Source organism: Sylvia atricapilla, chromosome 7 (assembly GCF_009819655.1).
Source record: "Sylvia atricapilla isolate bSylAtr1 chromosome 7, bSylAtr1.pri, whole genome shotgun sequence".
Lineage (NCBI taxonomy): Eukaryota > Metazoa > Chordata > Aves > Passeriformes > Sylviidae > Sylvia > Sylvia atricapilla.
The window spans coordinates 306300-447079 of NC_089146.1; the positions used below are offsets into that span (position 1 = coordinate 306300).

General features: G+C 50.4%; 3 protein-coding genes across 3 annotated transcripts; 1 reads left to right on the forward strand and 2 right to left on the reverse strand.

Moving 5' to 3' along the window:
* Positions 1 to 752: 752 nt before the first annotated feature.
* LOC136363782 (aryl hydrocarbon receptor-like) lies at positions 753 to 18720 on the reverse strand. The gene is made up of 11 exons (XM_066323265.1): positions 18680 to 18720; positions 18408 to 18595; positions 10170 to 10276; positions 6675 to 6764; positions 5691 to 5814; positions 5318 to 5448; positions 4519 to 4721; positions 4323 to 4432; positions 3942 to 4083; positions 2030 to 3596; positions 753 to 1923 (listed from the first exon to the last, which is right to left on the reverse strand). The coding sequence occupies exons 1-11, from the start codon at positions 18718 to 18720 to the stop codon at positions 1783 to 1785; spliced, it is 2844 nt and encodes a 947-aa protein (XP_066179362.1). The 3' UTR covers positions 753 to 1782.
* Positions 18721 to 20961: 2241 nt separating this feature from the next.
* LOC136363279 (uncharacterized) lies at positions 20962 to 40179 on the reverse strand. The gene is given in 10 exon segments (XM_066322348.1): positions 20962 to 21009; positions 21571 to 24081; positions 24461 to 24602; positions 24897 to 25006; positions 25314 to 25504; positions 25644 to 25979; positions 26235 to 26324; positions 29015 to 29130; positions 36937 to 37124; positions 40138 to 40179. Coding segments are annotated over 9 exon segments (2982 nt in total). The 5' UTR covers position 40179; the 3' UTR covers positions 20962 to 21009; positions 21571 to 22313.
* A 1765-nt stretch (positions 40180 to 41944) lies between these two features.
* NDUFA10 (NADH:ubiquinone oxidoreductase subunit A10) lies at positions 41945 to 75751 on the forward strand. The gene is made up of 10 exons (XM_066322368.1): positions 41945 to 42079; positions 42891 to 43059; positions 43521 to 43736; positions 43820 to 43906; positions 44847 to 44968; positions 46434 to 46513; positions 49569 to 49623; positions 53133 to 53218; positions 65939 to 66047; positions 75314 to 75751. Exons 1-10 carry the CDS (start codon positions 41978 to 41980, stop codon positions 75380 to 75382), a joined length of 1095 nt encoding a protein of 364 aa, XP_066178465.1. The 5' UTR covers positions 41945 to 41977; the 3' UTR covers positions 75383 to 75751.
* Positions 75752 to 140780: the final 65029 nt, after the last annotated feature.

A 140780-nucleotide genomic window follows, 5' to 3' on the forward strand; every position in this document is an offset into this window, starting at 1 on the left:
AGTGGTCAGGTTGTGCTCAGCACCCGGGACTCAGTTGGAAGTCACTGAGCTGCAGCCCCAGGGATGCTCTGGCGCCATCCCTCTATCCCCCAGTGCAGGTGCTGCTGCTGAGAGCCAACTCCTCTGAAGTAACAGGGAGGAAAAAGCAAAGTAGGGCACAGAAACTATAAAAGATCAAACGTAACAGCATATCTCCATCAAAAAGTCAGAAATGCTACAAAGCTGCCTTGTTTTGCTAAGGAAAAGCAGGTGCCAGGTGGGGGTGGGAATGCTAGAAAATTCAGCATTCAGAGAAAACAAACCTGTTTTTTCTAATTTCCAGGTTGAAAAACAACAGCAGGGGAAAAGAAGCAGCTCACTTGTCTTAAAAGATTACATTATCTTACTATTACATACTGAGAACTATATATAGACACTTTATAAATACACATACTTTATACTTCAGTATATCTACATGCAACTTTATATACGTATAATATATATTTTGTTACAATATGTAAATATCGTACATCTTCTAATACACTCACCCTTGTCTGTCAGATTTCCCAGTTGCTTTCAAACATCCATGGAAGGAGCTGGGAGATGGACTGTGTATATCCCAAAGACTCCAAGTACTCCTTTAGGATCCCTTCCAACCCAGCCCATTGTGTCCCAGATCACCAGTGGCAAGGCCTGGGCTCCAATGCTGCAGCCAGCAAACCCTGACATGCTCCAGATTCGGAAGAGACACAATCAGCAAGGGAAACATCAGGGAGGAGCTCCAAAACCATTTATTGAAACAAAACCAATAGGAATTCACATGAATCCAAAGCTGGGCAAGCAGGAGGAGGTATGAGCTTCGTCAGGTTTCTTAAAGGGTTACTGTGTTTCTGATCTTTTAAACAACCTCTTCATCCCATTCCACAGGGTGTTGCTTTGGGATGGTAAGAAGCTCTTCCACTGGAGAGGTCTAAAAATAAAGCTGTCAATTCATATTATATACACATATATGGGCTGTGGGGCTTTTTCTGTGGGAAGATATCACTCTCTCACTACTTACAATTAAGTAGCATTATACTTATTTTATCTTACTGAAATTTCTGGGTTTTAATTGAAAAAACTTGAGACTTGAAGTCTGAGGGTACCTGAGAGGCCAGCACCTAGAGAAAACCAGTTTAGCAGCCAATCTGGGCATGTCTTGTACAGTACAGCAAAGCCCAGGCCGTTTGCTATAGGAGCTCTAACCTGGATCCTAAACACTGGGAACACCTGGGACACAGAGAAATCTGGGGTGGGGTAAGACCAGAGCACCACCAAGAACAACATACAGGGCTCATTTTCCTTATAAAACAAGCAGTATCTGTACAACCGGGCCACAGCCACAGGTGCCTGGCTGAGATGGCAGGAAATTTAATACCAGACGTGAAAACATTTTCTATCTCTTTCTTTAGGACAGGCTTTCATGAGGCTGGTATTCACACTTGGATCATGCATGTAAATACAAAACTTTGTTTGCACTCCTGGGCTGGCCTGCAACCACAGCTCAGCTTGCTCCAGTGCCCTGGGAAATCTGTCCTCCAGCCCTGCTGCTGTCTCTCCCAGGCCATGGAAACCAGCACAGGACAGCACAGGGAGCAGGATGGGGGGAAGTTGAGAAAAGGGCAAAAACCCCCAAGTGAGCCAAAGCACCTAACATCAATAGCACCAGCAGGATGTGCACAGCAGTGGTGATGTTTGTTATCTGCAGCTTGAAGGTAGATCTTTCCCCAGGGAACAGTCCTGCTTTGTCCGTTCCTGTCTCTTCTAGAGACAGAAGTCCCCCCTGGAGGCATGAGGGGGATCTGGCAGCTGAGGCTGGTAGGGCAGTGCCAGGCTTCCCCTCAACACTGGGCAGTCTTGGGGCAGTCCCATGGGAGAGCTGGGCAAACCACAGCTGCTGCGGAGCTACAAGAGAGAGAGAACAGTGGTGAGGCACTTTGCAGGGGGTTACTAGCACTGGCTGGGCACACTCCCAGCACAGGGAACACTGAGCCCCAGAGTAAAGCAAGGCCCTTACCCTGGCCTCCTGGCTCAGTGCAGACCTGTGTCCCCCACAGGAATTCAGTGTCTCCAGACGGCTGCTGATGCTCCCAAAATGCCCTGCAGATGAGCTGGGGAAAGGGAGCTGGGGCACAGAGGAAACAGGGCTCAGCTGCTTCTCGGGAATAAGCTGGTAAGAAGGGGGAAAACACCTGGGGTATGAAGCCATCTCTTCCCAGGAGTCCCCAGTGCCAGCAGCTTCCATGCTGCATAATCCATTCAGGTTAAAGTGCTGTGGGGGCATGTCAGACCCAGGGTCCAAACAGCCCTGGGGCTGGTAGACCACATCTTGGCTGAGGCCATAAATGCCAGGCTGAGCTGGAGACCCCAGGAGTGGGCAAACATAGTCCTGCCACGGGCTGGGGTGTGGAGAGGAGCTGGTGCCACACACCCCGTTCATCAGCAAGTGACAGTGTTTCCACCGGCTGGGCAGTGCCACAGAGTCCTGGCACTGGTTGGGCAGGGAGGAGGACTGGTGAGCATCCTCCTGAGGGGGCTGCACAGCTGGGAAGTCTCCCTGCAGCAGCTGGGCACCAGGTGGCTCCTGCGGGCAGGTGACTCCTGGGGCTGAGCTGGGGGCCCTGGCCAGCGGGGTGCCCTGCGCCGGCTGGAGGAAGTGGAGCACAGTCTCCTCCCCAGCTGGTCCCCACTGGTCCCCACTGGACAGCTCTTCCTGCTCAGCCACCTCCGGGAGCAGCCCTGGCACAGCACTGAGGGGCAGCTCCCACAGCGTTATGGGGGGCTGGCCCAGGGCAGCGCTGGGCTGCCCTGCACGCTGTACCAGGTGGCACCTCGAGTCCTTGTTCTCCATGTGACATGGAGCACTGCCTCCCTGTGGGCTGGGGGACGTACCCGGTAGGGGACAGACCTGCTGCTCTCCCTCACGCTCATCCACTGAGCAGCTGGGGACATGGGAGAGAATCTGGTTGCTTGCCAGGCTTTTGCTCAGAGACAGGGTCTCAGTATGGTCTGGGTCCATACTGACCATCACCATTTTCTCATTCAGCAGCAGGAGCTCCAGGTCCTCAGCATTCAAGCCCAGGCCTTCCAAAGCACTGAAGAGCTCGTTAGAACAGCTCTCACCACTCTTAACTGAGAGTGAGTCTATGGTGGCCAACAGAGGATTCTCCTGCTGCAAATCCAGCAGCTTCTCTTGGAGGCTGCTGCCCCCTGAAGAAACTGGAGCTGTGCCCATACTCCAGGCATCCCCTCCTGCACCTGGCAAGGACACACCTTCGAGCTGGGAAGTGCTGCCGAAGGAAGGGTTCTGAGAGGGATCTGGGTGTGAGTCATATACCGCCTTGTCCTGTTGCATCACAGTGCCCAGCAGAGACCGAGGGTCAATGCCATTCTTCTGGGAGCGCCCTACATAGCTGCAGGAGGGCTTCTTGGACTTGCTGGGTTTCCCTTTACTCTGGAGAAGGTCAGGGAAGCCTGGGAGAGGGTGAGTGCTTTGGTACAGAAGCGCCTCTCCTGTAGCAAAGGTAAAAGGAAGATGCATGGACCGCTTCCGAAGGTGCTCTCCTCCTTCTTCATCTCTGCAGAGCAAGAAGAGGACACTGTGGCTGATACGTGCACAAATCACAAGTGCTTCTGCCACGGGCAATTGTGATCCCTAGAAAGCCAAAGCTCCTTTGCTACAGCGAGCATGCATTCACACAAACAAAAAACCCAAACATCTGCAGCATAACCAAAGCATCACCCCTGTTGAGGGGTGGCCTTGCAGACAGGGATGTAGCTAAACAGTACCAAACACAGAATCCCACAGCTGCTCCTTAAAAAAGGCACAAGCAGCAATGACAACTCCAACATCCTGCCCAGCTCAGGACATCCCAGAGCCATGGAAAAAGCCAAGCTGTGCCCATGCCAGCCCCAGCACATACACGAGGGGTCTCTGTGTGACCACGATGTATTCGGGTTTGCCATTCTTGTAGATGAGCCGTGCGTTGGCCTGCACCCACTTCCAGCGGTTGTCCTTGGTCAGCAGCCGGAACACCGTCAGGCCGCTCTCCCCCGTCTTCATCACTGCCAGGAGGAAGCACAAGGGCTGCCACCACGGCACACTGCCCTTCCCAGCTGGAAACCACGGCAGCATGGCTGGCAGGCACAGGGGACACCGTGCAGGTGAACACCCCTCCCTCCACCCCACGCTCCCTGCAGTGACAGGAGCAGCACAGCAAAGCATCCAGTGGGGAAATGCTTAACAGAGCTACGCCAATCCCAGCCCACTTATCAGCACAAGTGACCAGGGAGGGGACTCTTACTCTTGATGTGGTTCTCGGCACAGTACAGCATGTCAGCAGCATGGACAAACTGGTACCCGGTGCCACACATCCGCAGCTCTGCCTCAGTGTAGCCCAGGACGATCTTCCCCCTGTGAGAGACAGAGAGCACACCCAGCTCAGAGGCAGGGCTGGGGTAGGATGTCAAGAATGGAGCGCTGGAAGCTCTGCCGCTTACTTGGCATCACATGCCAAGGGGGTGAAGTCCAGCTTGTGCTTGGTCCTGAAGATCATGTTCTTGGTTCGGATCTGCAGGATAGACGGGGGCTGCAGGGGTGTGGAGATGGCAAACAGAGCAAGCTGGGGGGGCAGTACAGAGCCATCCTCAGATCTTTTGTTCTGCCCATGAAGGAATTTCAGCCTGCCTTGAAGGTTTAAAGCCTAGGAAGAAAAGCAAAGCTCAGTGTCATGCAGAAAAGTGAGAAGGAAGAGAGCTGCACGGAAAGCAAGACGTCTATCTGCAGAGTTGGTGCAAATAAAATCATTAAATCCCAGCATGGTTTGGAATGACCTTAAGGACCATCTCATTCCAGTCCCCCTGCCATGGGCCAGGACACCTTCCACTACCCCAGGTTTCTCCAAGCCTCATCTGATCTGGCCTTGCACAGTTCCAGGGATCCTAGGGGCAATCACAGCTTCTCTGGGCACCCTGTGCGCTCCAGTGTAGAGAGGAGGGATGACAACCATCTGCTTGATCTTAAGACATGCTTTTAACAGAAAAACCAAGCAAAACATGGGAAAGAAAAGCACTTTTGTTCAAGATCCAGCATTTCTGAGAGGAGAGGAACAAAACTCACAGGGAGAGGCTGTACATACAGGCCAAACCTATGAAAAACAGGGAAAGTCTCTTGCTGAGACTGGCAGGTGTTGCACATGGCAGAAAGAAGCATGGGATCTCTCCAGGGGATGGTTTCAGTGGTGGTATGAACCTCTGTGGTGAGCCTGCCCCTCTCCTGCTAGGGAGGGTCTGTACTCACCAGGAAGCCGGAGGAATTATCCAGGAGGCAGCGAAAGCGGCACACAAAGCTCCTCTCCAGGAAGGAGGAGTTTTCTGGAGGCAGCTGATCTGGCTTGTAGATGACAGCAGAAGAGTCAAGACTCTTCCCCGCTGAGGAAGAGAGGAACTGAGAGAGGATCGAGCAAGGATTCACCCCAGTGAGGGCTGGAGGTCCCCAGCACTGGGCACTGCAGCAGTTTGCAGAGCGCAACAGAAACTGGGGGAAGGCCACAACACTTGGATGAAGCTGTGGCCTGAGCCACATGAGTGCAAGTGGTGACAGCAAGCTGGGCTCCTAGCATCCCTGGAGAGCCACACAGCTTGTGCCACTCAGGATGGCAACTTGCTTTTACCTGCTGGAGGAGGCTCACCCTCAGGAGTGTGTGGTGGGTCTAGGGCCCAGTGGAGGTTGCGCCTGAACTCCGGCTGGTCCTCGGTGTGGATCAGCTCAAAGACGCTCTGGTGCATGACATCTGTCTAGAGGGGACATGCCACCTGTGAGCTCTGCAGCCTGGCGTCGGTGCCAGTTTTCACATCCCACGTGGGAACAGGCCATCGTGGCCTCAGTTGGTTTTAGCTTACCCAGCTTCCCTGGGTCTCAAATGGGTCCCTGGCTAAATGAGCTTGGAAACTCTCTCCCAGAACTGATGTTGGTGGGAACAGACAGCACATCTGGCGTTAAGGACCCTTGCCCATGGTGGACCTGACTTCCTTCCTCCCGGAAGCCTGAAGAGCCAACACAGCTTCCCTCTGACATCCCCGTAACTCTAAATCCTAGTGCTGACTTAAGAAATGAGATCAAAACATGGATAAGGGAACAAAACAGCAGCAAGGCCACCCCATCTCTAGACTATTCCCAGAAGAACGGCACCCTGGGACTTGTTCCCTGTGCCCAGGTGGACAGGTGTTGGGGACAGCCAGCTGTGTGTGGGTGGCACCAAACCACAGTAGCTGAAGGACTGCAGGTAAGTCCCACTTCCCTGTAAATCTGATCTAGTGCCCTCCACGTTACCTGGGTGCCCAAAGTGTTGGAGCCCTTTGCAATTTACTAAGATTTGAGTGGGTGGCCCAAGCAAACTGGGCAAGGAACCCTATACATCTCACCATGGCCATGAACACCATGAAGGCACTGGAAACACGGCTGCTGGAAAGTATCTATGGAGCTGATGAAGTCCTTTGTCACCAACCAGTGACCACATCTGGCAATATGGGGTCCAAATTCCCAAGACCGAGGAAAATCCCCAAACAGCTCCCTGGGATCCCTGCAGAGAGCTTGGGGCTATTCTGCAACACCAAGGAAAAATCAACCCTCCACAACAAGTCAGGGTCCCACCAACCTGATGAAATCCTAGATAGTCCTGGATTGTATGCGAGGAGTAAAATATCAGCCCTTCTGATGTCACCACCAGCACGAAGCCATTGAGAGCCTGTAGGAGAGAGATCAACAGGTACAGGCCACGATCACGTCACTTTTCCAGCAGGACACTGGTCACCCAAAGCCTGCCTAGCAGGCAGCTGAGCTGCCACAGATGGCCTCTCCGGGGTCACGCAGCTCTTCCATACAGCTGCTCCAGAATATCCTAATCCAGACTGATGGAAAACTGTGCTTCCGTCCTGAGAGCATTCACTCAGACTCAGCTTTAGACCTTTATCGTCCCATGCAGGGAGCAGATAAAAACCTCTGAACTGCTTGCAGGATGGAAGTGGGCACCATCAGGAACTGGTCCATTCTGGTGGAAATGAGCCTTTCCAACAGCCTTGAGGGCCTTGGCAGCTATGTGTGGCCATCCCAGGTTCTAGAGGAGTGGCCTGGAGAAGGACTATGGTGTGCCTGGACTGTCCATGGGCAAGGAGCAAGGCCAAGGAAGGTGTTAACTCTGCTGCCTGCTCCCTCCTCAAAGTGGCCAGTGCTGAAAGGACCTTAACAAGTGGAAATGGAAAAGCTACAAGCTAAAGCCTAAGGATTTGGATTTGAAATTGCAGCAAAATTAATCTAATTTCTGAAAAGCCAATTTCTTCCAAAGCAGTAGGGAACTCAGGCTGGGTCTGATGCCTGAACTTGGGGAAAAACCACAGAACCTCTGAGTGACCACAGAGTACCTTTTCCTTTCTGCCAATACATCAAAGGATCATTTAGGTTGGAGAATCCCTCTAAGATCACCACCTCCAAGATCACTTCTTCTGGAGCACTACCTGGTTCGTCCACAACCCATGCCCCTTAGGGCTGAATGCTGTGCTCTGTTTTCACAAAATAAATACCCAAAGCTGCTGTGCCCATGTGGGTTTGAAGCCCCAAGCCCCCCGCCCCCCCCCCCCCCCCCCGAGAATAGCAAATGCAGCCATCAATCTGAAGTTTCCATTGCATTTTTAGTATTACACACTTAAGACATTTCACCGTTCACTGGCCCTTCCATCCACTCCTCAAGCTCCAGGATTGCAAAGTCCAAATTCAAGGGATCACTGGGCTTCCTGGCAGGAATGGGCTGAGCTGATCAGAGCCTCTGTCCTACTCAAGAGGGGCTCATTGCTACTAGTTTAATAAATTTGGCAAGTAATTTGGATGTTTTCCCTGAGCTAAAAAACCCCACGGCTGGCAGTACAGGACACATCAGAAGGGACCAGGGTGCTGGCTGACAGTGTCCTTTACACCTGGAGAAGACTAGAAGGGGCAGAGGAGCTTCCCTACCAGTTTGGGAGTGCAGCTCCTTTCCGGGAGCCCTGGCTTTCCACCCTTGCTCTCTGGCAGCAGGCAGGAGCCCACAGGCAGAACACTGCTGACATAGGCATGGGCAGGATCCAGGGAAGCACCCTGAAGTGCTGCAGGCACAACCCTTGCAAGCCTCTGTGGCACAGAGCCCAGTGCTTTGGAGACCTCGTCATGCCCCTGCCAGGGCTGAGAACAGCCCCACAGCAGCACACCCTGAGCCCAGCTGGCAGACTTCACTCCGTGGCTCAGTGCCCCCAACTCTGAAAATCCCCAGTTACCCAGCAGACACCTTCAAGCCTGTGGTGCTGCTCAAGAGCAAAGGCAGTGAAATCCCACGAAAATCATTGGTTTATCTTCCCAGAAGCTGAAGAGCTTTCACTGCCCTGACACTACCACACGGCCACCTCTCCCTAAGGGCAACAGATCCCCCTGGGGATACTATGGCAGCACAAAGCAGGACCTCTCTGGAAGGCAGGACTCCTGCAGTGTTGGCCCTGTGGCTTTTCAGAGCCAAAACCATCCTGCACCACTAACCTGGCAGGGAAGCCACAGCAGCCAGCCTTGGCCTGCTTCCTCCACTTCATAATGTACAGACATCAGCATTAATTAGGGCCTGGCACGTAGTCTCAGCCAAGTCCAGCTATTGCTGCTGCCAACTCCTGTTTCATTGTCCAGGTCAGAGTTTCTCCCCCCTCTCCTTCCCTTTATTCCAGGCACAAACGCTCTCTCTATTGGAGTTGATCTCAGTGTGTGGGAATCTGCTGCAGAGGTTAATTAGTGCTGCCAAATGCACTTTAACCCTTTGAGCAGCTTCAGAGAAGGACAGGAGAAGAATCAGAGCAGATCAAGAGACAAAGGAAGTTTGGCCATCAGAGGTGACAGACCAGGTTGAAGTATGTTTGTAAGTATGGAGGAATGTTTCCTTGGGGACACAGAGACAGATTCTGATCTCCTGCCACATCCAGGGTCACACAGATAGAGAGAGCTGAAGCAGCTTTTCAGACCCAGTTTGGTACCTCTAAAAGGATGGTACCCAGCTATGGGAGGAGCTCATAAGCAGGACATCAACCCCCAGCAAACCCTGCTGAGCAGTTTTGGGACATCCTGAGGGAAAACTTCTCAGGTTTCTGGTTATTAACTAGGCTGGCCTCAGCCCTTCTCCCAACAGACACAGAGATCCTCAGCTCTCAGGACAGTAATTACACTTTGTGCTGAGTGAGTGTTTGGATGGGAGCTGGGGCTGCCCAGCACGCTCAGCCTGTGCTGGAGGACAGCCAGGCAGGCAAGGGACAGTGCCACAGCCTGTGCCTGGGTGCTGGCCAGGGGACAGTGCCACAGTCTGTGCCTGGGTGCTGGCCAGGGGACAGTGCCACAGTCTGTGCCCGGGTGCTGGGCAGGGGGTGGCAGACCCGTGTCCTTGCAGGACCTTGTGCTGCTCTTCCCATTCTCTGTGCAAAGTTTGGGGACAGAAGGCGACCTCTTGGCATCTCTGAATAAATCGTGGCAGCTGCAGCATCATCAGCCTTGTCTCCAGCATACCCAAAGGAGACCACTTGAGAAAAATAGAGCTACTGAGATACACCCACCTACTCTGTGTTTAAGGAATGAGCACACAGCCCATCAGCATCTATCTGTGTGCTCAGTGTCACACATTACTTCTCATAATCAGGGGAGACACGACAATTTCCACGACAATTCCCTTCTCTGTTTTCAACAGCATTTAGACAATATCCTCAAGTCAGGATCAGTGTGCCTATGCTGAAAACAGCACTCAAACACCTTGCTCAGTTTGGTTCCCATGTTACACCTCTGGCACATTTACACATGAGGGCAGAGAAGCAGAAAAGATGAATTGCCATGCTCAGAAATCCAGCAAGATGTTCCCTACATATGGACTATTTACAGATGGCAATTTTTTTTCCAGGAATAATGGGAAAAGCAGGGAAAAAGAAACACAGTTTCTGTCCCAGGGACCTTTGGAGGTCTTAAACCTTTGCCCAGTGAGCTACACCACATGAAATCACAACATCAGCAACAGAACAACCTGCTTTTGGGGTAAAACTCAAAGGAGCTGGCAGAGGGACAACAGGAAGATCCCATGAAGGCATCTGTGAGGACCACTAACCTGTAGGAGCAGCTCACCCTCTGGAACTGCTGCCAAGCCTGGAGCTGGTCCAGTGCCACAGGCTCCGTCCTTCTGGGCTTCTTTGGCAGCAGGATTCTTCAGAGCAACTGCACCAAGTAAAGGGAAGGGACATCAGTGCTGCAGGGACACACCACAGCCCTTTGCTTTCTCCCTCACAAGAGTTGATTTTAACAGGATGCTTCCCCACCCCTCAAACATCCTCTGTTTCGGACAGTTTCAGTCTGGGTTTGTTTTTTTTTTTTTTCCCACTCCTTTTTTCTCCCTTTTAACAATCTACAAGTAAAAAGCAGTTAAAGCCAGGAATCCTTAAAGCAGGCAGGCATCCGAATCATAGAACTATGGAATTGTTAAAAGTTGCAGAAAGATCATAGAGCCCAACCACTCCCCAGCACTGCCAAGACCACCACCAAACCATGTCTCCAACTGCCACGGGTCTTCTGAACACTTCCCAGGACAGTGAATCCATCACTGCCCCGGGGAGGCTGATCTAATACCTGACTTCTTTTGTGAGGGAATTTTTCCCAATACCCAAACTAAACCTGCCCTGGCACAACTTGAGGCCATTTCCTCTTGTCCTATCCCTTGGTCCCTGGAAGCAGACCCAAGCGCCCTCCTGTCAGGGAGTTGTGGAAAACAAGAACATCCCTTCTGAGCCTCCTTTTCTGCAGGCTGACCTCCTTTCCCATCTCCCTCAGCTGTTCCTCAACAGATTTGTGCTCCAGACCCTTTCTCAGTTCTGTTCCCTTCACTGGATGTGCTCCAGCCCCTCAATGTCTTTCTTGTTGTGAGGGGTCAAAACTGAACACAGGATTCAAGGTGCGGCCCCAGCAATGCCCAGCACAGGGGACAGTCACTGCCCTGGCCTTGTGGCCACACCATGGCCTTCCTGCCCACCTGACAGATGCTGGCCAACAGCAGCAGAAGCCTGCCCTATACACACAAGGCATTGCAGCAAAGCCCAGGATGAGGAATGTGGCTTTTTGAAGGACACAGCTCAGTCAATGATGTCTCCTTACAGTTCAGCAACACAGTGGTTTTACTCAACCAAATTAAGGCAAGCCACAGCTCACAGTGGGAGAAAAACAACACGGAAGACACACAGATCCAGACGCAGACACCCGAGATCTAACAGTGGTCGATGCATGATCCACACGCATGAGGGAATCTGTCACTCAGCTGAACTGAAAGATGCGCCTGTAAATTTTGTTCTGTACTCCCCAAGAGAACGATTCCTGGGGATATTCTGATGTGGATAATGATTAAAGGCTAAGATGACAACAAGCCTGTGCATGACAGGCCTGTCCAGAGGATAGAGGAGCTCACAGGAAAGCTGGGAAGCCTCTTGCCAGAACCACGAGAACAGAGGACAACATTTGGCTGCTGGTAAATCAGCTGCTCCCACTGGGATCCGGGAGGAAAGGTGTGAAACACCAGCTGCAGCACCACTGTGGCCTGCCAGCAGAGAGGCAGCAAGAGCTCTCATGGCTCTGCCTTTCCCAGCTTCTGGACTGCAGGGCTGCCAGGCTCAGAGGTGATGGGAGCATCAAGTAGACTCTGGAAGCAATTGGACAGCGAGTCAGGAGGCAACAGCCACCAGCACGTGAACAAAGCCAGGCTCTGTAACAGGTTCTGTGCTTCCTGTGCTTTGCCAAAGCAGCTGCTGAAACTCAGTTCCTCCATCTGCACAGAGCTGATCCTGAAGGATTTGAGATGCTGCAAAAAGTGAATGTTCCAGAGTCAGGCTTTGGGGACAAAGAGCAGCTTTGTGCCAGCACCCCTCCAGCAACACGATTTTCTGATTGCTGGGAGCAAAATGAGGAGCTATGAATTATTCAGGGTCTCCAGTCCTCCTCTGTGAGCTCCCAGCCCGCTGTGCTGGAGGTGATTAAAAATAAACCTGGTTGACAGGAAAGCAGCTAAAGCTGCTGCCCTCTGCTCAGGGCTCTGGTTTAATGGTTTGATATCGCCCCTGCAAATGGAAATCTTGATCCCAACCGCTGCCTACAGGCTTTGCTATCAGCATCTGGGCTGTGGGGCCAGAGGAGACATAATAACAATAGAGGACAGCCCCCTGTCCTCCATGGGGATGTTTGCCACCAAACAGAATCCAACCACCGGGGAGCAAGGGATAAACCAGAATTCCCATGGAGGTTGCCCATGAACTTCACCAAATAGCACCTTTTCCATCCGAGTCATCCAAGGATCCCCAAAGAGGATGGGTTCTTGGCTGTGGCCACACCAGGCTGGTGTCCTGCTGGGTGTCCCCCAGCTTTGTGTGTCCATAAATAGCCCTGCGCAGTCCCCGGGGTCAGCAATTCAGCAGAACTGTCACAGCACATCAGGCTGACAGAGCAGAACAAGCCAGGGAACTGCCACATCCTCTCTGCTGAGTGCATCCCACCCGAAGCTGGGCACCGGGAAAGGCGGGATACGTGCCAGGTATAGGAGTCTCCTTCACCTAGGGCAGCAAGACCAAGCGCAGCCTTTGCCCTCGCTGCATACCGGGGACAGGCACTTGCCAGAAAAAAAGAGGAGAATAAAAAGGAGAGAACTGGCTTTTCCTGGGCTCCCTCCCTGAGCACCGGTGTCATCTTTGTTGCTGGAGGGAGAAATATGAGGAGACAGAAGCTAGTCATTTGAAAGCAATGAGGCTTTCATAACTTTACTGCTATTTCTTCCAAGAAACAGCCAGGCCCTGCAAGCTATTTGGCTACAAAAGGCCTTTAGCTGAGAGGAAGAAAATCTCTCCCATATCTGGGGAGCAAGCTTCCTGCCCACATTTGCCTCCCCACAGGAGGAAGCTCCCTGCCCCGTGGTCATCCTCACACACAGTGCTCACTAGCTCTCTGCTGGCCCTTTGCTGTCACCAGGAGAGCAGGGCGGGCCACCAGAGGTGGGTTTCCTCCCTCCATCTCCAGGTGCTTCCCAGCCTGGGAATCTGTTTCACGTGGTGCTGCAGAGACACCTTGCTGCCTGCCCGGTTTGCCAGTGAACTCCTAAACCTGCCAGGGCTTTGCAGACCTGGGAAATCTCTGAACCACCAAGCAAGAATTAACATTTTAGAGAGGATATCTCCCAGCCGCCTTCCCTTCACACAGCAAAAGCTTGGTGGGAGCACGGTTTCCATCAGCCACTGACCGCAAAGGAGAAAAATTAAACAAATTGATCCCAAACCTGCTCCAGGTGTTGATGAAGAAGGAAACCAAACTGCCTCCTGACTCTTTAAGAGCTGAGGGGGAGGACTGGGCCATCTGCATGGCCACTGTCAGTCTGAGCAGGTTCTGGAGAGGGGAAAGAAGGATTTTGGTAATGGTGCTCCCTACAAGCCTTCTGCCAAACACGCCAGCGTGTACCAGCCACTCCAGGGGAAGGACTGATTGATTTCTTAACAAAACTACCTTTTATCCACTTCTCTCTTTCTGTCATTTGTGCCAATCCCCTGAAGAGCTGGCCTTAACCTCATGGTAAAGTCTCTACTCCCACGAGCGGATCTCAAGATTTCCTTTTTCCATCCACTTGTCCAGCTTCTCCTTTCTCAGGACCTGCAGCACTGCTGCTTGGTACACCTCCCTTGCATCAAATAACCCCTCAACATTGTTTTTTACCCACCTTTTACTGCTAGTAAGCGAGAAAATACTGGAAATTTAGAAAACATCATGTAAATGGTGAGGGAAGTGGGCACAGGTTTGCCAATGCCAGGCCACAGAGCCATCTTCTCCCTGCCTTGCTGAACCATCAGTTGGGTTCTCATCAGCACTGCTCAAAACCCATTTTCCAGCCACTGGCAAATACTTCCTGACTTCCCATTTGCTAATTCATAACCGATACCATGGTTTTACTTAACTTTGTACTTGCCAGAGCTCCCTGTTGGCAAAAATTTCATTAAACAAATGAATTATTTATCCCTGCCTGAATGATGTGGATACCTCGCTTTCCAAAAACACTTGTGGTTAATAATGGATGGCCTCTTAAAAGATTTCACTGCACTTTTAGAAGCAAGGAGGCCTTGACTACGTGTAGCTTCTGATTGTGTCACTTGGGTCTCAGAGGGAGAAGCACGTGCAGGAGTTTAAACAAGGACAAAGATGACAAGGACCTGCCAGATTTGCCTTCTTGCTGCAGCATTATCAACTGTTTGAACCCTCCCTCTCCCACTGCTCCTCCCTCAGGAGCCTTAGCACCCATCACAGAATGGTTTGGGTTGGAAGGGACCTTAAACACCGGCTGGTTCCACTCCCCTGCTGTGAGACACCTTCCACTAGACCAGGAAGGATTATCCCAGCCCAAAGCCTCAGCGTGGGGTTTCTTCCCAGCCCTGCTCCCCTGCCTGCCTTTGCAGGGGCCCTTGAGACAGCCCAGCTGCCCCCAGGTGTTGGAGCAGGCAGCCCCCAGGAGGCTGCTGTGAGCCCCAGGGAGCTCCAACAGCTTCCCACCAGCTGCTTTTCTGAGAGTCAGGGAGAAACACTTGGCAAGGAAAGCGTGCAGCAGGAAAACTGCCTACCTAAGGGAAGTCACAAGACCTACCCACCTTAAATTGCTTCTCTGAGTCAGCTTATAACCTAGGCAATTAAGAGCACACGGTGATCACAGGACCAGGCTTTGTTTTTCTCAAGCCAGCCCTTAGGCTTCACTGCTACAGCTCTCTGCAGTGCTTGACAAACAGCTCAGGAGGAGGGAGCGCACACAAGTGAAGCGATGAGCAGCGTTAGTCCCACGCACCCCACCTCGAGCCCTCACCCCTGAGCGGAGGTATCAGGGCGGTTACATAGTCTCTAATAATTACACAATTAAAAGCACTTTTCCTGACTGCAGCTCAGGCACCTTCTGGGCCACCACAGCTGCAGCAATAACAGCTTGGGTTCACAGCACAGTTCAAAGGGTGAGGCTAAGCCCCGGGGCTGCACATCGATCCTACAACAGCCACCAACGATTTTAAGAGGACTCAGGACTCTGGGAAAACCCCCAAGCCCCCAGATTCCACGAGAGTGTTATCTTTTAAAGGCACAAGGGAGAGAAAATCTGCTTAAGTTTTGGATACATGATCTTAAGCTTATGTATAGAACAGACCTATGCAGAGCTCAAACCTACACAGAGCCCAGAACAACTCTCATCCATAGTCACAGACTTTTGCAGCCAACAAGCCCCTCTGGAGCCAAAAGTTTCTAAGGCCACAACACGTGCCAGGGTATTTCCCCCTCTCCTCCCAGCCAGCAATGCACCTGAGCTGCCCAGAGAGCCAGGAAGGATGCTGCACACAGGCAGAGGTGCATCTGCATCTCCAAGGATTCCCACTTCAACACAGGGTTAGCCCATGGCTGTGGGGTTCAAACATGCAGCTCCTGGCCACCGCAAACTGACCTTTTCCTACTGCTCTTCCTACAGCTCATAAACCCTAGACTTGTTTCAGAGCATCAAGAGAAATCCCACAGGTCAATCACTGAACAGGCACAGGTCTGTGACAGGCATAGGGCAGCCTGGGGACCCACAGCTGGCCCCCTGGGCAAAGTAGTGCCCAGCAGGGGCTACACTCACACACCAGAAGGGCCAGGCTTGCTGTAGGAAGCACAGCTAGGATAAAACTTCCCAGCAACCACAGGAACAAAGTAGTGACACTTCCCCAAAGTGAGCCTTTGGCCATTGTGACATCTGCCAGCTGACCTCCCACTAGCAGTTCAAGTGGCCCAAGCTACACAGGTGGCACCTGACAGCCACATGACAAGGCGCCTTTGAGGCATCTTCTTTTTTTGGTAAGAAATCCTCATGCAGAGCAAGACAGGAAACCTTTCCCTGGAGCATCTTTCCTCTCTGCCCCTTTCCAGAAGGTGAGGAAGGTGGAAGAGCCAGGGACCCCTCCTCCCCTCCCAGCAGAGTGAGCGGAACAGGGGGAGATTAGAGGAGAGCAGCCCTGCCAGGCACCACCGGGATAAGCTGCTGGCACGCAGCCGGTGTGACACGCTCAGCACAGCCAGCTGACAGCAGCACGTGGACTAGGGGACAGGGAGGTGCCCTGCAGCACAGTACCACTTCTACTGAACCCCGTGAGCTGAAAGAGCCTCCAGCAGAGGAGGGAGGAAGGTCAGGGAATGAGAATTAAAAATATTTGTTTACCAAGGCAGATAAGAAATAAGGCATTTGGGAGGACTGTTGTAGGGGAAGAGACCGGGATGGAAAAGGAGGAAGTACAAGCCTTTAAACCAGCTGGCACTCATTGTTTGGATAGGATCCTCAGCTTGGAAGCCAACCTCAGCTCCTTTTGGCCCTCCTGATCCCGGTGCTGGGTTCTGGTCGGTGCTGCTTCTCCAGCAGGATGGATCTCAGATGGGCTGGATATCCTGCTCCCTGGCAGGACACCTCTCCCAGTGTTTCCATCCGTCCCATGATCCTGCTCCCCTTCTACGCTCAACCTCTTTCATGTCCTTGCTTTCCCTCAATCTCCTTTCAGGGACCACTTAAGCAGGGTGGATGGACAGCTAGATAGAGGCACTTAGGATCAATTATTTTGTTGATAAGCTTGTCCAGAGTTCCATTTAAGGATTCTTTTTAAATCATGAACCACTCAGCTCAGTCTGCAATCACTACTCACATCTGAAAGGCTGAAGCTTTCCTCCTTCCCTGCCACAAAGCTTTCCCATAGCCTCGGACAAAAGGGAAATCGGTGCCATGGAATTAAACTAGATGGAATGGCACTGGGAAAAAAGACACCCACAACAAATGAGGCAATTTCTGAACAGTAAATTTCCTGATAACCTGGCGCGGCAAGGCAAACAACTCTACCGGACCACGCGTTTTCCAGCCCGCCCACTTGCCAATCCTTTAAGTCGGGTCAAAAGAGACGGAGAGAGAGAGAGGGAAAAAGAGAAAGAGAGAGAGAGAAGTGGTGTTTCTGTGTACTCAGAACACAACATTTTCAAGCCACTGCTAGTCCACCAGGAAAATCCAGGGATGCCTCAATGCCCTCCTGAGGGCTCCTCTTAATCACAATTACAGCGCCGTGGAACGGTTCCCAAAAATAAGAGGCTCCCAGATTTTAAGCACATCACACGGAATTACCGTTCACAGCCAGCACAGCGAGTCTATAGTAATAGAGGGGAAAAAAGTCACTTCCATGGAGAAACTCCCCAGCCGAGGCGCACAAGGCTCTGCCTCATCCTCCCGCATAAACCGGAATTTTCTACTTCGGCAGAGCCCGCAAACAAAATCGACTCCATCCCTTCCAGATCACCCTGATCCCACGGCAGGGCCGGACGCAGCCCCAGCCGAGCAGCTGGAGACGGCACGCCGAAGAAATGTGGGCTAGAAAAAGGGGAAAAGCAACTTTTGATTTCTTTCTAAGGGAAAGAAATCAACATTCTGAGGGTTGAAAAGATGAAATTCTAGTGCAGGTAAAGAAACAAATACTCGGGAGTGGGGGAAACAAAACTCCAGGGGAGTACTGCAAAACACCAGAGGCGTAAAGACAGGAAAGACACAAAATTCGAAGGCGTAAAACCCACCAGAATTTGAGGAGGAAAAAAAAATTAAGGTGGGAAGGAGCCCCAAAATCCAAAGAGGGCGGATGGGGGAGAAATCAAACCCAAAATTCAAGGGAAAAAAAAAAAAAAAAAACCCAACAGCAAAATTCGAGGAGGGAGAGGAAATCCCACAAAATTCGAGGCGGAAGGAGGGAATCAATTCCAAGGCGGAAAAAAAAAACCCAACAAAACCAACCAAACAAAAAAAATCGACACTATCAGAGACACAAACATTCGAGGGCGGAAAACCCACACAATTTAAGTGGGGGAAACCCATCAAAATTCCAGGAAGGAAACATAAGATGAGAGGGGGGGAGAAAATCCCACAAAATTCGAGGAGGGATCGATTCGAAATTCCTGAAAGTGGGGAGGGAACCCCAGAAATTTTAGCAGGGGAAAAGAAAGCACGATCCTGGGAGGGGAAAAAAAGCAAGTTTTTGGTGAGAGAAACCTCGTAAGAATTCTAGGGTGGGGGGGAAAAAAAAAACCCAAATAAACCAAAAAATTCTAAGTGAAAAATACTCTGTGGAGGAAAACAAACCCACGAAGTATTTGGGGGTGGAGGAAGGAATTGCCGAGGGGTGCAAGAACACGCCGGGAGGGGGTGACACAGCTGCCGGAGGATGCAGCGGCCAGGGAGCAGCGGGACAGCGTACAATTCCAGGCAGGAATTCCGAGCAGGGGCAAGCGCTGGGACATCCCTTACCGCCGAAGAAGCTCCTGGCGCGCAGGAAGCCGGCGCTGAGGCGGAGCACAGACAGCTTGTCCAGCCCGGCCACCACGTCGGGCGGGAAGGGCAGCAGCCCCGCCAGCCGCTCCAGCTCCCGGTTCAGCCGCTCCCGGTGCCGCTTGGACGGATTGGAGCCGCCGCCTTCGGCCGGGCCCGGCCGCCTCCTGCCGGGCACAGCCGCGTTACCGGGGAAGGGGAACCCCCCTCGGCCCTGCCCCGGCCCCCTCAGCGCCCTCGCCCTCACTCACTGCCGCGGCACCGGCCTCCTCCGCCGGCGGCCCGCGTTCATGGCGCGGCGGGCAGCGCCCCGGCGCCGCGCCCTCAGGGAGAGCGGGAGCGGCCCGGCCCCGGAGAGCGGAGACCGTACGGACGGCGGCTCGTGCGATGGAGCTGCCGAGGGATTTGGGACTGAAGGGGGAGCTGACGGAGAAAAGGGGTGGTGGGCGGGAAGGATGGAGGGGGTCACGGAGGAGGCGGAGGGTGCTGAAGGGGTTTGGGGTGGGAAAGGCGAGGGCTGAGGAATGGGGGGGCTGGAGGGAGCCGCGGGGTGCGACAGGGCGGTGGGTGAGCAGGGAGCGATGGGCGGCTGGGGATAGGAGGGTGTTGATGGGGAGGTGGGCACTGCACCGGGGGCGCTGATGGCTGTGCGGTGCGCCGGGTGCCTTGCCAGGGCAAAGCACAGAGCGGCCTGCCCGATGCAGAAGGGCTTGCAGATAAGGAAGAGGCAAATCCTGCGATGTGGAGTACGTCTTTATCATGCCAATGTCCTCCCTCGCGTAATGGCTCAGCTCTGTTCCCAAGTACTCACACATAAACTGAAGGTCCCCATCATCGGCGGATGGGTCATAATTAATTCAACTACGCTCACTGGAAGACAGCTGCAACGCCTCAGAAGCTGCGAAAAGTCCCCAAGTATCCTGTAATCCACAATATTACCCAGGGCGAAGCTCCCCGCCCCAGGGGAGGTACAGGGGATGTCCCCACGTAGCCTCAGCAGAACATAAACCCCATGGACATGGTGTTTGTTGAACTCTGTCCTTTCACCAGTCGATGGATGTAGTCTGCAGTCACCATCTCGGCAAGACGCTACGAGGACTTGAAGAGGACCAACAGAACGTCACTGAAATCTACAAAGTAGTGATATTTTTTTCTGCGCAGTCTGTTTCTCTGTCACTTCCTCTCTACCCTCCTATCTTTCCTCTCTCTCCCTCTCACGTCTACTGTTAAATAGAAATCCATACTATTGGCATATGGTGGTGTTACACCTTATTTCGGGCAGAGACACCTCTGTAATAATTTTTAATCGTTGGATATTAACAACCATGTGTGTCAATGCTGAGTGTAGCCCTTCGTGTGAATCCCACAGGGCAGTTTGGGGGTTCAAAAGGGGGACACTGTCACGCCTCTGCTGCCCTGCGTGTCCACAGTGGCTGGGGACAGTGACGACGAGAGTGTCATACACGCAGCACCAGGGCGAGGCTTTTCCCAGCACTTGCTCAGTCAAGGAGGAAATGGAGAGACATGGTTTCAGGTCAAAACAAACATCAGCACCATACAAAGCAAATCACCTTTTAATACATCACCAAACACAGGGGTGAGGCTCTGGACAGCTCTTTTCTCCTCAGCACCTTCCGGCTGCCACCAGCAGCACAAAGGAATCACAGAGTGGAAAATGAAATGCTGCCATCAGAACAGACTTTATCTGCACAGCCACGAGGTACAGAGATCAGACACCAGTGAAAGAGCACAGGGCGTTCTGTCAGGGCCCCAAGCAGCAGTGCCCCCACCCCAAGGCCCATCTCTTGCAGCACTGGGAGCCCCTGGCACGCTCCAGCACTGTCTCATGGGTGCCAGAACAACAGAGGCTGGTGAGCAGAGTCCACCCTGCTGCTTTTTGGATCCTGATCGTGGCCAGTCAACTCCTTGCCCCGTCCTAGGTGCTCCTCGAAGCCACCTTAGAGTGCTCCAGGATGTTTTGGCATTGCTCTGCTCCCAGCCTGCAGACAGGAGCTTGATCTTTCTCAGCCGAGGCAAAGCTGGGCATGAAGGAAGAGACCCAGGGAGATGAGGCCACTCCACACCAGGACATGTGGGCTTGCTGCTGGCCCTGTGCTAATCACCTGATTCAATTTGCTCAGTAAATGCTTATCACTGGTGTGCAAGGCAGATGTGATGCTCAGGGTGATGGGTGCACGATGGGAAGGTGTGAATGTCTCCGAGCACTCTGATCTCTCTGACCCAATGTTGCAAGCCAGTGTGGTCTCAAATCATCCCCACCCGTCCCAATCATTGGTTTTTTGGGGGGTTTCCCTGATGGATCTGCTCCATGGTGGGGAAAAAAACAATTCATTCACATCTTAGGTTACATATATAGAAGAGAATTCAACCAAGTGGTTGTGCAGGCTGCAGGACAGTGGTTTGAGGGGCACCAAGTGAGTCTGGAGAGTCAGCCGGTGGTCAGTGCATCCTTCCCTGCCTTTCCTTCTAACTGCTTTGGCAAAACCACAGGGGGAACCCCCACTGTCCCTTGGCACTGTGGAGCAGAGGAGAGGAAGGCAAGGACAAGCCCGTGACAAACCTGTTATAAATGCCTGTTGTAAAGTTGGCTTTTCGCAAAGTGTGTGCTATACGATTAATAACTTTGTGGTAAGGATATAAATTTTTATTTCTGCTGTTAGTAAAGAAAATTAGGCATAGTGGTAGTAGTGATACAGTATGCTTAAACTGTCTGTTTGGCCAGGATAACATCCACTGAACATGTAAAGAAGACCCCGCTATTGATACACCAGCTATCAGCATCTCCCATCTGAAGAAAACACGGACCAAGGCCCAAACTGGAGGTGATAACGAAGACACAGCCAAGAAACATGCAGCTCTAAAAAGGCAGACCCAAGGAGGGGCCATGCAAAACAGTCCCTGGAATATGGAAACTAGTTTATGGAAAAATATGAATATTCAACGGACTGATACAACAGAAAGGGTATTTAAAGAAAGTCTCTGAAATACCAGGTTGTGGACTTGGCTGAGTGCCAGGTCACCCAGCCAGCCGTACTTTGCTTTTTTATCTCCTGATTGTCTTATCTTTTACTAAACCTATTTCTTAAAATTTACATAAACGTGAATCTTGTTTTTCACAAACCCAGGGGGAGCTTGGCTAGACCATCCCCACCCTCCATCCCTGACAGGTCACAGTGGCCTGGTAGCCGCTTCTCCCAAATTCCCCTGGAAGGCTGCTGGAGAGCCCAAACCCTCAAGGTGCCTCCACTCCCACCAACTCCACCTCCCACTGAGACCCTCCAATGCTGCTGAGCTTGAAGTGCTTGGTAACACCTTTTCCAAAGGATTTCGGTGGTCTCTGGAGGAGATGGAGAGCACAGGAGGAAAAGAGGCTCAGGCAGGCAGAGATGAGCCAGGGGACCAAACAGTAACATGATAAGAGTGGTCCAACACAGGAGATGAGGAGACCATGCTACTTCGTTGAGAAACAGCAGTTCAGTGCTCCCCGCCTGTGAGGCAGCAGCTCCATCTGCAAGAGGCTACCCCAAGCACACGGATGTGCCAGCAAGCAGTGTCCTTCCTTGGACCCAAGGAGCCTGTAAGTCTCCCCAGTGGCACAGCTGCATCTCCCTGAAAGACTTCTCATGAAACAAAAATCCAAAGCATTTCATCTTAGACTGCCTGACAGCATTGGAAGACAAAATCCTGAGAGACCAGGGAGTACAGGGTACCACTGGCAGGTATGAGAAGAGCTCACAGCTGCTGGTGACTTTCCAAGACAGCGTTCCTGGTTCACAGTGAGCTCCAAACCAGGCTGCCCACAAAGGATGGTGTGGCTGCACCCCTGGCAGACCCCTTGCTCCCTTCACAGGAGCCAGGCAACCCTCAGGTCCTGCAGCTCTCACACCTCACCTTGAGCTGGATCTCACAGGCACAGGGGGGCTGCCCAGCTGAGAATGGAACTGATGGGCAGCCAGGGCCCTGCCTGGAGCATGGGGGTTCTCCTGCACCCACCTTCACAGGGCGAGCTGCTGAGCACCTTGAAACCAAGCCCGGTGAGGAGCAGGGTGCTCCAGGGTGGTTCTCAGCAGGGCAAGGCAAAGCACCTGGCTGCTAGGGGAGGGGTACTTTAGCAGCATCCCCCAGGAAGCTGCTCTCATGCCTAAAAAAGCTGTTTCCATGCTGGCACTCGGGCAGCGCAATGCAGTTCATCTGGCGAGTGCTGGAATCCGTGCTGGAGCCCAGCAGGAGCCTGTTCTGGTGCACTGGCCCTGCCCCATGGCTCCTCTGAGGAGCTGCCCCAGCCTGCGGGAGCCACAGCTGTGACAACCACTTGTCCTCTCGGAGCACTGCCTGCTCCCCTTCCCAGGAAAAGCTTGCCTCTGCATGGGCTCCCAAGGGCTGTCTGGGGAAGTTGCCATGCCCTGGCAGATGCCTGGCTCCTAAGGGTGCAGGGACAGCAGCCTCCACATCACAGATGTTCCCATCCCTGGAGAACAAGGAATCAGACAAGCCCTGGGCAGGGCAAGGAATGGACTGGGAGAGGGGTGGCAACCACAACCCGGCCCCCGGGGGCCTCTTTGGGCTGCCACCTGGCAGAGTTTGGGACTCCATGTTTGCTCCTGCAGCATCCTGCAGATGTTCTGGCCAAGCCTCCGATGGGCAACTCCCTGGGTTTGCCTGGAGGGGAACACTGTGCCACAGAGTCACCAACGTGTTTGAGTGCAATGGGGGTGGGCAGCTTGAGCCCACCAGCTGGCACCCGGGCTGGCTCTGAGCAGTAGGAGCAGAGGGGGTAGCTTCTGCCTGAAACACTTGGCTTGCCAGCTGAAGTGCTGTAGAGGATTTGCTGCTGGAGACGGGGACACCCAGCAGAGTCCCTGCCACCGGCCTGGCTGGGTTAAACAGCACCTGCTGCTCTGGCTGGGCAGAGCAACCCTCCGAGGTAATGGAGGCTACAGAGCCCACAGCCCCCTGGCCTCCCCATGTGCCTGCTGCCTGGGGCGGTGCTGGGGCTGGGAATACTGAACCAGCTGCCCAGCAGCACTGGAAGTGAGCCACAGCACTGTTTTCCTCATGGCAGGGTGGGAAGTCCAGACTCTTCCCAGCATCCTCCCTGAGGATTGTCTGCTCCACACAGGATGTCACCTTGGTGCCCGGCCTCTGGCCAAGCCCCTGAGCTGGCAGCTCCTCCTCTGCCCCCAGGCTGAGCAGAGCCTCCTCCCACTGCTGCAGCTCTGTGCTGTCCACGCTGAGGCTCTGGCAGACATTTCCATCCATCTCACTCTTCTCAAAGAGGGTTTTGATGACCACCAGGAGGGAGTCGCTGTCCTCCTTGGCACTGCTGACGTCCTCATTTTGGCTCAGCTCATCAGGCTCAGGGATGAAACCTGGCAAGGAGAACTGAGGCACGCTATCAGTGTGGGAATAGTATATGGATGCATCCTGCTTCATCACGGCCCCAAGGAGAGAGTTGGGGTCTACCAAGTGCAGCTCTGAGTTGGAGTTTGCTTGCACCTGCAACTCCTCCTTGGCATGGAATGAGTCCAAGAACCCAGGAAAGTCATTCCCATACAAGACTGCTTCCCCCGTGGCAAAGCTGAAAGGCAGATGCAGATTTCTCTTCCGGAGATGCTCCTCCCCTTCTTCATTCCTTCAGCATGGAGGCAAAAAGGGATGGAAACAGCATGAGCAGCTCCTCCAGGCCAGGCAAAACCACCCTTCTGACAGCAAGGGGGGAAGTCACAGCCCTGCCCTGGCTTTTCTAGAGAAAAAGGGGACTGGATTGGGCTGACTACAAGAGGGCTCTGGGGAGCCTGTGGGGAGGTCTGCATGGCTCAGGGAAGGGCTGCTGCTCCCAGGCAGGAGCATGTCCACAACCACCTCCTAAGGGCGGTTTCACTCACACTACAGGAGGACAAATGCTGCAAAACTGCCAACCCCAACGACCCTTTCCTCCACCCTCACGGCCTCTGCATCCCTTGGGCAGCCCCCCATGCCCAGAGCAGCTGAAGGGGGCCAGCAATACTCACGACAGGGCTCGCTGGCGGGCGATGATGCAGTCGGGCCTGTCCCCTTTGTACACCAGCCGTGCAGTGGCCTGCACCCACACCCAGCTGCCCCTCTTGGTCAGCAGCCGGAACACCGTCAGCCCACTCTCCCCCGTCTTCATCACTGGGGCAGGGACACAAGAGAAGTGCCACAGACAGAGTTCCTCCATGCAGGCAGACAAACGACACATGCGAGATGCCGTGAGGTTGAGCATCACCTCGCGGCTGTGCTATGGGGGCAGGAGATGCAGGATGCTGTATCTCTGCCAGCTCCCTGAGCTCGTCCAGGAGGAAGAGCCTTTATCACAGCTACCTGAGCTCTGGGACAGACAGCACCCACCAAGAAGCAATAGTACAGCCAGGCCAGAGCCTTGAGGGACCCCACAAACACCCCCCCAGGCAGCCCCCCAGCACTTACTTCTCACATGGTGCTCCGCGCAGTGCATCATGTCGGCCGCGTGCACAAACTGGTATCCAGACCCCCTCCTGCACAGCTCCACCTCCGTGTATCCCAGGACAACCTTGCCCCTAGAAACAGCACAGGAATGCAGTGACACCAGGCATGCATCTCCCACAGTTGCACCCCACTGGCTAGACCCCCACTTTGCAGCAACGCTCCACCCCAGGCTGAGCTGCATCCCCTGTTCCACAAACCACAGCAGACAAGAAGTGCTGGTGCCCTGTGAATCTCCTCCCCGTTTTACTGGGGGCTTGCAGCAGAGACACAAAAGCATCAGGCCATGGGAGCTGGGTCAGGTGTTCCTTGTCCCCACCCAGTCTAGTTTTCTGTCCAGAACTAGGGATTTTGCCACAGGGAAAGTGTGAGAACCCTTACCGGGAATCACAGGCCATGGGAGTGAAGTCCAGCTTGTGCTTTGTCTGGAAGATCCCCATCTCGGTCCAGAGCTCCAGGATGGAGAGAGGCTGGAGGAGTGTGGCAGTGGCAAAGAGAGCAACTGGGGACTTGTCTGCTGCTGACTTTTGCTGCCCAAGAAGGAACTTCAGGCGCCCATGGAAATTCAAGGCCTTACAGGGATTAGAAAACATGGATGTGAAGTAAATAGGGTGGTGGGAACTAGCTATGCTCTCATCCCTATGGGACACAAGTGGCTCTGAGGGAGCACCCTGCAGGTACAGGAGGAGCAAAGAAATGTCCCAGCATTACCAGGAATCCCGACGAGTTATCCAGCAGGCAGCGGAAGCGGCAGGTGAAGCTCCTCTCCACGAAGGACTGCTTCTCAGCACAGAGGTGCTGGGAGCTGGATGTGGTGCTGCATCCAGCCAGCAGCGGCTGTTCAGGGGGAAAGGCTGGAAAAGCAAAGAGAAAAGGAAGATTTCCAAGCTGTGCTGCACACCCTGAGCTCTTGGCTCAGAGCTGCTCAAGTGAAGCCCCGCAGGGATCACCCTGGCACTCACTGTCAGCAGTGTGCAGCTGGCGGCGGAAGATGGCCCTGTCATCTGCATGGATCAGCTCATACACACTCTGGTAGATGAGATCGGACTGGAATGACACAAGAGAATAGCCTAGTCTGCTCCTGGACAGCCTGGCAGAGGTGTCAGGAGGAGGACATGGCAGAAGGTTTCCCTTCCTGGCCACTGAAAGTGCAGGGATTGAATGTAAAGAACAAGCAAACTCCAGCTCATTCCCCTGCCACAGGAGCTGCTGCCCTTTGGGAAGCTTTGCTAGCCATCTGCACCTGCTTCCCACACCAGGACTGCATGCATGTGTTTCCAGCCAGGAGAACACGGTGCTCACCTGGTGGAAGCCCAGGTAGTCCTGCACAGTAGGGGAGATGTAGAAGATGTAGCCATCTCCGGTCACGGTGATGACAAATCCATTGAGTGCCTGAAAGCAAAAGTTCAGTGCAAAGTCATTCTCCCCAGCTTCAATCCAGCTGCTGAATGCTGAAATCCCCCAGCTGTTTTTTCAGCATCCAGGGACAGGAAGGGACCTTCTTCCTCAAGGAGCCCCACAAAGAAGGACAGCACTTGCAAGACTCAGTTCTGTGGAGTTTTTCATTCCCAGCACAAGCAATGGTCCAAGCTGGACTGACCACTTTCTCCAAACCCTCCACGGAACCTCCTCTCACTGTAGGGCAGCTCCTGCATTAGGAGGGACCAACTAAGGAGAGGCTTCATGGAGGACCCGGACCTTCTTCCTCTCCAGCTGGGAATAGCTACGCTCTTCCAGGGCTCTGCTTTGGACACGATGATCCTTGTGGGCCCCTTCCAGCTCCGGATATTCTATGATTCTGGTGACCATTTCAGGCTGATTTCCCCCAAAAGCAAAGCACTGCTCTAGACAGTAATACATGCCCCTTGCTCTTGACTGTGATACGTTTAATTTATTAGTGCATAAAAGGAGAGAAATTAGGGAAAGAACACCCTAAATGGAAACCTAGAGTAGAGATCCAGCTTGCTGAGGGACCCTGAGGCTTGATGAATTTTGTGTGCTACAGCCCCCAGAGAGACTCTGAGTCAGAGTTTTCTGCAAATCACAGTATATGCTTAAAATGATCTTGGTGGGGAGGAATAAAAGCTATCAGACAGCTCAGCGGGGGGACTTCTGTCACAGTAACACCTCATAAGCTCTCCAGGTGCCTTCAATCACCACAGCCGACCAACGCCCTGGTGGCTCAACAAATTGTCATCATATGGTCCGTGTCTAAAGCCCTGAGGAGTGCTGAGGAGCAGCTCCATGCTGGGGCTGGGGCAGCCAAGGGCTCCCTACTGCTATCCAGCTGCTCCTCTGTGACCATCACACTCACATACAGCTGGCACCACGGGGGACCTTGTGTGGTCCAGGATTCACTCCCAGAAGTCACTGCCTCGCCAAAATCCCACATGGAGGCTCCGGCTGAGGGTCTGCTCACACAGCCTGCTGCCCGGAGGGCTCTGCAGGAGCCGGGCTGAAGCGACCAAAGTCAGGCCTAAGGAGAGATAAGCATCCATCTGCTGGTGTTTGGAGAGGTGGGAGGACTGACGGCCCAGAAAGCCTACAAGAGAGCTGGAGAGGGCATGGAGGGACAGGACAAGGGGACTACATGCTGCCAGAGGGCAGGGTTAGATGGGGTATTGGGAAGGAATCCTTCCCAGTGAGGATGGTGAGGCCCTGGCACAGGGTGCCCAGAGAAGCTGTGGCTGCCCCTGGATCCCTGGAAATGTCCAAGGGCAGCTTGAGTGGGACTTGGAGCAGCCTAGGATAGTGGAAGGTGTTCCTGCCTATGTCAGCTCATCACAAGATGAATTTTAAGGTCCCTTCCCTCCCAAACCATTCTGGGATTCTGTGAAAGCCCAGGCACAGGAGATGCCAAGAACATGGAAGCATTGAAGGTCTTGCACTGACTCGCCCTGCAGCCCCAGGGAGCAGCATGTTCCTCAGCAGTCAACCTTTCCATGTGACCTTTCCATGTTCCAGCTCACATTTATAGATGGCAGCCCAAACCAGCTGCATCGTGGGAGGCTGATTCACCAGCTCCTCATGCTCTGAGCTTCACTGGCAGCTGTTTCATGAGACACACGTGACCTTTCTACAAAGCAAAGCTCTCATTTCCCACTGCTTTTGTCCACCACTGTTTTCTAACACCCAACTGCTCTTCTTGTCTACACCACAACCTACAAACTGAAGCTGGGCTTCTCCCATTCCAGGCAAGTTGTGAACTCATCCCTGTGGAGCTCACACAATGCCCCAGGCAGGACAAGGAGTTCCTGGGGGATGTTTTGTCCCACAGCTCTCAACATTTGCCAGTTCTGTTAATGGGCCATTAAGGCTCACTGCATGACTGATAAAATTACATCATCCCATTGGGAGATGCTCCACCCAGGGGGAGTAGCCAAGAATTCCTACCTAGGTAAAAATCTGAGAGTCAGAACACCAAGGCAGCCTATTTCCACTGGATTCCCAGAGGAAGACTTGGACCCAACTCACCACCACTGGACTTTCAGAGGAAAACTACACTCTTCTACAGAATCATTGCTTCACCAGAACCACATTTGTCACTCCAGGAGGACTTGACTGGACTGCTACCAACACCCTGACCAACAGTCAGGTTGTATTCTGACTCTGTCAAGTGTTTTCTTTTTGTTTGGTTGGTTTTTTGTACTACTACATTTTAATTTTCCTAGTAAAGAACTGTTATTCCTATTCCCATATCTTTTCCTGAGAGCCCCTAATTTCAAAATTACAATAATTTGGAGGGAGGGGGGTTTACATCTTCAAGGGAGGCTCCTGCCTTGCTTAGCAGACACCTGTCTTTCCAAACCAGGACAGTTAGGAAAGAGCTTGTGTCCATGAGATTGAATATAATCAAAGGGGCAGCAAATTGCAGTGGGATGAGGGGGAATGGTGGGAATGAGGATCTGGACCCATCCCAGCCAGGCAGCGTCGCTGGTCTCTGTCCCCAGGAATACAGCGCCTGCAGGAATCACAGCGAAGCAGCTCCGGGCAAGGCAGGGTCTCTTCTCACTCCACAGATGGGACCACAAGCTCCAGAGCTGCTTGGGGAGACCCCAAATGACCAAGCCACAGCATAATACCTGGAGCAGCAGCTCTCCCTCAGGAAATAGCTCCCGGTCAGCCTGTGGCTCCATCCATCTGTCCCCTCCTGGAGCTCTGGGCTGATCCACGCAGTTGCCATCTTTTGGAGTTGTAGCTGCAAGTGAAAAGGCAAGAAACCAGTAAGGAAGGGGTGAGCCAGGAGCCTCCCCCTCCTCCTCCCCACCCCAGGGCTGCTCATGCTCAACTGGATGCCCATGGAGGAAGATGAGACCATCAGTGGGAACTGGTACAGAGCCCACTTACAGAGCCATGCCCAGCTTGCCCAAGGCTTCCTCCAAGAGATTCTTTCATCTGCTTGATCCCATTTCTGAGAAACCTCACTCCTGCCAGGGTATGAGACAGAGATGCAAAGGACAGAGGGGGTGATGAATGCTTCTGGGCTGTCCAGGCCGGAGAACACCACCCACCAAAGCCAGGAGGCTTCTGGTTAGAGCCTGGCAGAGCTGGAGTTGGCTTCCAGCCACCCCACTGGGGTGCTCTGCTGCCCTTCAGATTTGAAGAAAGACACAGGCAAACCTTCCCAAAGCACCTGAAATGCCACCAAAACACCCATATTTGTTTCTTCCCTTCCACCTTTGGCTGTTTGGAAGAAGACTAAGAGCTGGTGGCTGTGACACTCCTGGTGACTCCTCAGAGCTCTTGGCTCCCAGGACCTGCTGCCATGACCTTCCCAGGCTGATTCAGGAGCTGCCTCATGCTTCAGCACTGGATGCCTTCAGGGCAACATCCCTGGTCGCAGTGGGCATGAAACCTCCTGCTGCCCTGCTCGTGGAACCTTGAGCTTCACGGGACTCACACAGAACCAGTTGTTCAGGGAACAGGAATGAGGACAGACACTCCCAGGGATATCCCCAGTGTGGTCCTTTATCTGCTGATTATCACTGAAAAAACTCAATCCAAGCTCAGCCACCAGCAAAAAGGATGATTTTCAAGGCATGCTTTTGTGCCTGCTCACACAAAGAAAAAAAAAGAATTCACAGAAAAGCTCAAAGCAGCTCCCACGTAGGAACCACCCCACCTCTGCCACCACCTCCAGCTCCTTGAGGTTTGACAGAGCTCACATATCCTGTGTAATTCACATCCTATGAGAGAGCACTGCCTTGCCCCATCTCAGCCCTGGGTGTCAGATGGTGCTGGATCCAAAGGGAAAAGTGATTCCTCTGAATGTTGGAAATAAGGAAGAGCCTCAAACCATCCGACATCTGACAATACATTGAATTTTCTCCATGGCAGAAGTTCTCACTTCACCACTGAAACGTTCTGAAGGTTTGTTTGGTTTCTTCCCTGGCAACACCAAGTTCAAAGCCAAAACAATTTGGAAACTAAAGAAGTTTCCCGTGCAGCTGCTGATCTGGGACATTTTGCTCCGCAGCAAACCATCAACATGCAAAAGCATTTCCCCTGATGGATTGGCATGTTTGAATTCAAAACAAATTTGGAGTCAAAGCATCTCTGGGATGTATTTACACCTGGAGCCTGAGTGCCAACAAGTACTCACCCATGGAGGGTGTCAGCAGCCAGGGCATGGATGCAGTAGGGTTAGGGTAATTAGCTGCAGGTCAGGCATAAAGTGACACAAATAGCAGTGGAGAGGGTGCTCTGGAGCAGAGTCAGCCTCCATCTCCATCGCTGCCAGAGCTGGGATACTTCTGCCTCCCCCAAACGTTCAGCACTCCTTGGAGATGCTCAGGCAGCATCTCCACCTTCTCTACCAGCCACAGCTTCTTCTCTTTTCCATCCTGTTCTGTCAGACCAGTGTCCTCAGGGGATTTGAGACCTCTGGGAAAGGTTGGGAAAGATAAGATTCAACAGGGAGACACCAAACAAAAAGCCTCCTCACTTGAGTGCTGTGTGATCCTAAAGGAAAAAAACATCTCATCTGGTCCACATGGCTTCAATTTGCGCTTCATGGAGCATAATAGTTTCAAAATGAAACACTGATTCTCGTTTAAAATTTGATTTCTTTTCAAGGGCTGGCTCCTCTCTAAAGCATTGAAATGAGCCAGGCTGGCAGGGGATTTCAAAAAGAAACAAGTTCTTCCAAAATAAAGCTCCAAAAAGGCACAGAATGTTTTGGGAGAATCCATATCCTGAGAGCATCTGGTCTCCAGCTCTCTCCCAGTGTCCACCTGCAGCATCTGCAGGCAAAGCTGGGGAGAGCTGCTGTGGCTTTGAGAATCCAGCAGGAAATACCCATTTTGTGCTTTCCAGCAAAATTTCTTCATCTCTCCCACTGATCTTAGCAAGGGGCTTTTAATTTCCCACCAAAGGTGCTCACCTCCCCTTCTCTCAAACACAGAGCAGTCCATTTCTGCACAACTGAGCTGAAAAATCCTCCAGAATCTGTCTCCCATTGGACACAGCTGACCTAGGGAGAAGGTCTGGAGCATGGAGAGAGGGGAGGAAACTCAAAGAAATGCCTACCACGAAAGTACTGGCGGTGTGGAGCAGCTGGTGCTTACATCCAGCCCAGTCCTCACCATCCACAGCCAGGGGCCATGGTGTTCCTGTGGCTCTCCTCCTAACAGGTCTCTGCACTCATCCTCACCCAAACTGCCAAGAACCATTGGGATTGGGAGCAAACCCAAGAGAAACTCAAGCACTTCCAGGTAGGGGACTCCAGGCCCACGAAACCACCAGGGGTACAGACGCTCTTCCCAGTAACTTTCTGACTTGGAAAGGAAAACCCAACATTTTAATCACATCCCAACCCATTTACAACACGGGACACCTCATGGGAGGGAGGGATCACTCCTGAAACATCTCCCTTGCTTGAGACAAGATGGGGAGATGCCACCCTCTGGAATCCCACCCAGAACCATGGATCCCTCAGCCTGCTGACGCCAGGTCTCCAAGGGGCCAGTGGCTAAGATGGACTGGAAACAGTGGCTGGCAGGAGGAAGAGACCCCCCACTGGCTGCAAGGCAGGACAAAGCAGGTGATGAGCTATATTAAAAGCTGGTTAATTCATCCCATTTAATACACTCCTTCTAACGGAGCAGCTGAGACTCCCACACAAAGCAGCTGAGACCACAAATTAATAGGATTAAAGGAAACAGGTCCAATGTGTATCCAAGCTATAATATACCCACAACAACAGAAGTAACTGAGTAAAAGGACAATGCACTTTTGCTGTTTGTGCCCAGTTTTTCCCATCTCCTGCAGCTCATCTTGCGACAAACAATGGGAATTAAAATGTGGATGTGGTGTTTAGGGACATGGGTTAGTGGTGGGCTTGGCAATGCTGGGTTAATGGTTGGACTTGATGATCATATGTGGGAACTGACAGTGGTCAAAGAGGAATTTCTAGGCTTCAGGCAGCAACAGCAGAGTCCGAGTCTGTGTGAAATCAAGTCACATAACTTTCTCACACTGGCCTGAGAAATTGTAAGGAGGAATCAAAAACAACCCTTGGAAGGTGGAAGACTGTTAGCAGGTGGTGTTTTTGTCTGGTTGTTGTTTACCTGTAAGAAAGGTAAAGAAAGGTCGAGAGATGTTGTTCCAAATTACCAATAATATTCATTTTACTGAAACACTGAAAAGGATGTGCCTCTCAATAAACTTTTGCTTTTAAGCCCTCCAAGACGATTTGGAGTATATTGTTATTAAAGCTGTTCCAAATAATAATAATGATAATCGTAGAGGTCTTTTACAAGCTTCGTGATGCCATAATTCTACAAAAAAGACCATGGCAAAAGCCATCTGCAGTTACCAGGTAAGTCCCACCATTTGCTGGAGCAGTGTGGTAATCACTTACACTTTCAAAGTGCTGGGACAGAGGCTGTGTGTAATTTTTAATACAGGAGGGGGGAATCCAGCTCTGTCGTGAAGCCTAACACCAGCCAGAGCACTGCAGGTTTCCTGCTGCTAGTGAGATCCCCAAAGCCTGCAAGGCTTTCACTCAACTGGGGAAGATGCCAGACAGGATCAGTAGTTTCCAGCATCAATGAATCAGGATGTGCCCCATACAGCTCCAAGGGCATCCCCCTATGGGTTGGCTTTCTTACCTCAGCAAGGAGGTTCCTAAGTCCTGCAATGGAGGAAAAACTTCCAGCAGGAGAAAGAAGGAAAAAGGAGCAAAGCCGACCAATCTTTTCACTTTTTTGCCCATCACATTCCCAAAGGAAAACATGGCAAGGCAGCCATGGAGGCTAAAACACAACCCTTGCCTCTGGCATGGATTTGGAGTGGAAAAGAAAAGGTTATTGGTAACAACTCCAGAGCCAGATCTGCTCTCACAGACTGGGTTACACTGGCGGGAGTCAACAAGCTTCAGCCACGGTAAGCGCTTCTCTTTGAACAGGCTCCAGAGGTGCCTGCATCCAAAAACCAGGAGCTTACAGCTCTTCCAGCAACACCAAGCCACGCACAACCATTTTCCTCTTGGATCTCATCCCAAACCCTGTCAAATTAGCACCAACTTTCGCCTCAGCTGTCTAACAAAGGCATGGTGCCAAGCAGAGCAGGCTAGTGCCATCCAAGTGAAACAGACAAATGCCAAACTCACAGATTATAAACTATTAGGAAAAGTCACTCAGCATTTTCCAAGGAGCACAGAAATGCCCTGGGGAGCACTGGCGTTCCCAAGTCCACGCTAGCCTCTCCAACCTGCTGCTGCAAACCTTCATCCCACACAGTCCTGCAAGGTCTTGCCCAGGGACATATTTGAGCTTGACTCCTTTCACTGCCTCAGTTACTTCAAGCCCAGACCCCTGCAGCTCTGGCCCATGGTAAAAACAAACAACAAGGAGATGAATAAAAAAGCTAATGTAGTGCTGATTGCAGTGAGATTATCCAGGGAGGCCTGCTGCCAGCTGCCCTGCAGCGGAGCACTGGGAAGGGAACTGGTGAGACCAGCACCAGAGGTGGGAAAGGACCTGATGAGACCTCCTAAATCCAGCCCCAGCTCCAGCCAGGTCAGCTGGATGGGGAGGTAGCCCATTGCTCACTGTTTGCTAGAAGCTGTTAGATGTCTCAAGTTTTGCCAGACTCCAGACTGTGGTCTCACACCATGACAGGGTTTTCCATGGGTTCTGAAAGAGATTGGGTTAGGTTGGATGTTGGGAAGGAATTCTGCCCTATGAAGGTGGTGAAGCCCTGGCACAGATTACCAGAGCAGCTGTGAGTGCTGCATCCCTGGAAGAGTTCCAGGCCAGGCTGGACAGGGCTTAGAGCACCCTGAGATAGTGGGAGGTGTTCCTGCCCATGCCAGGGGGTGGCACTGGATGAACTTCCAACCCAAACCAGTCTGGGACTCTGTGATACTCTCTCTTGAAGACCTCTCTGCCTGATGTCCTAGAAGAAAGCATGGCAGCACATTCCCTAATCACACCCTCTCCACTTCAGAGAGCATTTTAAGCCCCATTTTCTTGCTCACCCTTGGTAGGGTCACATCTGCAACCCCAACATCTTCTTCCTTTGTTACAGGAACTGTAGGAAATGAACCCCAGCACAGCTCTCTGGCTAGCTGGAGGTTTTCCAAGCCACTCAGCATTAAAATCCATGCAAGCTTTCATGATATCTCCCTTTTTGCAGCAAGTGGGGCTCCTGTCTCACCAGAGAGCCCAGAGCATCACGGCGGTCAGAAACATAAAAACAAGCTTTTCTCCTTGGGCACTTGCTCTCAAAGAGACAGGGATCAGCAAAGTCACTCCAGATTTGTCTGGGAGACGGCCAGACACAGGTCCAAGTAGCAACCACTGCAAATTGGTTTGCAGACAGAGCTCAGCACAAGTCTGGCTGTGAGGCTCAGTCACTGTTTACGTGACTGACAAAGCCTTTGAAATGCCTTTAAGGCAGGCTGTGATAGCACCAGAGCTGTCACCACTACCCAGCACCGCTCACAGGCTGGGCCTGATGGGCAAAGCTTGGGGAGACCAAGCCCTGAGCCCCCTGATTTTGCACAGGGAAGATTGAGATCCCAGGCAGCAGAGAGCTGTGCAACAGCTGCAGCATTTGCCCCGGGGCACGGAGGAGTTACAGATGTGCACGGAGGGAGCTCTAAGAGCTTCCCTCTCTAGGCCCGAAGCTTGGCATTTCCAGCGAACTACTAATTAGTCTGGTTTCTCATTAAAGCACAGACAGAGGAGAACATTTAAAGCAAAGCAGATTCACAGGGTGATGCAGTGAGTCACTACCCTGCAATAGAAACCAGCACCCCATGCAGATGGCAAGTCCTTTTCCTCATATGCACTTTGTAGCAGGCACTGATAGCAGCACCCAAAGCTACTGCAGTTGTCCTCTGCTCCCAAACACTGCCCCAGCCCGATGCCTGGCTTCCTATACCCCGTTAAACAGGTCTGCTCCCAAGCCAGAGGCACACAGTACCCACACCTCAGAAATACCGGAGAGGATGGAGAAGGCTGGAAGCCTCTTAGATTTCTGCTGGTGTTAGCAGCCAGATAAGATGCAGACAACATCGGGAAGCTCCACTCTAGAGCTAGAGAAGTGCAGCACAAGGGGAAAAAAAGCCTCAGGGCATCACCATGAGCCCACTGTGCAACTGGTCTCTCAATTGTCTGGAGATAAGGCAATTACCACTCTATCAAAACATCATCTCTCTCTTGCCTGGAGACAAGGTCGGGCTTGGGATGTGGATGGTCACCGGGTGATGCCATGCTCTCCTGCTGCAGGAGAGGAGCCTGCATGAAGCATGGGACAGCAAACCTGAGGCAGAAAGCAGAGCAAAAGGAGTTGCCACCATGTCCCCCCAAAATGCCCAACAGGACACACCAGCAGCAGGCTGCTGTGACCTGTAGCTGGCACAGGTCTTCCTCAGGCACACCTGAGACCCAGGCCAACCCTGATGAATCTGGGATAATCTGAAGTCAAACAAGATGAACTTCAGTGCAGATCAAGGGGAAGGAGCTGGAAATCCCAGCCAAGTGGCCAGATGGGAATAACTGGCCGGGCAGAATGGGGCCTCCAGAGCCCCTGCAATGCCAAAGGCTTTTCCAGAGCAGCTCTCGTGCTGGAAAGCACATGCTGAGCACATCCAGCGGAAACCCGCTCCTGCTTGGAGCCACAGATCCCATCTGGAGAGTCTGGCACAGGAGTCTCCTCTTGGGAGAGCCCAGAGGAGTGGGCACGAGGGAAAAGCCATGGGAGCCGAGTTTATCCAGCCTGCAGCAGGGAGAAGACACAATAAGAGACTTTAAGTATAAAAAGCTGCTGCTGCCTTCCTGCTCCTCATGCCCTGTCTTCCCCAGTGTCCATCACCCATTCTGTCAGGCCCAAGTCACAGGAGAGGGAACACGTCCCCATCCGCCTGTGCTGGTGACTCCTGGGAATGTGGTGATTCTCCCCAGCCAGGCTCTGCACCATATGTAATATTATAATTTATTAAACATACTGTAACTGTAATAATAATAAAGGGTTGGGAGGGAGGAAGAAGGAATATGGAATAAATATGGGACTACCAAATATGGAATAAACAAGGAAATACAGACTATGAAACATAATAAAAAGGAACATGTAAGATATATTATATTACGAACATTCTATTATTTAATTAATTTATTTTTTAATTGCCATTCCAGTTAGATGAGGGCAACGTTGCTGTTCAACAGGACGCACTGTTTCACCCACCTCTCTCTTCTTCTCCACGGGGTGGTGGAAGCGCAACACGTGAGGGGTTCTGGACATAAAGGATGGCTGCTAATGAGATGGAGGAACTTTGCAGGAGGTCTCAGCGGCTGGGCAAGCCCCCAGGCTGCTCCTTCCATCCATGGTGATAGTCTCCTGCTAGTATCACCAACCAAGGGCCCGATCCCAGAACTCACCATCATGCTCCTCCCTTCAGGAAACATAACTTCCCTTCCCAAAGCTTGGGGTGGGATACAAGCTGTGCAGTGGCCATTGATCCAAGGGGCTTTTCCCCCCTCCCAGCACGGACACTCACCCATCAGGTAGCTCTTCACCCTCAGGTAGCCCACAGCCAGCCGGAGGATGGAGAGTTTATCCAGCCTGGAGCGCACATCCTCGGGGAAGGGCAGCAGCCCCGTCAGCCTGTTCAGCTCCTGGTTCAGCCGCTCCCGGTGCCGCTTGGAGGGGTTGGACTTCACACCCTCCGGCGGGGGTGGTTTGGGGCTGGAACAGGCAGAGGAGAGGTTAATCAAACTGGGATTGTCCAATGGGCTCTTTCCAAACCGAGCATTGGCTTTGGTGCAGCCACAAGAGTGAAATGGCACACACTCCCTGCTCCTTAGAGATCACAGAATCATGGATTGGTTTGGGTTGGAAGGGACCTTATAGCCCACCTTGTTCCACCCCCTGCCATGGGCAGGGACACCTTCCACTATCCCAGGCTGCTCCAAGACCTGTACAACCTATCCAGGAACACATCCAGGGATGGGGCAGCCATGGAGCAGAATGATATGAGCTTTAAGGTCCCTTCCAACCCAAACCATTCTGGGATTCTATGATTTAAACAAAGGGTTATCTCATAGGGTGGTTTAGGGCATTGCACTTTGAAAAGAATCTCTCTTTAAAATAAAAAATTGATGTAAACCGTTTTGTTTTCTTCCAATATTCTGATTTCTGATCCTTTCAGATGGACATTTCCAAATTAAAACAGCATTTGATGCCAAATCAGGGCAACCCTCAGCTTGCAGAAGGAACAGTGTCCAGGAGAGTGGCCTGAAGCCTACAGGAGGTCCCATCTCTGTGAGCTGCAGTTATTTCACTCAGCCCAGCCAAAATCCCGGCAGAGCAGTAAGAGCTCAGTTAATAACTTTAACAAGACTTGGATGTCACCCCGTGTCCTTCATTTTTTAATGCCAATCTGAATTTCATAGCTCAAATACACACCCCTCAGTCCCCCCAGCTCTGTATCGCATGTTCGGGGATGTTAGTGAATCTTGTTTGGCTTGATGTAATTTGTCTAACCACAAACTCCCTCTCTGCATGAATCCTTGTTTCATGAAGGAGCTTTGGATAACAGGATCTGCCAGCATTTAGCAGCAATTTAAGCTCTCTACCACCACTCTCCAATCTCATCTGGCAGGGTTGCTTGAATGTGTGACACGAGAGGAAATGAGCATTAAATGAAATGCACTGAGGTGCCTGTTGAATTTGCAGCTTAGAGAGAGAGATTGAGGGGTCTTTTAAGGCTGAATGGAAAACTGCAGCATTTCCTCAGAAAAGCTCAAGCTTGCTGGGTTGTAAGAGCAGCATCAGGAGGGATATCCCCTCTCTCAGGGAGGCTGGCACAACTCGGCTCCAAACTAGCCCACACAAGCTGGGTAAAACATGCTGGCACCAGGGCTTTTACAAAGCTTAAACACTTTTGAAATTACAGCCACACAACCAGGAAGGAGAAAACCTAAAATAGTTTTCCTTTGATTAAAAAAAACCCAACCCCACCCCCCCCCAAAAAAAAAAAAACACCCCCAAAAAAACGGGTGAAGAAAATTCTTCTGAGATTCCTCAGATATTCTTTATAATCTTCTGACCACTCACCATCCAAATCCAGCCCCAAACAGACAGAAGAGAAAGTGAGACTGGAGATGAGCACGGGAGTGGGTAAAACACTGGGGTATAATAGAATTGCTGGGCTAGCCTGGCTGAACACTGAAAATCCTCTGTCTGAGGCACACAGAGTGACACAGCCAGCAGCAAGTCACCCCAAGGCCCAAGGAGGACACCCCAGCATCTCTGTTCCTGCACGCTCCACCTGCAGCATGCAGGGTGCTCCATGGCCAGCTTTGAGCGAGGGGATGCCAGTGAGGAAAATGCCTCGTGGAAACAGTGAAGCTTGCTCTAGATATTTAAGACGTGTTTAAATTCCCTTCACTTTGGCCCATTGGTTATGAAGCACAGTGTGCCATGGGGTTCATGGTGAAGCTGGTGGCCCCTGTGCCAAGGGAAAGCTCAGTTCCCAGTGGGGCAATGGCTGTGTTGCTGCTGGGGTTTGTTTACCCCCAGCTGCTCTTTGAACGGGACTCTTCTGCAAGCTAGCAAGTACCAAGGGAGATTATTCCCAACAGTGGAATTTGCTTGAGCTGATCTACTGTCTCCTAATTCTTATTAATAATTTTTTTTAGTAAGAGGTTTTTTTTTTTTTTTTTTTTAGTAAATAAAAAGCCCCGAGCAAACTGCAAAGGGGCTGGAGAGGCCCCTCAGCCCATCCTCCCTGCCCCCTCTGGCTGGCTGCACATCCCACTGCCACCAGCCCTGCTCTGCCTGGCCTCTCTCAGCAGGATCCCACTCCAAGATCTGACCCATCACAGAGAAAAAGGATCTCTTCCCATTCCCAAGGCTGACCTTGCAGAACTGGGGAATGAGGGCCCTTTGACTCCAAAGAGACACCTTCTTCTACACCGAAATCCAGCTCAAGCCTTCACGCTGCTATGCCAGAGGGCTGGAATCACCACTCCCGATAAACAAAAGACAGGTTTGTGGCAAAACAACTATCCCTCACGTTTACACAACAAGACTCCCAAATGAATATCCAAGAGAGGCTCAGAATCATCTCTCCACAGGTTTAAAGTGTTGATGATCCCTCCTTCACTCCATGCTGGGACTCAGCTCATCCAGGTCCTCCCCCACAGCTCCCGTAAATATACACCCACCTTTAGTTCCTACACACCCGGAAAAGCCGAGGTTAAACAGGCTGGTGGGACTTGGCAGCTGGGGAAGGCACGAGGGAGGCAGGAAACACCCGAGACACACCGACGGGGATGGCACGCCACAGCTACTGAGCGGCGTGGTAATTCATAATTAAGGAATGGAGATGTTTCGGTAATTACTAATTGCTGTACGTTTGATTTAAGCGGGCACCTAAACACAGCCCAGCCCACAAATCACTGCCGAGCAGCTCAAACTCTCCTGCGAGCTTCCTCACCGGACTGCAGGAAAAGCATCTTTGGGGTTTCTGTTCTCCCACCAGCGTGCCAGAGCGGCCGCAGCGTTAGCTCCAATTAACCCTGATTAAAACCGAGTAACCCAAGCATGCCGCTCCCTTTCGCTCCGCCAGCGCTCGCACCAGCGCGGCTCCAGGCACTTCCCCAGAACCAGCCGCGCTCCCGCTGCCCGGGTTTCGCTCGCCCTGCCCGCTCCCACGCACGGGGGTGACCGGGGGGACCCTCCTCGCTGCACCCACCTCTTGGGCACCGGCTTCTTCCTCCTCCTGCCGGCGTACATCCCCGGGCGGCAGCGGCGGCACCGCGCCCGGGCCGGGCTCGGGGCTCCGGGACAGCGGCTGAGGCCACGCCCCGGCCACGCCCGTGGCTGGCCGCCACGCCCAGGGGACACCGGCCGCGACCCCGGGACACCGAATCCTGGGAAGCAGCGCGTCCCTGGGACACCCTGCAGAGGGGACGTTAAATCCCGGGAAACATTCTGCCCGTGGACCACTGTACCCAGGTGACACCCTGGGAACACAGAGGCCCGAGGGCCACCCTCAGGCGGGAACACCAAATCCTAGGAAATACCATGCACCTAGGCCACGATCCTCAGGGGACGCCAAATCTTGGGGAACACCGTGACATTACACCACCATCTTACATACAGCTGACGCCGAATCCCGGGAAACCTCCCCGTGGGCCACCATCCTCCGGGAACACTGGAGTGTGGAAAATGCCGTGTCTGGGGGCCATCGCCCACAGGGAACACGAAATCACGGCAAACACCACGCCCCGTGGGCCACCATTCCAGAGCCCGATACCCTCGCCGGTGGCCCTTCAGGAAAAGCCAGCATGTTCCCCCTCACTTTGCCTTTCCCTGAGTTAGCGCTGCCCAAAGCTTTTGCTGTTCCCCCAAAACGCAGCTCCAGCTGCTGTGGCGAGGCCTAGCACAGGCTGGCCGGGGAAGCTGCGGCTGCCCCGTCCCTGGAAGGGCTCAAGGCCAGGTTGGACAGGGCTTGGAGCATCCAACGGGTCTGGTTGCAGACAGAGCTGTTGAGGAAACCCCGACCGTCCTTTGCGGGTTGTTTGATTTGGTTTCTCAAGCTGTTTGCAAATTCCAGGGATAAATCCCCGAAATACAACTTGATTGCTTCTTGCCAGGGGGCAAAGCAGAAGCTGCTAATGGTGTCACGAATGTGCCAGGTCAGCAGAGCTGATGTCACTTCGATGGGAAACGTGTAAAACGTTTGGTTATGACCTTCACAGACCTAGTAATTTAACAGTGCTCTTTAATAAGGGTTACGGTTACTGCACGTGTCCCAAGCCTAAAAGCTTGGAGATGTTGGTCAAGCACCCGAAGCAGGGCGCGGAGGGAATTGGGACAATTCGATGTGCGGCTATTGGAAAGAGATGTATCCCAGGCTCCCTCCCGCAGAGACCGGCGGGCAGACACAGTGCAGGCATCCTGTCTGTGCCTTATCCCCCTGCACCCTAAGCCGGCTGTCCCCTAACCCGTCTGCTCCCTAACCAGGCTGTTCATTGTCCTACTTGCTCCTGGTCCCCCCTGTTCCCTATTTCCGCCTGTTCCCGGCCTCCCCTACTGCCTATTCTACCTATTCATTCCCTAACCTGGCCGTCCTTTATCCCGTCCGTTCCCCAATTCGCTTGTGCCCGGTCCCGCCTAGTCCCTATTCCTAACCAGGCTATTCCCTGTCCCACCTGCTCCCCAGTCCGGCTGTTCCTTGTCCCGCCTGGTGCCTGTCCCCGCTGATCCTTAACCAGGCTGTTCTCTCTTCGCCCTGGCCCCGAAAACGGGCCGATCTCTATCCCGCCTCTCCCTGTCCCGGTGGGTCCCGGTTCCCGCTGCTCTCCGTCCTTAACCCGGGCCGTTCCCTGTCCCGGTGGGTCCCGGTTCCCTCTCTCCCTGTCCCCGATCCCGCCGGAGCCCACACGGGCAGTGGGCGTGGCCTCTGTGGGGCGCGGTCTCTATGGGGCGTGTCCGGAGGCGTGTCCTCCCCTCGTGTTCGTCACTCTGAGGCGCCGCCTTTCGCGCCTGACGTCATCACCACGCGCCGCCGCCCTCCGTCCGGCGCCGCCATGTCCTTGTGGGTGTCCCGGCTCGGCCGGGCCGCGGCCGCCCCCGGCCGGTGGGGCAGCTTCGGGCCGGGGAGCGCTGCGCTGGGCTCCGTCCTGCCGGGGGTGAGCATAAACAACATGGGGCCGGGGATGCCTCTCCCCGGGGTTGGGCTGTCCCTTGGGAAGGGACATTCCCAGCAGGGAGCTGGGAGAGGCGGCGAATTGCGAGGCAGACTCGAGCAAATGCCTGAGAATGGAGTGCGGTGACCTTCAATGCGGCTGTGGTCAGTGGTGCTGCGAGGAAAGGAGTGTTAGATAGAAATGAACGCCCCTGTGTGTTAGGGAGGTCACTGTACCGCTCAGAATGAGGTTTGTACAGTGTTTGTCGGGGTCTGTGGAGGGCTCTGAGCAGGGCTCAGGAAGGCCTGAGTCTTCAAGATCTCAGGAAGGTCTTCACCCTTGCAGTCTAGGGGTGTCCCTCTTGCCACCTTTCAGGAATTGTGGAGTGGTTAAGGCTGGAAAAGACATCCGAGGTTACCAAGTCCAAACTTTTGCCCACTAAGCCACGTTGAAATGAAGCTGTAACTCTCCTAAGAGTGGATTTAGTGTTATTACATGCCAAACAACAAAGAAAATGCAAGCAAGAGTTTAGTATGGGATCTCCCTTGGGAGCCCTGGGTGTGTTGTGTGTCCAGCCTTCAGACTGAAAATTGTTTCATACTTTATGTCTTCTCAGCCTTTAATTTTATGAGCAACTTCCTAACCTAACCACTGCTTCAGTTGCTAAGCTGAAATGACAGTGCTAAGGTTACTGAGTAAAGATTTCTTGCACTGGATGCATATTAGAGTGTGTCCTCTGTGTGTGTCTGAAAAAGCTGCATTTTCAGCTTAAAACCCCTTCCAAATCTGCTGATTTCCACGTGTTTTCGTCCAGGCAAGAATCCACACCAGCCCTGAGCAGAGCCTGCAGTACGGGTGGCTGGCCTATGTCTTGGGAGAAAGGGCCAGCAAGAAGTTCACAGAGCACAGCAAAATCTTCACAGTGGAGGGGAATCTGTCTTCTGGGAAGGGCAAGCTGGCCCAGCAAATTGCAGAAAAACTGGGTATGTCTCACTCCTACTGTTTTTCTGAGAGCTGACAGAGTCTAATTGTGCCTCTTGTGTAGAGGAAGTTCACCAGAGCAGCAGTTCTGGATTGGGGAATGCTGGAGGGAGTGGGGACAGTTTGTGGGTGATGTTGGTGAGGTTTGGCACGGGGATGTGTTTCAGGTTTGTTGGATTTGTTGTGAGTGAAGCTTCATTTCTAACTGAAGAGTCGATGTGCTCACTGTGCTCCCAGTGAACGTGGATTTCCCACATGGCTGTGTTTGGAACAGCTCAGCTCTCCCAGGGCAGTGGCAGTGCTCAAGAGTTTGGGTTCCTTGCCGTGTGCTGTGATGGACAGAGGGGTTGGGGCTGTCTGGGAGCTGTTCAGGGAACACCTGTGGGCTCAGCAGCTGAAGAGGCATTTGCCGCAAATGGACACAGCTTATTTATTTCTCCTGTGGGCTTCTTCTCCTTGTCAGGAATGAAGTACTTCCCTGAGGCGGACATCCACTACCAGGACAGGATCTCGGGGGACGGGAAGCTGCTGCCTGAGAAGTTCAATGGTTTCTGTAACCTGGAGAAGTTCTACACAGAGCCCAAGTCTCCCGACGGGCACTCGTACCGCCTGCAGTACTGGATCTTTGGGAACCGTGTCCTGCAGTATGCCGACGCCTTGGAGCACCTGCTCAGCACAGGTTGGGGAATCCTGGAATGATTTGGGCTGGAGGGGACTTTGCAGCTCCTTTCGTTCCAACCTGGAGCCTGTTCTCCCTTGCAGGTCAAGGCGTGGTGCTGGAGCGCTCTCCCTACAGTGACTTTGTGTTCCTGGATGCTATGTTAAAGCAGGGATATGTCCACAAGAGATGTGAGTTCCTGCCAGCAAAAGGAAGTTGTCTTGTCATAATCTTTTAGAAGTCTGGTAGTTTACTTTACTTTAAAAAAGAAACAAGAAATTTGCTCTTGGAAGGAGAGATTCCTTTAAATATTCAGTGCTCATGGTGTGGCTGGGTGAAGCCAGTCTGATCTCAGTGGCAGTGAGAGGGCAGAAGATAAAGGGCATGTTTCACTTGTGAGAAAAAACTCTTTTTCACTGTGAAGGGAGTCAGCTCCTGGAGCAAATCACCTGGCATCTCCTGGCTGGAGACACTTAGAATGCTGTGGGTGGAGTTCTCAGCGGAGTGGTTGAGCTAGGTGATCAGGGGATGTTCCTCCCAACCTTAATGATTTGGTTTGGGGTTATGGGCACTGAGCTCCTGAGTTGTTGTTGCCTGTTCCTAGTAGATCTGTTCTTTTGGCTGCTCCTGAGGTGGAGATAACTGTTTTCTTGACTGCCTCCTGGTTTTGCTGTTGGATTTAAGAAGTGTGTATTTTGTATTTTACCACATGCTGTAAGCTGCTGCATGACTTTGAGAGCTGGTTGTAATGACCTGTGTCTTCCTGCTCTGCATTACTGAGGCAGCAAAGCCCAGCAACCCACAATTTAATACGAAATCCCAATTTGGATTGTACTGGAATCCTTGGGGAACAAACATCTTGATTACAGCTACTGCTGCTTACTGTCTCCAAATGGTGGGGGAAAAGCTGAGATTCCTCTAAACCTGAGTCAGGAATAAAGTCCCTCTTTGATATAACTGGGTTCAGATTCTTAGATCTCAGTGCATGGAACTTCTCTGGAGATAGTTTATTCTGTAATCTTCCTGAATTCTGTTTGAGGAAAAGGCTACCCTAAACTTGCTCTTACGAGCCCAGAAGAAGAGACTGCAAATACAGAGACAGGCAATGTGATTTATCTGTGTTTTACACAGGCCTTGATCACTACAAAGAGGTCAAGGAGATCAGCGTTTCTGAGTTTCTGCCACCTCACTTGGTCATTTATGTAGATGTGCCTGTCCCAGAGGTGCAGAAGAAGATTCAAGAGAAAGGCAAGGTAATTTGATCTTTGATTATTGCGTATTTATCTTTTGTGTTTATTATTACTTGTCTCTCACAAGTGCTGCCTGCTAGTGTCTGCTGTGATCACACCCTGTGTGTGAGTCTGGTGGGGTTTGCTACTGAATTCTGCTTCTGAGGAGCTGCTTGTCCTCTGAAGTGTGAGACCTGTGTGGTGCTGATGACTCTGTGGGCATTCTGGTGTGCTTGCTTTAAAAAAAACAAAGAGAAAATATCAACTTCTTGTGTAACTACATTGATACCTTGTCATTTGTGGAATGAAAAATGGTTTTAAGAGCAGGTGAAATTTTATACCAGGGTTTGTAGCTGCCACTTCAGGAGGGGTGGGCAGGTGATGTGCTGTTTGCAATGCACTTAGAGGTGGTATATTTCTTATTCCTGAGTGCCAGGAGCCCAGCTGGGCTCCCTGGCTCCTGCCTCTCAGTTGACTGCTTCCTCATACCTGTGCTGGGGTTTGTGTGTCAGTCGTCTGGGATCAGCAGGTTCACTTAACTCCATGAAATCCAGCAAATCACTGCTGGGTGACTGCATTATTGAACTAGTCTTGGCTCAGGAAAGCTGTAGGGTGCTTTTGGGGAATGACTAATCCAAGTAAGGTTTGTAATTGGGGGGAGGGGGGGTCCCCCCCTTTTTATATTTAGATGAGTGCTTGTAACTAACTGTTTGCAGATGTGTTGTGAGGATTAAAAGCTGTTTGTCTTGCCTTGTTCAAAGGCTGTGGGAAATGCAGTTTAACTCTGGAAAATCAGATAGATTAAAATAAAGCTTTGATTTATTAGAAAAAAATTTTCAGTTAGGAAATTCCTCATATATTGGGGGAACCTGTGAGTCCTTTTCCCTTGTGAGCATGAACATCAGTGGCATTTTTGAAACCTTTGGACAGGAGTAGCTGGTGTAGCTTATGACTTTTTGGGTCAGTGCCAGTGCCGAGCTCTGTAGGATCATCAGGACTGGTTTGGATCATGGCAGATCAGAGAAATCCCTGGTGTTTTGAAAATGTGACATGGAAAGTACACTGTGTGGAAAGCAAGCTAGTTAACAGCAGGGATGATATCCATGAAATTTCACAGGAGTTTGAAGTGGGTGTCTGCCCATGCACTTCTCTGAAACTGGAAATAGGTGCAAATTTGGCCTCCTTATGCAAAAGGCGGACTCAGACGGTCTTCTCCTGTTTTCTGGGTGACTTTTACAGCTCCCTGGAATGTGTAGTTAGCAGGGATGAATCAGTCCTTGGAAAGCTGAGGGCTACTCTAGATATTTCATGGCATGTAAGGAATTCCAAACCCTCCAAATGCCTTAATTCTTTGAAACTTTCACTGTGGTTCACTTGAAAGTTTGACTGCTTATCCCAGTATGAGGTCTTGGCAGGTGGAGGAGTCTGTGCTGGTGGGAAAAGGAAGTTAATTCCACAACTTTTTCTGTTTGTTTTTTTTTTTTTGTAGCCATATGAGAAAAAGGTGTCTCCTTCTTATCTCCAGAGCATTGAGGATGCTTACAAGAGGACCTTCCTACCAGAGATCAGGTCAGGAAAGCAAAATGTTTTGCCTCTTAGGTCTTTGAGAAAAATGTGTGCAAACCTTAAAATCCTGCCAATATCAACAAGTCATGTGAAAAAATCCTCCTTGTGCTGCAGGGTGCAGTAGTGTACCCTAATGAAGGGGTGCTGCATTCACAGCATAAGAACTGTAAGTCTAGTCACCTCTGCCACCCCAGAAATACAACGATGCCAGTGTCAGAAGATTAAAATGGGTTCAGGAGTTCATGGGTTCAGAAGATTAAAATGGGTTCTGATGTAGAGAATGCCACAGCTATGGCTGCTGTGTTTGCATGACCTGAGCAGAGAGTGATGCAATACAAGCTTTTTGCAGGCCTTTTTGGAAAGTTTTATGGCTTTTCTCTCCTCAGAAAGTCCTTTCAGTTGCCACAGAATCCCAGAATGGTTTGGGTTGGAGGGACCTTAAAGCTCAGCCAGTGCCACCTCCTGCCATGGGCAGGGACACCTGCCACTGTCCCAGGCTGCTCCAAGCCCTGTCCAGGCTGCTGTTGGACACTTCCAGGGATCCAGGGGCAGCCACAGCTTCTCTGGGCACCCTGTGCCAGGGCCTTGGCACCCTCACAGGGAACAATTTCTTATCAACATCCCATCTAACCCTGCTCTCTGGCAGTGGGAAGCCATTCCCTGTGTCCTGTCTCTGGGCTCCCCAGGCTTCCTCTAGCTGGAGTGCAAAAGTGTGTGCCTTGTAAACCTGGGATGAAACAGAGCTTTCCAGCTTTTCTGATTCTTACAGAAGAGCTCTAGGAAAACTAAAATTATCCTAAAAATACAAAAATAGAACTATGGTCCCTCATAATTCTGGAAGAGAAACTCTCAAAGGACATCAGATGAATTAACTGTGTAAGTTGTGCTGTATGCAGGAGGCTGATGTAAATCAGAGTAGATTCCCAGGTGTTTTGTAGCCTTCCTGTGTCCCTCTGGTGCTTGCTGTGTCTCCCCGGGTGGATCAGTGTGATGGCTCTGCCAGCTACTGAAGTGAATAACTCGATGTTGAGCCTATCACTCATGCAGGCAGGGGTTGGTGTCACGTATGGTTAGTGGCCTCCTTGTGTGTCCCCACAGCCAGCACACGGCTCTTGGGAGTCAATGGGAAGCCTTGGGAATGTCATCCCCCTGAGGGCAAACTGCTGCAGTCACTGGTGGGGAGAAAACTGCTGCTTGTTCTCTGGATCAGATTGAGCTCCACATACATCTTGTGCTCAGTGAGGCTAGATCCTGCTGGGATTTCACCTCCTTGCCCTCTGTGTGTACATGGTCAGTACCCCTGTTAGGCAAATCCTGTCAGTGGATGGGCTCCCAGCAGCCTGTCACCCTGATCAGTGTCTCTGTCCCCTGGCTGTGGGGGAGCTGGGAGTGTATGAACTCAGCTCCGTGCACCTCTGGACCTCAAGGTGCCTCCAGTCTGGGATAAAGGTAGAAGCCACAGCTGCCTTAACTTTTTGTTTGCTGGCAGTGGTGCAGGGAGCTGTGTTCATGCCTGGCTGTTACCTCTTAGTCTGCCTAGTTTGAGTCCCTGACTCCTGGGGTTGCCTAAATTCTGGTCCAAACAGGCTAAAAAGAGTTGTTGCAGACTGCTGAGCAAACTCCTGCATGCGTTCCATGCTGAAGTTTGTTTGCTTGTTCCTTGAAAAGCAGTTTGTTATTGGGCAAAACTCCTGTTATCTTATGCTGTTTAACTAGAGCAGCCTGATGCTGCCTGAAGTGGTTTATAGTGGATTTTTGCTTTAAAATTCATGCTTTCTCTCTAGTTGACTTGAATGACTAGTTATGAATGTCTTTTATGTTTTTATTGGTAGTGATTTGTGAGCTGGGTGCTGTGGCAGGTACTGCCTAGTGATTTGGAACAGACAGTGTTTGGGTTCTGTTTGATCTTCCTCTTTTCCGGGAGCAGAGCCTTAAGATTGGTAATGTTCTCCTTCATATCCAACACTGCTTCCACTGAGCAGCTGTTGTCTCTTAAGGAAAGCCCTGATAATCTGCAGAGTCACTGAGCAGCTGTTTTCTCTTAATGAAGCCCTGATAATCTGCAGAGTCAAATCAAGAGATGGGATCAAGTGATTTGATCGGCGTTGTTAATGCTGCTGTCAGGCTCTGCTGAAGGCTGACCTCTTCCTTGGGCTGATATTGAGGAAAATCTCTTATTCCAGGTGCCTTCCCCATCCCTGGAGGTGTCCAAGGCCAAGTCCTACAGGGCTTGGAGCAACCTGGGGTAGTGGAAGGTGTCCCTGCCCATGGCAGGTGGTGGGAACAGCATGAGCTTTAAGGTCCTGTCCCACCCAAACCATCTGGGATTCTGTGAATTTTACTCCATGCTCCTAAACTTTGCAGTATGATGTTCCATACAATGTCCATATTGGGCAGCTATTCCAGGGCCTTCCAGGTTATCCAGGCAACAGCTATTGCTGAATGTGGTTGAACATGTATAGTGTGAAAGGTTCATGCAGGAGCTTCTGCTGTGGCTCTGCTATGCAAGTGCCTTTTCTCTGAAGGCTGCTGGCTGACAAAGCCAATCTTGTAACTAGGAAACATTACCTTTTAAAAATGTTTTTACACTTACAGATATTTCTCCCTGCATTTGTGTTCACTGAGCTGGCTCAACCTGAGTAAATGAATGCCTTCTTCTCCTGAAATGACTCACAGCTAGTCATGCAATGGGAAAAAGGAAAGTCTTCTGAAGTAGTAGGTTAGACTGAAAATTTCACTTATTTTCAAGTAGATGAGGCAGCTATAATAGGTCTAAATGGAAACAAATTCACATTGTGTGATTTTTAAACCTTTTTCAACTGAAGTTATGTAGATATCCAGGCCATTTGCCCTTTAAAAGCAGCTTTCCACCTGCAAAGAGGCAGCTCACGGGTGCAACAGGAATTCTATTGCAACAGCTGGGAGCAATCTGAAAAATTGTAATAATTCCAGTTTGGTGTTTGTGCCTTTTAACTTCATTTCTGTTCCCTTTGGAGCTCTGGGGGAGAATGGGTAGAGCAGTTTTATCAAGGTAATTCAGTTTCTGTGTTCTTTGCAGTGAGAGCAGTGAAGTTCTGCAGTACACAGCAACTGCAGCTGAGGATGTGGAGAAGGTAAGTTTTGCTTTTCTGGCAGTAAGTTTAATAGATCTCCCTTGTTTCAGTGAACTTTCATGGAAGGCTACTAGCAGAAGAACGGAAGTAGTTTGCTTCACCATCATTAACTTTTCTTTCTAGCTGCTGTTCCCTGAGGGAAGGAGCACCAAGGTTTTTGAGACTCTGGACAGGTTTTGGGCACATTTCAGTTCTAGGGATAGATCTCTGTTAATAACAGTAATATGATGTTAACTGGATAATAATAATCCTACATGGAAGCTTGCTGAGGAACTATCCCCACTTGGGAGGAGGGAAAGGAGAATTGTCCATGGGCTGTCTCCATGGGTTTTTTGGGTCTTCATCCTAATGAGGTGACATTTCTACCCTACTTAGACACAGCCCAAACTCCCTCTATTTCAATGTTAATATGCAGTGTGATCTTGGCAGAGATTTGAGTGTTTCTTATATATATATATATATATATATGCAGTAGCCTGTACCTCATGAAGCTTATTAGCATATTCAGAGCATGCATTCATGCATTTTAGTATTTCAGTGACTCTTTATCAGACTAAAATTATTTTTTGCCTGAGGTGGCCTTCAAAGTTCTGGGTATATGAGTGTGTGAAGCAGAAAATATTGATAAGGACATTTCCTGGTCCTAAAATTAGCACTCCATCCCCTCCCATAGGTGCACTGCTGTTTGTCTCTAGGCCTTTGGGTTCTCTTTATAAGAACAGGGTTTTGTGCCACGTTTTGGGTCCTCTGCTGTTGTGGATGGATTTTTTGAGTCCTCCTGCACTTGATGATAAGGGTTATCGTTAATAACCAGTAGACCTGTGGGGTAGTGTGGTTTTATACCCCTAAAAAAGGGGCTTCAGTGTGACAGCAGATAATAAACAGAAAAAAACCCCCAAAAATCAGACTGAAATGAACAAAAAAGCTGAGGCTGTGGTGTGAATATAGAGAATCTGGAGCAATTACAGTTATTTTTTCTGGATAGCAACATAGAAGCAAGGATAGGAGTTGAGAGCTGTGGTGTTTCAAGATGGGGACTTGGTAAATTAAAGGAGGGTTGGGATAGGGGTTAAATGCCTGTTTTTCCCCTGTCCTTCTCTCTGGACACATCTCCGAATGGTCAGAATAAAGCAGGTTGTTTCCTCCCTAGATTTTTTTTTTTGTAGTAAACCCTATTTCTAGAGATTTGATTTTTTAATCCTTCAAAACAGGGCTTAGAGTCAGTCTTAATCTCTTATTGTTCAAGCAGTGACTCTCCTGAGCTCAGCAATCTTGTCATCGCTCTAAATAGGGTCATCAGATGCACCAGAGGAGTCCTTAATTTGCTTGGACTAGAGGAAGGATTAATGTTTGGAAGTCAAAGTACAGTGCCACAGAATGATTAAGGTTGGAAAATACCCTGTAATATTATCCAGCCCATGATGTTGTCATTGTGGGGTGTTGGTGGTAGGTATTGATACTTGGAAGAGTTCAGTTGTTTTTCCCCCCTTTTCTGTTCAGATTCAGCTTCCCTTTTGGGATGACACAGCAGAAATTTGGGAATAACGGTTAGTAGGAGGGCTTTGGCTTGTAAGGTGTGTGTTTACACAGGTGCATCCTCTTGACAGAGAGCAGTGTTCATTATCCCACTCCAACCTGTTTGCTTAGGGATTTGGGAGCTGAATTTTTTATGGCCTTCTGGTTTAATAACTTTTGGGTTGTTCAGAGCATGCATACACAGCCTGGAAATTATTTTTTTAAGTGTCCTAAAAAGGTCAGTTGGGGTTTCCTGTTGTAATTAACTTTGATTGTGGTGGCTGAAGGTTGAATGAGTGCTGAAATGAGCTTCATTAGGATGTGTCACACTGGTTTAGCACGAGTTTAGCTGGGATTGCAAAGTTAGCTGTATGCCTGACTTCTTTTAAAGCTTTTGATATTTGCTGCTAATTGCCGGGGGATACCAGGGCATAAATTAAAAAGTTGTTTTTCTGTCCTGGTTGGGAAACTGATGCCAGAAGCTGATGTTAAGGAGCTGCTGGGCAAGAGATTCTTCAGACATGATGATAACAGTGAGCAAAACTAATTTGGATACAGATTCCTTTCCCCCTGTAGCACACTATGAGCCCACTGTAGGAACTCTGTGATTAGTGCTGTTATCAGGTGCAGAAAGCTTCCAAAGCTTCGCTGTGGTGAAGGAATTGCTGTTGTTAAGCTTGTCAATTAAATCATTCAAAGGAATAATGGCTGTTTGAACTAACTTACCTTACACCTCTCTTCCTCTTGTCTTGGAGTTATGTTGCAGCAGTTTGTGCCTATAAAGTGTTTTTTCAGTCATGTCCAAACCATTTTTTCTCACCATGGAAACAATTCTGGTAAGAGTGGATCTATATAGTTGAAGCTATTTTGCAATAGCACTTGGTTATAATTTTTTAAGTGGTAATATCTGGGATTTAGTGTTTGTAGGGAATAATTAAAGTCGATTTAGTGTAAAGAATACAAGGATTTTTTATCATTCTGTTACTTCGTTGCTGACATGTGCTCACCTGTCAATGGGTTGACAATGTGCTGTCATAAATGTCCCCTCAGCTTTATCCTTTCCCTATGGAAAAGGTCTCTGGAAAGGGATGTTTGGAGTTGTAACAATCAACTCCTTCCCAGGTTGCTCGAAGGTGCTGTCTCCACCTCATCAGGCAACTGAAGTGCATCCTCCTGACACCAGGGCAGGACTCTCTCAGCTCTAGGCAGCCAGGTGTGATAAGCAATTATTTCCTGGAGCAGCAAAGATCTGTTTTCTGGTGGAGCCAGGCTGAAAAAGAAGCTAAAACCTGAAGACTGATAAGTTTGGGGATGCTGAAGGAATGATTTGCTGAGCTGGCTTTGCTTGTTTGAAGGGCTCTGAGCTGTGAGTGTTGCCTTTCCTTTCATGCATGAGCGAGTCGTGATGGCTGGTGAAATCCTGAGCCCTTGGACTGCAGCTCTTGCAGGCCTGAGTTTTCCAGCCTGAAAAACAGTGATGTGAACCATACAGCACCAAGGCTGATGCCACACCTGCTCCCCTGCCTGCCTCAGGGAATGTGTTACTGAGCCTCTCTGGGAATAAAACCAACCAAACTTCAATTTTGTAACAAAAAGGAGTTAAATTTAGACTTACCTCCATTTCCTCCTCATTTGTCCTCGGGGGTGAGGCTGTACCTTCTTTGCTTTTTAGCCCCATGGCAAGTTATGGAAGAATGGCTAGAATCAGGTAAGAATTTGGCAACAAGGCACCTCTCTGTCAGTTTATTCCCTGCCATCCAAAGCTGCAAGCACAGGCTGTTAGGAGATCCCCCCATGTGTGTGCCCAATGCTCCTGGCAGGGCCACAGTTTCCAGGAATAGAACTGGGAGATGATCATGTTACCTGTAGACGTTTGCCTTGTTACTACAGCTTTAGCAGTGATGCCTTTCTCATTTGTTTAATAACCTCTTTTGATTATTTCATTGATGTTTGGATCAAACCACCACTTAGTGAGCTTTCTTTTCTGATTCCAGGTAATTGAAGACATTGAGTACCTGAAGTTTGACAAGGGGCCATGGATGGAGCAAGATGATGTTTCTTTCCATCACCTGAGACTTTAGTAAGTGTGATGCCATCCAGCCACTGAGCAATTCTTTGCATCAAATTCAAGAAAATGGTCAAAGCCATGAGTTTTTAAAGGTGGGGTTATATTTAGTAATATTGCTGCCTGGTACTGGAAGGTGGTGTGGCATTTTTGCTGCTGATTGATGAGACAGAAAGCTCCAGACAAGTTTGAGTGGTTTTTGTCAAAGATCATTGTCTGCCCAGATGGAGGAGATCAGACTCAGACAGTGGAAAGTGATTTGTTGGAATAGAATTTAATTTGATTTTAATAATTCTTTGCAAGTGCACCGTGTTTCATTTGTCAATTTTGTTTATGTAAAATACAAAGAATATATATATATAAAGAATACAGTTGCACTTGTAAGGCTGTTAATGACAAGCTTCTCATTTTGCTGCAACTTAATCTTCAGACTGAATGTGCAGATGGAAATTTCAGTATAGTTACATTTTTAAAACAAATTTTAAGAGTTGCATTTTGGTCATTATTTTCTGGTCATCTCACAGGTTAATAGAAACACAGATTTTTAAACTGAGTATCTGCCCCTAAGTTTGTATCTTTGTTACAGGCATTGGACTAGCAAGTTAAACTTTTTTTGCAGACTTTCTTGATATTTTGTGGTATTTCTTGCATTTTCTTTTTTTCTTGCATTTTACTTTTCTGTGCTGTTACTTCAAATACCTCCTAAAAATAGAGATAATGCTCCTATTGTATGGTTTTTCTATCAGGGAGTGATGGAAGATTGCAGTGAGCAATGCTGGGTGCAGAAGAGCAGTGCTGGGTGGTGTCTGAGAGGAGCAAGTCATGATTTGGGTGCATTTTATGTATCAAAGATGAGGTTTCTTTGTGTAGTACTTGGAGGGTAACATCTGGTGACTTAGACTCTAAAAAATCATCACAATCAGACTTCCTTTGAAAGAGAAAATAAGTTGCTTGTTTTCCTGTACTCGACACTAGTGCAGGTATTAGGAGAGGATTATTAATTGTGATGAATAGGAGGGAGTTGAAGGAAACCTTCCAATTAGAGCAGTGAGTTAAGATACTGTATGAAAATTCTATTTCACAGTTTTAGAAGGGAGTAAGTTGCTTTCAGGACTCAATTTTTCATTGAACCCTGGAGGGGAGGGCGAGATAAGTCTCCTACATATGGCTCTTGTCACTGTAGGTAATATGAAATTATTTCTTCTTTTGGCAAAAAAGTGGGGTTGTTGGAAGACCCCAGAGTGCAATTAACTGCTTATTTAAACCACAGAATCATAAAATATCCTGTGTGGAAGGGACCCACGCTGAACATCAAGTCCAGCTCCTGGGGTTTGCTTTTGAATCTTTTTTTGTGCTGGGCTTGTCAGGGCATCAGTAAATGGATGACACACATCCTGTGCCAGTCGAGCTCATGCCTCACTCAGCTGAGTGAGGGAATCCTGGGCAATGTCTCAGGCAGCCTGGGAAGAGCCTCTTTGTAAAAATGTATGTGTTTGGACATGATCTTTCCCCATGGTAACACCAGAAACACAGGGAGCCTGCTGCAGGTCAGCTGTGTTGGAATTGCACGCTGGATTCAATGTCCAGGTGTGAGTCCATGAACCCTAAAGTCGATTCTTTTCTCACTTTCTCCACCATCCGAGTAGCAAAGAGCCCGTGGTCCCCACGGATGTGCAGGTGTCCCGTGTCTGTGTGAATTTTTCCTTTGGAGAGTGGCTTTCCCGCAGATTTTTTCCTGGTGCCGGCTCATGTGCTGGCACATGCTGCCCTCTCCCGGGTGTTCCTGGGAGGCTCCAGCAGCTGTTTAGGATCTTTTAGGATGGAAAAGCCTTCTGAGCACATGGAGTTCACCATGCCCCCAGCACTGCTGAGCCCAAGGCCAGCCCATATCCCCAAGTGTCACAGCCGTATGGCTCTGGAGCACTTCCAGGGGCAGTGATTCCACCACTGCGTGTTCCAATCCCTGACCACCCTTCCCGTGCGGAAGTTTCCCCTAATACCCAGTCGGAGTTGTGCCCTGTTTGGTTTTCCATCTGCAGTTGCTTCCCTTGCTGACTTCCCAGCTCCTGGGGATGTTGAGCCCTTCTGTTCCCTTCCAGTCTCAGCTTGTCCCAGCGTGTCTCAGGGACCGGGGTGGGTGAGCAGGGCTGAGAACTTCTTTAGTGCTCAGTCTAGAGTCTAAAGCATGGAAACCCTGGTAGGGCCTCTGAGTGCTTAATGTAAATTAGCCAGCTAATCAAACCGGTTAGCCCCACCCATGGGCAATCACTTGCATAATAGTCCCTTTTATCTCCCTGCCTGCCCTCAAGTGCTCTCCTTGCCCTGACAGCCTGGCTGTGGGATCTTGGTAAAAGGTTAAAAAGGGCTGCATTTGTGGCTTGGAAGATGGAGGGGTCCTCCTCCAGAGGATGTTCTTCACATCTTCCTTTCCAAGAGTCCAACAAAAATAATTCTGGCTTTTAAAATGTCTCACTCCTGGGCTGCCACTGCACTGTCTCAGGTGTGTTTTTATCTGGGCCCTTCCCAGTGACATTTGTCTGTCCACACGTATTGCAAAGTAAATCAGGTTTGGGATGAGGAGCTGCAGGCTGTGTAACATTGCCGGTGTTAATTTATGTAATAAATGATTAACCAAATTAATAAATCAGAATTTATTGAATAATTGGAGTATAAGTTTTGAGAAAACCACAAGCAAACAGTGCTGAGCCCAGGGTCGGCACTGGATGAACTTTAGATTTGGTCTCTTTTGCCCCCAACCTCCTTCAGTTCACGAATTCTGCATTTGGAGGTTCTGTTTTTATACAGGTTTTCTGCTGGGCTGGGGTCTTCTCATTCTTTTGTCCCTCTTGTTCTTCTAATGTAATCATGTCCTTTTTTTTTCTGGCTGCCAGTCTGTCAAAAAGTTTTCTGAGAAGGGGTGAATACTTGGTTCCTTCATAGGGAATCTGAAATTGAGATGCAGGCCCTTGTAGCAGATTATTTTATCATAGATGGATATCGGGTGCCTAAAACCAGGGCCTTGTCAGGCCCATCCCGGGAAGAGGCTCATCCTTGATTGATGGCATCCCCTTTTCTATTGCAAATCACTTTCTTCCCCTGCCTCTGCTTGTACTTCTACAATTCCTGAAGTCTTTAATTCTTAAACATGAATTATTTTATACCATACATCACAATCCCTCCCCTTCCACATAGAAACATTAATTTGTGCTTTTACTGATGTTGTTTATTACCTGGTTTCATTTTGTTATTTCATTGCCTAATAAAATACTTTCTACAAAACAAACTATTCTAACCATCTACTCTAGTTTCTATGGTTTTCATCATTTCTAACATGAGAAGCCTCTTATTCTTGTTTGCACCTGTCTCCGTATTCATCCCATTCTTCCCATAATGTTGAACAATATTTTTCATCATTTTCCTCACATACTCGTGCTTCAAATTTGGCCAAAACTTCTGCAGCTTTACTTTTTTCATTTTTTTTCCTCCTAATTTCATTATTTTGGATACTTGGCCAAATTTTCCTGTGGCAAGTTCGGGGTCTGTAGGCAGGGCTGCTACCTGCATGCCTTGTACTATAAAATGTATTAGGTGAATGAAGCATGGTATTAACAGGGTTAGAATATCAGTCCAGCTATTGAGCATAATATAAAGAAACCTACTTTCTTCCACCAATCTCGTTCCCCAAACAACTGATCCCACCATGAACCTTGAAGGATAGAATTCCATTTCTGAACTGGTACATGTGCCACTTTCTTAATTTCTGCTGCCAGGCCCCTGATAGTTTCTCCATAGTCATCAATGTCTGTGCAGCGTTCGGATTTGTTAAACTTTCCACAGACTCCTCCTTCCTCAGCCAACAGTAGTCTAACACTATTCAGTTTTGATATACAAAAGCCCACATCTGGGAATGTTGTTTGGCCAAAAATTCGAGAGTGTCAGAGGTATGGTTTGACACAATCTCTACTACAGCCTGGAGTCTTTGTTAATCTATTCAGCAGGTAGATTGGGGTTCTATACCCCCAGCTTCCATCATGGGCCCAAGTTGCAGGGCCATAACATGCTATTATCCTTTCTGCTGGCCGTTCATCCTCTCCCCATTTTTGATTTCCTCCTGCGTTAGGAAGCTCTTTTTTTAATTACCTTTTCTCCCTACTTAAAGTTTCATACAGTGGTGCTCCTAACAGACTGCTCTCAGAATTGGGCAGCATGAATAAGGAGGGTCGAATCATCCCTAGAGTATAATAGGATCCTTTCCACCTGCAGGGTAGCTCACTGTAGGCCTTTTTGCCACATAGCCACTATATTCTGTTAGGGGCTTTCCATTTAATATTTATAGTTCCTAGCTCCTTCCAGTAATCTCTTAAATTTTCCAGAGATTGGTAAGGGTTAGTTCCAGAGCTTCTATACCAAACATAACCCAATTTGCTCAATCCATTCACAATTTGACCCCCTTGCTGGACTCCAATACCCAGCAGGAGGTTTCGGTTGCCAGACTTTGGTTTTATTATTTGAATTTACTGCTAAGGTGGATATAGGAGGAGTATACCCCACTACTTCAGTATATTCTCTTCCCTCTCTACTAATACAAATTGCTCCAATTATTCTTTGATCCAAAATCCATCTTCCAGGTCGTTGTTTTGTTTTGGAGATCTGTGTATTATCCCATTTTGGAAGCTGCTCTGGCCTTCCAGGCCGTTTCTCAGCTGACTTAAGTCCTCCACAAATCCAACAATTAGACACACCTAATTTGGTTGCAATCTCCTGCATTAAGTCTATAAACAGGTTTTTGTTTAAGGCAATCACTATACTGTTTTTATAGTTGCTCATATTGTTCACTCAGAGTTTTTAGCTTTTCTTGCTTCATCGTTTTCTACCTTGCTTTTGACTCCTGTCTTTTTAACTCTTGAGCTGTTTTATTTTACTTTCTGAATCTACCCCTTCTTCATTCTTCGAAAAACAAAATGTTTCATCAAATCATAAGCATACTCTTTCATCATCATCTCTGAGGAGATCAAGTATTATAGGTTCATTATTAAGGGAATCCTTTTTATCGTATTTTAAATTCTTTCCCACCCTTCCTTCTCACCAGTCCTTCCGCCCATCACACACATTTCTAACTGATTGTGATTATAACGTAACCTGTTAACTTGAAAGTGTGCTACAAATGTTGATTCCATTCTACCTCCAGTCCATACTTTATGATTACCTTGGTTACAAGTAGGAATAGTAGGTACCCACCCAGTATCCTGTTTGCATACCAGATGTGTTAACGTTTTTCATTTTGTAGGTGGTATTTCTGACTGCCCATCCTTAGATACCACTCTTGGCTTGTGGCAGACTATCTCCCCATCCAATTGACACATTCTACATCGACTGCCATTATTGGTACAGTGCCTGTTTTCTTTGCTGCTTCTGCAATCATATTGGGCTTGGGATGCCATCATTTTAGTCAGTACCTGTCCCTTCAGGACAGTCTTAAAGCATGGTTCACAGTCATTATTTAGGCTCTGCCTCTCAGCGCTGAGCTGATTCACTGGGAGCAGACCAGCCATCTTGCACACAGCTAGGCTCAGGACCATCAGGATTCCCCACAAGTGTACTCCTCTGCCTTTGCCTGCACTCACCAGGTTGCCACCATCGGCAAGGTGATCCATCTTCTCGGTGGCAGAGGTATTCTTCAGCGATTCCATAATTGAACCAAGCCTCATAGCTTCTTTTAAAGGTGCCCCACCTTGATAATCTGACTGCATCAGCGTGCAGGGTACTTTATTTGACCTTCGGCACTTGACTGCTAGGACTTGTGCTCTTGAATCCAATTTTCTCCTAATCCCCTTTTGAAACAAGAGAAACCACTCTGGAGAATCTAATTCCAGGATACCCAAGTTTGTAGCGAGTACTAAGATACGGCTTGTTTCCAGACACTTTGTACACAAACCCTTGGGTCTATATCCCCTTCTACAGTGTATGACCCAGATTTCATTACAATAACCGCATTCAAAGTGAATACATGGATAACATGGACACACCGTATTGAACAATTTATGTCCCCTTCAGTCATTTAGTGCCTCGATGAAGTTTTATCCTTAAGTCTCCTGGGGGGAGAGGTCACTTTCCACTCAGGCGTCCCCTCCTGTTGTTCAGTCTTCTTTACTTGAGAAGCATGCATCCAGCCCTTCTCAGCTGTTTCAACTGCTGTGTCTGTGGTTAAAGGACAAGAAAAGGACCTTCCCAGTGAGGAGTTAGTGGGACTTCTTTCCAAGTTTTGATTAACACCTCATCTCCTAGTTGTATCTTACATATTGCAAACCCCGAGAGGGTGCTTTGTGTTGTCAGTACATTCTTTTGCAATTCCTGTAGATTCTTATTTATCGCTATTAAATAGGGCTTAATTTGGCCATCCTCTATCCCCCACTGGCATCCCATGTTCATAGGGCATCCTGTAAAGCATTTCAAAGGGTGACAGTCCAATCTCAGAGTGGGGCATAGCTCTAATATTAAGCAGGGCCAGAGGGTGACACTTTACCCAAGACATTTTTGTTTCTAATGTTAATTTTGACAACCGAGCTTTTAGCATTTGATTCATCCTTTCTACCCATCCTGAGCTCTGGGGATGCCATGGGGTATGATATTCCCACCAAATCCCTAATGCATCTGCTCATTGTTTGACAATTTTTGATGTGAAGTGTGTCCCTTGGTCCGAATCTATATAATCCAATATCCCATATCAAGGTACAATTTCTTCTAATAATACTTTTAATATTATCTGGGCTGTAGCTCTGGTATTCGGAAAGGCTTCTACCCAATGGGTCAATTGGTCTACTGCTACCAATAAATATTTATATCTCCCCACTTTAGGTAACTCAGTAAAATCTAGCTTATTGCCCGTTTGAAAGGATTCAGATAAGGGACAGCCTCCTAAGAGTGTTTGCCATGTTCTGGTCTGGTTTATCCTTTGACATATCATGCACCCTTGTACTTCCTGCTTTGCTAACTCATAAATCCCTTTACACTCAAAGAATTTCAAAAATTGTTCTGCAAGTGCTTGTGCTTCCCAGTGAGTCTGTTGGTGAAGCCTGTTTGAGACTTTTATTGTATAATTTTTGGACAATAATTCTCTCTTATCTGGCAATTTCCATTTACCTTCTTCTTACTTTCCTCTTATTTTCTCATACCCTTCAATTTCCTTTGGAGAGGGATAAGGGGGATATTCCTGAGTCTTATCCTCTCTGACGTCCGTGGCATTCATCATCAGCAATGCTGCATCCTTAGCTTCTCTATCTGCCAAATTATTGTCCTGAGTCCGAAATTGCGTTTCTACTTGGTGTCCTTTCACGTGTACTATTGAAATTGCCTCTGGATCTTTAATAGCCTCTAGGATTTTTCTTATTAATTCTTCTTGGACCAACTCTCATGCACGAGAACTAATTAAACCTCTTTATTCTCAAATTTTTCCGGAGGTGTGGACTATTCTAAAAGTATATTTTGAGTCTGTAAAGATCATATCTTTTCCTTTTAAGTGCCTGTAACACCTCATACAGCTCACAAGCCTGTGCTGACTAACTAGCACTTAGGGGTTCTGACTCCACTACTTTTTCTGACTTCCTATTCACTATCACATATCCTGACTTCCTTTTCCCTTCTATAACCTTTGCTGACTTGTCCACAAATCATTTTTCTCTTTCTTTTAGTTCTTCCTCTTCCAAATCTTGTCTTTGCAATTCTACCGCCTCTGCACAATTGTTATTAGGCTCTTCTAATGCCTATTAATCTGCAAACTGTACTAATTCTTTTTAAAACTAGTTCTTTTCTCTAAAACTTTTTAAAAGCCTGTACTATTCTCAGTTAGCAAGCACTTTACACTGCTTACAGGCACATTTTGACATTCTCCTCCTTACAAGATTTTCTTACGAACTATTAGCACATTCTTTTCTCTAAGAGGATTGATTTTTCCAAGGCAGGGAGGGGAAAATCAGGAAAAAAAAAAAATAATCAGGAGGGGAAAATCTAAGCTGGGCTCTCAAAAAATGAGGGGTACAGGAAGAGCTTGTGACTACTTCTGTGGTGAGGCAGGGGTCTCCTGGCGAAAGCCAGGCAGCTCATGGGGCAGCCTCGCTCCGAACCCTGCGTTTGGAACAGGCGGGATTCCTGCTGGAGTTGGCAGGCAGCAGCGCCGTCTCTCATGGCAGAGCTGAAGCAGCCTGCTGCTGTTATAGGAGTACGTGGGGCTGATGTCAACGGGGGCTCAGGCTGTGGTGGAGGACCAGGGAGCAGCCACAGGCAGCGCTGGGGTGGGCGGCGGTGCCTGCCCATAATGGGGGGTGTTAAAAACGATTAGAAGCCAATTCAAAATAACAGAATTTATTTAGCAGATTTCCAAAACCAAATGAAAAAGTCACAATAAAATTGGACAACATCGATCGAATGCTGGGTGGGCAGAGTGACAGTAACAATGATGCCATTCAACCTCACACACTGGGTCTCGGTGTATGGGTTTTGTACAGTTTATTTGTCCTGAGGCTAAGTCCATTGAGAGTCCAAATATTCATGTATCTCTTTATTTCCAAGCGAGGTCTTGAAAGGGGTTCCCGTAAGTATGAAAAGATGTTGGTAGTCTTCCTGGCTCTCGTCTTTGGGGTGCTGATTTGATCATCCTTTGGGCACCATGGGATCCTGTATTTCCATACAGCGCGGAGATGTGGAGCGGGGAGCAGCGTGGGCGGAGAGCAGGGCTCTGATGGACGGGGCAGAGAAAAGTAGTGCTCTAACCTAACAGGAAGCAACGGGAGATGTTGGGGAAGATGAATCAGGGAAACCTTATAAATACGATTGCTTAGCAAAAGATTCTGAAAACATGAAACCTATAATCGGAATAGAAATGAAAGCTTACTTTGAGTTGTAGGATACTGAGTCTTAGTTACTGTATAACCTGAAAACAATGGTCTAGCTAGCTGAAGGAGAATCCCTTTTGATTGAACAATACCTTTCTGCTGACTAAGGGATCCAAAGGTCAATGTAGCAAAACAGAAGTTTAAAGAGTAGTTTTTAGAGTTTAAAATATAACACAGTATGGTAATATAGTAGTTCTTATAGGCTGTATGTAGATTCTATAGGATTTTGTGTCTTGTGTTGGTTGGTCACTAAAAATTAGAATATTCATCACAAAAGGAGATAGAATGTATTGTAACAAGGACCTCGCCCTCTCTTACCCTTCCTCTTCCCCCTACTCTTGCTCTCTCCTGCTGTCTTCCCCCTGCCACTTTGCTCTCTCGCTCCCTTCTCACTTAGCTCATACCCTCCTGTTCTTTTTCCCTCTCTCTTTGGGACTTCCCTTCAGCCCAGGCTGGTGGCTGAAGGCAAGGCCCTTTTACCCACGACCCTTGCAATAAACCCACATGTTCTAGAATATGCAGATTGGCAGAATTCCTTGTCCCAGCCGTCTGGATTCGCCTACAGGGAGAGATAACTAATGTTTTAGGGTAGGGGATATAAAATGAGTACAGACAGTTCTTAATAACTAACACCATTATAATTTTTAAACAAACTTTTACTTTAACCCTACAATTCTATAGCTAACAACTTCTAACTTTATAGCTGAACATCTAGGAGTTGTTTGAATCTTGTTTCTCACATCAGTACTCATCCTTCTGCTCTTGCAGTTGTGCTGGATGAAGTATGTGAATTAGTGCGTAATAGGTGCTTTTGGGAAAGGGATGAGTTATCAATTGCTGTAGGGTACTTCCAGGTGAGATTCCTTTGGAAGAACCATAGTTAAGAGGGATATATGAGCTAGAATTTGATGTTCCTAAAGTCTTGGGAGCACACAGTCACTTAGATGCTCTCAGTTCCTTTTCAAATATGACCTGATCTGAAGCGTAAAGGTGCTGCATGCTGAGAGCTCCTTCAGTAAAGTCTGGTAAAGTGTCAGAAAAGAATAAATAATGAAAATTTTCTGCTGGGGGAGAGAGAGGGAAAACAAAAGAAACATAAAAGGTGCCTGTAAGTGCTTCCTGCTGAGCGCGGAATTAGTCCTGGCAAGTGGCTGTGGTTTTGTGGTTAGACATTGTTGTGGCAGGTGTCTTTCGGTGTGCTTTTGCTTGGCATTCCAAATTATTTCTGAAGGTGCAGAGAACCCGGAGGTTGGATAAAATGATGGTTTAAAGAAAGCTTTCATTATTTTCTTGTGCAAAGAAGTTTTGGGAGCAGCAGGTTTTGTAATTTGGCCCTTAACTAAAATGGATTGTGCCTAGGAGCTGTCCTCTCCAAATGGCCACTTGGCCGAGATTCAGAAAAGAATAGATTTGCTGCAGACTGGGTGACCACAAAACCTTATTTCTGTGTATGATGTTGTGCTGCTTTTGCATTAATTGATTTGTAGTGGGAAGGGAAGAGGGAAGTGACTCTCTCTGAGAAGCTGCCACTAGCTTCCTCTGTGCCTCATGAAACCTATCAGTGACTAGTTATGAATACTGACACCTTGTTAAACCACTAGAAAGCTGAACACACCTATGTGAACACACGTGTTAAAAATTAGAAAAAACCCCGGGGAAGTCTCTTTCCTTCTGGCCTGGGAAGAGGTAACAAGCAGGCCTGGCTCCCCCTTTGCACAGGTGAAACTTGCAAAGCACAAATCCTCTCTTAAGTGAGAGAAAAGGACAGAGTGAAGACACATAGAGAGACAACATGAAGGCATTAAGGTCAGTGAAGGAGGAGTCAAGTCCTAGATGGGCGGAGAAAGAGGAGATGCCTAGTGTTAGGCTGAAATGCTTTTGTAAGGCCGTGGTGATGGACTGTGATATACTAGAATATCCCTTTAATTCGTGGAAAACATGTATGGAGAGATGAAGAGTGTTCAGATCGCAGATATGAGCAAAGGCATTTGCGTTGGATTAAGTAAATGTTGAAGTAGCTGTGATCTCATGAGAAGCTTGAACAGAGAGAGGAGATGAAGATGAAGACCTGCCCCAGGGAGAGAAGAAGAAGACCTCTGTTTCCAGAGATAAAAATGACTCCAGAGAGTGATGAAGAGAACCTTTACTTCTGAACAGCTCATCTTTAAAATGGTACCCCGTGAGTTTACATGGACCATAAATGCAGCTGTGGGAATGCTGTGTGAAATGGGAGGGACTTCACAACTACAGATTTCTGGATGGCTGGTATTTGTGAGAATTAAAGCCACAAGAGAACTGTTTTCTTGTGGAGAAGTTCCCATGGCATAAGAAAAGAGATTCCTCTCCTTGAGAGAACTGATGAAAAACTATTTTTAGAGGTGATACACTGACCGAAGTTCCAAGTTTTGTCTCTGTATGTTGTCAGTGAGAAGGGAAGGAAGTTGTGGGGGAAGGGAAGTGTTTTGAAAGTTTTATTCTGATTCTTACTATTTTTTTCCTTCTTGTAGTTAGGTTAATAAAGCATTCTTTAAAAAAAGCCTGCTTTGCTTTTTCTCCTAATCCTATCTCACAGCAGAAAAAGAGTGAATAATTTTAGTGGGCACTCAGCCTACCACAGATGTTATGCTTTATGTGTGCCTGGACTCCCTTTTGTGCCTTCCATCACGTGAAATACACGTTTAATGTTGTTGAAGTTAAATAATGTTGCAGTTTATAGGAGGCATCTTTGCTGTTGATCCTGATCTTGGAAAAGTGCATTTCTCCTCGCCTTCTCCTATCTGAACTTTGACTGGATTATTGTATTTCCTTACGCATCTGGCTGTAGTGGGATAATTTACAGTGTATCAGAGTATGTCAGCAAACCAGTTCACTTGGAACTCTTCATTTTTGGGAGGAAAGGTCCCAAAATTTATGGTTTGGGGATAAAAATAATTACTTGAAGATGGTGAATTTTGCTCAGGGCATGCGCTTGATGTGCATGTCAGTATTTGTTGAGAAATGTAATTCACTGAAGACAACCCAATTTGCAGAGTTTCTGGTGTTTGATTTAGGGTTTGGTAAGTGCTGACTGGAAGGGGATGTGTTTTTGCCAGCCATGTGCAGGTGGCACTGTTGGCCTGTGGATAACCACAGGCAGCAGTAGGCTTTCTAGCAGTTTATCAGGCATTTTAAATTCGGGATATCTGAACTGTTGGTGCTGTGCAGAGTGGATTGGTGGTGGATCCCAAGATCCATCACTGGAGCTGCTGCAGCAGCTTCCTGCAGGTATTCCCAGGCAGGATGCTGGAGGCACTGCCTCCTTCCAGACCCTTTCACTGTCTCACTACTGGTCTGTTTAGGATGGGAATTTGGCAAGGTAGCGTGTGGCATTCAGTAAAATCACTGGTTTTTACACTGCTTATGTAGAAAGCAAAAAAGCTAGAGGGGATTCATGGAGAAGAGTCCCAGGAAGGACTGAGCATCTCCAAGGGGGAAGAACTTGGGGGAGGAAATGGAGAAGCAGGATGCTGGAGCAAGAGCAAACTGGAGGCAAGGATGAGGGGCAATACAGCATAGATTTGGGAGAAGGATAAATGTTTGGAGAACAGCCCAAATCTTTGGAAGCTGTATTTAACAGAAAAGTAGTTCTTTAATCCTAGAATGATGATTAAGAATCCTAGAATGGTTTGGGGTTGGCAGGGTCCTTAAAGCCCAGGCAGTCCCACCCCCTGTGATGGGCAGGGGCACCTTCCACTGGATCAGGTTACCTCGGAACATTTCTGGGGATGGGGCAGCCACAGTGTTTCTGGGTACAACACCTGGCTGTTGCTGAGGCAAGGTGTGAACTGAGTGCTCCTTTTCCCCTCAGTGTGCAGGACAAAGCTGGAGTGCTGGATTCCGTGTCCATCCCGCGCTTCGTCCCCGAGATCACCATTGGCGGCACCGAGTATGACAGGATCTATTACGAGTACCGAGCGGTGAGTGCTGCTGGGGACACCCTGCCTGCCACCCTTCTGCCCAGTGCTACTGCCAACTTCTGCATTTTCCTCAAATCCCCACCTTTTCTGACATCTAGCTTCCCCCCAAGAGGAATAATGAAGCAAATGGTTTGTTTCATAAGCTGATTTATTTTTTCCTTTAGATGTGGACTAAAGGATAAACGGTTTTCATTTGTTTCTGTTTCTTGTGCCCTGATGGGTCTGTGACCTCTGAAATCTAGAATAATCCCTTAAGTCAAACAAGAGAATTGGAAACCCATGACGACTCCTTATCGAATGCCGAGGGAACGGGTGTATTTTTTGAGGAGGAATGAATACTGCCTCACTTCCCCAAAGTGCTGTTGCTTTAAATAGAGTGTTTCTGCACGTGGGCACACATCCAAAGCCTGTTGTGCCCAGTCCTCTCGTACACCTCATGCAGGCTCCCACACAGGGTTTTAATTAGCTCCTGCCTTGCTGCTTCTGGAGACAGCAGCTTCCAATGCGCCCGGAGCTCTGCCCTGGTGCTGCTTGGTGCTTCCGTGGGTGGGTGGGTCCTTAGGCTTTGCCTAAGGTATTGGAAAAGACCAGGTATTGGAGAAGTTGTAGAACTGATGATAATTAATTCTGAGTGGCCAAAGCTACAGGTGAGCCTCTGTTTTCCAGCTGGGTTGAAATCTTTGCCACGGCATCTTACTATTTTCCAAGTAATCCTGAAGACAGAAGGAGCAATATACAATATAAATTGTTAGGAACCGTGATTTGCCTAATCCAAATATGGTCATTTTTCATCCTGGTAGTATACAGTCTCTTACTGAGATTAAAATGTAAATTACAGATTTATGGACTTCTTTGGAAACTGAACTACCAATGTTTTCTTCTGGAATAGATAGAATAGTCCACATAATTTGTTCCTCCTCAGCTGGCTGTGTAGTGGAGAGGCTCCTGGGTTCACACTGATCTGCCTCATTTGAGATGTGACCTTTCCAGCTTGTAGAAGGGGCTAAAGCTAAAGGTTAAAGCAGCAGAAAGCATCTGAGGTTGTCTAATGTGTTAGAAAACTCCCTGGTCCAACAGAGAAATTGCTCTCAGAATTTCTTCCTCCTTGCTGTCACATTCTTAAATCCAAAACTTCAAGCTCAGGCTCAGGATTTTTGGAGCTCTTCCCTCCACGAGCTGCCTGTGCCGTGCAGCACAGATTTGAGCAGGATCTGTCGCATGCCTCGTCTCTAGCACACAGCATCCATCTGCAGTGTCAGTGCCTTTCTTCCCCAAGATGAGAGGGCCTTTTTTTTGGGCTGAGATGTCCCTTTGCTGTGGAGCTGGGAATTACTGAGGCTGCCTGACACACAGCTAGATGTGACCTCAGTGCTGTGTGCTGAGAGCCAGAGACTTCTGAAGGCTTTTTTTCCTCTGGCTGTACAGCAGCACATCCCTCTTTGTGCTGGCAGGAAACTGAGAATGTCCTGGCTCATCCAGTAAACTGGCTGCCAGCAGAAATTTGTGACTTGCCTTGCAGATGTAGCAAAGGGATGCTTAGGAGTAGGAATATGGCTACCTGGGCAGGAAAGCTGTGCTCTTGGATTGCTCTGCTCCACACCAGTTAGTTGACAGCTGAAGCCGAGAAAAAAAGAACATTGCCAAAATACAATCTCGCTTCTGCAGCCTTGTTTGTAGGCCCTGATTCAGGAAAGTGCTGCGGAAAGTGATAATGTCCTTTGGAATCAGGAGGAGTTCCTCATTTCACGAAGTCTTCTGTTAAATTTAGGCCACATTAATACTCTTTTTCTCCCTTCTGAATGCTTGGATACTTCCAGTCCTTCGGTGGTGTGGGGGGTGTCCAGGGATGCTGCACAATGCAAAAGACACTGAGTTTTCCTGTTTTTCCATCAGCTCTACTGGAAGAGGAAGCACAAAGCCAGCCTCACCTGCTGTTTTATGTTCTTAGGATTGCATTCTTTGTGCTGAAACTTTGAAGATCTGGTGTTTTTTTTTTTTTCTTTACCATCCAACTTTGTTTAGCAAATGAAGGGCTGATTTTTTTTTTTTCTCAAGGCAAGACTCCTGTGCAGAGGTGATCCAGGAAGAGGCCAGCCAGCTCAGGCACAGAGAGCAGATGAGCTTCCAGACACCCAGATTTGGGCTGAGAGGTTGTTTGGTCTGTGAAGGGGGAATCCCAGGCCTCTGCCTTGCCCATGTCTGTGCAGGGACGGTCACAGCTGTGCTGCCACTGTGGCATTTGAAGATAAAGGGTTTAGGCTCACTTGTAAGTAAGGTTTAGGCTGACTTGTAGGTAAAGGCTTAATTACGGGATAATTACAGAAGTTTAACTTTTCCTTGTGGGAAATGCCTGCTTTTAAAGTTGCTGTAATGATGTTTACCACATAAATACAATGATTTGCGTAGGGGATTTTTTTTCCCCCTGTAACAACTCATAAATCCTTGATCTCTCCAATAGGCAGCAAACTGCTGTGCTTTTCAGAGCTGCATGCACACAATTCATGCTGCCCTACTAATGGTGGTTTTAAGGGATTTACAAGTTCCAGGCAGAAGCTGGGTTTTGTTCAAAATACTCATTAGAAGGAACCAAGGAGGAGGAGGAGGGAACACTCTTCAGGGTTCAAAATTTTAGTATATGTGCTTTTCCACAAAATAATGAGGTGGCCACATACAGTTCTGAATACTAGAAACTCACTCTTTTTTTTTAATGTGTGTCTTCTAAATGTCTTGTTAGGGCTCTTTTCATGTGTGAGGAGGTGGCTTTCTGCAGCCTTCTTATACCATGAAGTCTTCTGGCAGGGTCCAGCAGATCTGTTCAGGCATTCAGAAACTTCTAAGGATGCTTTTCTGGCAAGGGAGAAGCAACCTTTCAGTCAGGTTCTGTAGATCACAGATAAGCACGTTCATTCTTCAAGGAAGCAACATTATTTTAGAAACTGTCAGACTAGTAAAGGCTTGACTACCCTTTATTTTCCCCCCTTAACAACTGCTGTATCTCCCTGCCTTTCTTCCAAGTGCGCACAATCCCCAGGGGTAAATGCTCCAAACTCCGTGTGCACCCTGTGAAGCTGGAGAGCTGGAGCACTTAGGCAGATGTGTTTGCAGTAGAGATGAAAACAAATGGTTCTGTTTAATGGAATCAGTGTACTTAAATAATGTGCTGATGTACTTCACACTCCTGCTGCATCTCCTGGAGTGGGGAAAAACGGCTTCTTTGACGTGTGTGTGCTTTTCTGTGTACATAAAAGTGCAGCTGTTTGCTGGAATTCAGAGAATCAAAGAATCACAGAATGATTTGAGTTGAAAGGGACCTTAAAATTCATCTCATTCCCAGCTCCTGCCATGGGCAGGGACACCTTCCACTATCCCAGCTTGCTCCAAGCCCCAGTGTCCAACCTGGCCTTGGACACTTCCAGGGATCCAGGGGCAGCCACAGCTTCTCTGGACACCCTGTGCCAGGGCCTCACTACCCTCACGGGGGAAGATTTCTTCCCAATATCCCATCTAACCCTGCCCTCTGGCAGGGTGAGGCAATTCCCCTTTGTCTTGTGCCATAGAAAGGTAAGAGAAGGATCTTATTTTATTTCCCTCTCTGTTTTCCTTGGTGGATGACTGCTTTTGGAATATAGGGATTCTGAGCATGAGGCAGGGAAAGCTTGAGCTGATCAAAGTCCTGGCTGCTGCTATGAGGTGCAATCCAGCTTCTTCCACAGCAGCTGCACAGCTCAGCTGCCTTGCCAAACTTCATCTTGGTACCCTGCTCCTCATCCTCCTCCCTCCTGCCCTGGGGCTTGGGAATATGTGGCTGGCAGGGCCCTGTGTAGCAGCAAGCAGAGGAGAGGGAACAGGATGGAGGGAAAGGGAATCCCACACTTTTCCCAGGCTTTTTATCACTCCCTTCCATAAGGATGCAGCCTTGGGAGGGGAAATCCTCCAATGTCTGCTGTGCCTGCAGGTTTGAGGTGGTTACAGGAGAGTAGCTTTGAGTGGTGAGCCTGCAGCACGAGTCAGCTCTGTCCCACAACCCAGCACGGAGAGTGCTGGAAAACTTGTGTTTGCCGTGGGAAATCACAACCAGCCCCAAAGGGAGGACATTTAGGGAAGAGTCTCCAGGTCTGAGGTGGGCCAAGAGCAGTCCTGGCCCTTCTTGGCAGCTGTGGGGCTGAAATTGGCTGCTAGCAAGCAGAGGGTTAGCAGGGCCCTTAGCTCCTCATCTCTGCTCAGAGTGCAGAGAGCTCCTCACATAAAATCTCCTAAACAGCTACAGAAGGAATACTTGAACTTTTAGAAGGCCAGAGTCTGCATCAACAACAGGATCAGCTCTTGCCTTTGCAGGAGCAGGGAGCTTAGGATATCTTTCCTTATCCATGTTTGTGATTGTTGCCATAGCTGCTGCCTTTGATAAAACCTTCTGTTTTCTCTATCCTGCCATTTTTTTTCTTGGCTTGATGAAGCTTTCATTCTTTTTAGGATCAAGATCTCCTTTCCTAATTCTGTTTTGAAGGAGGTGTTTGACAGCTGTAATGCCCAGCCCTGTCTGCTGTTGAATCAAAGGAGGAATGAAAGCAGACACACAATAAATTAGAAAAGCTTCATTTAATGGTTTTGGCGTTTTTTCTGTTTTATCACTGTGGAAGTATTTTTAGCCCTTTCTAAAGTAACAAGTTGTTGCCTGGCTGGGTATCACTAAGACCAGAAGAACCTGAGGAAAAACACAGTTGTTGCTTAAGGATACCTGGATTTACTCCTCTTCCCACCTTCCCGCTTCTCCTCTGCTCTCACCAATCCTGTCCATGTGGGAAGAGTGTGAGAGCAGCCCCTCTTTAGGAACAGGCAGCTTCTCCACCCTGCTCCCTGCTACTGAAAAGTATCATGGGCAGTTGGCAGGGATATCTATCCCAGAAATAGTAAGGAAGAAGCCTGACAGACTTTGGAACTGTCTCAAATCTTGGGTTTGGTGGTTGTGTCTGTTTTGTTTTAGGTGATGGCCCCCACTCTCCCAGGCATGGGGTACGTCTTAAATTAAAAAGACAATCAAATCTCACTGGCATTAAAGCAATCTATTTTCAACTTGATAGTCTGTCCCTGTGAAAGGAAACACTTTATGTGGCAGCACGTCCCCCTTTCCCAAACCTCTCTCAACCCCATACCTGTGGAGAGATGTGATCCCCAGGGTCAATCTCTTGTTAAATTAAAATTAATTGGAATATAATTTAATAGAGGGATAACATCTTCATGGATCTTACACTGTGAAGCAGAGTCAATTTGAGGTGTTTAACTGTGCTGTGTGGCTTGGATTAGTTCCTTGGCGTTTCCCTGCACTCTCTAGTGGATAACTGATCCTCTTACAGGCACTTCTCTTTCCAAAGGGTTCTTACTGTCTATTTTTCTAATGAATGAGTGAAGGGCAGGACAGCAATCCTTGAACAGTTCCAGCAAACCGGAATTATTTTAGCCTCGATTCAGTGAAGCTTTTGGGCTTTTTTTGGGGCTTTGATGGATGTTAACAGCAGTGAGGATTTTATTTGAGTGAAGAGATGGCAGGAGTGAAGCTGTGACAAACATCTGTCTGTGCCAGGCCTTTGGGAACCAAGCCATGCACACCTCAGATGTGTGGCTGTGGGGGAAATCGCTCCTCTTCTATGCTTTAACTGCTGCTCTGGAGCACAGGATCACAGTGGTGTTGGAGAAGATCATTGAGTCCAGCTTAAACCCAGCAGTGCCAAGGCCACCCCCAGCCCATGTCCCCAGGTTCCACATCCATATGGCTTTTAAATCCCTTCAGGCATGGGGACTCCTGGGCAGCCTGTGCCAAGGATGGAAGCCCTTTCCATGGAGAATGTTTTCCCTAATACCCAATATTGAGGTCCCCTGATGCATCTTGAGGCTGTTTCCTCTTGTCAGCTGGGAGGAGAGGCTGACCCCTCCTGGCTACAGCCTCCTTTTGTGTAGCTGTAGAGAGGAACCAAAGGAGGAATAATAAGGAACAGTCAGGAACCAATCCCTCTCAGGATCCAGCCGGTAGCTGCAGCTCCATGTTCCTGGATTCTCTTAGATTTTAGCTGTGTGCCTACAACACTGCCAACCCTTTGGAAGTGAGGATTTCTCCTGTAAGAAGCAGTCGTCTGCTCCCAGCAGTGATGGAAGGGGCTGTTATTATGGCTGTGCTAAACAGCCACGGACGGATGAGGTCGGGATATTGATGAATGAGCCTGGGCTCACAGAGTAATGACTCTGCTTTTAAGTGCTCTTTGATCAGTGCTGCTCCAAACAGGCTATTTATAGAGCTCCTGGAGCTGTGGAGCCCAGCCATCAGCACAGGAATAGAAGGCAAAAACGGTAATTCTGTTTGTTCCCCAAAGGCTGGCTCCTCAACCACCTTTCCAGGTGGTTAGAGCTCTCCAGAGCTCTACCTGCACATGCCTGGTGTGGAATGATCCAGAGCAGGCAGCTGGCTGGAGCTGCTTGTTGCTCCTCCACAGCCTCTGCCACTTTATAGGGCTTTTCATCATGTTTATAGTTTTGACAGCACTTCTGTGGCAGGTTCTTAGTTTAACTGATGAGATGGTCTTGTTTTCATCTCTTTTCCTAATGCTCTTTCAAAGTTGAGCAGGTTGATGCCTTTGAGCTGGCTCTACCTTTGGGTACAGCTCATTTCAGGATTTTATCCCATCCCTCTGGAAATAATCCTTGCTTTTGGGTTCTGTGCAATGTGATGCAGCAGGCCAAGGCTTCATTCTTACTCAGTTTCCGTGGAGTGGAAAAATCTGTTCCTTGGTGACCTGGCAGGAGCTCAGCCTTGCCTCCTGCTGCAGGGATGTGGAGGAGCTCTTGGGGCTGCCTGGTGGGATCTCTGTAGTCATAAAACCGTGGAATGAGTTGCGTTGGAAGGGACCTTAAAGCTCATCTCAGCCCTCCTGCCTTGGGGAGGGACGCCTTTCACTATCCCAGGGTGCTCCAGCCTGGCCCGGAGACTTCCAGGGAACTTGTACTGCAAGAGAAGGTGAATATTCAGTTCCTCTCCATTGTCTCAGCTGCTGGCAAGTCCCATAGAGCTTTTTCCTATCTCTTTTCCATTGGCTCTGCAGCCAGGCTGCCCAAGCTAGACAAATCCAGCAGCCTCAGAGCTGGTCCCTGATTCCCATCCCTGCCCTTGTGCTGGCCAAGAGCTGCCTGGAAATTTCAGCTGGGTGCACTTTGGTGCACCAGCCTAACCAGAACCAGCACATCCTGCCCCTTGCCCTGCATCTCCACATCTTCCCTGGTGCTCCTATCACTCATCTCTGCAGAATCCTACCCTGTTCCAAAGCGTGTAGCAGCTCCTTTACTGCAGTCACAGCTGGAAAATGTGGGATTTGAAGAGCCCAGTTGGGGAAAGTAGTCTGTGTCGCTTGTGCAGTTCATGCACAGAACATCAATTCCCATCCTCCTGCTTCCTAGGTAGTGTGGGACTTGTGTACTCTGCTTCCCTCTTCCTTTTTTTTTTTTTTTTTTGGCTATTTTGAAAGCTTAGCTGTAACAAATCCCCAGACTCTCCTGCCTTTGCCAAGGCCCACTGTGAATGATGGAGTTACGGATGAATACTTATTATAATGCTTGCTTTGATGTCTTGCATGTCTTTAACCAAAGACACCCAGGGTATTTGTTTTGGACAATGAATTTTAATTCTGTTGGGGTTGATATTGTAGCTTTTTTAAGAGGGCAGATGTACCCAGAAACAAAACTGTAAACCCCTGTATTTTCCCAGAGATCTCCTGTTGCTTTAATAATCTACTTATCTGGGAATCTCTTCAAGTATCAAAGGGCCAATTATGTGGTGCCTGGAGAGGACCACGGAGAGTTGTTTTTGTGTCACAGGCTGCTCACAGCAGGTCTCATGTCCTCCCTGGCTCACTGCTGGAAATCTGTGGGGCAGAGATAGTAATCATTTATTTTCATCTCCCATCTCCTCTTTGCTCAGCGGGGGGGACTCTGAACAGGACTGTGTGTTTTCTGCTGATGTTTAGACAAGACATTAATTGTAAAACCTCAGAAAAACTGATCACAAATGGTTTGTCACAAGGCATGGTGGGGAGTGTCTGGTGGAGGAGGTCAGGTCTTCTGTCAGCTTGACTTTTAGGGAAAGAAGTGTCTTGGTTTTTGACATTCAAGTGAATATAAACACAACTGCCCTTCCCCAAAACAACAGGCTTCATCTTTTATTAAATAGCTCATTTTTGTGGCCTGAGTACAGATTTTATCAAGACTGCATCTTGCTTCTCTCTGCAGGGGCAACTCTCCCTAACAGGATCCTCTTACATGTTTTTTTGGAAAGGAAAAGTCCTCAGGACAAGTCTGGGGTCTTGTGTGAAACCAGTGTTTGCGTGGAGACAGAGCAGATGATCTGTGCTTAATTATTTGGAGAGGCTGCCAGCAGATCGCTTATTTTTAAAGGAAGTGTTTTATTACAGCATCTTTGCTGGCTTCAGCCTTTCTCACCAAACTCATCGGCTGTTTTTTCTGGTGCTTCGCTTCTTGGGTCTAGTATTAGAGCTCAAAGCTGTTCTGTTCTGTTTCTTTTTCATTCCTGGAGGTAGGAATGGATGTCCTGGAGATGGATTCTGCTTTTGGAACCAGGATCTCACCATCTCTGGCATTCTAGGTTGTGGTCAGGACCTTCCAAAGGGCGCAGCTTCAGCACTGAGACTCGTAGGCTGCTGCTTAGGTCCCAGGGTACTCTTGAAGTTTGGGTAAAGACTTCAAAAATCTTTGGGTTTTTCCATCAAAAAAGCGGTTCCTGGCTTTGCTGATGAAGGCAGGCAGATACTGCTTTTGCTTTAATGAACTTCAGCTCTTGAAGGCTAAATCTGCAGTTTCATTTGAACGGTTTAATTTAACGTGGTAATTAACTCAGTATCTCATGCATGAAGTACTTCATATATTTAATAATGTGTGTGTGCCTGTTTTGGAATGAGATTCAGTTCCTCTCCTCCATGATACAGTTAGGGGAGCCATCTCACTCAGGCTGGAAGGACCTGGATGAATCCAGGTGGAATGTAGTGCTGAGATCATGGGCCCTCATTTTCATACATACATTATGACACAGTGGTTTTTGCAGTCCCTTCTTCAGCTGCACAGCTCAGTCTTTTCCAAGAGACTGATTTGTCTGTAAGTTTTATCATTACAATGTAAGAACAGTATTTCATGTTCTACGGATACCATGAGGCACTTGAGAACATTCTGTGGGGAGTGACCAGAGTTCTGACTGAGCTTTCTGCTTTCTTTAGCTCCCGGGGCGCAAGTTCAGGCCAGGCTACAATGCTGATGTTGGGGACAAGTGGATCTGGCTGAAATGAGATTGTTCTTGCTGGAGCCCTGGCCAGGATGGACCACACGACCTGAGTGAAGAGGAGCCACGTTCACAGCACCTGTTCCACATCACTTGTGTGGCACCAAAGAAACACCGCTTAAATCTTTTATTTCCCATCTCCAGCAGAAGGGAGTAGACTCCAGAAGGAAAACCACTTTATTCTGGTTTGTTTTTCCCTGAGGAAACTCAGGGATGTTGGATAGTCGGTGTGGGATGATAGCCAAGTGAGCTGGGGCAGGCTCAGAATCAGAGCTGGACTTTCTCAAGACTGTGGCACATTGTTATCCAGGATTATTGTTGTTCTGCTGATTCAAGAGAAATTAAACCTATACCCTCCTGGCTCTCACAAAGTTAATTTCTTGCTCTGTCTTGCGTGGTGTTTTATGGGGTTCATTAAAAAGCAACACTGTGTTCTGAAAGGCACTGACTGGATCTAAGCAAAGCATAAGAAGTTCACTGAGAGATGGGAATAAGTGATCTCAATTCATACAGCAAAAATCTCTGCTTAAAGTTATAAAAAACAGTCCGAAAAATTGCCAGCAGTTGTGCTCACAGCTTCTTGCTTTGATTCCACTATAGAGCCAAATGTTTGTTGGGTATAAAAGACAAGTGTAATTATTATTTTTGCAAGTCCCTGGAAGTCCAAGTTGGAGGGTTTATTTTAAAGAAATGATTCATTCTGTATTAGTCACAGAAATGAGGTACCTTGGCATTGGATCAAGCACCACTGTCCAGATTTAGGCTGCAGTTAATTTTGCATTTCCAGCACGGGGCTCACTGCTTCAGTCACTGAGGAGGAGTGCTGCCAGGTATTCCACAATTTAGGGCGGAGCCTTGGAGTTAAGCAGCCAAGTCTTGCTCGTGCCCCTTCCCGTATCAAAACCAGTATGAAAAGAGTCTCATAACGAGAGCTTTTGGGGCTTGGTGAGATGCTGGGTGAAGGGGCAGTGAGATAGAAACGTGGCTCTTTTTGCTGATCCTGTAGCTCTTTTGTTTCCATGTTTTATTCCTCATCCACGTATCCTCTGGGAAGGGATGCCTGAATCCCTCAGGAGTTCCCAGCCAGTGCTGTCCAGCCAGTTCCCAGTTAGTGAGATCTTGAGCATTGTGAGCCTCCCTCTGCCTGCCCAGAGCGCCATGTCCCAGCTCTGAGGGCTGTGGGATGAAAGGAACACCTGCTGTGGTTTTAGGATCCCCCTGGAGAGGGCAGCTGTTTGTGCACGTGTTGTCCATCCCAGAGTCACTGACTTCTCCGGGGGCTGGAATTCCTTTGGCAGTGTGTGCAGCCCAACGGCAGAGCTGGGAGAGGTGTTCTGTGCTGTGGATAGAGCTGGGGAAGCTGCTGTGGGGCTCACTGGGGTGCAGAGCAACCTCAGGAGCTTTCCTGACCCACTCCAGCAGCATGGAGGGCTGAGCTTTGGCTATAAAAGACGTTAACGCCAGTCAAGAAAAGCAGTGATGCTGGTGTGCCCTGTGTTATGACAACATGCATCTCAAGCACACGTTTTTTAAAAATTTTCTTCAGGCTTTAACTCTGCTTTAAAACTTTTTATAAGCTAAATCTGTGAAGGAAATAACTTTCCCCTTGCTGTAGGAAGGAGCACTATCTGTGTTTTTCTCTTCCATCCTTCCCACTCCAACACCTCAAAAAAATTCTCTTAGCAAACCAGCTGTAAAGATTTGGGTTTTGGAGGCTATGCTGTGCCAGTTGGATGAATTCATCTCCAGTTCTTAGATTGGGGAAGATACATGGCTCAAGTCCTCTCCATGCTTCTGCATAGGTGCCTGTGTGAAACCATCTGCAGTCTGTCCTCATATCCCAAATTCCCATTGCCTGGGATTTGCCTCTTGCCTGTCATGTCCCGTGCTTTGCTCTGCCTGTGTTCCCAGGGCAGATTCCTTGGGGGAGGTCACATTTATGGGCAAAACCACCAGCTTTCCCTGTGGTCACTCCAGCTCAGCAACAACCTCCCCCTTGGCTTCACTTTGCACAGGAGGGGAGAAAAGAGAGAGGAGGTGAATGGCTGGTGCTTGTCTGTGCTATCCCAGTATGTCCATTAATGTCTTCCCCCTCATTTGGGGCAGGCTGGGGCCATCCCGGCTGTGGAGTTACCTGTGCATGGCTGAGCTTCTCTGTGAGGAATTGCCTCCTCAGCAGTGACATCAAGCCCAGGGCTGCAGTTACGAGATTCAGCAAGTTTCTTCCTTCTCCTTCACAGTGAAACTTCAGTGTTTTAATTACAGAACCACAGAAGGGGATTGGGCTGGAAGGGACATTAAGCCCATCGTATCCTACCCCCTGCCATGGACAGGGGCATCTTCCCCTAGCCCAGGTTGCCCTAAGCTCTGTCCAACCTGGCCTGGAACATTTCCAGGCCCGTGGCAGTTACAGCTCCTCTGGGCAACACAATAGCAGCGAGGTTCAATATTATCCCTCCTGCCTCAGTTCTGCTGTGCCCCTACCATAGATAAAGGTTGGAATTAATCCCTTCTGTGAAAGAGCCTGCTGAGCAAGTGGGATTTAGGTGCACAATAAATCCCAGCTGTCTTCCAGTGCTGTTCACAAAAGCAAGATCAATCAGTTGTGCAGAAGTGAGTGGGAGCAACCAAAGCAGAGGGGAGGTGTGGGATGGCACAATGTCCTGCCCATCAGCTGATGGGCTGCTTCCCAAAAACGTGCCTGCGCAGGTTTGGTGTGAGCTGAGTGTTTGTGGAGAAGCCACCTGTGCTCAGGGAGGTATTGAAGCAAAAGAAGGTCTGTAGATCAAGGAAAAGGATGGACTCTCCTCCTTGGGGTGGCCTTCTGTTGACTTCCATTTGATGTGAGGGTGACAGGTGAAGACAGCAGGAGGGAGGTGAGGCCCTGGCATAGACTTCCTAGAGCTGCAGTGGCTGCCCCTGGATCCCTGGACATGTCCAAGGCCAGGTTGTCCCAGGGCTTGGAGCACCCTGGGACAGTGCAAAGTGTGACAGTGGCCAAAGCTCCTTGGGAGTGCCTGGCGCTGGGAGCTTCTTCCATGTTGGCCAACACTGCTCCCATCTGACGACATTGCTCCTTGTGATCCTGCTGAGCTCTTACACCTGGCTCCATGGGTGGCAGGATGCCATAAAACTTGCTCTGGCTCCCAGCTGAAAGACTTAGTTTCTGCCAAACACTCGTTCCCAGCGAGGCCAAGCCTGGCGCGTTGCCTCCCGGTGCCATGTCATTCCTCCACAGGTGCTGGAGCCCAGCCTGGCTTCTGCTATCTGATGGGACCACTCCTGCTGCGCTCTCCACCCTCCCAAGCAAAAACTGCAGCTACAAATGAGCCTTCAGTTTTCCGTGCCTGAAAAAGCTTTGGCTCAATTTAGCTTGGTGCTGAGCCTCTTCAAAGGCAGCTGGGCTTGGAATTCGCAACAATTCTCTCTGGGAGAGACAAGCCCTGCTCCCCATTCCTCCAGCTGCTCCTGGAGCAGGGAGCACGGCCGGGGAGCCAGCTTTTGGGGCAACATTACAGTGCCAGGGTGGCACAGCAGTGCCCCTCTGCAGACTAGGAAATGGCATTTATCCAGCTGCTGATGCACAGGTGTGCTCTTTTCTGCTTCTTGTCCTGCCTACAAGAGGGTGGCTGCTCCAGACATTGCTGCTCACTGCAGAAGCAATTTTCCTTTTTGGGAGCCAACTGCTTTGATATAAAGTTCCCAGGAGAGTTTCTGGTGTATTAAAGGAGTTGATGCATGCAAAACACCAAAACAAAACCACAAAATGGTTCCGAGATACAACAGGCATGACCTGTGCTGCCCTGGCAAGGTCCATGGCAGCTCCCAGGACATTCCCTTCTCCTCTGGGTGTTTTGGGAGACAAATTTGATTGGGTTTATGTCATAAAAGGTGAGGGTGTCAGAAACTGGGCTGGAATTTGCCATTAGAACACAGACTCCATTTGCTGCTGTTTGGGTTTTGGTTCCTCTGCTTAAAGGAGAGATTCAAGGCTGAAGGAGGGAGGAACTTGAGGAAATCTATTTCCACCTTTTTCTTTGGATACAGGTAAAAATCAGGCTCCTATTGCTTTCAGTGGGCAGCTGAAGCAGTTCTGGAAGTCAGGTTGGCATGGGCAGGGACCGTACCCTCAGTGAGGAAGGGAAACCAAAGTGACCACGGGCTCTGAGGTGTCTCCAGTCCCTCTGACTTCTCCCTGAGGTGTTTGTTGTGAGCCAGGAGAACTCTGCAGGGGGGTGAGGGTCTCAAGAACGAGGCATCAAAGCTGCTGCTCTGCTTGCTGCTCCCTGGTCGCAGGCTGGGTTGTGCCAGCTTATTGAGCTGGTGCTCTGGGCAGGAGCAGGGGTGTGAACAGACCCTCATGGCAGTGCATTTGTGGCTTTGTCAGTGCAGTAATCCAGGAGATGGGATCCTCGCTGCTCCCAGCAGTCCCCGTGATGTCCCATGGAAGGTGTTGCTGTCCAGACAGTGATGGAGAGGAGTGGGGTGAAATGGCTGTGGGCTTGGCACAGTGGATCAGTCCCTGTGCTACTCTGGCACAACCACCACCCCTTGTTTCTGCTGGCCGTGCTGATTTCCATCCCTCCTCCATCTCTGGAGTCCCTGTGGAGCCAGTTGTCCCTTTGGTGTCTGCCTGCATGGAGTGTTTTAACAGGAAGGCAGCTTAAACTGGACAACATCCACTTCTCCAGGATCTTGATGTTCCACGGGTTCCCCTGGCAGGAGCTCTTCTGAGCTGTGGGAGGCAGTGAGGGGAAAATGACTTCGAGATCCAGTAAAGCCTTTTCCTGGTGTGGCCGGACAGATGTGGGTGGTGATACTGCTCGGTTGCCTGGTTCCCTGGCACAGCTCCGGGCTCACAAACCCCTCTGTCATGGTGCCTGGCCCCTCTGGTTTGTGCCCCGGCGCTGGTTTGTGTCACAGAGCCGGGGACGGGTCAGCCCTGCCGGCTTAGGGAGCGTGAGGCCCCTGCAGCGCCTGCAGGTTCCTGGGCTCGCTGTTTTCTAGCGGGATGCTCGGCCTTTCCCAGCGCATCCCATTAGGTGGCAATGCAGCCCGCTGCTCTGAGCGGCCCCGCAGGAGGACGGCGCTGAGGAACGTGCCTCTGATGGGTGGGCTGGGATAGCCAAGACTCCTCGGTGTGTGCAAAGGCCTCTCAGGTCCGTGCTTTTAACTCTATTTTGGCTGCTGACACTAAGGACGCTGGGATTCCCATCCTTCTGGCTTTGAGGTGCCCTGTGTAGTGGTGGCTGTGGCTATTGCTTGGGACAGCTCTGTCCCTTGCCTGGGCTAACACAGGTGCTGTTTCCAAGTGCTTTGTCCGCCCTGGTGTTCCTTGTTGCTTTATTCTGTGTCATTTCCAAGCAGGAGAAAGCACCCGAGAGGCACCAGGGCAAGAGGGGCACTTGGCATCGTCTCTGGGGTGACCAGTGAGCAGGACGACTCCTGCTCATCTGGCTGCCCGACAGAGCCAGCCCGAGCTCCAGACAGGACGAGGCTGCCACCCTCCGTGCTCCCAGGAGCCTTTCCCAGGCCTGCAGAGGATGCAGACACCTGCCCTGCCCTTGGCCACGACGCTGCAGCTCTTGCTCAAGAGCCGCCAGGTGAGTCAGGAGCTCACCTGGACAGTGCTGGCCTGCAGCCAGGGGCTTCCCAGGCTGCAGAGCACCGGGGGAATGCCCTGTGCCTGGGGGGCAGAACAGGCCTGGGGCTGAGCTTGGAGCACGGGGCCGGAGGCTCGGTGCCCTGGCGTGGATCAGGGATGCAGTGAACAGCACCGTGCCAGGTGGGAGCCCCCAGGTGCAGCCCCGTGCCCCTTCTCCTGAGCTCTGGAGGGTCGTGCATCCCACAGCTTGCCTCTCCCTGGTTCAGCCGGGATGTTACCTGGAGATGAGGGAGCGCTCAGGTCCGGATCTTGGAACGGAGCGGTGTTCCACGGCAGCCCAGCCAAGGGGAATGAAGCAATATTAAAGTGTGATATTTCATTGCTCTGTAATTAACTTCAGCTGCTTTCAAGCTGCAACAAATTACCCTCAAAGCCCGTTTTTGTACTGAAGAGAACTTTGAACTGCGTTCGCAGCCCTTGTGCCTGGGAGGGCGTGGGGAGGCCGCTCCTGCTGTCTGTGGCTGCAGCTCCGTGTGTGGTTCGGGACAGCCCCGGGCCGGCTGTGCTGGGCTGCCGTGTCAGCGCAGGCAGGACTGCTGGGGCTGCCATCAGCCCTGCCAGGGACGTCCCCAGCTCTGGGAAACTACCGCGGCGTCCCAGGAGAGCCTCTGGCTCCACCTGGAAAATCCTCTCTGCTGGGATGGATCCTGGTGCACAACAAGGCTTTAGATGCACGCTGCCATCACAAGGTCTTCCCAAGGTACCATGGGCAAGTTAATCCAGGGCCTGTAACTTCAGCCAGCTTGTTGGAGAGAAAATTCAGCTCAGATGCTAGAAAGCAGCAGCCTCCTTCAGCAAAGACCTGATGATTTTGGGAGCCACTGCTGCCCCTGAGCGGCTCAAACCCCAGCCCCGCATTTCCCAGCAGCACTCCTCCTGCTCCAGCTCCCAAAATTCCTTGGAGAATATGCCTGTTCATGTTTAGTTTCCATCTCCCATCTCCAGCAGCATCCGTGGAGATGGACCTGTGCAGCCCAGGCCTGGGAAGGTGACACAGGCTCCTACCACACATGGCCTGGCTGCTGCCAGATTTCCAGGCAGAGGCTCTGCCTGGCCTGATGGTGCCAAGCCCTTCCCAGCCTGCTCTGGAAGAGCAGAAGAACTCCAGCAGCTTCTCTGGGTTGCCTCAACCAGGGGCAGCTTAATTCCCTTTGATGAATTCATGAGCTCATGAAGCCAGAGGAAGATGGGAAGCGTTCCACGGGAGCCAAGGAGCTGCAGCGCTGCTCCCGTGTCCGCCAATATCGGAGGTCTCAGAATGCTCCCGTGCCCTGGGGAAGGGCTGGCTGTCTTCCAGGATGCTCTTGGGAGAGGATGAAGGAACTGTGGCTGCTCTGGACCTCTCTGCCCACCCATTGTGCCCACAGAGGAGGTGGTCAGAGGAGCTTGAAGAACTGCTCAGTTTCTGTAAAAGATGATGGTGATGGGGGATTGCTCTGGATGTGCTAAAGTATGAGGAGCAGACAAACCTTCAGCCCAAATCTGCAGGGAGAAAGCCACCGGTCCAGACTCTGCTGTGGCACCCTGGGATGCCTCAGTCCCAGCCCAGCTCCCTGTTACACCTGTGGGTACCACCTGCAGCGGGGTTCCAACTCCTGGATGTGGCACAGGAGGGGTCACAAGGAGCTTGATCCCTGGATGAGCCTTAAAAAAAGGGGGCAGAAGCTTTCACCTCCGTTCCCAGTGATGCCCATGGAGCGGTGCCGGAGCCCGGCCTCATGCTCTGCTGGGGCTGCAGGAGGAGATATGGAGCAGTGATACATGGCCAGTCTTTAATTACCCAGACCCATCCACCTGGGCCCGAATCTGGGGCAGGTGCGTCCCGCTGGTACATGGCAGCAGGGAGACCTGGTACCCCCATGATGGAGCTGCCCTCCTTGGGAAAGCCATTTGGTTTGGATTCCCCTGGGATGGCTGCAGCACCAGCCTTATCACCTTCAGCTGGGCCAAGTGGAGAAGGTTAATGATTAGATTTATCATAAAGCAATTTAATGAGCAGCAGTAGAGCCAAGCGCTTTCCATTCAGTGATGCACATCCAAATCTTAATAGGAGCTGACAGCCTGACCCTGGGACCGTACTCTGGCCAAAGGAAATCAGCCTAATAGTTCCCTGGAGAGAGCAGACATGGTTTTAAAGTGTCTTCTCAAAGCATTTTACCTGACCAGCTTAAAAAAGGCAAAATACCAAACTACCTGAGCTGCAGGGTTGGGTTATCACTCTTTTCCCCATCTCTGCCAATCGAGAAGCCTCGCTCAGCCTAGGAATGTCCTGGAGTGGCTCAATCCAGCAAGGAAAGCTCCAACAGCATCCCAAATCCTTCCCAGGCTGTGCTCTCATCTGCATTAGCAGTACCAAGGGGAGAATTAACATGCTGTGAGTGCTATTAGGGAAACTTCAATAACTGAAGGTGTTTGGAGGCTTTTGTTGGCATATTTACTTCTGGAGGTAATGTTATACTGTGGCAGCTCTTCCTCTGCTCTGAACCTTTCCCTCCCTCTGCAGTTTAGAAGGGAAGCAACATGCTTTACTCCCAAATTCCCAGGGCAAGTCTCTGTGCACAGAGGAGCTGTGGAATCTCCTTCCCTGGAAGTGTCCAGGGCAGGCTCTATGGGGCTGGGAGCACCCTGGGGCACTGGAGGGTGTTCCTGCCCATCACAGGCAGTGGAATGAGGTGAGTTTTAAGGTCCCTTCCATAGACCCAAGCCATATTCCACGATTCCACGGTCTGAGCAGTGGAATCTGATCATCTTTGCATGATGAAGAGGTGCAGAGATGAAGAGGAGGGTTCAGCCAGGGGTAAGGAAAATCTCCCAGGAGTGGCTGGAAGGAGAGAATCCTTGTGGTAGAGGGCTGTTTGCCACTGTGCCTAGCAAAGGGGTTTTATTGGCTCAGCAGCTGGGGCCATGAACCTCAGGGAAAGCTGCAGGGTGTCCTGGCTGCTCATCCAGGCTGCTCCCAAGCACCCATTCCCAGCAAACATGTTCTGTCCTTGGGAAGTCTTCTCCAGTGTGGTGCTTCAACAGCCTGAGTGACTTCTGCTGCTCACACTCAGTGAGTTTTCTCCATCTTTAACATCATTTATTTTTTGGCTTGAACAATAGCAATACCCAGGGCTGGCTCAGCAGTTGTTTGACCCCACAGGTCTCTGCCCTTGGCCATGTCATATGACATGGAGTTCCTCGAGGCAAACTGTGTGAAAAGGTGCTTTTTTTATTGTTCATCACTTCTGGATGTACTGTCCCTTCATTCCCTCTGAATGGCCTGTTGTTTGCAGAGCCTGAACACAAGCTCTGTGTGCTCTAGAACCAGCATGGCCCCGTCCACTGGGCACCAGAGGACCCCAGGGAGGCTTTTCCCTCGGTGTGCCGAGCAGCCCTCCAAGGCAGGGCCATTGCTCTGGCTTTGTGTGATGCCAGGAGATGGCCCAAAAGGAAGGTAGGAATGGTGGCAGCGAGCAGACTCTGGGAGCAGGGAAGGCAGCCAGCTCCAGTGGGAAGAGCTCTGAACCCCTCTATGAGCTGCTGGAGCAGTGGCCCCGTCCATCCTCTGCCCTTGCTTTGGTGCAAGTGCTGCAAAAGTGCCTGGGAACCCCTGGTAGAGCACGACCTGGGAATGGCAGGACTGGAACCGTGCTCATTCCGTGTTCGTTCCCTCCTCAGCCCTTCCCGGGGCTGCTGTCTGCCCTTTGCTTTTCTTCATGTTGAATCTCTTCCCCATCCCTGCAGTTGTCTGAAGGAGCAGAAGGTGCTTCCAGGTTTGGAGGTGTTCCTCGCCTCTGTGAAAACAAACAGGGCTGATTTGTTCCCTAACTTCTTGTCCATGGGAGCTTTGCCTATGTGGGAATTTTGCTCTGTTTGATCGAGTGCTCCCTGCTTCAGCTTCAAAGCTCTCTTTGCTTTTCCACTCTCTTTTATGTCCCGTCTCTTGAAATTCCAGTCCTGCACGAAGGCACAAACCCAGGATGGCTGAAGGCTTCCAAATGCAATTATTTTCCAAAGCATTTCAATAAATTAGCAGCTCATTACTTTGCCAGACAGCACTTCCCTTCCCATTGACCTGTGTCTGTGCAGCCTGCAATGTGCCTTGGACCTTCTCCTCTGGGATATCAGCTCAGGAAGATGCAGCCAGGCACTCTCAGCTGTGATTCAGACCTGGGCTGGGACTCCAGAGAGGTTGGCACGAGCATCTGCAGATATATATATATATATATATATATTCTTTTTTTTTTTAATAGCCTTTTATTTATGAAGCTACTTTGGAGTCTGATTCCCTTGCTTTGTTCAATATTTATTGGTGCTTCACCTGCCTTGAACTGGGAGCCATAAGCACTTTGATAAATGGATTTGCCTTTCCTGGAACCGTGTCCCAACATCAGCTCATCAGCATGCTCAGCCAAGTGCCAGCTCCTGTAAATCAAGGATGGTGAGGAGAAAAAAACCCTGAGCAGGGCAGGATGGCAATCCAAGCCCCAGCTCCTCAATTCCACAGGGATATTCAGTGCTTGGATAAAGGATTGTTCCAAGTGACTGAGCTTTCTGTTTAGTTCAGGGAGGAATTTCTTCCCATTATTCCATCTAACCCTGCCCTCTGGCAGCGGGAAGCCATTCCCCCTTGTCCTGTCACTCCATGGCTTGTCCAGAGTCTCTCTCCAGCTCTTCTGGAGCCCCTTTAGGTCTCTCTTTCCTGTTCTATCACACCACAGGCTAAAAGGAGTCGGGTGCACAGGAGTGTCAGTGTAGGAAAGAGCCTGGAAATACCAGCTGAAGGTGAGCTGCTGTCATTGCAGGTTGGGATCAAGCTGGGATTTTCCCTGAAAACGCTTCTCTGTGGTAGGGAGAGGTGGCATTTAGCAAAGGCAGTTTTGGGAGCTATATTGAATGTCTGGATGTTGCTATGGAGAAGCTGGATGGAGGCCACCAGGAGAAAAGGAGGCTCAGGGGGGACCTTGTGGCCCTGCACAGCTCCCTGACAGGAGGGGACAGCCGGGGGAGTCGGGCTGTGCTCCCAGGGAACAGGGACAGGAGGAGAGGGAACGGCCTCAGGCTGGGCCAGGGGAGGTTTAGATTGGAGATTAGGGAAAAGTTCCTTCAACAAAAGGGTGGTCAGGCATTGGACCAGGTGGCCCAGGACAGAGGTGGAGTCCCCATCCTGGGAAGTGTTTGAAAGATATGTAGCTGTGGCACTTGGGGACACAGTTTAGTGGTGGCCTTGGCGGTGCTGGGGTTGGGCTCAAGGATCTTGGAAGTCTTTTGCAGCCCTCGTGATTCTGTGATTCCGTGAAACAGCACGTGGGTGGAAAGGGAGCATGGCCACAGGGAGGTGTTCCAAGGGAGGTTCCCACTTGCCCAGGGGGCTGGTGCTGGACACTGGGATAGGCTGGACAGCCAGGGCAGGGCCATGTGGGTGGGGAGACCTGCACTGACAGGGATCTGCATCCACAGCTGTCCCCTCTGCACGGGGAGGTTTTCTTTTAAAATAATGACCAGAAAAAAAAAAATCCCCGTCACTTAACAGAAACGGTTCGGGCCTTTTGGGTTTTTCCCTGTGACAAGTCTAATGAGAAGAGACAGCAGAGGATTTATTAGTATCTGGTCTCTGATTCCAGCTTTCCCTCTGTGCTGACAGAAGATCCAAGGCTGTTACTCCTGAATAAGGACTTCATGCAATGTGACTACAGCCCTGATGGCAGAGCTGCATCCTGACCCTTCCTGAGGTGTGGAGAGTCGGGGGTGGAAATAAAGCACCAGGATAAATGGAGATTAGGGAAAAGATATGAACCTTGGCAGCATTGCCATGGTAACAGGGGACCTGCTGCAGCCTGGCACAGACAGCGTGGCACCGCGGGCACCATGGCACACTGTGATCCAGGATGGAATGGGCTGGTGCCATGGAGAGACTGTGCTTTTCCTTCTGGAAGTCAACAGAGGCCTTGGGAAGATGCTCTGGGAGCTGGTGGCAGGGTGAGAGAGAGGCAGCTGTGGGACACAAGAGTCTGTTAAGCAGTGTGCCTCCCCTCTGCCCTCCATGTCCCAGCGCTGCTCCAGCCTGGCCGCTGATGGCCGGAGCACACAGCCCACAGGGCAGGTCAGTCACGCTGCTGGACAGCAGGGATTCCCCTCTGGGAAAAAACCCGAGCCTTGGGCTGTGCTGGAATTCCCCCAAGGGGTGAAACCCACACCTCTGTATGTTGCTCATCCCAAACAAACACATCCAGTGTCATGCGCCCTGCTCTGGGCCAGCATCCATAGTCTTCTCCCTGCTCACAGTGGCTCCTGAGCATCCCAAGGCCCTTCTCTCAGCTGCCTGCCAGGCTTCACTGGACAGGCAGGGCCAGGCACAGAAACCTGTGTCTCAGATGGGGCAGGCACAGAAACCTGTGTCTCAGATGGGGCAGGCACAGAAACCTGTGTCTCAGATGGGGCAGGCACAGAACTCTGTCTCAGATGGGTCAGGCACAGAACTCTGTCTCGGATGGGCCAGGCACAGAACTCTGTCTCAGATGGGTCAGGCACAGAACTCTGTATCAGATGGGTCAGGCACAGAACTCTGTATCAGATGGGTCAGGCACAGAACTCTGTCTCAGATGGGCCAGGCACAGAACTCTGTCTCAGATGGGTCAGGCACAGAACTCTGTCTCAGATGGGTCAGGCACAGAACTCTGTCTCAGATGGGCCAGGCACAGAACTCTGTCTCAGATGGGCCAGGCACAGAGCTCTGTCTCAGATGGGTCAGGCACAGAGCTCTGTCTCAGATGGGCCGGGCAGTGCCCGGTTCCTGCCCCGCTGCTGACTGTGGCCAGTGTTTTTCTCCCGCCCAGCTCCAGGGCTTTTGGCCCGCTCTAGCCCTTGTTGCCTTCCTGTGGCCGAGCTGGGCCCAGCAGGGACAGGGACAGCGGGAATTGGGTCCCCAGCGGGATGGGGACGTGTTTGAGTGGGGTGTCTCTAGCGATGGGGGCAGCAGTGCTGGATGGGGGCTCGGTGGCAGGGCTAGGGGCAGGGGTCAATTAACAAGGCTGTGCTGTAATTACTGCCCACGTGTCTGCCCCCAGCCCCGCCGTGCTGGAGAGGGAGAACGTGTCCTTGCAGCCACTGCCATCCCTCTCTGTGCAGCCATGTGAGAGGCAACGGAGGCAAGAAGAGCTAAAAATAAACCTGGGTAAAAATAGTCCCACGTGTGCTTGCTTTCGAGGGGAAATGAGGGGAATTTTCATCTAAAGGAAAAGGGAAAAAAACCCCCAAACAATAAAGAAACTGGAATTTCTTTTCCCAGCTCGCCCTCGGGAGGACAGGACTGTGTCCAGGCGGGGGAAAAGTGGATCAGTGATGTCAAGGGGTCACGGCTCCACCTCAGCCTGTGCTAATCCACAAAAGGTGGCATTGCAACTCTCCCCTCTGCCTTGCTGCCTCCCTCTCCTGCAATTTCTCTTAAGAGAGGGAACTTCTCTCCTTTCTGCTCAGCTCTCAGTGCTCCAGCAATGCCCCAGGGCTGAGTTAACTGCGAGGGGACAGAAGGATTCATCCTTATTGCACTGATGCTGGTGTGGCACATGGTGACCGGGGAGGTGCAGGAGCCGGGCACAGACCGAGTGGCTGAGGGAGCCCACATGGCACTGATGGAGGAAAAGTGTTTATAGTGATGGAAACCCAACTCCACTGAGATTTGTCCATGTCCTGCCATGTGTGGGGCTTATCCCGGGCTACTGGACAGCCTTTGGGAGCTTAGTCCAGGGAAAGCTGCTCCCACCCGTGCCAGGAGGCAGGGACAGGCAGATCTAGATCCTGCCTGAAAAGGAAGGGCTTCTGGAGCTCATTTATCATAGAAACATGGCACCACAGAAAGGTTTGGGTTGGGAAGGACTTTAAAGCTCATCTCATTCCACCCCTGCCATGGGCAGGGACACCTTCCACTGTCCCAGGCTGCTCCAAGCCCCAGTGTCCAGCCTGGCCTTGGACATTCCAGGGATCCAGGGGAAGCCAAAGCTGCTCTGGGCACCCTGTGCCAGGGCCTGCCCACCCTCCTGGGGCACAATTCCTTCCCAAATTTCATCGTGGGTCTTAATCGCTGAGAAAGCAGCTGAGCTCAGTAAAAACAATTGTTGAAGCTGAAACAGAAGGAAAGAAATGGTCATTAGGACACATCCCAGGCTGGCACGTGCTAGGAATGTTCTGAATTAATGGCGTGGTGGCAAGGAAAAGGAAAGGGGAATGTTACAGAAGACCGAGGACAGATGCAGAGCAGGAGCCCCATCAGGGAAGGTGTCCACAGAGTCTCTGCAGCCACACAGCCTCCAAACTGTCCCTGGAGAGGGCGGTGGAGCCAAGCCTGGCTCAGCCCCACTGCCCCAGGCTGCAGGGATGCTTTGGTGGAGCCTGGGGATGTGGGCTGGGGAAAGGACGGGAACAGGCAGCCTGGATGGAAATGGAGCAGCTGATGGATCCGCAGGCTCTCCTGCCCAACGAGAGGCGTGTTTGAGTTTCTGGCCAAACCTCGCTGTGCCAGGGCAAGCCCGAGGTTCCAGGCTGGGAAGGTGCTCCCCACCTGTGCTTGACCTCCCGTGGGCAAAGGAAGGAATAGAAACGGGGAAGAGACCCTTCGCCACTTCATTCCTCACCTTTTGTGAGGATAATCGTCCTTTTTCAATGCCGAACGCGGGCTCTTTTCCGCGTGGTTTTTGCTTTGTTTGCTTGGAGGGAGCACTGGCACACGCTCCAGGAAATTAGCTCTTAACTAAAAGCATTTTTGTAGTTGGGGAGGGAGCGAGGGGGAGGTGAGTGCGCTCTGACTTTGGGGAAGTGCAGTCTACAAAAACAAACCTCGCAAACTACACGCTTGGTCTTGATTAAGGAAGATAAATCTGTCAGTGAGGGGCTAAATTTACCGAGAGCTTAATCCCCTGCCCCTCGCCCCATCAGCGATGGTCAGGCTGCGTTTATTTCTGTTGGGCGCGCTCCAGAAAGCGCCGGGAGGTGAAAAACAATCCGAGAAATGTGAAAAATGTGGAAAGAAGTGGGGGCGGCAGGAGGAAAAGTGGGCTGGGGGCTGGGGGGGCGCGGGGAGAGCCACCAAGGGCAGCACGATGGGTGCGAGCTCAGCTCCGCTGCTGAAGTGAGACATCCCGAGATGCTCAAAACCGATGGGGAGCGGCTGGGAAGGGGCTGAGCCTGGGGAAAAGGAGCTTCGGGGGGGACCTTGTGACTCTGCACAACTCCCTGCCAGGAGGGGACAGCCGGGGGGGGTCGGGCTGTGCTCCCAGGGAACAGGGAATGACCTCAAGTGGCGTCAGGCAAGGTTCAGGATCCTTCCAAGGCAAAGCATCCTGTGATCCATTATGCTGCTGAGGGTGATACCTCTGGGAAGCCATTGCTGATGGCTCATGGGCTGGAGCCGTCCCCCTCTGGCCTGCAGGATGCAAAGGTGCTTCAGATTTGCTTATCAATGCAAATCTCTCATTGTACTGATTAATCAAGGAGTCACTGTCACCCGCTGCCCGTGAACCAGGAGACAAACCCACTTCGTTCTGCTTGTTGGCCTTTAAATCCATGTTTTTGTGGAAGAACTACCAGGAGAGGGGGAGGAACTCGCAACGTTGCTGACAGAGACCTCTTACTTCCCAGTTTTTGCTCTTGGAACTGGTTGACTGCCTGATGCCTCCTGAGTCTTGGGGGTATCCAAGCTGAGGAGCCATCCTGACGCTACAAGGAAGATTTGGCTCTAGGGCAGCCCATCACACCTTGCTGAACTGTTTCAGGACATGGTTTGATGACACCCACGCAGCACCGTGCCATCTAAACCCCACCATGCTGGAGATTGGGCAGGAGAAGCCCCAAGGAGACATCAAAGAAACAAAGAAACAAACAAAAACTGGGTCCAAGAGCTCCATTGGTGTGAATGGATTCATTCACCATTGACTGGCTGGAGCCAGGTGGATTCCTGCCAGGTGAGGCTTGGGCTCTGCTACTGCAGCATCGCTGTGCTGCCCTGCTCAGCAGCCTTGGCTCTTTCCGCCGCTCTGTGCAGCAAGGACATGTTTTTATATCAGGCTTTGCGGCTGCCAAAACAAACCCAGTCTCAGATGCAGCCCCAAAAGGCATTAACAATATTGGCATGTGCTCCAGTGGCTGCATTTCCTCCCAAACCCTGAGCTGGACCTTGGTAAACCTGATTGCTTTGTCACTTAGCTCTGCCTCCTCCGTAATGAGCCTTCCACTGAAACGCCGGGCTGGCTGCACGGCTGAGGGAGAGCAGGGCAGCTGTGCTGGTGGGCATCCTGGGAGAACTTTGTCCAAGAGAGCTGCTCCCACCCGCGGCAGCAGGCAGGGACAGGCAGATCCAGATCCTGCCTGAAAAAGAAGGGCTCCTGGAGCTCCTTTACCACAGAAACAAGGAACCACAGAATGGTTTGGGTTGGGAGGGACTTCAGAGTTTATCATGTTCCACCCCCGCCAGGGGCAGGGACACCTTCCACTGTCTCAGGCTGCTCCAAGCCCCAGTGTCCAACCTGCCTTGGACACTTCCAGGGATCCAGGGTTAACCACAGCTTCTCTGGGTGGTGCCAGTGCCCTACCACCCTCACAGGGGACAATTTCTTCCAAAAATCCAATTTAAGTTACTCCCTTTCAATCTGAAACCATTATGCAGTGTTTAAAGACATGATACAGATAAGGTGCTCCCTTATTTCCCTTCTCTCCTGGCAAAACCAATTGGATTAACATGTGAAAATGATTTACAGCCCAGCCTTCTCACTGGTGTCTTCTCCAGGCAAGGCCAAGAGGTGTGAAGGTACTGCTGCTCCCATTCCCTGAGTAGATGGCTCTTAGTAGATTTCTCAGACTGGCAGGACGTGTATGTGGTAAAACAGGGTCCCCTCACTAATGAAAGCAGTGCCTGCACTGCTGTGGGCTGCAAGGGCTCCCTGGGGTCGGTCCGTGGTGTCCAAGGAGCAGCTCAGATCTCTGTAATGCTCAGGGCTGGACAAAGCCACTGTGATCCAAGCTGGCTGTGAGGGAATCTCGCAGGGAGCAGCCTCTTTTCTGGGGCAGCCAGTGCCCTGAGATGTCCCAGGTGGCAGGGCAGGTGGGGAGGAGGCTGTGCTGCCATCCCTTGTGCCAGTGTAGGCAGGGAGCTCTGCTGAGTGACCCTGTCACCTCTCACGGCCTGTGGGGTGCTCTGTGTGGTCACCTCCCTCCAGCTGACCTCCTGCAGAGCTCGGCTCCATCAGCACCTTCCCGCATCCTTCCCCGGGTCTGTGCCCCCTGCTGCCTCCGGGGTTTGTCCCGGGCTGCTCTGCCATCCCAGGAGCTTTCCCCCAGGAAAAGGGTGCAAGGGACAGCGCTATGTCCTCAGGGATTGTCCCAGATATCTGCTGGGAGTGACGGGCAGGTGATTTTCCGTGTCCCCCCCCGACGGCATGTGGATAGAATTAGGGAAGAAGGAGGACTGGAAGGGAAACAGTGCATTTTGGCAGGGATAAATGACTGTACTGAAAGGGAAGGGGAGGGAGGAGAAGCTCAGCCCTTCTCCCAGCTCCCTTGTGGACAGAATAGGATGTCCAGTGTCCTCCAGGACCAAATGGTCTCAATTTGCTCCTGCGTCAGAGGGAGCTGGTTCTGCCTTGGCTGGGGCCGTGAGGATGCGTTTCATAACAGCGGCTCTTGTCAGGAACAACAGCAACAACAACAGCTTCAAAAACCTGTTGAAACTGCGCTATGCCCTGAACTGAAAACACATGGGAAGAGGGAAAACTCCCTCCATGGAAAAGCCAACGTAATTAGCCCTGACAGCCTCTGCAGGCCAGCAGCAGCTGAGAGGCGGGAGGGGAGGGACAAACAACCCAATATCGTTTTATAGGCAGATGTAAATGGGTCATTAGCTATCTTCGAACAAAATGTTCCTTCCTGGGGAAGGCAGGGGACAGACCTTGCTGGAGGAAATATTGCAGAAGGCCTGGCAAAGCTTCCTGTGAAAGCAGCTTTGCTGGGATGCGGAATGGAAAAGGTTCTTGCTCTCGCTGTAAGCAGAGCTCCTGGGATTTTTGCCTTCCAGGAGGGTTAGGGTGGCAGGGAACAGGTACCTGTGGTACCAAAGTCAGCTCCGAGCCTCTTCACGTCATCTCCTCAGTCAGCAGAAGCAGCACCCTGACCCAGGGCCTCGAGAACAGTTCCAAGCTGAAGGTTCTCCAGCTTAGGGAAAGTCCTGTGCCGGGTGCTGCACTGTCATCGGGGAGGACACAGAGTCTTCTCCAGGTGTCAGAGCTCACCTGCAGCAGCGAGGGCAGCGGGAACAGGAGGAGCATTGCATGCAGACCTTGTCCAGAATCAAACCCCACCCAAACGAGAGAATCACAGAATGGTTGGGATTGAAAGGGACCTCAAAGCTCATCCTGTGCCACCCCCTGCCATGGGCAGGGAGACCTTCCACTATCCCCAGCTTCTCCAAGCTCCAACCTGCAGGGAATCGGAGGAAGCAGCTGCACACTTTCAGCTGTGGCTGTCAAGAGAAGCGTCATTTTCCAAAGCCTGGAAAAAGGGACCCACAGAGCCACCGCCAGTGCAGGATGCACCCTTTAGTTCTTCCCCTCATTTTCAGGAGGGACAAGAGCTGTGATCTGGTTGCAAACAGCAACACTCAGCTTCCTCTACCCTGCTTAGCACATCCAGGGACTGAGCTGCTGATTCCAGACACCGTGGTGCGATGAGCCTCTTTGTACTGACTGCACCTCACGGGGAGAGGATTTTTTTCAATTCAAAACCACAGTGGTGATGTTGCAGATCCAAGCAGGGTCCTACCCCTCCTGATCTGCTGATATTTTCTGCTCTTGGAGGGGAGGTCTGCATGGTGCCATCCCAATGAGCCTGCCCACATGGATCTGTGGTGTTTTGCTCTTTGGGCTGCAAACTTCCAGGAGTTTGTAGGTGGGAATCTGACTTTTGCTGGTGTTCTCAGAGCCTGGTGCCGGTGCTGCTCCAGCTGTGCTCCTCTAGCACGGGAACCTCGAGTTTAATAACAGCTCTGGAGTCAACTGGGGAGCAGCTATTGTTCTCAGGGCTTCTCACACATGTATCACTTCAAGGTTTCCCCCTCTTTCCATTCTAAGTGTTTGTAGATGGAGGAATAAGGGAAGCAAGCTGCCAGTGCCAAATGCACATTTCTTGGAGCAAAATGTATTGGTTTATTTTGTTTTAAACAGCTTATTGCAAATGTGGAGCAGCTGTGTCATTTTGTGATGACTTTTTTTTCTGTTTTAGTTTTTGGAAACGTGGGGTTGTCTCCCTTTTTATTCCATAGCCCGCTCTCTATAGAGAAAAAAATATCTAATTTTGAAGAATTTCAAAGTAGTTATTTAGACTTAACCAAATTCTTCATTCCCTGATCTTTTAGAGCCTATTCAGTGATCAGCCTGATGAGAAGGAACGTGGATTTTCCTCGGGGCTCGCTCTTGCTCTGCCCTTCTGAGGCTGAAATGAGGGCAGCCCACAGGCCCAAGCAGCAGATACATGGTGGGGTTTGGGTATCTGAGCCCTAGTCCTAAACACAACATTCTCAGGCACAGGGTGAGGTTCTGGGCACTGCCCTGTGCAAGGCCAGGGGTTGGACTCCATGACCCTTGTGGGTCCCTTCTGCTCAGGATGTTGTGATTCTGTGAGATGGCCTGGCGGACTCCATCCCTGGAGGCATTCCATTGTCCCAGCGTCCTGTTTGGGCCTTTAGCCATACCTGAGTGTCCCCATGGTGCCTAATCCAAGCATCCCTCTGCATCTTCTGCAAGAAACCTGGTCAGGGAGGATTTGGGGAGGTATTTAATAGTTTTGTGATTCGGGTTTAAGCACTTCTCTGCCTAAGAGCAGATGGAAGGATTGTTCCTGTTGGGATCCCTTGAATGTGCTGTAAGCCTTGGTATAAGGTCAAGGAGGGATCCAGGGGCAGCCACAGCTTCTCTGGGCATCCTGTGCCAGGGCCCGCTCACACTCCCAGGGAACAATTCCTTCCCAAAAGCCATCTTTGTTGCTGGCAGAGTGGCTGAGCTCCCTGTGTCTGTGTGTACAGGTGTCCCTGAGGCACCTGGATTTCAGCACAGCTCCGTGGATACAGACATCCCATAACAAAGGAACAGGCCCCGAGTGTTTTGGGGAAGGGAGATAATAATAAGCCAGTTTGGCACATCTCTTTCCTAAGCCTGACAAGTCAACCCTGACAGAGTAAACTCTTTTGGGGCGAAATGTTGCTCTTCAGTTTCACAAATGTGCTGGCCGAGCTCTTTGCCAAGGCGTGGTGTGAATGAGGTGCCCTGTATTTTCTTGCTCGCCTGTCTTGCCCTTTCCCTGCAAAAAGGAGACAACTGCTGGCTCTGCAGGGCTGGCTGCAGCCTGGGCAGCATCCGTGGTGCTGTGCTCCACTGTCAGAGCTGCCCTGAATGCGGAGCTGTGGGAGGCATCTCCAGATCTCTCTTGCAAGGATCCTCCAGGATTTTCACAAGTTCTGCTGGGGAGGAGAGGGAGCGGGGCAGTTTCCTTCCCGAGGTCAGTGTCAGCCCTCATGGATCCTCTGTCACCTCCAGCTCCGCCCTGCACACCCCAGCTCCTGCCCCTGAAGTTTGGGAATGCTGGCTTCTAACACTTGACCTCCCACATGACTCCAATTCCAAGAAATTATGCCCCAAATCTGCTGGCAGTGACAGCTTGCTGATTCCTACGGCATGGCTTGTTGAAAGATCTGAATCTACTAATAGGAATTGGCCTGATAAAAGGGGATTTTTTTTTAATTTTTTTTTTTTTTTTTTTTTTTTACCTCCTCACTTAGGAGCTACATGCAGCCCGGGGAATCTAGAAATTAAATTGGCTTTTTGTCAAGCCTCTTCTATGCAACAGCAATGGGACCCCTGCAGTGTGGTGCAGTGTTTCCAATTATATTTTGGAACATGTTCCTAATTTTTGGCAGACAGAGAGAAGCAGGCCAGGCAAATGGCAGGTGGCAGGCTGTTTTCATATTTCACCAGGAGCATGGAGGAAGGGAGAGGGGAGAAAGAGCCGAGCTCCCTGCCGAGAAGTGTGACCTTGCACGAGTGTGAGCAGGAGAGTTTTGGCATGTGGCAGAGGATGGAGGGCTGGGCAGGCATGGCTGAGCCAGTTTACATCCCCTCCTGCTGGGAACATGCACGCCGGGAAGCAGGGCTAAAACAAACACGCTCCAGCAGCGACAGCCTCTGGGTCTGGGCACCTCTGGGCAGTGTGTGGCTGCAGCCAGGCTGACCTGCCACACTGGGGACAGCGGTGTCACCATGGCTGAACTGCCACACTGGGGACAGTGGTGTCACCGCTGCTGACCTGCCACACTGGGGACAGCAGTGTCACCATGGCTGAACTGCCACACTGGGGACAGTGGTGTCACCGTGCTCTGCCACACTGGGGACAGTGGTGTCACTGCAGCTGACCTGCCACACTGGGGACAGCGGTGTCACCGTGCTCTGCCACACTGGGGACAGCGGTGTCACCACTGCTGACCTGCCACACTGGGGACAGCGGTGTCACCATGGCTGAACTGCCACACTGGGGACAGCAGACAGCAGTGTCACCATGGCTGAACTGCCACACTGGGGACAGCGGTGTCACTGCAGCTGACCTGCCACACTGGGGAGAGCGGTGTCACCGTGCTCTGCCACACTGGGGACAGCAGTGTCACCATGGCTGAACTGCCACACTGGGGACAGTGGTGTCACCATGGCTGACCTGCCACACTGAGGACAGTGGTGTCACTGCAGCTGACCTGCCACACTGGGGACAGCGGTGTCACCGTGCTCTGCCACACTGGGGACAGCAGTGTCACCATGGCTGACCTGCCACACTGGGGACAGCAGTGTCACCATGGCTGAACTGCCACACTGGGGACAGTGGTGTCACTGCAGCTGACCTGCCACACTGGGGACAGCGGTGTCACCGTGCTCTGCCACACTGGGGACAGCGGTGTCACTGCGCTCTGCCGCTCCGTGCCTCGCCGCTTTGCCCTCAGCACACAAAACTGGCTGTCGTTCATTCATTTGTTCCTAGCACAGCTAATGCATTCAGCATGGCACCAGCTCCACAGGGCCTGGGTGGCTTCTCGGAGCTGTTGCACAATCTGCAGCTCTCTGCAGGCCTGTGTGCACTGAGGGCTGCAGGGACCAGAAGCTGCTTCCCAGGATGTGCAGCTGTCCCAGGGTGGCTTTGCCCATCAGGACAGAGGGCTGGAGGTGTGAATTTTAGGAGTCAGATCATAAAATGGTTTGGGTTGGGAGGGACACTAAAGCTTGTGTCCCAAACCCTCGTCATGGGCAGGGACACCTTCCACTGTCCCAGGCTGCTCCAAGCTTAGATGTCCAGCCTGGCCTTGAACATTTCCAGGGATCCAGGGGCAGCCACAGCTGCTCTGGGCACCCTGTGCCAGGGCCTCCCCACCCTCCCAGGGAAGGATTTCTTCCCAATATCCCATCTAATCCTTGTCCTCCTTCAGCTCAAATCCATTTGCCCCTGTGCCCAGAAATGCTGCTGTTTGACAAGGGCAGTCAGAGCTGGTCTGTGCTCACATGGACCAGGAGCAGAGCATCCACCTCGACCCAAGGATATGTCAGCCAGAAGAACTTTGGGAGAAAGAGCTCTGAGACTCAGCATGGAGGCCTCCAAATGCTTAATTTAGACATCAAATCCAAAAATAAAATGGTGAACACTGTAAAAGAGGGTCATGAGAGATCTTGTTCCAGGTCCATCTGGAGCTGGGTTTGTACTGAAGCTTGCAGATATGGTTCTTGTTACAATTGCTGAATGTTGCTCTGATTGCTAAATATTGTTCTGATTACTGAATTTTGTTCCACAGCAATGATTTCACTGGTAAAACCCTAAAGTCTCTCATTTTGAAAAGACTGTAAGGCAAGACTGGAGACGGTAAAAAAAAATTCCAGTAGAGGAAAACCACTGGTGAGCTAGGCAAGCATTTTTGTAGTGTCTTTTGTAGGGGACTGGGCATGCTGAAGGTTTATTTCCAGTTGGCTTTGCTGCTGTATGCTGAGATCTGTTGCCAGAGGTAAATGTGGGGTCATTAAGGTGGCAAAAGACCTCTAAGATCCTCGAGTCCAGCTGTGAGCCATTGGGTCCTCATGGTGACAGAGTTAGTTGTGGCTGACAGGAGACTTTACAACTCTTTTGTTTTGTCTTCCCAGTGGGGGAGGCACCCCAAAAAACAACCCCTCAACCATCTCTGCTCCCCCAGCCCTCTGCCTATTCAGACACTGCTGTCACATCCCATCCTCCTTCTCTCACTGCTGCTGTTTTGCCACAGGGATGAGCCCAGACATTTTTGGCACCAGTTCTAGTGTTCTTGAAATGCCTTTGAGCTGATAGCAAGCCAGCCAGTCAGGGACTTTTGGGATCCTCAGCGGCCTTCAGAAGCAAATTGTCAGTCTTTCGACCTGTAAATTTGCTTTCTTGCAACCTGCCTGAAGGGTTTGGGAAGCAGGGTTCTGATCAGCTGAAACCCTGTCAGTGTGCATTCAGGAGGAGGTGCTGCCTGGGGACACGGGGATGCCCATCAGTGCTGGGTTGTGCTGCTGCTGATGGCAGCGTGGTGGGTGCATCACAACCCCTGCGTTAAGCATTTGCTGCTCACATGGCTGAAATCAGGTGACCAGCAATTTGCCATCCGATCTGCTGCACTGTGATGGGCTGAATCTGTGCTTGGTGGCAGCAGAGGTGCTCTTTTGACTCCACCTGAGGGATGCTGGAGGAGAAGATGGTTTTGACATTTTTTTAAGGCATCGTCTCCCGGTGCAGTGCTGCTTTTCCCACTAAAGGTTTTTCCTGAGTGTGTAGCCTGGATTCTCCTTGCTGTCATTGTGTGGAGACACAGAATGTTTAGTGATTAGGTCTGAATTAGCCCCAGGACAAGGTGCCTCTCACCTGGAAACAGCTGTGCATGATGGAAGGGGGAAGAGCTTTGGGTTGGAAAGGACCTCAAAGCTCATCCTCTGCCACCCCCTGCCCTAGGCAGGGACACCTTCCACTGTCCCAGGCTGCTGCCAGCCCCAGTGTCCAGCCTGGCCTTGGACACTTCCATGGATCCAGGGGCAGCCACAGCTTCTCCAGGCAGAGATTTCCTCTCTCTGACAGTGAGCAGGGGTAGGTTTTTTAAGACGATCCACACCAAGAAAGCCAGATCCTTATTCCTAGTGAAGGTTGTTCTAAACTGTTATAAGTATTGGAGAATTAATTTGCATTTTATAGAAATATATGGTATTAAATAATTTTAATTCCACCAATTAAAAAGTAATTGTGAAACTACAAGCCTCTGCAGGGAACAGGAGAAGCAGCGTATTTGCAATACATAGAAGGATGTCTTCACCAGGAGATGGGTCCTCTCTGAAGATGGGATTGCCAACGACCCAGTGATCAACACCTGTTGGAAATCTTATCTCCATTGGCCTGGGTGTGCATCCCAATACCGGGTTCCCCTAAATGTATTCAGGCGTCCAGCCCTGCCTGGAAAACCATTCATGGGACCGGCAGATGGAGAGAAAAGAAATATGAATATGGAACAACGACTGAGTGGACAAGGGGATGAGGCAACCTTCTTTCTGGCCCAAAACCTGTGTATAAGCCGGCCCTGCAAAAGCAGACTTTGTGAACGGGGGAGGATATGGCACGATGCTGATTCTAAGGTTCACCCAGCACTGATCCCGAGCTCGGTGCTGTCCATTGCTTGTGGCTTTTTTGAATTTCTAGTTCGCAATATTTCTTAATAAAATGGCATATTGATGAAATTGGGCTGATTACTTATTACAAATTGGTGACCCCTACATGATCCAATTGTGGAGTTCATGGGTACCCCATTTTTACAATCAGGAAGCTGATTGAGCGGCCTGATGGAGCAGGAAACCCCGCAGAACCAACTGGACACTGAACCAATCAAAAGAAAAAGCCACAACCAAGAGGAGGATAAACACTAGCTCAAAAGGCTCTCAAAATCAGGGGAGATCCAGGGAAAAAGGGTCTTCAGAGCCACGGTGGCGCAAATTCCACTCATAAAACTCTACACGAAGAATCCACACAGCAAAAGGAGCCCTAAGTAACACGTGGTTGAGTGATGGGTGACTGAGCGTGGATAAGACGCGATTTTATCACGACCTCAGTGTGATCCTTGTGATTGCAGTTCCCTAATCCCACGAGGGACACGTTCAGTCAAAAGGGAAGCGGCTGTTTCATGTAAAGTCCAAGTCCTAAGGGACTCGGATACTGGTCATGGGAAGGCTGAGAGGGAAGAGGGAAGGAACGTTCTCAGGGGATGAGACTTGGTAAACTTTTCAGTCTAGGACCAGGAGGGTCTGGGAAAAGAACAGAGAGCCTTTTTGCAAGGTAAAACTTCCGTAGGTCGGTTCCTACACATATTCCTAGGGCTTCTAATACCCATTTAAATAAAGGCAAAACACTTGGAAATTACTTTGGGAGAACCAGTTTATACCCCCATTTCTCTTCCTGATGAAGATCCTCATAGAGTTAGGATAGGATAGATATTTCTTGACCCTTACCTGTGACTTGCATACCTTTAACAATTTCACAAAGCAAAGTGGAAATTGGGTAATTCCCCTACACGCAGCCTCTTCTCGGTTTTGTTTTGTCGTTTGTTTCCCAAACTGATTAAAACTACGAAAGCTTCTTCAGCTTGGCTGTCTGTAAATGGTGCTCTGATGTTTATGCTGGCATTTGAACCAGAACCGTCTTCCTTGGGAACCCCAGCGAGCTGCGGAGGGGAATACACCCCTGGAGTGATAAAAGCTGAGCACGTGCCCACTAATAAATTTAGGTGTTAATGCCTTGTTTTTGTGCTGTTTGGTTGCCATGGAGACAGCCCGCCTGAACTAATGGGTTTGTTGTGTGAAGAAGTTCAGTACACATTTGCCAAATGCTCCTCGATGTTTCTCTTGTTACCTCTCTGCTTTTTTTTTTTTTTTTTTTTTTTTTTTTTCTTTTCTGTTATGCCATGGAGAAAATGATTTTGGAAGCAAAGCCATTCCAGGATCCCAGGAAAGGAGGCTCGCTGTGGATTTTGCAGGGCTGGTGAGAGAGATGCAGCATGTGGTTTTGGAGAGGTGGTTACTCTGTTCTGTACACCGCAGGCCAAGGGATAACAGGGGGATTGGCTCCAGGCTGTGTGGCACCTGTGTTGTGGTTTGAAAGCAAACCGAGTGAGAGGCTCCAAGTCAGAAATACAATTTAATGAGAAGGAAAATAAAATAAAAATAAAAATTAAAAAAATTAAAATAAAATAAAATAAAATAAATGCAATAATAATAATAAAAACAAACAAACACTGACAGAGTCAGAATACAACCTGATCAGGGTGATGGAAGCAGTCCAGATGAGGTGGTCTTCCTGAAGCAGTGATCTCATAGAAAGGTCTGGTAGCTCCAGTCCTCTGAGAATCCAGTGGGTAAGGGCTGCTTCTACTGTCCCAAATCCCAGCTTATATCCAGGTGAGAATGCCTGGCTCCTCCCCGTGGGCGGAGCATCTCACAGTGGGATGATGAGTCATCCAGGAGGTCCTTGATGGCCCATTAAAGAGAGAGAACACCCAGAGGGAGTTATCTGTGAGTCATGGGCAAGGCATTGATGTGCCATTAACTGAAGATGGTGACAGAATACATCCTAAACTACAACCCAGGACAAGCTGTTTGCCCAGGCCTGTGTGGCACAGGCACCCATTTTATTCCTGCATGGAGAGTTTCCACTGCTGGGCCCAGTGGATGGACAGGGTGTCTCACTGGGAACCCCTCTTTGTGCGCAGAACACTCACCAGGAGCATTTTTCCTTGGACAGACAAAAAATAAAACACCAGAAACAGGTGGTTATTGTTTGGAACAATGAATTCCCTTACGCCCTCAAACAGGCTGCTCCTGGATTCCTGGGAGTGTTCCAGGCCAGGCTGGACAGGGTTTGGAGCAACCTGGTCCAGTGGAAGGTGTCCCTGCCTATGGCGGGGGGCAAATGGGAGGATTTTTAAGGTCCTTTCCAACCCAAACCATTCCATGATTCCAACACCCTTCAATGCTACCTGGGAGATGTCATTCAGGGGAAATCACTCCGTGAATCCATGCGTGGTCCTCCTGGGGATTTGGACTTGATCAGGATCAGATCTTTTCATGTAGAGATCACTAGAAATCCATGAGTGTTGAGGGCTTTTTTTTGTGTGTATGGGTGTGTGTCAGAACCTCCCCACTGAGAGCACCAACATGCACTTTGATTTAGAAAAAAAAAAAGAAAAAAGAAAAAAAAAAGAGAAAAAAAAAAAAAAGAAAAACCCCAAAGCTCTGAACAAATTTTTATTTTTCAAAGCTTAAATGCTTGGTGCCTGCCAAGCACTAAACTGAAAGGTTTGTTGCCAAAATATCCTTTTCCAAAAACCTTCTTTTAAAAAGTTCCCGCTTGCTTTAAGAAAGAAAGAAAGGAAGAAAGAAAGGAAGAAGGAAGGAAGGAGGGAAGGAAGGAAGGAAGGAAGGAAGGAAGGAAGGAAGGAAGGAAGGAAGGAAGGAAGGAAGGAAGGAAGGAAGGAAGGGAGGGAGGGAGGGAGGGAGGGAGTCCTGCTCAGGCCGATTAGAGGAATATCTCTAAAAGAAGTGGCTTTCCCAGGATCAAGGGCAGAGCCATTTTGCTGAAGGTGAGAACGGAGTGAACCATGCAAGAGGACAATTCTGGATGCCAACAATCTCATTGCTGATCCTTGAAGTACGTACGTGCAGCTGGGTTTTGCTTTCTCAGCTGATCCTGCTGAAATTAGGGAAAAGCAGGGCTGGGTTAACAGCTGGACTCAAAGATCTTTGAGGTCTTTTCCAACCTTAAGGATTCTGTGAATCTTTTGAGCTGAGGAGAGCAGCAGGATCTGTTTTAATCTCCACTGGTTAATGCAGTCCTGACTGGTGAGGGGGGATGTGACAGAAGAAACTCCTGATGCTGCCTCTCCTTCTCTTCCCAAGCCTGTGGTGGCAGCACCTTTCCTGGGATGTGAGGGAGTTTATTTTAGAGGCAGAGAGGAGAGGAAAACTGACTTGTCCGGAAATTTGGCCGGAGTTGTTTGAGCGAGGCTGACTGGAAAACAGCTGTGTGTGTGCACAGAGCAGAGCCTGCACCCTGCACTGCCAGGGTGGGCTGGCAGGAAAGTCCTTTTGCTTTTTTTTTTTTTCTTTTAAGAAACAGAAATACAAGACCTGATTGGCAGCCCAGGAGGAGAAACCTGAAGAAACCTGAGGTATCTGAGGGCCTGGACTCATGGGAGCATCCCGAAACACTTGTCAGTCCCTTGAGATCTCTGTTACCCCCAAGAAGTTCCAGTCCTTGTGAAGCTGGTTCCGAACAAAACCGCAGAGCAGCTGTTGGAAGAGTCACGTGAGAAGGTCAGAAGTGACCTGCACTTAGAACACCTCCCCTTCGTTATGAATGTATAAATAAAATGATGTAAACCCAAACTGCCTGGCCATGTCAAGACCTTCGCTTTGCAAAGCCTTTGCCTTACTTTTGATGTTAAATGAACATCTAGTAAGTTTAATTAAAGTTTAATTAGTGTAAGTATGGTAAATGTGATAGGTCAACAGGCACAGCAGATGCTGGAATACTGTTGGCAATAATCAACATGACCGAACATAAAAGGAAAAAATTCCCTTCTTAAAAATAATAAACCTCTAAGTGACTGGTTTAGACAAGTAATCTCTCGGGGGTGGGTTTTTTGGTTTAGTTTTGTTGGGTTTTTTTTACTTTCTTTCCCCAGGCAATACTGACCAGTTGAGAGCAAATCCTGTTTCTTCACATCAGCGAAAAAAAAAAATGAATCAGTTTTTGTCCTTTACCGTGCACTGGAATTTTGCCCCAAACATTTTCTGGAATCTGGGCATCTGCCACAGGGAGATGTCTCACTGCTTTCTGCTCTTATCTCCAGTTGAGAGCCACACAGCAAGTTATCAAAGATCTGATAATCATTTATAAAGGGCTTTCAGTGAAATTCAGCAGTGCGTCACCAGCCCGGCTGGCCACTGCTGCTTAGGATGTCCTTGGCAGCTATGGGTGACATTTCCTCAACTTTGAAATGAAATTTAGATGTAATGTGAGTATATTTTGGCACGCAGGTATCTGTGTTTACCTACGGTGATCCCTGTTCTTTGTCCTGTTGGGTGCTGGTGGCAGCACGACTGGTCCATCGAGCCCTTGACCTGTTCTGGTATGTGCCCTTGGGTCAGGAATCCCATTCCAGACACGAGGCTCTGGTAAGCCACAGCATTTTGCAGCCAGCTCCAGCAAAGATTCTCCAGCTCATTCCTTATTTTTATCTGTCTCAATTGGATCATCCCTAAAAATAATCTGCAAGGCAAGATACCGCAGTGCTGAATTCCCCAGCAGAATGAGGGGAACGTGCTGAGAGCCTTCCTTGGATCAGAGGCCTCAGAGAGGAGTCAAGAGCAAGGGCCAGGCTAAAGTTCAGGAGTACCCTTCGGATCTAGAGGGTAGCAGCACAAAAAAAGCTGCTGTTCTCCTGAGGCTTTGTTGGGTGCTGGAGGAAGCTGCAGGGAATGTGGAATTCCTCCCTGTATTGGATCGTGGCTGGGAAAAGGGAGAGGAGCAGCCAGAATTTAGGGCAGTGGTCTCAGACACAGCAGGCTGAGGCAGCTGCCCCCAAAAGCCGTGTGTCAGACAAAAATTCCATTCCCCAGAGCGTGCTCCTGAAGGCTGCTGGAGCTTCCCTGCGGAGCCACGGGCACTGAGCACCGGAGGCCTGGAAAAATACACCAGCAAACTGATAGTGAGGGGGAATACATGTTCTTGGCTTGCTAGAGAAGCCTCAGATGAAGAGAAATTTCAGTTCCTAGGAGAAGACAAGGAAAGACACTGCTTGGGGCTTGATGGAGGTCTTGTCGAAATTGAGTGGCTCTGTGGTTGTATGAGATGGATGGAGCATGGGATCCAGGCCCTCCTGAAGTGTTCCTAACCCAAGCACAGTGAGCTCCTCCCGTCAGCTGGAGCCACAGGCAGATGTACCACTCACACAGCAATTTCTGACTAACATTGATGGCCAAGGAATGGTGGGGAAGCCATCAGCTGACGTCTGAGGTGCTGCAAGGGCTTGAAAGCAAAATGCAGTGTGGGAGATGAAGCAGAGCCACGAATGCAGAGGCTTCTCCTGCAAAAGCAGTCCAGAGGCTCTCCCCTCTGGGTCAGGGCAGAACTCAGTGGAGCTCCCAGGGGCCACAGCAGCCACGTCATGGTGCAGGGCAAGAGCAGGACATGGGATCTCCCCTCCCTCATCAGGACACTCCAGCAGTCCTGGCTGGGACACGTGGCTCCATGTCCTGCCCAGGCATCACTCCCTCTTTCCTTTTGGCTGAGGGAATGTTTAACAATTATTATTTTTAAATAGGGCAGTTTTGGCAACATGAACTGATGCGTCCTTGTGGGCACATGGGCAAGCTGAGGCATTTTCTGTGACTACAGACTGCTGCTCTTTTACCACTGCTTATTGTCACGTGCCTCCAACCCTGATAGAGAGAGTGCTTTATTTTTATCCCCCCCTTTTTTTTTTTTAATGAACTGTTCAGTCCTTTGATTTCTAAGTTTCCAAGAAACTTAAGGCAAAGCAAAAGCTTTTAGGTCAAATTAAGCACTTTCAGTCAAGAAAACTGTTTTTTTTTTAAATCTAACTAAGGAATATAAATTTTCAGTTAAGGATTAGCCTAACTATTTATTTTTTTTTCTAGGTGGTTTGCTTCTTTTTTTTCTTCCTGTTTGTAAAAATGAAGGGGAAAAGCTCTGCCCTGGGGTAGTGCAGCTCCCGTTCCTATTGTTCCCCTTGGGATGAGCATCCTGAGAAGGGAACAGAGCTGGGCAAGGATCTGGAGCTCAGGGGGTAGGACAAGAGGGAACGGCCCCAAGTTGTGCACGGTGAGGTTTAGAGTGGAAACTGGTGGAAATTTCCCGTTGAAAGGTTGGTCAGGCATTGGACCAGGCTCCCCAGAGACACCATCCCTGGAAATGTTCAAAAGGCACGTGGATGTGGTGCCCAGGGAAATGGCTCAGTGCTCTTGAATTCACGGTTAGGCTTGATGATCTTGGAGGTCTTTCCAAGCCTTAATGATTCTGCGATTCTTTTGGTTAAAAGGAAGTGGAAACACAAATAACAAAAGGATTAATGTGCTGTTTGCAATGCTGGGCATGCTCTGGTTTGGGGACAGCTTTCCCCTCCCCTTCTTCCCCAAATGAAACTTGAACCTGTGCTTGCCACATTTTAGTTTTGCTATATTTTTACCCTAAAGAAAGTGTGCTAATAAGCATTTCTTTGCAGCTAGAGAGCCACTTGCAGATGTGTTTCCCCTGCATGTCTTTATCCTGTCTGCCATTTGGTCACACTGAGCTCAAGAGGGAGCTTGCCCTGGACCCAGCTCCGAGGATATTGCTGCAGGAGCCGCTGCTCCAAACAAAGTGCTTTGAAGCCATCCAGGAGACGTCTATTTCTGCTCTAATCCCTGAAATGTGTCCCTCATAACCACGGCCAAATAATTTGGATGCTTTGTCTGTGCAGAGTGGAGAGAGTTGCTGTGGGAACTTTGAGAGCTTGAGTGTCTTGTTTTGCATGTAAGTTCTTAGCACTGAAGTGCATAAATAGAGGGCTTTGCATCTCATAATTTATAATTCAGCCCAAGAAATTCACTAATACCTTTATCAGAATTGGGAACGTCGCTCAAAGCACAAAAGCACAAATCACAGAGGAACAGGCAGACATTAAGGGCTGCTGTTCTCCCTGCCTCTGGAATAACAGCCAGGAATCAGTGAGATTTTCTCCTAAACAAATGTTTCACTGTTGTGTGTATGAATAAATACAATTTCTCTCTCTCTCTCTCTTTTTTTTTTTTTTTTTTTTTTTTTTTTTTTTTAAGCAGGCCACAGGAGGAAAGGAAAAACTGAAGTGCCTGAGGTTTTTATCACAGCAGCCCCTGGCTGTGGGACCTCTGGTTCTGGTGGAGGTTTGGTGGCCAGGCAGTGAAATCAGGGGGTTAAGGGAGATAGCCCCTTCCCATCGGGATGAGGTGGGTTTGAGAGCAACCCGGTCTAGTTGAAACTAGATGGCCTTTAGGGTCTCTTGCAATCCATGAGATTCAGTGTTCCTGTGGCAAGGAAAGAGGTGGTGGAGAAACTTCTCTGTGAGCAGCTCAGGATGGTTTTGAGTGCCCCCTAAAGTGCTTCAGCTCAGAGTGGAAAAGAAAAAAAACCCACTTGGAAATGCTGATGCGTTTGACAGGGTTGCTGTAGCCACAATAAATCCCAGGAAGCATGGAGCCCATGGTTCATTTACAAGCCCTGGGTGGTGCAGAAAACAGGAACTGCTCTTCAGAACCCCACTAATGGACCTTCTCCTCCAGTCCCCTGGAGCTGACAAAGCCCAGCTTCATGGGCCACGGGGGAAGCTACAAAGCTGCTGCCGTGATCCCAGTGCTGGAGCCACAGGCAGCTGGAAGGCCATGGAGAGGCTCTCAGTGATCCCAAGGTGCTGTGAAGTGGGGGCCCAGGCCATTAAACCTCCACAGGGACAGGGGAGGGGAGGGAAAATGCGTAGGAGTAGGAATTCAAGTCCCCACTGAAGCTGTTTGTTCTCTTATTTTTAATCTCCAGCATCACTGGAGGTGCTGCCAGACCATTGAGCGCTCCATCCCTCTCCTCCAGACACCGTCTTCCTGGAGGAAAGTCAGCAACTTTGGGTTTATTCCATTTTTTCACCCATGCCAAAGCCTATTTAATATCAGGTTTGCTGTGGGTTTGTTTGGGTTTGATCCTACCAACGCCTCCGGGGCAGGTCAATCCATCTCCCAAGCCACCCCTTGGCTGTGCCGCTGGAGTTTTGCAAAATCCAAGGAGATCTCTGTTGTCCTGCGTGAATATTCCTCCCCATCTCGGTCCCAAATGGTGGGAAGCATCGGGGAATATTACTGATAAACAAGAGATGTCTGGTGGAGACGCTGGTGATTTTCCTGGTACAAAAGGCTGCTGCATCCTCTGTGATAATTCCCCTTTCTTTTCCTCCTTGTTGGCTCTGTGGTTTTGTGATTTATTTGCGGGCTGGCAGGCATCCACAGCCCTGCAGGAAATGGATGTCTGCTCTTGTGTTTGAGGGGGCCATATAAACGTGTAATTTTCCCACTACATTAATTACAGAGTTTCTCCCTGGCTGGAGCAGCTCCATGGTTTCTGTGCCCTTTCGGTTTGTTCTCCCCAGCCCAGGCTGACAGTATTCATAGGGAACCCCAGCTCTGACATCCTCAGCTGAGCTGAGGGAAAGTTAGAGAACCTGGCCACAAAAACTGTAGAGGGGAAACTCACTGGCCTTCTTTTTTCACCTGATGGTAACTCCAGGATAGCAGCACAACCAAATTTTTCCTGGCTATTCCTCCTGCTGACATTTTCCTCAAGGACAGAAATGATTTTCCCTAAGGAAACAACCCTCTTCCTATGGAAAAGGAATTGTAGGGCAATTTACTTTGGAATAGCTGTGGTACCTAATTCCTGGCTTCTGGAGGGAGACCCAGCAGGACTTAGAGCAAAGAAAGGACACCCGAGTCGCAATTCAGTGTAGTTGCATCAGGTTTTGTTGGACAAAAGGCTGGGCAAGCCTCTGTGAGGCCCTGGCACAGGGTGCCCAGAGCAGCTGTGGCTGCCCCTGGATCCCTGGAAGTGTCGAAGGCCAGGTTGGACACTGGGGCTTGGAGCAGCCTGGGACAGGGGTGGAACAGGATGAACTTTAAGGCCCTTCCAACCCAAACCAAAAGCATAGGATTCTGTGATCTGGGACAGCAGTGGAGCCAAACCCCATAATTTCCAGCAGACTGAATTTACCCAAGGTGTCCCTTGGCTTGTAACATAGGTTCTCCATGGATTCCTGATGAAACACGTGTCCTGCTGTGATTTTTCTCATTTTCATCCTGCCAGAAATGAGGATGTAGGATCAGGGATGTCTGCAAGGACAGGGCACGAACCTGAGCCAACTCGTTGGCATGAAACCAGGAGGGAGGTGAGGATCTGTGATGGGGGGACGTCCAGGGATGCAGGATTCTGGGATCTCACCTCCTCTTTGGAGTCATTGCCTGGATGTGCTGCTGCTCTGGCTGAGATGTGTCTCGTTCTTTTTTGGGGCTGGGAATGTTCCACCTACAAAGTTTCTCCCAGGGGTCCCAGCAAACCTTTGAGGTAAACCTTTGAGGTAAATCCGTCCAGATACACATAAAATGAAGCACCTTGCTGTGTTTGTTCTGCCCCATCCCCTGTAAGTCTTGAGCACCTTCTGTGACCTCTCTCACATTTCACTGTCAGAGCACAGCCCTGTGCTCCAGCACTCTGTGTGGGCTTGTGCAGGGCTTGTTGCATTCCTGTGGCTGATGGCAGTGGGCTGGGGCCGGGACAGAGCCGTCAGGAGCCGGCTTACCTTGGGAAAGCACCCACCTGACCATGAGCACGGCGTGGCTGGGCCTGGACATGCATCCTGCTGTTACAGCTGCACCTGGTGTGGCCTCACCAAATAGTGAAAACTCTCCTGGGGAGGGAAGGTAAAATCTACTTCATAGAGTCCCGGAATGGTTTGGGGTGGAAGGGACCTTAAACTCGTCCGGTTCATCCCCCTGCCACGGGCAGGGACACCTTCCCCTGTCCCAGGCTGCTCCAAGCCCCTGTGTCCAACCTGTCCTTCCTTGGACGCTTCCAAGGATTCAGGGGCAGCCACAGCTTCTCTGGGCACCCAGTGCCAGGGCCTCACTGATCTTATACTACAGAATTTCCTTCTAAGTCATCTTCCCACGATCTGAGTTGAGGCTCCAAATGCAAACACCATTAGCAGGAACAGGCTCTGTGCACTCACCTCCCTGCCCTGCTCTAAAAGCAGCAGCCCCAGCAGCAAACATCCCTCTTTCCATCCTCTCAAGTGCTTGGCCAGAGGAGCTGCACTCCCTGCCATCACACTGTGGCACTTAGTGTAAATTTCATCCACTCCCTTTTCCATTTGGCCGCTTTGGGGGTTTATTCACTGTTAAAACCTGTCCTTTCACATGTTGTTGCAAAGGCAGGGATTTATTTGGGCACAGATTTACTGCCCTCCTCAGTGACAAGGAGGTGCTGCTGAGATGCTGACACAGCCATCAGCTGCAAAAACACCACTGTGGGCACTGCAGGGGGGAGAGGCATCCAGGACAGGTGTTAAAGTGGGCCAGGCATGACATAAAACAGAGGAGGACAAGTGTGCTCTGCTTCCAGAGGCTGGGGGAAGGTGCTGAGCAGGGCCTGCAGCAGGACATCCTGGGTGGTGGAGGGAGCCGGGGAATAATCCAGTGTTGATGTCCTCTCTGCAGTGAGCTCACGGCCAGCTGGGATTGGCCGGGAACTGGGTCAGGATGAAGCGGGATGAAGCAAACAGAACCTGAAGACCTTGAGGCAGGCCCCTTCCCCCCGTGCCCAGCCTGTGCTGATGCTCTCACACTCTTCCCTGCTCCAGCACCCTCCTGTCAGCCCCTTGGAGAGCTGGATGCTCCTGTGACTCCAGCTGGTGAGGGCACCCGGGCAGAGTGGTGTTTGTTGCACAGCAGCACCCTCTGGGCACCTCTCAGCCAGTGTCCACACCGGTGTTTCCATCCTGTGCAGCCTGGGCTCACACGGGGGTGCGGCACCTCCTGAGCTGTGCCCGTGCCTTTGGCAAACCCAGGGGCACAGCTGCTGGAGGGAGAAAACGGCACTGTGGCCACCACGAGTGGGACATGAGTCAGGGGAGCCCCGGCTGCTGCCAGTGTTTGATCACAGCTGCTCTGGGCACCCTGTGCCAGGGCCTGCCCACCCTCACAGGGAACGATTCCTTCCCAATATCCCATCTCTCCCTGGCCTCCTGCACTGGGAAGCCATTCCCTGTGCCCTGTCCCTCCATCCCTTGACCCCAGTCCCTCTTTAGCTTTCCTGGAGCCCCTTTAGGGCCTGGAAGGGGCTCTGAGGTCTCCCTGGAGCCTTCTCCTCTCCAGGACAGCAGCCCCAGCTCTCCCAGCCTGGCTTCCTGAACATCCTCATGGCATCCTCTGGACCCTGCTCTGAGGCTGCTGCTACCAACAATGAAATAGAGGAAATATTGCACTAGATTGCCCTAGGCTCTCATCAGGCCAGGCTATGTGGTTTTTTTCTGAAGTGGAAGGGGAAAACAAAGAAAGAACACTCACACACACACACACTGCTACAACAGCATGAAGTGTTTTCCTCTTGAAGAGCCTTTCCTCCTGGGAGCAGAGCAGGAGTCAAGTAGGCACTCAGTCCTCCACTGTGCTCAGGGGTTCCTACACACCAGGGCTGCTTGGGGAGAGCTCGGGGAGGGCACTGCCATCCTCCTGCCCACGGCACCGGGCTGGGGAGGGCACTGCCATCCTCCTGCCCATGGCACCGGGCTGGGGAGGGCACTGCCATCCTCCTGCCCATGGCACCGGGCTGGGGAGGGCACTGCCATCCTCCTGCCCATGGCACCAGGCTGGGGAGGGCACTGCCATCCTCCTGCCCATGGCACCGGGCTGGGGAGGGCACTGCCATCCTCCTGCCCATGGCACCGGGCTGGGGAGGGCACTGCCATCCTCCTGCCCACGGCACCGGGCTGGGGAGGGCACTGCCATCCTCCTGCCCACGGGACAAGGCTGGGGAGGGCACTGCCATCCTCCTGCCCATGGCACCGGGCTGGGGAGGGCACTGCCATCCTCCTGCCCATGGCACCGGGCTGGGGAGGGCACTGCCATCCTCCTGCCCATGGCACCGGGCTGGGGAGGGCACTGCCATCCTCCTGCCCACGGGACAAGGCTGGGGAGCAGCGCCGGGGGGCTGTGGTCTGTCAGAGGGACGCCCTCCACTCGGAGCAAGAAATGTCAAGGAGAATTAGGGACACGGCTGTAGGCTTGGAGTGCGATGGGAAGCAACTACTGCTCCGAAGCAGGCTGTGGCTACTCAGCCTTGCTAATCAGGTTTCGGGGAATGCTCAGCTGCCTCTCGCTGTTGGGAGCTTGGGGTGTGTTTTGGGGACAGGGTCTGTGTTCCAGTGGAGAAGGAGAAGACCCCTGATTCAATGCCCAGAGCACTGGTTCTGTTGGTGGAGCAGGGGGGAGAAAGGCTGTTTGGAAAGCTGTGTATCCCCGTCATGGCTCTCTGCAGGTCATTTAAAGCACTCAAGGCAAGGCTGGGTGCCCTTGAGGGTGTCCAAACCCAGCCTTACCCCGGCAGCTGGGGTGCTGGCTGGGGGTGACCCTGATGCCAGAGCTGTGGGCACTTGGCCCCTCTGAGCCTCAGTGTGTCAGTGCCAGCAGGAAAACCAGCCACATCCATCTTCATCCGGCTGGCTTCAGCCCTGCCCCTCATTCCCAAAGCAGCCTTTTGGTCCCAGGAGCTGTGGTCCAGGGATCAATCCTTGAGCCGAGGGCAGTGAGGATCCTCCCCACCAGGCTTTAGTTAGAGGCTCTTGGGATATATATACATATATATATACACACATACACATAGATATATTTGTTGTTGTTGTTGCCGTTGGGTTTTTGTTTCTTTTATGGAATGGTTTGCTCTGTGGCGATTCCAGCGAGGAATAAAAGTTTACTTCCATTCCCCAGCGCTCGGGGAAAGCAGCTTCCATCAGCACTGCCTGTGCTCCGGGCTCTGTGGATATGGCAGGGCTATTTTTAGAAGCCAGGGTTGCCATGGCAACCCAGTGTATTTTTCCTGTTAAATATAGCAGCTGTTGCAGGGAACTCTTGTCCTTCTGGATGTAAAGGCTGTGTTTCTGCCCTCTGACAGAGCTCGGGGATGGAGGAGAAAGGATGATTAAATAAGTGGAAGCCCAGAAGAAACCGTGGCTCTGTAATTACATGGACGGGTTTGGGATGCAGCCATGTGTGTCTGCAGCTTCTGCATCCAAAACGGCGTGGGGCTGGGGAGAAGGGAGCTGCTCCATGTGGGGCTCCAGGAACCCACCCAGCCCCTCTGCCCACGCTGCCTGTCTTGGCTCTTCTGCTCTCTGCCCCTCCCAGGAGCCTGCCAGGTCACTTGTCCTGCCTGGGGGGAGGAAGGAGCCTCTTTTGGGGGAAAAAACCCCCAGTTTTGTTCCTCCGTGCACCCCAGGAGCCTGAAGTAGAGGCTTGTGGTGCAGGTTTGGGGCCTGGACCTGCCTCCATCTCCTGCTGCTGGTGGACATCTCTGCAGCAGCAGTGGGAGAGGTGCAGATCCCATCTCCTGCAGGGCTGGGCCAGGGATACAGTGTGGGAATGCTGTGGGACTGTGTTGTTAAAGCAGTAACATTCCCCAGCTTTGAGGGTTCAATGGGAAGTGAACTGACTTGGTTTATTTTTTTTTTTTAATTTTTGTTTGTTTGTTTGTTTGTTTGTGTTTTTTACATTTACTGGATCCCTGTAAGGTGCCAACGTGTCCCATAAAAGGGCTGGTTTACATCTCCTGGGAGGAGGGAAAAGGAGAGGGGTGGGGAGCACAATTTCTTGGGCAACCTGTCAGCTGGGAGAGGGAGATCTTTCATTTTTTAATTAACTAGCCTTTGCCTCATTAAATGAAGAAAGAAACCAGAGCACAGCAGATATGAGCAGGGCTTAGGATTGCCAAAAGTTTCCTTAAAAAGTGGATGCGACAACAAACACAAGACCCAAATTCAAACCAGCCCGAGTTTAAAGTATCTGCGGAGGTCACTGTGACCAAGGCTTTGAACAGGAGTAACGTGTTCCTGGGAGCCTTATCCACTCCCTGAGCTATTGTGAGTAGCATCTATTGCTGGGGATGTTATTGCTTTTCTGAATTTAATAGCAGGAGTAGTGCTTAAGCAAGCAGAAAGCTGCAGGGGAAGAGCAGCCTCTGTGGCCGCCGGGGGCTGGAGTTCACCTGCTCTCCTGCAGGGCGCTTTGCAGGGATGGGGCATTGTGAAGAGTCAGGGATTTGGGGAGATGGAGGATGGAGTCATATGCTGCGTGTTCCCCTGGAGCCTGCTGGAGCATCCTCCAGCCGTGGGCATAAATACAGGGCTCATCCCTGAGGAAGTCCTGCCAGTAACAAAGGAAGGAAAGGCTGCCACATCACATTTGAAGATTCTCTTGCATCCTTCAGGGAGGGGTCGTAAGGGGTTTGTGGCCCAGAAAATGTAGCTTGCAGCTGGGAGGGAGGTTCAGGCAATCGTTTCAGATGCTGTTTTGGTTTAAATCCAGCACGGGTTGGAGGGAGGACAGTGGAGTGGGCACAGCTCCAAAGACATATGTTTGTACATGGAATGGTTTGGGTTGGAAGGGCCTTTAAAGCCCATTCAGTCCCACCCCCTGCCATGGGCAGGGACACCTTCCACTATCCCAGGGTGCTCCAAGTCACATCAGCCACATCCCCAGTGCCAGGCAGGTGGGTCACAGACCCATCCTTTCTCCGGGCACTGGTCATCCCACTGGTTCCATCTGCTGGTGCCAGAGGTGGAGTTTCCCCAGGAATGGATATTTATTCAAGCTCCTGCCTCTGCTTATAAGTTCACTTCCCTGTGTATTCAGCAGTGATCAGGGTGTTTATGCTCCCTGCTTTCCCCAGGTTGATTTATGGGTTTATTGTAATCCCTCCATTGTATGGCTGCCCCGTCCCGGGCACCGTGGGGCAGCAGCAGTCCTGGGAGGTTTTCCCTTTCTCCCTGAGTGTTGGCTGGTCCTTTCCTCGGCCATTTGCAGGGACCTGTGTGAGGAAGGACCATGGCAGTGTCACGCTCCACCTGGGACAGTGGAAGGGGGTTGGAACGAGATGGGATTTAAGGTCTCTTCCAACCCAAACCATTCTGGGATTTTCTGGTCCTCTGATGGAGCCCCGAAGCACTGAAGGCTGCAGTCAGGCACAAAGCTCATCCGTGAGGAGGCAGGAGGGAGCTTGGAGCACCCAGTGTACTGAAGAGATGCATCAGCACCTGCTCCCAGCTGGAGGAGAAGGAAGGAGTGCTGGGAGTTCCCACCCCACGAGTGCAGAGGTAAGAGGAGACAGATTCTCAAAACCTCCAGAAAGGTGTCCCAGATTCCCCTGTCATCAGGTCTGTACCTAATTTGGAAGGATGTTTCAAGGCTGACACTCCCACCCACCATCCCCACTGGAGTCACTGCCAGGGCTATTCTGGAGACTCTGTTCTGGCATTGGTTGTTTTCAACACAGTTTTGTTTTTTCCCGGGGAACATGTGAATATCAGAGGAATTTCTGTTCGTTGTAGCCTGAAAGCTGTCGGTTCTGCTCTCCCCTTTCCAAGCTCAGCCCGTATCAGTCCTCAGTGTGTTCACCAGTCCAGCCCAAACACCTTCTGCAGCAGCAGCATATTTGGGGAAATTCTCTTAGGAGTGTCCACGGTAGTACTGATTCAAAAGGAAAGTCCACACTTTCTGTGAGAGAATTTCTGAGCACCTAGAAAACAGGGAGCAAGTCCATGCTGTGGACTCCCCATCCCTGGAAGTGTCCAAGGCCAGGTTGGATGGGGTTGGAACTACCTGGGATAATGGAAGGTGTCCCTCCCCATGGCAGGGGGTGGGACAAGATGATGTCTTAAGATTCTTTCCAACCTAAGTCATTCCATGATTTCATTATTTCCAGTTAGTCCCAAAGATCTCCACTGTCCCCATAGGAATGTGTTTGACCCAAGGCCATGGCAGGAGCTGAGGAAGCAGCAGGATGAGTTTCCTGTAGGATTGTAGCCCTGTTGGCTTCCAACCCACCCTAAACTCTAGGCACCACGGAGACCCGGATATCAGTTGTGCGGGGGCCTCCAGCTTAATCAGGGGGTTTAATTATTTTTATTCTTTAGTTTTAGCCCCCCCCAAACTGCTCCTTGAGTCCCTCCTTGAGCCCCTCCTAGTCTAGGGGGAGATCCAGGAAAAGGGTGTTTCTCTTTGCTGCAGTGTGAGCAACCCCACCACCCCAGAAACCACAGGGAGCACTGGGGGGAACATGCCAAAACCTCTCGTCCTCCAACCCAGAGCTCCTCCAAGGCAGCTGCACCTTTGGGAGAGAGGCAGGAGCAGCTGGAGCAGAGGCAAGGCCAGACGAGATGATGCCATGAGGATTAGTTCATGTTCCTGTTGAATGGGAACCCAGGGCTTCCTTCCTCCCTCATGGGGCAGCAGCCCCAAACATCTGCAGGTTTGTTGGGAGCTTCAGGATGGATGTGGATAGCAGCATCTCCCTTCCCTGCAGAGAGCTTTCCATGTTCAAACCAAAACCTGTACTTTTGTCAGAGTGTTGAAGGTTTTTCTGGGGTTTTGGGGGGCTGGGTTGTTTCTGGAGGAGGTTTTTTATTTTTAAGGGTGGTTTGGGGTGGGGTTTGGTCTCATTTTGCATTTGTTTGTTTGTTTGTTTGTTTCTACTGTTTTTGTGTTTTGTTTTGGGGTGGGTTTTTTTGGTTTTGGGGAGTTGGGGTTTTTGTTTAATTTTTGGGGTTTTTTTGAGGGTGGGTTTGTTTCGGGATGTTTTTGGGTTTTTGGTTTTTTTTTTTGAGGTGTTGGTTTTTGGAGGTCTTTTTGAGGAGGGTGGGGTTTCTGGGGGATTGTGTATTTGTTTGTTTTTGGTTTTTTCGGGGTTTTTTTGTTTCTTTGCAAGCACTGTATTTTGAGGGGTCTAGAGTGTTTTTTTTGTTTGGGTTTTTTTTTATGTGGTTTTTTTTGGCTTTTTTTTTTTTTTTTTTTTTTTTTTTTTTTTTTTTTGTGGGGAAGAGTTGGGGTTTTTTTTAATGATTTGTTTTCTCTGAGGGAGGAGGCTTTTTGTTTGTTTTGGTGGTTTGGTTGATGTTTGTTTCTCTCCTGATGAGTACCAAGCAGTGATGGGATATCTCACCCCCTCTCGCTGTTTCTCTCTGTGTTTTCCAGAGGTCTCATCCTTGCTGGATCCTTCCCTACTGGTCTGGGCTGGCTCCATGTGTAAAGGGCTGGGGAAAGGAGGATATCAGGCAGAGGTAATTAATAGCTATGAGAGTGACCCTCTTTGGGCTGGATAGTAAAGGCTCCAAAAACCATCCACGTTTTTTCCTTCTCCTCCCTGGAATTCAGATCAAGTACCCCTTTCTATGCTCAAGAGCCGCCTCCTCCACGCCATCCTCAGAGCCCCAGGCACTGTTTGAAATCCTCCACTCCCCCATCCCTGTGTGCCCTGTCGGTGGGGGACACGGAGAACGCTGGGCACATGCTCTGGAACCTCAACCAGGGCGGGATGTGCACAATCCATTTCATATCTGGCAGCAGTGGGAGCAAAGAGAGCCTCCAAAATCTATAAATCAACTGTCTCTCACATTGTGTGGGGTTAAGGAAAAGGTGCAGAATAGAAATTATTTCCTCGGGGGGAAGTACATAATTTCATTTGCCCAGGAAAATGATGCCTTCATCAGTTGTCTCCTGGAGACTCTAAAAAGAGTTAAAGGAGGTCTCAGAGTGCGCAATTACTGTGAAATTTTGAGATCCCACACTGGTTTGGGTGGGAAGGCACCTCAAAGCCCATCCCATCCTACCTCCTGCTGTGGGCAGGGACACCTTCTACCATCCCAGATGGTGCTCAGAGCCCTGTCCAACCTGGCCTGGTTCACTTCCAGGGATGGGGCACCAATGACTGAGTGTGGTTTCTCTGGGGTCAGCATAGGTGGAAGAAAAATGTCCCAACTCTGTACTGCCCTGAAGGGATCTTTTATTTATCAGCAAAGCTGTGGGATGTGAATTTCTCCTGTGCCTTCACTCAGTTGTCACACAGAAATTGAGTCTATTAAGCAGCTTTGGGCTGCAGCCAGTTCATTACTGCAAACTTTCATCCAATTATCATTACTGTTATTATTGCCATTATGATGCCTCCTGCTCTGCTGTAAATGGGAGGTGTTTTCCTGGGACTCTTGTTGGATTTTTTTGAGTTGTCTCAAAGCTGGATGGCAAATTTCTGTGAGCTCTGAAACGAGGCCGACCAGCTCCAGCCACCCTGGAGATGTCCAACAGCAGGATTTGGCCAAATCTCCAGTGCCATGGAGAAACGAGGCTGACCACCTCCCTGCAGGCTGGAGATGACCCTCCCACCTGTGCCCTGCCTCACCCACCGTCATCCTTGTTTCCTTCTGTGCCTGACTTCGCTCCCAGCCCCGACGATTTCTCCTGTAAAACCCCAAAACTCTCATTTGAGGAGTGGGAGAGGGGAAGGCGCAGCCATCCAAGCAGAGCTGCAAAGAGCTAGCGTTAAATCGAGCTCTAATTGCTCATCTAAACTAATTAATTTACCAAACCTGAGGAATTTGGACAGGATGATTCGGGGCCTTGCCCTCCTTTCTCCCAGGCACGCATGCAGGGGGTGGGGAGCCCCACAACTGCTTTTGGTGCAGCCTCCTCTGAGCTGCTGATGGCAATTCCTTCGTCTGGGAGCATCCCTTTTCCCCCCCAGCTCGTGGAGAATGAGCGTGTTCAGCGCTGCAGGGTTTCTGCTCCAGGAGGGAGTAAACATCCATGGTGCTGACATGGCAATAAAACTGGTGTGTCTGCAAGAGAGGAGTCAGCAGCAGATGCGCCCCTGCAAAACTGCTTGCTGTGATGAATGCTCTGCCCAGAGTCTGCTAATCCCTTTTTTTCTGGCTCCGAGGCCTCCTTAATTGTGCTGCCTGTGATTAAATAACTCTTTGAAGGCAGCGCTGGGAGTTGTTTGGTCCGCGTGGGAATGTCACTGGCTAGGCTCATAACCTTTGTCTCTGGGCGTGCGGAGATGGGGACAGTGATATCTAGGGTGTTCCTGTGACCCCAAAAAGCTCCTGGGGAGACCCCCAGGGCTTGGTGCAGATCCACATGGATGATCCCAAACCAGATGGTTTCCCAGGGAGCTGCTGCTTTTCCTGGTGGCGCTTCCTCCCCCAGCCCTGGCACGTGGAGGTGGGGAGGAGAGGAGTGCTGTGCCTGGGGTGAGGTGTTAAAGCTGACCATCTATCTCCCTGTGGGCTGAGGGCGGGTGGGTGTTGTTTTCCAGCCTCCACGGGCTGCCCTCGAACACTTTCTGAAGGATGCTGAAGCCTCGGCTTTCAGGAGGGACAAAAAACAGCCCCAAGGGGGCTTTGAGAGCGTCTGAGGGACTTCGCCAAAATGCAGATGAAGAAAAAATTTAGAATCAAGGAATTACAGACTGGGTTGGGATAGAAGGGACCTTAAAGCCCATCTGGTTCCCCCCCTTTGCCATGGGCAGGGACACCTCCCACCAGACCAGGCTGCTCCAAGCTCTGTCCAGTCAAGGGCAGGACCCCAGCCCGAGGCTGACACAGTCTGTCCCAGTCTGTCCCACCCCTGGCCACCCTGGAGCTCATTCCCAGGTTCCTGGAGGTGGAGCAGCAGGTCCTGTAGATGGAGTGGAGCGATTGTCTGAATATTCATGGATCAGTGGGCAAGCTGCAGCAGGCCCTGGTTACAAACTGCTTACATCCATCAATGAGGGAAATAAATAAACAGATGCTTGTTAATTGACTTAATTACCCACTGGCAAACAGGAGACTGGGAGCACATCAATTAAAAAAATGGTTTAAGAAGTGTCTCATAGTAATTCTTTTCCATGTGCAAACCACTCTGGTCTCCTCTGCCTATGATTAACTCCCCCAAGACAAGGAATGGATTTTCATCGTGTGGCAAGGAGAAGTCACGTTCTGAAAATGAGGGCTGTGGCTTGAAATGAGCCCAATATTTATACCTTCTACCCAAAACCAGGGCTGGGCCAGCACTTAGCACAAAGCCATGCCCGGAGTGATTGCAAGTAACCGTCCTTGAGCAAGAGAAATCCAGCAGCTAGGTAATCCTTGTTTTCCAGCTAGTAGCAGGCGTGAAGGAGAAGGAGGTAGGGCTGGGAAGCTTTTAAAGATTTTTGTTCTTTTCCTTTCTTTTCTAAAGATCGCCAAGAAGAAGAGAAAACAGGAAAACGGAAGACTTGTTCCTCTCACTGCTATGTGGATGTAGGATGACTCTGATGACTCCTGATGAGGCTGATGGTCAGCATCCACAGCATTGTGTTGAGCCAGCAGGATGGGATGGATAAATAGAAGGACTGCCCAAGCCAGAGGTTTGTGGCCAAATCCTTTTTATTTATTTATTTATTTTTTCTCGTCCCAGGGTGGATGCAGAAGGTCCTGTGCCAACCCTGGAGCAATCACAGCAGGGTTTGGGTGGGAAGGGCTCTTAAAGCTCATCTCAGCCCACCCCTGCCACGGACAGGGACACCTTTCAGTGGACCAGGGCTCTCCAAGCCCGCTGCTGCCAACGTGCACACACCTGGAGCCCCTCCAGCCTGTACCTGCCCTTTCCCAGCATCCTTTCCCAGCATGTTTGCCCTGTTCCCACTGTGCCAGGGCGGCTTTGCTGAAAAACCAGTGTGGGCTCCCTTGGGACTGCTGGCACTGCTCTGCAGGGCCGTTGTCTGCGGATCTTGATTAATGAGAGTCCCCAGGGCAGGCAGGTTGTGAAAGAAGCCCCATGATCGTGGCCCTGGCTGCCTCCCTGACGTCAGTGTGACGCAGGGCAGCCAAGGCAGCACGGGCCCTTGGGTGCAACCAAAAAGAAAATAAAGAATGAAGGGGTGGAGTGAAAGGCAATAAGAGATGAAAGGAGATTGTCTTATCAGCCAGAGCTGGCAGCTGGAGTGAATTTCCTCTCCCCAGTGCAGACTCTGCAGCGTGGGTGATGTTCCCCTGCATCCAGCCCTCGCTGTGGGCTCAGGGGTAGCTGCAGGAGAAGGGGGCACTGGGCAGCTGCTGCACCAGATGTGGGGCTCCCCTCGCTCAGATCTGATGGCATGTGGATTTTAAATCCTGCGGGGATTACGTTGTGCCATGGACCTCTGATGACAGCCTCCTGATGTGCTCTGGTTGGGTTTTTTACCCTCAGTGCTCACAGCCATTGCTGAATGCAGGTGACACTGGGGACAAGGCCTCTGAGCAACACTCCGAAGGCCTCCAAGCAGGATGGGTGGCAGCTGGATTTGGGATCGGCCTCTGCATTGGGCAAGGATTTCCAGGCAGGCTGGATGCTCCTGGCAGGTTGGAATTGGAGGCTACGCTGCAGTCCTTGGGGTGCCCTTCCTTCTCTGGTGCCACAGCAACAAGGGTGGGCTGATGTTCCCCCAGCTCAGAACCACCTTCAGAAAAAAAAAAAAAAAAAAGTTTCATCTTTTGGATCCTTCGGTGATGTTGGGTTTCTTTTGTTGCCCATTTATTTGCGTCTCTTTCCAGAATTAAAAAATAATCTTGAAAAAATTAAAACCTCACCAATTTTTGACTGTGTCACTTTGCAGAAGAGAGCAGGGGAGGGCTGGGAGGGGGAGATGGGATGGAGCTATTCTAGTGCAAACCCATCTGCACTGATAATTCTCCATCCAGCCCAAATCATTCCTGGATGTGCTGGGTGGCCAGGAGAGCACCTTCTATGATTTTTCTGCACACAGTGGGGCAGGTCAGCAGCGCCTCAGGAGAGCCACCAGCAGAGCTGCAGGTCTGGGCCCTGGGGGGAGCACCCAGCTCCTCCCCAGAGCACATTCCTCTCCCTGCGGACGGCTCCGCATCTCGGGAAGAGCGATTCCAGCACCGACGGCCCCTCAGCGTGCTCAGGAAGGTTCCACGCAATCTGTTTACTTTGGGACATATGCTGTGTTGATGCTGCCTGCAGTCTTGCTGCCTCTAATAACTTTGGGTGTAATTTTCTCCAGTTTGGTGCCTGGGGCGACCGACTGACAGCTGTGGGAAGAGGCAGAACTGCTCCAGTGCTGCTGTAAAAAGACACAGAGCCTCCATGGGGAACCAGAGGGACACAACAGCGCTGTTCCTGGTCTCAGGTGAAGTGTTTGGGCTGTGATGTTCCATGTAAGCCAGGTGGAGTTGCCTCCCACAGCAGTGGCTTCTCAGTGTACACATTAGAGCATATTTACGATGTAAATTAATAAGTACCATCTGCTTACCTCTGGCGTTATGGGAATGTTGTCTTGTGACTGGCTACAAACAAGACAACATTGAAGAGGTAACACCTGCTGGGACATATTTCTGCCATTTATTTTCAAACATTGGGAGATTATTTTGGATGGGAGGAATAGGTACCAGCTCTTCTCGCTGCATATTAAGTGCTAATGAGTTATGGAGATTGCCAAGGTGACATCCTTGAGGAATTGGTGAGGATGGAGGAACTGCATCCAAGGGCAGAGGGACCTCGACAAGAATGCTGACCACTGAGCCTTGTCCTTGGCTGGTGATGATTTAAGAGGATGTTCAGCTGGTGAAAAGTTGCTGCTTGTCAAATGTAGAGCTCGTTGCAGGGATATATTGATTCCAGGCAAAAGGGCCCTAGAGGTAAAAAAACCCACAAAAACCCCAAAAAAAAGAAAAAAGAAAAAAAAGAAAAATTAAAAGAAAAAAAAAAAAAAAAAAAGAAAGGTCTGTCAAAACATCCCACTTCAGCCTTTGGGGATGGGACAGTCTCAATTTTCATTTCAATATCACAGCCCACTTTTGAAATGGAAATTATTCTAATGCTCAGGCAGAGATGAAATCCTTCCCTTTTAGTGAAAGAAAATGTTTTGTTTGACTTCAGATATATATTCCCCCCCCCAAGTTTTTCTGGAACAGAAATAAAATCTAATAAAAAAGATAACAGATAAAGAACTGGGATCCTTGCTGACTGCCAGCTCTCATTTCCACTGAGATGTTCTTGAGCTGGCACCCATCCTCCTCTCATCCCTCTTCATTTCTCTCATCCCCTAATTTTCCTGCAGAACAGCAGCTCTGCAGGGCAAGGGCTCACAGGCCTGGGCTTCAATTCCTGGGTGTGCAGGATCGGGCGTTCCAATGCAGAGCAAGGATGCTGGTGGGGAAGGAGACCTCCTGCTCAAAACTGCAGAGTTGGAGGAGCTCTGAAGGAGATGGAGCCAGGGATTTTTGAGCTTGGAATTTTCCAGAGGAGAGGGCTTTTCTAATGAAAGGTCAGATGGGAAAAGGAGTATCTGGGTGTAGAAGGGCAGGGGACTCACTGCTGGGGCTGCCAGAGCAAACTGGGGATGGGAAATGTTGGAAACTTTGGTGAAGGTAACCAAAGAGGGGAACGAGTGAGTTTGGAGAGGCTTCTGCAGAGAGGTCAGGGCAGGAATGTGTGTCCTGTTCTCCACAGTGAGAGCTCTCCAAGTGACCCCAAAGAGGGGGGTTTGGAGCGTGGAGTAGGCTCCAGGTGCATCCTTGGAGAGGATGGGGAAGCCTAAACAAGCAAGCCACAAGGAACATTTCTGCTGGGGCATGTTTTGTAGCAAGTTATTTTTGAGGGTTTCCTTACCAGCTCTGCTAAGCCAACCTGGAAGCCCTCCTTCCTCAGCCCCAGACCTGCAGGGAGCACTTTTAACAGGGCGCACCCCAGCAGGGATCTTCTCTCCCTGGTTGCAGGATGGATCACAGCCAGCCTTGCCCTGGTAGCAGGACTTTCGTGCTTGTTTTTCATTTCCAAAAGTATTTACTCGATGAAAAGACGCCGATGGAAATTTTTGCCCCACCTGGGTGACTCCTGTGTCCTCGTAAGCACAGGGGCAATGGTGGGCTGGGGGCGGGGGTTTGGGGCGGAGGACACCCTTCGGAATAGGGCTCCCGTGTTCCCGGGACAGAGCAGAGGAGCCTGGAGCCCTTTAACTGATTCTGCTGCTGTTCAGCCGCCTCTCTGCCCCTTGGCTGCTTTCCACCTCTCCCCAAAATCCGGGGTGATGAGGTCAAGCCCCAGCGAGACATCCTGGGTGACTCAGGCCCGCCAGCTGTTGTCAGTGGCACAGGGCCCAGGGCAGAGATGCCGCTGTGGGTGTTTGGAGTGGGATGGGCAGGGGCAGCAGCGCTGGAGGCAGCCACTGGCACGTCCCTGCCCCACAGGACGTTCTGCAGGGATGCTGATGGTGGGGTATGTGGAGGCAGAGGGAGAGTACCCGCCAGGGAGGTCAGCACGGTGCGGGGGGCCGGAACAGTGGGGTTTGGTGCTCCTCACCCCCAGGGCTGGGCAGTTGCCAGAAGAGCTCTGACCACAGCTGGATTTCCTGGTAAAAATAACTCCACGGCATAAACTTTCACAGCGGGAAGAGCGGAGAGCAGCTGGAGCTTCACTCCCTCCCACCAGCACATCAGCAAACATCTGGCCCGGAGCAGTGCGAATCACAGCAAGGAGGGAATGGCTCTGGTTGGCACTGCCAGCACCCAGGCGGAATTCGGAGGGGCTGGAGGCAGAATAAACACCGGACAGGACTGATTCCCGAGGGAAGAGCCCCAGCGGTGGAAGGGGGGAAAAGGGGAGGAGGCGAGGAGCCTTTCCCGAGGGGAAAAGGGCTGGCTGTGCCCCGGCAGTGACGCCGTTTGATCTGGCGGTGTTGCCTCTGTCCCCGCCGTGTCCCGAGCGGTGCCGGCCTCAGCCCGTTCGCTCTGCCGCTCTCCTGGGATGGCACTGCCCCATTCCCGACGGGAGCTGCTCTCCTGCCCGCCGAGGGACTGCCAGCCACCGGCCGGCAGAGAAGGAGCTGCATGTCGCCTTCCACGCTCCAGCAGGACTCTTTCCGGGCGCTGCTGGCCGTGTTCCCCTCCCTGGGCTCTCCCAGCCGGAGTGCCGCAGGGGATGCTCCGGGTGAGGAGGTGACCACGGAGCCACCTTGCGAGGCCGGGAGGGGCCGTGCCCCCGTGGCACACCCCTCTGGGTGCTCCCCAGCCTTTGGCTCCTTGGCCGTGCGGCAGCCCTGGGAGGAGAAGGCGGTAATTTTCCACTATCCCCGGCCCGGGAGCGCGGAGCCGGCGCTGCAAACCTTGGCCGCGCTCCAGGGCGGGTTCACACCTCTCACTTTCGCAAGACACGCGATGATAAAACCCCGAAAGGCAAAGAAAGGCCATTGCTCTGATTCACTCGGCATGCTGCAAGCTGTCCCGCTTTGTTCCCTGTCCTCTGGTGTCCTCTGGCCTGCCCCAGTCCGGGAGAGGAGAAGGGGCAGTTCACGATCCCCGGGCTCTTTCGGGCAGTGGCAGTGACTCAGGTGGCCCGACGCTGCCACCCTGCTCCTCTCCCAGCGAGCGCCGGACCTGCTGTGGCAACTCCTAATTGCTCAAGATAGATCACTTAAGAAAAAAAAAAAAAAATCTTCCATATGGTCCACGGGATTTAATTTTTTTTAAGGTATTTTTTTCTCTCCCTTGCTTCTACAAAACTGTTACAGGGAGAGATATTTTCCCCGTTTGACATAGATATAATCTCCTTCTGATACACAAATGCCAGATGGCATGGCAAAAAAAGATAATAAATGTGTCTGCAGCCTCAACAGTTAAGTCTGGGAACCTGGGAAATGGCTGTGGAGGAGCTGGGAGTGGCTGGGCTCAGGGCTGGATCTTTTGGTGGCAGGGGAAAGGGGAAAGGGAGGTGGAGCTTTCACGGAAGGTGGTTTGAGGGACCTGGGAATGCTCTGTGACCATCCCATGCCCACTCCCTGCCAGGCATCCCAGCCTGAGATTTGAGCTGCTGCCAGTGATTAGCAAACCCAAGGAAACCCAGATGGATCGGGGAGGTTGTTCTTAAATTTACCTCTGGGATGCGATGAGAAGCAGGGAAAGCAAATTCCAGAAACCTGATGACCTGATGCAAGGACTGTCAGCACAGTCCTGCCTGCTGCAGGGCGCTGAGCAGAGTGACAGAGAAAGCCCTTAATTTGGTTAGGGCCACATCACAGTATGTAAATGTTGCTTAATGCTAATCTGCTAACGTGCTCTCTCTAATTATGAGGATGAAAAATGGCTCTTGTCTCGCCTTGTGCTCTGGGATAACCTTGGAAACGCAGCCTGTCACCACAGTGAGGCATTTCCTCCCCAAACCTGTGTTTAATAAACAAATACAAGAGCAGTCAGGTTGTAAAGCGCTTTCCTGGAAATGGGGAGATGCTTTTTTTTCCTCTGCTCCAGCTGCTTGGATTTCTCCACACTGGGCTTCGTCCCTTCGCTACTGTCCGTGGGGGATGCAGGCAGGGATCGTGCAGGACCTGGAATGGAGTCATCATTTCTTGGAGGTGTCCAACAAAAGGAGTAGATGTGGCACTTGGAGACATGATTTATTGGTGAAAATGGTGGTGCTCATTCATGGTGGAAAGCAAGGCCTTTTCCAGCATCAACGATTCCACGATTCTATGCAAGCACATCCACCATGAGCTTGCCCTGTGCACAGACTGGGGGCCTTTGAGCCAAAATATCCCCATTGGTGACCCCAAATCCATCACGGGGGGCGGCTCCATGAGTGGTGGGGGAGCCTGTGCAGCTCTGTGTCCATCCTCCACACATCATTCCAGGAATCTTCCATAGCCTCTGTACGAATAACCAGCACAGCCATCCCCAAGCCAGCCGGGGGCCTGTGCTTGAGGTTGTGCAACCCTCATTTCTAAAAGCTTTACCGTAAAAATGCAAACTCCACAGGAGGCCAAAGGGCAGGGGAACCTCCTCATGCAGGAGGAAATAGAGCTGGAATTGCTTTTATGGTGCCTCGTCCAGAATAACTGCCCGTGCTGGCACATCTCCTCCAGAGCAAGGGCTTGGCTCACTGTGTCCCGTGTGATCTCTGTGGTGAGGACCTGTCCTTGTGCCCAGATACTCGAGGTATTTCAACCTTGGAGGCTCTTGCCCAACAAATGTGAGGGGAAATGGAAACGGGAGTGAAGCACCAGAGGGACACTGCCTGCTTCCCTCCAAATCCTTGGTGCCGGTGCTTTCCTAATTGTTTTCCAGAAAGCCCTGGGCAGCGCTCAAGCATTTTTTTCTGACAGAAAAGGTGGGAGATGGCCACAAATAGCATTTTTCCAGCCTCTGGGCACATAAGCCAGGGAGGAAATATTTTCTGGCTGACCCACAGCCGGCAGTGTCTGGGCTTTTCCGGAGGCAGCTGCCGAGGTTTGCCAGGGAGACCTTGGGCAGATGTGCTGCTGACTCAGGACACGTTGGAGCGTGGGTGTTTTATGGAGCTCTCACAGGGTTAAAGAACAGTGGACACGCAGTGAAAAATTAGTGTCTCTTCTAAGCTAAGGAGCTGTTGAGACAGCAAAGCGATTATTAGATTCCCCCCATAACATTTATTAAGTTTGTGCGTGTCTCCGAGTTGTTCCTGCTGCTCCTCGCTGTATCTCCGGATGTGTCAGCTCTGCTGGGGCATTTCCAATTATCCCCTCACCTGCCAGAGAAGGGGGTCTCAAAGAGGACTTTTCATTTCTTGGCAGAGAAAAAGGAGAAAGGAGAAAAGAACCAGCTCAGCCATTCTGTGTCGTAAATGGCCTTCGGATAGCAAGTGCACAGGCGAGCACATTCATTCCCACGGAGGCGGGTGATGCTCCTTCACTCATCACCACTCTATCCTAGATGTTTCCTCTTGCAGAAAAACAGGAAACGGGTAAAATTGGGACCCTTTCAGGGCTGGGGTTTTTTTCAGCGATTCTGACAATCTGGAGAAGTTCCCTTCAAAATACGTATGCAGTGGCTCAACAAATGGGCACCAGCAGTGGGGTTTTGTGGGGAATTCCGCTGGGATTTCTCCGGTGTGTGCCCTCCAAGCTTCCCCCGGGCTTGGAGGCTTTGCCACGCACAGAAGCGACCTCGGGAAGGTGCGTGCAGCTCTGTTCCGCTGATCGGTGTCCGGGGCTGATTCAGGAGAAGCTCAGAAGTGCCCGAGGCTGGGTTTCACAAGGCGTCTCATTCCTCACAGGCAGGCGGACTCGGTCCTTAACTCCCAGGCAGATCTCCCGAACCGGCCTGAAGCGCCTTTGCAGCCTCGCTCGGGCAGAGAAATTTTGGGGAAAAGGCGGCTTTTACCAGTGTGTGAGTCACGGTGAAGCTCTGCCGCCGAGCAGCTGCGGCTGCTGAGGGGCCGAGACAGATCCAGGCGACTTCCAGACGCTCCCAGCCACGGGTCCAGGGCCAGCCCCGGCAACCTGCCACAGCATCAGGGAGCAACACACCGAGGCGTCCCAAGGGTTCCCAGCTGGCCTCGGGGGTTAAAACACAAAGGATTGACTTCCTTTGGTTTGCCCTCGCGGGGAATGGGCGCTCCCTGGGAAAGTCGGGATGGACTCGATGGATGTGCAGTGCCACAGGGATGGAGGGAGCTGGGTGCTGCTGCTGGAGACAGATATTCAGCTGACCACACCTGACAAGAAAGAGAGGGTTTAAATTACAGCGGGAAGGGTTCTGGGCAGACAGCAGGAAGGGTTTTCCCTGGAAGGAAAAGTGAAGCACCAGCTACAGCTTGGAGCACGTTGCTGAAACCAGGAGGCTCTGGAAGGGATGGAGAGGAAGTGGAGGAGGGAAATGGGGATGGATGAGGATGGACATCGGGATGGGAATGAGGATGGAGATAAGAATAGAGATGGGGATGGGGATAGGGATGGAGAAGAGTTTGGGGATGGAGATAGGGATGGATGGGGAAGTGAAAGAGGATGAAGACTGGGGATGAGGATGGAGATGAGTTTGGGGATAGAGATAGGGATGGAGATGGGAAATGAATGGGGATGAGGAGGGAGATGGGGATAAAGATGGAGTTGTGTATGGGTGGGGAAGGGGATGAGGATGGAGATAGGAACAGAGACGGAGTGAGGGATGGAGATGGGGATGGATGGGGTTGGGGACGGGCATGAGGATGGGGCTGGGGCTTGATACAGGGCTAGGGGTGGAGATAGGAATGGATGTGGATGTATGGGCCTGGAGCTGGAACAGGGCTGGCCGTGGGACACAGAAGGGTGGCTGTGGGCCCTGGGGAGAGCCCAGCTCCATTCCAGGCCCACTGCTCTTCCCACATGGCCCAAGCCAGCCCTTTCCCTGGCTGCCAGTCCCACAGTGATGCTGGGAGCCCTGCCCTCCCCTGCACAGGCTGAGCTGTTCAAAGCCTGGAGCAAACAAGCCTTACAGAGATATTTGCTATTATTCCTGATTGCGTGGTCTCCAGGGCAAGCGATTATCATATTTCCCTGTGATCAAAATGTTAGTGATTATCATAAAGGATGCTTTAGGCTTTGAGACAGATACAGACTCTTTCAACAGCATTTATTTCTGAAGAACCTTCATCTTTACTCTCTCTCATGACAGCTGGGTTTTGAGTCATGAGCTGGTTGCAATTACTTTGCCTCTGTAATTCCATCTTTCCCACACTCTTCCTGGTTTCAGAGCCACTGGAGGACGGTCACCTGTGTGGAGCCATGCATGAAAATTGAATCCCAGCTGCAGGCAAGGCTAGGAGGAAGTGAACGTGGAATATTTCAATTTAAAGTGTGTTTATTGTGCATTCTGTCACTGATTTGATGTAAAAAAATTTGCATGCAAATGACAGCAGATTTGCATCTCTCCTTTCATTGACTGCAGATGTTGAAAAAAAAAAATTGAGTGTTTTTTTGTTGTTGTTGGTTTTTTTTTTTTTTTTTTTTTTTTTTTTTTTTTAAACTTTCAAAATATCTTAGTGGAGATTTTGGTGGCTGCTCTATTAAAGCATCTATGTAAATGTACTTCCTCTCCTGAAAAGAGCAGGCTGGTTCCAGGGCATGTGCACAGAGACATTTGCTGCAGCACTCTGTGGGCTCTGCCTTTCCAAGATTTCCAGCAGCATTTTGGAGAGATGTGGTGCTGACACCCTTGGACATGGAACTGCATCTCTCATAAAAAGGGAATTTTTGCATGGAAACATGTGGAAGTATTTTTCTGAGTGGACTGAGGATTCTGGTTGTGTTTTAGAATGATCGTTATGGGCTGGAGAAAACTCTGAGCCAGGACCTAAGGAACCAGGAGGCCTCCAGGGAGATTTGGAGGCCACTTCCATCAGCTGGAGGGGGCACCAAGATCAAGGCAGCCTTGGGCAGCTCTGACAAAAGGGAAAATTGCTCCTTTTCCTCTTGAACCGGGCTCGAGCACATTTTTGGAAGGATAGAGGGTGGGATGTGATGGGACCTGCCCACAGGTACCCCAGCTCTACAGGGTAAAGCAAAAGTGCAGCCCCAGCAGGTGAGTGCAGGTCCTGAAAATCACCCGAGCAGGAGCTGGTTCCATCTCACGATCTCCTGAGAGATGAGAATTCAGTCTCTTGCTTGACTTGATTTATTCCACTCCTTCCTCTGTGCTCCACAGCGTCAAGGACTTGCTTTTTTTCCCCCTCGTCAAGGTATTTTCTGGACCACAAAAGCCAGAAAAATGACCCAAGGAAAGAGAAACAAACACCACAAGCAGCAAACACAAACAGGAATCAGGCAGCTAATGAACCAAGCTCTGCTGAGGTTGCTGCGACTCCACAAAAAATTGGCAAAAAAGTTGCTCTTCCAAAGCTGCCAGACTCAAATAAGATGCTATCTCTGCATAGGGATTTTGTTTTTTCTTTTTTAAACATTAGCTCTGCATCTGCCTTCAGCTAAGGGCTATAAATAGATTTATACCCCTCTCTGTGTATGTATATGATGTTTTAGATAGGTGTGAGTGCCCAGTAAGTGTCTGCACATGCGTGTGTGTATAAAATATGCACATGGGCTGGATGGAGCCATCCATCTATCAAGTTATTGGCCTGTCTTGTGCTCATTCAGGAGAGGGTTTAAAAGGAATTGCCTAAATACATAATACATGCTGGTTTTTTTTTTTTTTTTTTTCTTTTAAAGAGATGAGTCAAGTCAAATGCTATGATATAAATTTTTAATACCCCTATGACCTGATTTTTTTCCCCTCTTGTGTGAGGAAGTTAACAATATGAAATGTCTTTCTGTTGTCTCTAATCATGGGCTGATTTGATAAGCTGTAATTATTATTCATGTTAGAGATCTGCAGCTAGGGAGATGCAGGAGGTGTGGGGACCATTGGGATGTTTAGGTTTATTATTATTTATTACTGCTATGAATAAAAGAATAATGATTTCAGAGATTCTGCCAAGTAGTTCAGGCTGCAAATTTAACTCCTTTAAAAACGGTTGCAACCCATTTGCATCAATGAGAGCCTCTTTAATCAGGTTTTTTTTTTTTTTTTTTTTGGTTCTTTACTCCACTGGAGGGGTTGGAAAGCCAGAAAAAATGGAAGGAATGATTTCTGTAGGCCCTACCAAAACGGATTGTGTTTGATGTTTGACCTTGGGCATCCCCCTGCCATCAGCTGGACCCCTTTGGAAATCCCAGCTCATGAAGACAGATGGAGCACCGGGAGCTGGTTTGGCTGCTGGAGGCATGAGGCTACTGGTTTGGACATAAGGGTGTGGGGAGAAGGTCTCCTGCACATCCTCCACATGCACAACGTGACTGAGCTTGAAGGAGGGAAGGGAAGAGCGTTCTGCAGAGAGTTTTGCTGCTTTCAGACCCAGAATCAGCGTGGCACTGGCCCACAGAATAAAGCAAACGTGTCTGTGAGCTCCTGATTCGCCTTTCCAGTGAGGTAAGGACTTTGGGCCTTGGACATCTGTGGGTGGATGGGAGAAAATACATTGCTTGTTCCTATTTCCCTCCTGGAATCTGAATTGCCTTCTGCTATAACTCTCTCTGCTGTCTCCATAAGTACAGTTTGCCCTTGAAGGAGGAATGAATACATTTAAGTAACATCCCTTCAGAAAAAAAAAAATAAATTAAAAAACAGTGGGTGTAGGTTCCAGGGAAAGGTGTTTTCATAAAGCTCACAGTTGTAGGAGCCTCAGCCACGTGATAGCCAAAAATCCCAGAAGGAAGAGTTGTGGAGGCCATGGCTTGAAAAACACCTGGTCAAGAGCCTGGAACGTTGGGAGGTGAAGGGAGAAGGTCAGGAGCAGCTGCCCACAGCTCCCTGCGGGAATGAAATCCTGAGCACAGCCCTTGGCAGGGGCTGGTGTCCTCTGCAGAAACCCTGGCAGCCACGCCCTAGCCAGAGCTTGGTGGGAATTTTGAAGGTGGGAATCAGGGGCTGGGAGGGGGTGGTGGTGCAGGGGTAAGGAAAGTGGTGGCATTCCAGTGTCATTTTCCCTGCTCTCCCTTTCCTGGAGCTGCATCTTCTTAGTGACATGCTCAGAGACAAAGAATTAATGTGAGAACATGAAATTCACAGACCCTTTCTGAACAACCAAACAGAGCCCCTGATGCTGCAGATTTAAGTCTCCCTGTCTTCAACCGCTTTGCACGTTAAAGGAGAACTGGAATCTGAGATTGTCCACACCAGCACCACGTCCAACAAATGGCATGGCCCAGATCTCTCCTTCCCAGGGAAGGCAATGCCAGATTTCACATCTGCCCGTTCTCCAGTCCTCACACGTTTTGCCATCCACCTTCTCATGCCGCAGTCGCAGCATCTTCCCCTTCCTTTCTGTTACCAGGGCAGGAGTTTGAAGACATGAGCCTCAACATATGCCATCGTCTTTTCCCAGAGATGAACAAAGTATATTGTTATGCTCCAAATGCGATGGTTTTTTTCCCCCCATTAAATGTTTTCTAGCTGCATAGACCAACCATCTGTTTCTCTTTCTCCCTTCCATCATTCAATTCTTTGCACATTATTCAAATTAATTATCAATTAAGAACCAGAACGTCTGGATAATCAAATTACAGAATGGTAAGATGGTCAGAGTAACACAGCACCTTATTAAAAGCCTCCAGACAGTTAACAAGACAATAAATTCCTGATCTTTTGTTCTCGAGACGAACCTTCAGCCCAATAAAGGAAAACAAAGTGACACGTATCTTTTCTTGGTCATTTATTTATGAAGGCAGGGAAGGACTAGCCCCCTTCTCATTGCAGATTTCAGATCACAATCTTCTCCTCTCCGATGTCAAACTAACCCTGATAATAAAACAGCTCCAGTCTCGAGACATTCTCCAGGGGGGACAAGAAACTTCTCTGTTATTTTTCTTTTTGTGCTAAAGGGAACCTGGTTTAAAAGGCATGAAATTGAGGGTCCTTTCGGTCTGTGGTCCCCCCCAGGGGAGGGGTCCGGTTCTGGGGGTGCAGCAGAGCAGCAGTGTGGCTGCTGTGCCCTTGGGCAGCTGCCGCAGCAGTTGGGCTGTGGTTCCCCACCCTCCGTGGCGCGGTGCTTGGAGAGCTGAGGGATAATTTATGAGGCTTGGCAGCAGGGTTGGCACGCAGGGCGAGCCGGGGGAGGAGGAGGGTGGAGGAGAGCTGATTGTGCCCTGTGTGATACCTGAGAGACTCTGGCCCTGGCCATCTGTACAGTCTGATGTGCCTAAGCCTTTCCTGCAGGAATCCCTGCGGCTGCTTGGCCTCCTCTGGCAGGCTGAACCACGTCGCAAAGGGGGTGGCTTATCCTTGGCCAGGAGAGCAGAGATTACCTGGAATTTAGGCCTGGGAAACACCTGGAGAATTTGGCTACGAATCCCAGGGGACGAAGCCCGCCAACCCCACTCCTGGTGACCTCCAGCCAGTGGGCACTTCCCGTTCTCAGCTGCAGTATATTTCACTCGAGAGCGGATTCGCGGCTGTGCCAAGGGCGCAGATGCCCCATCAGACCCCTCTTCTCTGGAGGAGCATGGTCAGGGGGCTGCAGCCTGGCTTAGCTGGGCCCTGGGGCTGCGCCAGCCCAAAGCTGTGGCACTGACACAAACAGGATTGCGCAGCTCCTGATGTGATGCCTCGCTTGTCTTGGTACCATCCCCATCCCTCCTTCTCCCTCCTCCAAAGCCCCTCTGAGCCCCACGGCCTCTGCAGAGCGTTGTCCCCACGTTGTCCTCGCACGGTCGCAAGTGGAGAGTTGCCTCATTTCCCTGTCAGACCAAACCCCACCGTCCAAGCTGCTGCATCCGGGGAGGGATGCAAATCACGGCGCCGAAAACATATTCCGAGTGGCACGCAAGATCTGTGCCCACTTTGCCCATTGTGTCAGGAAAACAGAAATGCTTGTCAAAATACCAGCTCGAGTCGGAGCTCGCGGCTTCTGGAGGAATAAAAGAACCATGTTGGCAAGCACAGGACTAGACAAGCAGATGTCCTCCTCTCCACCCACTAGAATTTTATTGGCAATTGAGTTAACAACCTCTTTGCATATGAAAGTAGCGGAGAGGCGCTGCTGCGGCCTCGCTGGCAGGAGACTTGGCTGCAAAACCAGTGAGACATTTGACAAGGAAGCAATATGTTAGCAACATCCCTCCATCCGTGTTATCGGGGCCAAATTGCCACGGCACTTGCAGCCATGTGGAGGCATTAGATGCAAAGTGTTAGACGCCCTGCCATTCTTCCCCATCATTTTCTCCTTTCTCTTCTCTCTTTTTTTCAGAGCAGCCTGGTCCTGACACTCCCCTTCGAGTGGCTCCAGAGCCAATTCTGCCTTGTGCTGCTGTATATCCTTGGAAAACAGGCTGCCAGGTGCCGAACACCCACATTTTGAAAGAGATGCCTCATTGCAATAAATGGTTCTGTGATTTTGTTTTCTTTGGTTTCTCTTTGGTTTTGTTTTCTTCTTCCTCCCTCCTCTCCCCACCCCTTTATTTCCCCCCCCCCCTTTTTTTTTTTTTTAATGTAGAAGTAATTGCAATTAGAAGCAATTTCTAAGTTTTCCTTGAAGAGGTCATGTTTCCAAGCTGATGAATGGGAGGAATAAACAGACTGGCAAATCTCTTTCCTATACTGAACACTTAGATTTTGTACCCCACAGCAGTTGTCCCCACTCTCTTTAGATTTGCAGGCTCCCAGTCTATCCACAGTGGAAAATCGCTGAGTTTCATGAATCTCTGGAGGAAAGTGACACCACAACTCCACATTTTCCCTGCTCGTGCCATACCCAGCAGAGCACATACATATTTACTTATTTGTGGCTGTGTTTGTCTTGTGTTGCCATGGACATTTCCAGTCTGGGATCCAGGAGCACAGGACCAGATGTGCCCTGCTTGATCCCTCTTTTCCCTGCTGTATAAACTGCAGGCACTGCCTGGAATCCTCTGTCACCCCTCAGCAAGGGGACACCGAATACCTCGCTGGGAAATTTCACATATGGAGGACCTGGTCTATAGTGTTGTGTCCACTGTCTCCATATATTCATTGTTTAAAAGGCCTTTGGAAGCCAGATTTGAGCTCCAAAGTGACATTGGTGGTTTTCAAAATGCTGCCTTACCACCATCTTAGTGTTTTGGAGAAGTTGTGTTAAGAGAAGATCACTGTCACTCCGCCAAGGGGCTTTAACTGTGAGCAGCCAAATTCTGGGAATACCAAAAGGTCCCTTGGAGCAGGTGTGTCTAGGAAAAGGATCACCCAGCTCTGGTGCCTCCTGTCATGACCTTAGCTGTCTGCCATGCTGCCTCTCCCAGCACGGAACACAAAAACACCGGAGCTGGTTTTTGTGTTCCGTGCATGTTCCATGTTTTTGCTACTGGGAGGTTTAAGACTTCTCATGACCAGACAAACCTCGGACAAGTTAGGGAACCTCCTTTTCCACTTCCCAACCCTCCATCACAAGCCCGAACACCTCCCCACAGCCTGCAGTCAATCAGAGCTTCCCAGCATCTCCTGCCAAGCTTTTGGAGGGCTCGGCATCGCTGTGCCGCATCACAACACCAGCAAAAAGCATTCTCCTCTTTGCTCTACCTGAGCTTCTCTGCATTCCATTTTCTGCATGACAACTTATTCCAAGTCTCAAAGGTTCATGTCTCTCCTGGTAACTCCTTCTGGCCAGGGAATAGGCATCTGTTCCCTTTGACTGCAGGACGCCCCTCTCATGCAATGCTCCTTCCACCAAGGCTAGAAATGAGGCTGAACTCACATTGTTCACCTGAAAAAAGCAGCAAGCGTCAGTAAAAGAGATAATAACTCGGCTTTTAAATGGACAGGGTCACGTGCCTTTTGTAGTCAGTGATTCTGATATAAAGAAGAGTCAACTGCAGTGTTCCAATGAGCGTTAATTGCTCATTAGTTGTTAGGCTGATACATTTTTAGGTGGAAAGGGATGTAGATACCTGAAGGAAAACCGGCTTACTTGGACGATTAAAGGTATGGAAAGACAAGGGTGAATATGGTGTGATTGGAGCACCAAAAGAAATCATTCCACCCAAAATGAAGCACCTAGTTATCAACAGGCTCTGCTCGAAAACAGCTTTGCACAACATCCACTGTCTTCAAAATGACACAGCAAAATCCTCTGGCTTTTGGGGGACGGAAACATGAAGAATCATAGGCTGTCCTGGAAATCGTCCCATCCTGATGTGTTCCCTAGACAGGGCCTTTTCTGCCCTGCTTTTGGGCTTTCACCTCTGCAAACCATTCCTCAGTGGCTTCCAGCGCCAAATGTCCACATGAAAAAGCACATGCCAGGCTTTCTGTGTCAAATCAGCGGGAAACCTCCCAGAGAAACAATCCCCTTCATGACATTTGTAAAGGGAAATTCAGCCCAGAAGGAAGCACTGGCAGGGTGAGCTCCTGCACAGCCCTGAGAGCAGCAAGCCATTCCAAATTACCTGGTGCGGTGGGCAGGCCCATCCCAGCCATCCCAGGCATTTCTGGAATAGTTCTCTTTTCTTTTAAACCCACTTTCCTGCTTTTTCTCATGCAGAACGGTGGCTCTGATGGGCTCTGAGCAGAGCGTGGGCTGAGCTCCATCCCCTCTCATCTGTATCCTGGAGGTATTGTCACTCCTGCTGCGGCCAGAGCCTTGCTGGGTACGTGGGGAACGCACTCTGGCCTGGAGCACGCACCCTGGAGTGAGCCAGCACGCTCCAGAGGCTGCTCAGGAGCTGCCTGAGGGCTTCCCTCTCCTTCCTGAGCAGCATTGGAGGCTCCATGTCCCTGTCTCAGCCAAGGTTCCAGAGGAAGAATAGGCCACACTTGCAGTGGTCTCTCCCATGTACAGAGCGTTCCCCGGGGATCTGGGGCCATGCCTGGGATCAGGAGATGGGGAAGGAAGACACTGAGAGCAGCCCTTCCATTGGTGATCTCCAACAGTGCCAAACTCAGAATAGCTCAGGGCTGCCCACGCCATCCAGTTTGCGACCTGGTGATACAGGAGAGAAAGAGCTGTAAAGGGAATTCAAAGCACATAAATTCCTGAGGCTCTCCTGAGCTAAATCTACATAGTTCATCCTTGGAATGACTACAGAAAGAACCTGCTTTAGGCCCAGCTCCCTGGCACTGGGGATCACCAGAAAGAGAAGCTGTGGCTGCCCCTGGATCCCTGGCAGTGCCCAAGGCCAGGTTGGACCCTGGGGCTTGGAGCAGCCTGGGACAGTGGAAGGTGTCCCTGCCCATGGCAGGGGCTGAAACTGGATGAATTTCAAGGTCCCTTCCAACCCAAACCACCCTGTGTTTCTATGATTCAGCCTCCATCCATGCTTTTGGTCCCCAAACTATTTTAAGGCTGTACCAAACTCCGACTTGTGAAGCTCTGGCTTGTTCTGCATGTCCTGGATGCTGCAGGGGTGAGAAAGGAGAAAACTCCTTGTCAGATTGTGTCATCCCAGCTCTGGGCCAGTGGCCAGCTGGAGAGGCAGGTAACAGATCCTCTCTGGTCAAACAGCCAGCATGGATTAAACATGAAATGCACGGCTGGGGAGCCTCAGCCATGGCAGCTGCCATGCATTTTTAATCTGGGGAGCACGTGTGCCCCTGCAGCGGGGTGTGCAGGCATCTGTGGAGGTGCTGCCCTGCACCACAGCCTTGGGATAACCCCACGGAAGCAGAGGCACCCCAGAGCATCGCTGGGCTACAGAGCTGCCACTGCCACCCTTCCCAGGGGTCAGATCTCCTGCTGCTTTGATACCCCCTGACCTCTGCTGTTGCAGTTGGGAAGGCTGATCCTATCGATTTTACGTGGATTATGATTTTCTGCAGATTGCCCCAAAAGCTGCTAATTGTGCACCCGGCTATTTGTAGCATCCTGGAGCCAGAGTAAGAAGGGTTTGATGGCGTGAGAGGTTATCTGCACACCCAGCCACGGAGCTGACACTTCAGTATTTTCTTTTAAGTGATGGCAAGAGGCATTTCAAAGTAGACATTTTCTGCTCGCTTTGAAAGGCCTCTGAAATTTCCCACCTCCTTTCTAAAGGAAAGACCTCATTTGCTGCTGACCTTCTGGAATTTCTTGCTGTGTGTTTGGGGGGTGGGGGGGTGGGGGCTGAAGGATAATTTGAGGTCAGACCTGCTCCTGGCTGTGGTTTAAGATACCACATGTTTGGTCCCTCTCCTCATCACCAGCAGACAGGACAAGGTGTCAGGTCTGAGAGGGGAGGTTGAGCAGCTGCTGTGTGACCAATCCCACCCTCCTGCATCCCCATCCCAGCTTTGCGACATCTGTGCCTGCAGCAGGTGGTGAAGCAGTGGGGATCAATGGAGAGAGCACTGGACAGGATGCTCGTGCAGCCTGGGTTCATTTGGTGGCACAGCAGTGGCCTCACCATCTCTGCTGGCTCTTGGCAGTGTGGCTGGAATGCAGGTGCTAAATCAACCAGCTAACGTTGCATCTTCGGCTAAAAAAGCCATTTGTGCCTCTGCATTTGTTCCTTGCTCGTCCTGGGTGGGGTCGTGTGTGTCTCCTTGCCTTTGCTGGGAGAAGAAGCCAGTGATTTTAGAAAAATAAAAATCAGTGTTTATCGGAGCTGTGGCTGCAGAATTCTGCATCTCCCTGCTCTGGCCCTGGCTGCCCCTGAGCTATTTGTTCCTTTCCTGGTTCGTTTTCTGCCTCTGCTGCAGGTGAAATGAAAACAGAGCACCACCACTGGACTGACTCAGTGCAGCCCTGAGCTGTGCGGTGTCAGTGGACGTTGTTCCAGCAGCAGCATTCCCTTGTGCTGAGGCCCCTCGTTCCCCAGCCCAAGTGCTGTGCAGGATCAGCTCCTGCCTCATCATGGATGCAGCCCACTGACTCCTTCAGTGAAAAGGGAGATTTATTTTTTTTCCCTGTACATTGTATTAAGTGCTTGCTTGCAACAGCCTGGAGCAGTCATTCAGAATATTTTAAGAGTGTCTTTCATGCTGTCTGAAATACCTGGCAGTGCACAAAGGCCGAAAGTGGGAGTAATTGACTGCAGGATTATTCTCTGCTGCCTGAAATAAAAGTACAGTGTCTGTGAGTGTGACATGGAGTCAGAGCCACGCTGAGAGGTTTGTGGAGGCTTTTGGTGTAATTAGACACAATTATCTCAGTGCCACGACACGCTGCTTCCATGAATCCCGTGTTGGCAGGGACATCAGGGGCTAGCAGACAGCAGCCAGGGTCTCGGAGCCTGGGAGCTTGGGAGACTCAGGAGCAGGGCATTTGTCCTCGGGCAGGACTCTGGGAGATGGATCTTGATGGGGAAAAACTTCCTGGGAGGATCTCAGGGGAGTGCCCATGAGCTTCCAAGGCTGCTCTGCCTGTGCCACTCCGATGGCTGCTGCAGTTCTGGAGCTGCTTGCACTTCACAACCAACGTCTTTCGAGACAGTCACCTGGGATCTTCCTGACCACTGGAATATGGATCCCAGAGCCCCGATGGTGTGTCAGGCCATGCCTGTGTCTTGAGGGCACTCAGCCCAGCTTCTCAAACAGCCAGAAGCTGCTTTGCAGCACTTTCTCCTCTCCAGCCAGATGCCTCTCTCCCTCCCTCAGTCATCTCTGGGAATTATGTTAAATCAGCCCAGGCTCAATAAAGGATTACAAAACCCTGCTGAAAGCCAGAACCCCTTGTAAGATGGGGAAAGGTGTGTGAAAAGAAAAGGGGTGGGTGTGCTGAGAAAATGAAAAGAGGAGTGTCTGGGCTATGGAGGGGGGAAACCAGCACCTCCTCATTGGCAGGGCCAAAGCTTCTGTAAGCTGCTGCAAACTTCCAGTAAAAGCAAGGAAAGCCTTTCCCATTTCGGGTTTCTGACCCTCCACGGGGAGGCTGCCCACCCCTCAGAGTGAGCCCCAACTTCACTGTGAGGAAAGAGCCACATCCATTCCTGTTAAGGTAATCTCCTGCCTCAGTAATTCCTTAACATTTCCTCAATATCCTTAACGAGGGGTCCTGGACTGGTTTGGGTTGGAAGGGACAAAAAAAGCTCAGCTTGCCATGGGCAAGGACACCTTCCACTGGGCCACATTGCTCCAAGCCTTGCCCAGTTTGACCTTTTCACAGCAAAGGATGTCTTTAAATAGTGAAGGGTCAGGTCTGGAGCTGGTATAGCTGGACCTTCATGAACTCTGCCACTTCACAGCTCTCAGCTGTGTTTTTTTGGCTGTGCCAGGTTAATCAACAGATCCGAGGCTCCCCAGGAATAACACACATCGGCACTGATGCAATTAGGACAAGCAAGAGTGGAATGAGGGTAAAGAAGGGGGAATATGGAAGCAGGCACACAAACCATCCATGGAGATATTTCCCCGGAGGGACAACTGCTTGGGAACAATCTCCACGAGGCACTCTGGGGTCAGAAGTGTAGCACGTCAGGTAGCACGGCTTTGAGCTTAAGATCTTTCTCTCCTTTTCAGGGTGATGCTTTTGTTGTGGGCCTTTAGGGGAGGAAAAATGTGTAAATAAGCCAGATGTGATTTCTGTAGGTTGGAAGGAGCCAATACTTGACCCTGTCGCTTAATCAAAATGCTTTCACTGATTTTTTTTTTGTTGTTGTTGTTGTTCCAGAGGTAGGCACTGATTGGTGCTGCTGACAGATGTGCACAGAAGCTTTCAGCTTCCCTCGGAGCTCCGAGCTCTCCTGAAAGCAGCCCATGAATTATTGAGGCAGGAGATTACCTTAACAGGAATGGATGTGGCTCTTTCCTCACGGTGAAGTTGGGGCTCACTCTGAGGGGTGGGCAGCC

What these genes read in the sequence shown, in the direction of transcription:
- LOC136363782 (XM_066323265.1), bottom strand. Translation starts at nt 18,720, where the DNA reads ATGAACGCGGGCCGCCGGCGGAGGAGGCCGGTGCCGCGGCA. An exon ending in AGGAGGCCGGTGCCGCGGCA is followed by an intron (nt 18,596 to 18,679) that starts GTGAGTGAGGGC and finishes TGTGCCCGGCAG; the next exon opens with GAGGCGGCCGGGCCCGGCCG. An exon ending in ATAATTCCTCCGGCTTCCTG is followed by an intron (nt 4,722 to 5,317) that starts GTGAGTACAGAC and finishes TTTTCTTCCTAG; the next exon opens with GCTTTAAACCTTCAAGGCAG.
- NDUFA10 (XM_066322368.1), top strand. Translation starts at nt 41,978, where the DNA reads ATGTCCTTGTGGGTGTCCCGGCTCGGCCGGGCCGCGGCCGCCCCCGGC. An exon ending in TGGGCTCCGTCCTGCCGGGG is followed by an intron (nt 42,080 to 42,890) that starts GTGAGCATAAAC and finishes GTTTTCGTCCAG; the next exon opens with GCAAGAATCCACACCAGCCC. An exon ending in GGAGCACCTGCTCAGCACAG is followed by an intron (nt 43,737 to 43,819) that starts GTTGGGGAATCC and finishes TCTCCCTTGCAG; the next exon opens with GTCAAGGCGTGGTGCTGGAG.